A 143,249-nucleotide genomic window follows, 5' to 3' on the forward strand; every position below is an offset into this window, starting at 1 on the left:
CTGACTTTATTCAGGTACCTACTTTACTCTGAGAACTAGTTTAGGGAAAGTAGTTCCAGGCCTGGCCTCATGGGGAGAGTCAACATTAGTTTATTGTCATAAAAGTGGTCCTAGGACCCCCAGCTAAGCATGGACTTCTAAATGTTGTCCCATTTCCATGAGGCTGAAAAACTGAGGCTCAAGCTCACTAAGTTCAAACAAGGTCTTCAGACTAACAGCTAATTTCTTTGGTTAGAATCCACTGCCCTCTCAATTCTAGCTTTTGTTTTTTTCTGGCCTGAGTACAGTAAGTCCCCTACATACAAAAGAGGCCCATCCCAAGAGTACATTCATAAGTCCAATTTGTTCATTAAGTCCAACAACGTACCCAACTAATTGGCTATATAGTGTTGTACTGTAATAGATTTATGATACTTTTAACGAAAATAATACATAAAAACAAAAAATAAAGAACATATTTTTAATCTTACAGCACCTTGGAAAATGCAATGTGGTACAGTACAACAGCTGTCATACAGGGGCATGTTCACATCTTTGAAAGTTCGCAATTTGAAAGTTTGTATGTAGGGGACTTACTGTGATTTCAGTGCCAGTCAGGATGTGTTTTCACACCAAATTGCACTCTTTCCTGGATTTTTCCTTTTCCCCGACTATCCTGCTTCCCCTTCTCCAGAACTGATTTCTCCTGGGAACATTTCTTTACTAAATCATCTTTATTGAATCTTCTCGGAGAATCTGATGAAAGTCATGGACCTTGTCCCCAGAAAAATGCAGATACACACATTCAAAGTGGTATATATACCTTTTTGCTCCCCCTAAAGTCATCTATGGACCCAAGATGAAGAAGTCTGGACAAAATGATCTTTGGAGGGACTTCTCTGGTTAAGACTCGGCTTCCAGTGCAAGGGGCACAGTGGCGGGGGGTGGAGGTGTGATCCCTGGTGGGGAAACTAAGATCCTGCAAGCTGCACGGCACAACAACGGATCTTTGGGGCAGCTCCATAGCTAAATTTCTCTGCATTTCGCACCTTGGTTACGAGGCAGTGGGGGCAGGCTCGTTTGGGGCTGAGCTGCTTCCCAGTTCAGCGGTCCCCTGTCCCCTCTGGCCTTGCTGAGGCTGTCTATGCTTCCCTGGAGGCCACAGCCCCGGCTCGAGGCGTGCTAGAGCGTCCCCATGCCTACACGTAATGTGCCTTCAGTTGGAAAACAAACCTGGATGGGACAGCGCTCTTCCTAGACTGAGCGCCATGGCCTCTGCTCTTCCTAGACTCCCTTCTGGTGGGGCCCAGTCTGCCCACTAAGCTGTCCTCTCCTCCTTCCTGACTTTTGTGTGGGCCCCCACACCACACTCCCTCCTTCCCTCCCTCTGGCCAGAAGCCTGGGACCCCAACTCTGAGGAAACCCTACAACAGGGTCTCTGCCCTCTTCTTCCCATGACTGAAGCCTCTCACGGGGACTCTAGCCCCCAAGCTCCGGCCTGTTTGCTGCCCCTTGAAAACCTGGGGTCCGGGAAGGCTGAGGGCTCTGGGCTGCCCTGAGGAAACCGGATTCGTGGTGAAGCTCCCTGGCAGGGGCTGTAGGGCCCTTGGAGACAAGCTGCTCTCTTGCCTTTGTCCATGTCTGGGCTCCCGGGGGTGCAGGCAGCCTTGGGAGAAGCTGCTCTCCACTTGGCCACCCCCAGGCACCTGGCTCTCCTGCTGTTTTCTTCCTCTGGGCTCTGGAACCTTCTGCGGATCCTCTCTCTTCAGGATGAGGAAAGCAGATGTCGCTCTCCCCACCAGGCCCCCAAACATCCTCCCCCCAACCCCAGGGCTTCCGGCTCTCTCCTCCTCCATTCTGCAGTGACCACGGCCCTTCCCTGCTGTGACAGGTGACAGAGCAGAGTGCCCTCCACCCCCGGCCCTCTATCCGGCTCAGGGCCTGTGTCTGGGAGGGGAGGCTGGGTCTCGCTTGGGAGGACCTGGCTGCCCAGCAGAGGGGCCACCAGGGCAGGTTTGTCCGTCCCGGCCTGTGGCTGGGCCAGACTGGAGGCTCAGAGGCATCCGTCTGCGGGCAGGGCCAGCTGGGAAGGTCCTGCCTGCCCCTTCAGGACCCTTGCCTGCCTTTTCCAAGTGCTTCCCCTCCACCCTGACGGTGGGTCTCCGCTGTCCCTGGGGTCATATTTCCCTGGAACATGGGGGAGTGGCGCTCTTGCTCTTCAGAGCCACAGCTGAAGGGCTTTCCTGTCACAGCAGCAGTTCTCAGATACGACAAGAATGACCTGAGAGCTTTACAAACCACTGCTGTCCGGGCCGCGGCCACACCAGTTACCGGTTTTAAAGCTCCCGGATGATCCAAACGTGTGGCCTTTGAGCCTCACAAGGACCCTGAAAGGCCAGGACTATTGTCATCTCCACCATGCAGGTGGGGACACTGGGCTCAGAAAAATGAAACCACTTGCCTGGGGTCAGAGGGCAAGTGAAAGGGACGAGGGTCCCCTCTAGACCTGCACCCTGCTGGAAGCACCCAGGCTTCCAGAGCAGCTTCCAGTAGGACCACGAGGCCTCAGGCTGGCTCAGGAACTGGCCCTGTCTCCCCAGAAGTGGGGAGACATTTCTGCCCCCTCTTTCTCTGCATGCTGGGCTGGGCCTCCTCCAAGCTCCAGACTGCGGTGGGCCACTTCCAGTCACCCAGCCAGGTCCTTTCACTGGAGAGGCGCGCCCTTTGGTCACGGGGGAGGATGCATTTTTGAGGTGAAATATTGTACAACAGCCAGGAACGGAAAATATTAAAAGCCCATGGGCGCCAGCAAGGTTCAGGCCAGGGCCAAAAAGTTCAGAAAAAAAAAGGAATAAGGCTCCCTGCAGTGGAAACCCTGGGGTGGGGCGGGATCAGTCACGTCACCCACACCCTATATTCCAGGCTGCCTCCATCTTCAGGGTTAGAGCAAGCCTTGCCTGGGCCACAGGAAGGTCCTGGGGTGGAGATCGCAAGGGGAAAGCCCCACAGGTGTATTGGATTTGGTCTGCCCTGCCCTGCGGAAATGGGCACAGAGAAGTGGGCCCACTGAGGATGGAATATCTTACTGGGATACACAGGTTCTGAAGGTTCCGGGTGCTGGGATGCTGGACATGGGCCCTGTCCTCTAGAGTTTTCACCATAGAGATGGTGCAGGCAAAGAAACAGACACTGTCAATAGAATGCGATAAATGCTTTGTGGGAGGAGTGTACAGGGCACAGGGCTCCTGAAGAGAGCAGAAGGGCAGTTATCTCAGTCCTGGGCTATGAGGAAGGGTTCCCAGAGGAGGAGGGGGTACCTGGCTGAGTTTGCTACAAATAGATATTTGAAGAATGTTCACAAAGCTGGAGTGTGGGTACGTGCCTTAGAAGCCTCTCTCTGTGTTGGGAAAACAGAGAGATGTCAGCAAATGGGCCCATTCTCCCTGAGTGGGGGGCCTATCATCTCTCCCTTCCCCTCTGCCCATCGCATACACATTAAAGTGCAGACACACTCGTAGTCACAAACAGTTACATATAAACATATACACATGTACAAGGTGGTGGAGAAAGTACCAGCCTTCTTCTCAGTGAGATAGCTGTTTCTGTAAGAAAGGGTTTTTAAAAATATTTATTTTTATATACTTCTCTGACTGCACTGAGTCTTAGTTGAGGGAAGTGGGGTCTTTAGTTGAGGGAGGTGGGATCTTTAGTTGAGGCACGTGGGATCTAGTTCCCCGACCAGGGATTGAACTCAGACTCCCTGAATTGGGAGAGTGGAGTCCCAGCCACTGGGATCGCCTGGGACATCCCAAGAGAAAGGTTTTAATAAGAACTGGAGGTAGAAGATGAGGCCCCCACAGCTGAAGACCTGTAGGGACAGGCTGCTGCTCTGCTGAAAACAGGAAGGAGGGTTCAGAGGGAGGTGTGAGGAGCAGTGGTGGAAGAGGAAGAGGAGGGAGCTCTAGGGGCCATCTGATCCTCTCATTTAACTGTGGAGGAAACTGAGGTCCAGAGAGGGAAAGTAAAATGCCTGAGGTCACATTGTACCTGGGGGTCAGCGCTGAGTGTGGGCGCACAGGGGTCGTGACACACCCAGGCGAGCTTGAAAACCCCCGCACAGCCAGTCGTGATACACACTCCCAGAGCAGGCAGGCAGCCGAGGCTGCCGTTAATCACACCTGACGCTGCTCAGATCCCTCATTCAGCTGAGAGCAGGGTCAGCCTCCCTGTCTGCATCCCTTTCGCACTCCAGCCCTCACGGACCACAGGGCCCATAGCGGGAAGTAGCATATTTGGGAACTTTGGGTCAGGCTACCTGCGGGTCTGTTCCGAGCATCCCCTGGAAGTTCCCTGAAGCAGTGCAGGATGTTCACCCCTAGAGTGGACTCAGCTGCTCAGGGGTCAGGACTGGGAGTGCATCCTCAAGGGAAGACGTGCCTCGGGGCAGAGATGAAGCCTCACCGGACCCAGAACTGGGACTGCAGACCCCTAGTGTCACATCTCAGTGGGATGCCATGGAGTCTACTGGAGGCAGAGAGGAACCTAGACGTTTCTAGAGGAACCTAGAGGAACAGGAGACCTGGGCTCCATTGTGACTTGCCCCTCTCTCTATGAATGGCCTTGGGTAAACCCCTTTTCCTCTTGAGGATCTATGAATTTATTTTATTTAAAAGATTTTATGATATGGACCACTTTGAGTCTTTAATTGAACTTGTTACAATATTGTTTCTGTTTTATGTTTTGATTTTTTTTTTTTGGCTACAAGGCATTTAGGGTCTTAGTTCCCTGACCAGGGATTGAATCTGCACCCACTGCATTGGAAGGCAGAGCCTTAACCACTGGAATGCCAGGGAAGTCCCAGATCTATGAATTTATCACATTGAACCAGGGGCTGGAGACACAGAGATAAGGCACAGGCCTTCCTCTTCAGAAGTTTACGTCGGGTGAAGGAAGGCAGCATTTCCAGGTGGAGCAAAGAGCTCAACTCAGAGTGGGGCTAAGTGGGAAATAGTGAGGCTGGGGCTGGAGAGGAGGGTAGGCTGGAATGCTCAGCAGGTGCAACTGCCTGTTTCAGGTATGATGATAAACTCTCATATTGTGCTTGTAACCTTAACGGTACCACCACACCCTGGATCCCCATCTAGCTGTAACTGTGGGCCCACTGCTCCCTACTCAGGAAAGCACTTGTTACATGGTGTTTGGGAATGGCCACTGATTGGCTCAGGCTGAGCATCTGACCTAAACCCAGCCTATCCACCCACTGGCAGGTGACTGGTGAAGTGTGCTTCTTGGGAAAAGCTCCACCCAATAAGGGTGGAGACAGTAACTAGCTGAGCCAATCATAATGGCTCCTGGTAGAATGTGAACTAAGGAAATACAGGAGATGGACCTGTGAGGAGCAAGGTATAGAGAGAAGCTGCCATACAGAAAGAAGCAGTTGCTCCACTGGAGAAACATTCTGGAGAAACATTCAGGCAGCATGTGAGAGATTGGCCACCCTCAGCTCAGTTTCTGACTTCAGCTGTCTTTACAAGCTTGCTTTCTATTCAGACGGGCCTGAATGAGTCATCATTCTTGTTAAACTGTATAACTAGCTAAGAGCCCCCTCATCTCCCTGGCATGCCAAAGAGCAGCCAGCTCTGTCCTGCATGCTGTAGAGAGGCCGCTGTGAGAAAACAGAAAGATCAGAGGATGGGAAATTAAGAGACCGGGCCTGGGTTCGAGGCTGACTCAGGTTCCCAAGCGTCCCCAAGAGCCAGGCCTTGTCAGAAGGCTGGGATACCTTGCACAGTGTGCTTTCTCCTTCGCTAGTTATGATCTGGCTCCAAGGGAAATGACAGACGAAAGCAGGTAAAGGCAGCTGCTGCCTGTTCAGGGTATTCTGCTGTTTGATGGAAGCTGATTAGTTGGGTGCAGAGGATTCAAAGGGCTTCCCTGGTGGCTCAGTGGTAAAGAACCCATATGCAATGCAGGAGATGTGAAGACATGAGTTCAATCCCTGGGTTGGGAAGATCCCCTGGAGAAGGAAATGGCAACCCAGTCCAGTATTCTTGCATGGGAAACCCCACGGACAGAGGAGCCTGGTGGGCTACAGTCCATGGGGTAGCCAAAGAGTTGGACACAACCAAATGAGTAAACAACAAGAGGATTCAAACCCTCTCTGTTCAAAGGGCCTCCAGGGAGATCTGAAAGTCACTGGAGGGCAGGGACAATTCTGGACACAACACGGTGCTTGAAAGTCAGCCATCTCCTGGGCACTTCTCAGTAGACCCACATCTGGGTCCTGGGGAGAACAGAAAGGCTGTAAGTGAAAGCTAAAAGAACTATTCCACTGAAAAGTTTGCTTATCTGGGCAATTACAGACCTGTTTTGGAATCAGGCAAAAGAGGCCTTTGTTCCTGCTATGCTACTGACCTTTGTACATGGAGAAAGCTCTATGGTGCTGGCATCAGTGACTTGAAGAGCTGCAGTATGGGGGAAGGGATTGGTCCATGAAGAAAAAAGTCTTTTCAACAAATAGGGCAAAAACAATTGGACATCTACACGCAACAAATGAAGCTTGACTCAGACTTTGCCCCATGTGCATAAGCTGGTTAAAAGTGAAAATAGACCTAAAGGCAAAATCTAAAAAATTTTAAAAAACTCCTAGAGAAAACACAAAAGAAAATTTTTGTGACCATGGTTTTGGCAAACATTTTTAGATCTAATACCAAAAGCACAAATCCATAAAATTAAAAAATTGATAAATCAGACTTCAAAATTAAGAACTTCTGCTCTTCAAAAGGCATAGGAGGAAAAGAAGTCCCCTGGCGATCTGGTGGTTAAGACTCTGCACTTCCACTGAAGGAGGCACGGGTTTGATCCTGGGTCAGGAAGTTCTGATGCTGTGCTTTGCAGCAAAAAAAAAAAAAAAAGACAAGCTACTGGGGGAAAATACTTTCAAAATACATCTGATAAAGAACCTGTATCTATAATATATAAGATGCACTCAGAATTCAATAATGAGGAAACAAATAACTTAATTACAAAATGGGCAAAGTATGTGAACAGACACTTCATCAAAGAAGACATAGAAATGGCAAATAAGAGTATGAAAAGCTGCTCACCATCATTGGTTACCAGGGCAGTGTGAATTAAAACTAGACCCACTACACAACCATTGGAAAGGCTTAAAAACAGCCAAAGGTATAATTTTAACAGTATCAAGTGTTAATGAGAATGCTGAGCAGTTGGAACTCTCATGTTGCTTGTGGGAAAGTAAATGGAATAATCACTCTGGGAAATAGTTTGGCAGTTTCTTATAAAGTTAAGCATACACTTCACTTATAACCCAACAATCACACTCCTAGATATTTACTCAAAAGAAGAGAAAAACATGTTTATACAAAAATTGGTACACAAATATTCATAGCTAAAATATAATTGCTAAAAACTGGGAGACAACCCACATGTCCTTCAACTGGTGAACGAACAAAGAAGCTGTGGCGTATCCATACAATAGGATGCGACTCAACAGTGAAAAGGAATGGATTATTGACACATGCAACAACCTGGATAATTATACCAAGTGAAAGAAGGTAGACTTAAAAGGCTCATATCAAAGAATTCCATGTACAGGACATTCTCATAAAAGTAAAATGACAGGAAAAGAGGACAGATCAGTGGTGGTCAGCAGCTGGGGAAAGGGAAGGGGGCTGACTCCAAAGGGAGTTTCTGAGATGAGGGAAATATTTTGTATCTTGATGGTGACCGTGGTTACAAGACTGTCTGCATTTGTAAACAATCATAGAATTTTCTACTCATTTTAAAATTATGCTTCAATTTTTAAAAATGGGAAGTGAGGGGACTTTCCTGGTGGCCCAGTGGCTAAACTCTGAGCTCCCAATGCAGGGTACCTGGGGTTCAATCCCTGGTCAGGGAACTAGATCCCATAGGCTGCAACCAAAGATCCTGTGTGCCACCACTAAGACCGGTTGCAGCCAAATAAATAAGTAATTTTTTAAAAATAAGAAAAAGTAAAAGAAAAAAAGTAAAAAGAAGAGGGATTCAATTTTCTTCTTCCCTTTTTTTGCCTTTCCTGTTACTGGCCAACATTCTGTCCTCCAAGCTACTGTTCTTCTGTGGGTGGGAGTAATTTCTCAATTCGGCCGCCCTGAACATTGCTTTGTTTCTGGAAACAAAGAGTCAACCCACCGAGGACGATCTGTGCAGGCCCATGTCTGCTGTCTCCTGCCGTCCCTCCCTGTCTGGCTAAGCCTGCCCACCCAGGCCTTTCTAACTCCCATTCCGCTGGCTGCCTGTTTCCCAGGGCCATCTGGAGGCCCAAATCTTTATGGCCCAGGTGTTGTGTGGGTGAAATATTCTGCTTAGAAAGAGGGAGGCTCCTCACGCTCCACTTTCCGCAGTTCTATCCCATTAAACGGCCATGGGCCCTGGAAATGTACGGTCTGAGAGGACATCCACCCGACATCTGCCTCATCTCAGCCCTGGTACAGGGCGTGCCCATCCCTGCTGCAGGCGGGAAACAGGCAGCTGTCAGATGCTTCAGGGTGAGCTTGATGAACACCTGGGGCAAATGCATCACACTGAGTGTGACTGGTCCAGGAGGGGAGTGTGAACACTCTTGCCATGACTCCCTGATAAGTGTGAACCCCCTAGTCCTACACAAACTTGTGAGTGGGGGTGTCCCTGAGACACATGGCGAGGGGACTGTGGGACACGCTGATGTCCATGTGTAGAATGTGAGCTCACTGATTTGTGCAGTGAACAGAACAAGGTCTCAGTGTGGGAGACGCTGGAAGTGAGGTGGAGACACTGGTGACTCTGAGCCCTCCATGACAGCTTGGGGAGCATCGTGGTGACGCCCACAGTCAGTGGTGAAGACGCTGGGGCTTCTGCGGGTGTGAGCACCTTGTGGTAAGTGTGGGGAGCACTAGAGATGCCATGTGTGAACTCAAGGTTGAGACCATGGTGAGTGCACCATAGGTCAGTGAGGTGACCTTTTTTAAAAAAAATGTTTACTTGTTTATTTGACTGCTCCCAGTCTTAGCTGTGGCGTATTAGTTTTTCTTCATTGTGGTTTTAGTTGGGATCTAGTTCTCTAGCCAGGGATTGAACCTAGGCCCACTATATTGGGACCGTGGGGTCTTAGCCACTGGACCACCAGGGAAGTCCTAAGGTGACATTTTCTTTTTTTTAAGTTTGAGGAGCATGAACACAGTGAGCATGTTACACAAGGTGGAGGGTCCTATTGGACATGTTTTGGGGCATCTGCAGACTGTGCCCATTCTCATGGTATCTGCTCCCCACCTACAACCTTTGAAGAGTCAGCACACCCTCATAAGACCCTGTTGACCAGCAGGCCACAGTGTGTGCAGCTATGCGTGACTTGCATGGTTCTGAAGGTTTCTTTTTCTTTCATTCTCTAAGCTGGAGTTGTTAGAGTTGTTCAGTTTTGCCCAGCCCTCCTGGGAAGTGCTGATGTGGTTACAGGGTGAGAGGAAGTGATTCATGGGTAGGTTTGCCAAAGAACAAAGGGAGGGTAAATGCTGAGGTTGACAGCTATTAAAGTCGTTTTTGATATCAAGATTCATCTACTAGTATCAAGATTAGTTAGTAGTCAGAGGGATTTCCCTGGTGGTCCAGTGGTTAAGAATTCGCCTGCTAATGCAGGGGACATGGGTTCAATCCCTGGTCAGGGAAGATCCCACATGTCACAGAGCAACTAAGCCCATGCGCCAGAGATACTGACCCCCGTGTGTCTAGAGTCTGTGCTCTGCAACAGGAGAAACCCCTGTTGCAGCAAGAAACCTGTGCATTGCAGCGACTAGTAACCCCTGCGCGGCACAGCTAGAGAAGGCCCATGCACAGCAACAACGACCTAGCGAAACCACATATAAATTTTTTAAAAAGAATCTGGATTAAAAAAAAAGTTTAGTAGTTAGACATTTCAGGTTGACTCCTACTCAACCTGAAGTAGGAGTTGCACTTTTTGGTTTGTGGTTGTCTTTTTGGTAGGTATGTGTCATTTTTCGCTTCCTAACATCCTTTCTTCCTACTTTTGATGACAGCATCACAGTTTTTCTTTGGGAAAAATCAGTCCCTGTGATTCCAGTGAGATGATCTACCCCTACCTCCAGAAGTGGACTAATCAGAGCTTTCCACCCCCGTGGTTACGGGCACAGGAAGGGGCCAGAGAGAGCCTTTCCCAGGACTTCCGCTGGAACACAGAAGTCATGCTTTTTCGATTGGAGATTTGAGACGTGCTAGAAAGGAGCCTGGATCTTCTGGAAGATACCACATGTGTTCAGTTACTGTTGCATAACAAACTACCCCAAATCTTAGTGGCTTAAATGATGATCATTTTCTCATATCCTCAGAATTCTATAGGTCAGGGTCTCATGTAGGGCTTGACTGGGCAATTCAAAAAACAATGACTTGGATTGAGGCCACTCTGTGGCACTCATCTAGTAGATGAGCTGGTCTGGCCTGGCGGGTCCAAGACAGCTACGCTTATATGATTGGTGCCGTCATGGTGAGGGCTGGAAGACTGGGCTCAGCTGGGACCTCCTACCATTACACCGACACCAGGCCTTTCCAGTTTGGTGGTCTCTGGGAAGTAAGCTGGCTTTCCCCAGAGCAGACATCCCAGGTGGAAGTTGTATGACCTTTTCTGACCTAGCCTTAACAGTTCACCTTGTTCTTGGTTAGAAGTCAGTCATAGGCCAGCTGAGATTCAAGGGGAGGGAAATTAGATTCTACTTCCTGATGGCAGAAGAAGGCAATCACCTTGTACATGAACATGTACAATGGGAGCTGTTGTTGCAGCCAACTTGGGAAAATACAGACTCTGCTACAGCCTCCTTGGGAAAAAAAAACATCTCAGAGAAAGCAGTTGAGACAGGGAAGGAGAACAATCCTGATGATGTTATTTGAGTCCTTGGATCCGATTTTCCCCAGGACTTCAGTTTTCACAACCATTAGACCCCTTTTCTGTATAATCCAATCTGAGTTGTGCTTTGTCTTTTGCAGCTGGAAGCTCTTTTACCCTTAGCGTGTATGTGTAACTGTGTGCTGAGTTGCCACAGTCATGTCTGACACTTTGCAACCCCAGGGACTGTAGCCCCCTCAGGCTCCTCTGTCCATGGGATTCTCTAGGCAAGAATACTGGAGTGGGTCGCCATACCCTCCTCCAGGGGTTTTTACCAACCCGGGGATCAAACTTTTGTCTCTTATAACTCCTGCATTGGCAGGCGGGTTCTTTAACCGTGGCACCACCTGGGAAGCCTCTGAGTGTGTATATCGGTTATCTGTTACAGTACAACAAATCACCCCAAAACTTAGTGCCTTACAACAATGATTACCATTTCCTGTGATTCTGTGGGTGGCTAGGCCATTCTTTTGCTGGACTTACCTGGCTCACTTATGCAACTGCTGAGGTAGAAAGTTCAAGACGTCCTGTACATGTCTGGCTGTAGGCTGGGGGTCTCAGTTCTCCTTCATGTGGCCTGTCATCGTCTAGGAGAACAGACTGACTTCTTTATATGGTGGCCTCAGGAGAGTGTTCCTAGGGAGTGAAGGTGGCAAGATCTCTTGAGTGTCATTTCTGTCATTCCTGTGTTCAAAGTAAGTGACAAAGTCAGTCCAGGTCAAAAGGGTGAGTAAAGAGACTCTACCTCATAATGGGAGAGTTGCAAAGAATTTGTGGCCATATTTAATCCACCACAGTATGATAGATAGCTGGATCATATTAGATAGGGACATTTTTGAAATTAGTGTGTGAATGGGAAGAAGGACGTGTGTGCCAGGCAGGCAGAGCCAGAGTATTCTAGCATGTTCTCACTGAGGAGCACACGGCTGGAGTGTATTTCACCTTTCTGAGCCTCAGTTTTCCCTCTGTAGAATGGGTGTCATCATTCCTGTCTCGCAGACCAGCTGTGAGGCTGAAGATATGGTGATGATCACAAATGTGCCTTGTGAATTACAGGGTGCTGATCATTATCATCTGAGATCTGAGAAGCAATAGTCAAGGTGGGTCTGGGTGGTCAGAGAGGGCGGGAGCAGGGAGATTGAGATGGGGCATTGAAAGATGGGGGACATTCAATTGGGTGGGGAGGAAGATGGGAAGCTGAGGAACAGAACTGTAAAGGCACTGGGTGGGTAAAGTGACAGACTGTGTCTAGGACAGGGAGGAGACCAACAGGGTCAGAGGGTGAGCTCTCCCACTCCTGTAGACTCTGGGTATCTCGACTTCCATACATACTGGGTCAGCAGCCCCTGAGGGTCGTTCAGAGCTGCAGTGAAGTCCTCCAGTCCCCAGGGATCAGCAGTGGCGCATCCCTCCCCAGGCCTGCAAAGCCTCCTCAGGCCACAAGGGGGCGATGATGGGAGCATAGGAGAGGTGGTCAGAGAGTCGGAGGCAGATCCCTTCCTCTGGAGCCACCAGCATGATGTCAGACCCCTCCCAGTATTCCCAAGTTTCTTTCCCCTCCGCAGGGTGGAGACCCCTGGCCATAGGCTTGGGTCACAGATGGCCTGGCTAAACTGGATTCCAAGCCCCTCGATCCCCTGGACAAGGGTGGGGGTGATTGATGGGTTTCCTGTGTGTTCCAGGAGAGGGCTTGGAGCTGCAGCAGACTGGCCTGGCCTGAAGGAGCCCCAGGTGGCCACTCATGGTTGGCGCTGACCCAGCTAGGCCAGGCCCTGGACAGTCTGGATCTGTGGCCGCCTCCCAAGCCCTCACTATCCTGAGGTCCTGGCCAAGGAGAGGAGCAGCCTCTCCCTCAGAGGCGTCCTGGGAGCAGGGGGTGGGGTGGGCTCAGATTCCACCAGTCTAGCCCTGTGCAGTTAGCTGCTCAGTCCCTCTTGGGGACAGAAAAGGATTCTTCAACGGGAGAAGTGGGAGGAGATGAGCTAGAAGGACACCAATGGCAGGGAGGTTAGCAGAGCCCAGGGGTTCTAGCTCAGCCCTGTGCCAACCATGACAAGACCCTCTGGCCATCTACCCTACCACCCTACCCTTGGGGCAGGGTAAATGGGGCCTGAGATGTGAGTTCCTGGCCAAGCAACGACACCTAGGCAGGGATCATGGCCTAAAGGGCTTCCCTTGCCAAGTCCTAGGCTTCCTGCCTCCTGCTACAGAAGGAGAAGGCAGGCTGGGGAGATCTCTTTCATGTACTCTGCGGTAGAGGCCCGGGAAAGAAGTTGATTACCCTGACTTTGACCTCTTGTCCTCTGGTTTACCTCCCGAGTGCCTTCCTCTCCCGTCTACCTTGCTCTCCTTATCCAGTCTTGGTGGTCAGGTGACTTCTCTGGCTTCTGGCCTAACCTCTGGTGAGAGTCTTTGGAGCTGTCATTTCTTTTCTTCTCTCCTTTCTGTTGTATTCATTGTCAGCATCTTATCAAACCTTGCAAGAGCTGCTGGGGGCCTCAGAGCTCTCTCAGCCTGAACTCCTGCTGCGTAGGAGGTCCAGAGTCATGTGCGTCAATACTTGTCCAAGATCACACATCAGAATTAGCAATAGAACCAGTATTCTACTTTGGGCTCCCAAGTTCCTGTTTTTCTCCTGACCTCCGATCAGGCTGTTGGGTCTCAGCTTTTGTCCACAGACCAGCAGAGTTCTTAGGGTCTTTACTCGGTTCACACTCTGCCTTCACTTAGTTCAGACTAAAGCTGCTTCATGGATTGGCTCTGACTATAATTGGACCAGACTTGGTCTAGCTACAGAATCTCTGGGCCAAAATCTGGGGGCCAGGAGGGAAACCAGGAGGCTCCAGGAGAAAAAGCAAACCAGGTCCGTGCCTTGGATCTGCTTAGGGGCTGTCTTTACTCAATATCCTTCCTCCACCCATCCTCTTCTCCCCCAACAGCTCCTGTCCAGGATGATGCTCAGGGAAATAGAGCTCCTAAACCCTTGCTTACACCCACACACATTCACACAGAGAGAAAGACATATATATATATGTGAGTGAATGAATGTTAGTTACTCAGTCATGTCCAACTCTTTGCAACCCCATGGAGTCCGCCAGGCTCCTCTGTCCATGGAATTCTCCAGGCAAGAATACTGGAGTGACTGGCCATTCCCTTCTCCAGGGGACCTTCCTGACCCAGGGATCAAAACCCAGGTCTCCTCTACTGCAGGCAGATTCTGTACCATCTGAACCACCAGGGAGGCCCATATATACATACATACATATGGCATAGACACAGGCACATTCCTATAGAGAAAGGCACAAACACACACGAGCACACACGCACAGCTGAATAAGTGTGCACTGCAGCACACAGTGATCTGCACTGCAGATCATTTCCATACAGGGCTTTTCCCTCTGAAATCATGGAGATATCTTCTCCCTATGTCCTGCCAGTACTGAGCCTAGAGCCTGCTCCAAACAGGTGCTCATTGATAGTGTGTGGAAAGAGGGAGCTGACACTGGCGTGGAGGGCCACATGGGCCAGGCCTCCATCTCCAGGCCCCGCATAAGGCAGAAAGCCTAGCCTAGGCCCGATGAGCCTGGGATGTAAGGCAAACCTTGGCAACTCCTGCTGTCTCCCTGGTTCACCCCCTCCCCATCTGGTGCCTCCACATGGGACTCTCTCCTTGGGTGGTCCGTTAACTAGTCCATCAAAATCACCTGGGAGCTTGTCAGAAATGCAAAGTCTAAAAAAAAAAAAAGAAATGCAAAGTCTCAGGCCTCACTTCAGATCTACTGAACCAGAAAGCCTGGGTGTGGGGTCCAGCATCTGTGCTTTCATAAGCTCTTCAGGGGTTTCTAATGCACACTACAATTATAGAACTGCTGCCTGTGAGGAGAGGCAAGCTCATGCGGCGGGGGAGGCGGCTAAAGTCTGGAAACACTAGCAGCTGCTTACGCCACCTGTGGGTAAGGCGTGCTGGTGGGTGCCCATACCCAAAGTACTCTCACATGCACACACACACACTTTCACACACACACACTTGCACATATATGAGCATCTGGCACGATCTCAGAGAATCCATATGCAGGGATTCCTCTCGGATCCATTGGGTATAGGCAGGCACCCAAATGAAGGCAGGAAGGGGTAGGAAAGAACTGTTCTCCTCCTGGACCCACAATCACTTTGCCCCTTGTCCCTTCGGAGGGTCCCTGAGCGCTCCCTCAGAGTCACAGAATCTGAGTAGCTGCCCAATCAGACAAGGCAGCCCTAGATGAGAGGTCAGGTGACCTGTGTGCCTAGGAGAACTCGGGGTATGTGCTAAGGGCAGCAAAGTTCTTTCTCTGCATAGGTGGGCCGGGGCCAGGGGAATGTTGGGGATCAGCAGGCAAAGCTTAGGCAAGAGCATACCACCCCCTGAGCCATGAAGCGCTGCCCACACGTAGAATTCCTCTTGGCCCCTCCCCAGGGCTGCTCCCCAAGCCCCTGCCTCCCCACCCATCCCTTTGCTCTGGCCTATGGAGCCCCGGGCAGCTGCCCACCTGGCCCATCCCCAGGCCCTGCGGCATCTCCCCCTGAGGATCTGGAAGTGAAATCAGGCCTCTGGAAGCTGCTGGGGATGTGGGGAGGGGAGGAGAAGGCTGAGCTTCCTCAGGCTCAGATCTGGTTTCGCGGCTGCTTCCCCTGGCGCACTGCCACAGGCTGAGCCTCCAGCTGTGCTATATAAGGCCCGGTGGCTGGCCTGCTGGAGAGAGGAAAACTCGGACCCCCCAGCTGAGGAGTCCCGCTCAAGACACGGTGAGCCCCGCTCCTGTTCTCCTTAGCCCGTCCCTGCACCGCTCAGCCTGGCTCAGCTACCCCAGGGCACCCCGACCAGCTGCTTCACCTCCCGCAGACAGCCTTTCTTCTTTGGAGCTGGCCCCAAGTCTTCTCCCTCCCCGACGTGAGGATAGGGGCCCCCAGAGGCCCCAGTCAGGGTCTCTTACCTCTGGGTACTCTCCCTTTTTCCTGAGGTCAGCCAGCCTTCTTTGTCTGAGCGCTCTGAGACTTGCGGACTGGGGAGCTTCACCAGCAGAGCATATGCTGAGGAAACTTCCATGGGCTGCCAGATGGGAAATGGTTTTTCCACAAGGTGCCTCAAGCCACTTTGGCTCCAGACAGTCCCAGAGCAGTCCCAGGCTGAGGGCCGTGCAGGCCCTGGGGAGCGCTCAGCCCTCGGCTCAGAGCCTGGGAGCTGGGGGTGAGACCCACAAGAGCTGGGGACCCTGGAGGCCCAGCACTCCGTTCTCTGGGCTGAGAGACAGGTGGCGGAGTTGGTGGCCTTAGAGCTGGATGGTCTGCAGTGTGGGCTTGGTCTGTTCTTCTGGGACAACTAAGTGCTTTTGAATCTTTTTTTCCAGAAAGGAGGAATCTCCCTTTTCTCACCACACCCTGGACTTCGGAGGTTGAAGCAAATCCCTCTTGAATTTCCGGGCACTGGCCAGAATCGGGGTTGGCCAGAGGTCTGGGGAGAGAGAAAATTGAGCGGGAGCCTGGGTCCTGGCCCTATTACCAGACCTCCTGGAGAACAGGGGAGCTCCTCTTCCTGTTCCTGCAGCCCCTAACCCCCACTCAGCAGTTACTAGGGGGCCCCGGCCCCCCCATGGGTCCCCTCTGCTCTCCTCCAGCAGGCTCCTGGCTGTGTGACTCCCAAGCAGGCCAGAAATGTGTTCCATCTGCAGCCTGTGCACATCTGGGAATGTGTTCATGGAGCTGGTGTGTCTGAAGCATCTGCACCCTCCAGCTTGCCTGTCCTGTGAGAGGCTGTAGTAGTCGGGGTAGGGGCTGCCCAGCCTTAATATGCAGCCATGCAGCCCTGCTGTGCAGGAATGTGAGTCCCACCAAGGGCAGCAAAACAGGTCCCCAAGCTTGGGTCTTGGAAGTGATTAACAAGTCACCCAGAGGCTGCTCGGGGTGAGTACAGGCACCCCCTTACTGGCGAGGAAACATCTCACGCCAACTGTCCCTTATGTCCCATCTTGAGGTGGGGTCCTAGCACCTGGACCCGGGGTTTGAATCCAGGTCTGCCTCATGTGAACTGAGATTCTGACTCTCTGCCTTTCCCAAGCTGCCCAGATTTGCAATGTGGGCAGGTATCATCCTCACAAGACTTCATTCTGTCCACCTTTCACCTTTGATAGGTCAAGAAATAGAATAGTTCTGGGGACTTCCCTGGCAGTCTCATGGTGAAGACTCCATGCTTCATTGCAGGGGGTGCAGGTTCAATCCCTGGTTGGGTTACTAAGACCCCACATGTGGCAAGGTGCTGCCAAAAAAATAAATGAATAAAAACTTTTTTAAAAGAAATAGTTCTGCTCAAAACCTCAGAGTCAACTCAGAGATATGGAACCTGATAAGCTTTGTTTCGTTGCAGGTCACTGATCTGAGAAACTTCTCAGGGATTGCACTCCAGGGACTCCAGCTCTGTGGAGGAACGCTCACTCAGCTCCTGCCACATTCCCCACAGGACCGGGGAAAAGATGGCGGGGACCAAGGCCTGCGTGTTCTTCCTAGTTCTGGAGATCACCTCAGCGTTGGGTACAGGCTAAGTACCTCCTGTCTCTCTAAGCTGCTACTTTCCATAGGAAGTCACATTTGGTCTGGGACCCAACTCTGCACCTGCCTTAAACTATAGCCATGGCACTAAGACCTGAGACTGGTTTATCTATTTATTCATAGTTTATACCCTGCTTGTTTTCCTAAAGGGTTTGAGATAGGTCTCAATATTAAAACTCACAGGACAGAATCTTTTAAATGAGGAGAGGGATAAGATGTCACTCAGAAGGAGGAAGAGGGTTACCACTGCCCCCTGAGTGCTAAATTTAGCTCTGAGCTTCCTGATAGCCAAAGCAAAAGGAATCCCTGAGTTCTCACATCTGGATTTAGGGTGAGATCTGATTTTAGTTTCATGAAAATTCATTTTGACCCTGTAGCTGAATTTCACAGAGACACCAGAACCCCTTCTGGTCTCCTTGTCCTCAGACCCCATTCTCTGGTAACTCTGAGTTCGCCAGGGAACAGGTGGAGAGAATTTGCCCAGTGGGCTCCCCGAGGCATCTGAGCATCAGAGTTCACAGCACCAGGCTGCATACTCTCTCTCACCTCCCTTTCTTTTCCTGATTTCTAGCCACATACTCAAGTAAAGCAAAAAATGCTCAGAATTCTCTCTCAGAGCTATGAGCACTACAGGCTTTGTGACTGCAGATGCGGGAACAGAGGCTGTCCGAGCAGCTTGCCAAACCCTCTATGGGCCCACCTCCTGCCTTGCTCTTTCTGCCTTGACAGCTCTTGTTGATGAAGATGATTAACATTCAGCAATCTGAAGGGAAATCAGATTAGTTTGATTTAAAGAGCTACTATCACCCCCAGTTAAGTAGCAAAGAGAATACTAATTTGACTCTCTCATGTGAGAGTTAATTGCCTTTTGAAGGTTTTGCATGCCTCTGCTCTCCTCTCACCTTTCTGTTTTGGAGCCTCCAACTCAGCCTCAGGTGGGTTGGGCCTGGAGGCTCGCTGCCTGTGGCTCAAAGGTCCCTATACCCTTCCTCAGGGAGACTTCGCCAGCTGCGATCAGAAAACTATAAGGACTGGGACTTCCCTGGTGGCCAGCGGTTAAGACTTCATATTTCCAGTGCAGGGGGCACCGACTCAGTCCCTAACTGGGGAACTAAGCTCCCACAGCTTGCATGGTGTGGCCAAAAAAAAAAATTAAAGGACCACTCCTCCAGACAGATCCTATGAGGGTGAGGGTGGATTCTCAAAGTCAAACTTTGCCAGGAGAAGGGAAGTGGGCATCTATAGTCCAGGTCCTGAGCTAAATGGAGTTGTTAATGCTTTACTCAGCAAACATTCTGTGCTAGGCATTATTCTAAGTGGATTTTATGAAGCTTATTTAATCCCTATAATCCTCTGAGATAGGGACTATTATTATCCTTACTTTATGATGAGGGGTTGGATGAGTTAAGTACCTCGCCCAAGGTCACACAGTCAGGAAGTGGCAGTGTCTGGGGCTCACAGTCTCAATCGCCATGTACTTCAGAGACTTTGTGTTTCCTTATGGAATCCTCATGCCGACTGGACCACCACATGTGCTGTGGGAACGAATATCTCCATTTTATAAGATAAGGAAAGGAAAGTTCCATTCTGCTAAGGAGAATGGGCTCAGACCTTACAGGAGGAGCCGCAGCTGCCTTGCAGCATCCCACGGTCCATTTCTAGAACAAAAGGGAAACGAGAACCACACTGGTTGAGCGTGCACTGCATGCCAGGTCCCTTTGCCTTCACCGTCATCCTGAAAAGGCACCATGACCCTGAGATGCGGTGATTGCTAGGCAGCTCTATTTAAAAAAAAAAAAATTATTTATTTTAATTGGAGGCTAACTACTTTACAATATTGTGGTGCTTTTTGCCATACATTGACATGAATCAGCCACGGATGTACATGTGTCCCCCCATCGTGAACCCCACTCCCTCTTCCTTCCCACCCCACCCCACCCCATCCCTCTGGGTTGTCCCAGAGCACTGGCTTTGAATGCCCTGCTTCATTTATGGACAACATGCATGGTTCATTTATTTTACATGTGGTAATATACATGTTTCAATGCTATCCTCTCAAATCATCCCACCCTCGCCTTCTCCCACATAGCCCGAAAGTCTGTTCTTTACATCTGTGTCTCTTTTGCTGTCTTGCATATATAGTTGGTCATTACTGTCTTCTATATTCCGTATATATGTGTTAATATACTGTATTAGTGTTTCTCTTTCTGACTTACTTCCCTCTGTATAATCGTTTCCAGTTTCATCCATCTCATTAGAACTGGCTCAAACGTGTTCTTTTTTGTAGCTGAGTAATATTCCATTGTGTGCATGTACCACAACTTCCTTATCCATTCACCTGCCGATGGACAGCTAGGTTGCTTCCATTTCCTAGCTATTGTAAACAGGGTAAAGCTCTATTTTATGAGGAAACAAATTTAAAAGAATAAAGCTTTTGAGGTCATACAGGCAGTCAATGGCAGAGTGAGACTCTGAACTCACGCCCAGCGCTCATGTTCCATTCCCCACATCACCCTGCTTCCCTATGTCCCGAGAAGCTAGTAGCAGGACCCTGCTAGGCCCCTGTAACTGTCTTGGCTTCTCACTTCTCCTCCTGGCCCTCAGGGAGGCAGATGATGCTCACTCAGTCAGTAAGAAGAGTCCAGCCTGGGAAGAGGACCTCAGGCATCTTTGCCAAGCCTGCCAACCTCCTGGACAGTGAGTTGTGGCTGGAGCAGGGACTGATGGGGGTGAGGGGGTTGGTCTTTACTGAGCTTGTTAAGAGAGTCTCTGCAGTCAGGGGACAATGTCAGGGTTCCATAGACAAAACGCTTTGCTGTTGTGTCCAACTCTTTGCGATCCTTTGGACTATAGCCCACCAGGCTCCTTTGTCCATGGGATTTTTCAGGCAAGAATACTGGAGTGGGTTGCCATTCCCTTCTCCAGGGGATCTTCCTGACCCAGGGATTGAACCCACATCTTCTGCATTGCAGGCAGATTCTTTTACCCACTGAGCCATTTTGGGAACTTCCATAGAAATCCACTTTAAAAAGGCATTTGAGGACTTCTGTGGCAGTCCAGTGGTTAAGACTCGGTGCTTCCCCTGCAGGGAGTCTGGGTTCAATCCCTGGTCAGGGAACTTAAAAAAAAAAAAAAAGATATTTGGCCAACATCTCTGTCCAGGCAGAGGGACCAAGTATATAGGACAGCTCAGAAGCATGAAGCTGCCTGATAGATCCCAGGAATGCTGTAGGGCTTGCTGGGGCCAAAGCACAGACTGGCAGGGAGAGAGCAGAGAGAGGAGGGTGGAGATACCGGTTCTGCTGCTGCTGCTGCTGCTAAGTCTCTTCAGTCGTGTCCGACTCTGTGCGACCCCATCCCTGGGATTCTTCAGGCAAGAACACTGGAGTAGGTTTCCATTTCCTTCTCCAAGATACCGGCTCATCAGCACCTAAATAGCTGGCTAAGGGAGTTAAAGCTGGGAGTGATGTGGCCCAGGCTGCATGGAGAAAGCTCGCCCTGACTGTAGTATTGAAGAGGGGTGGGGATGGTTTGGGGAAGCTGGAGGTAGAGACACCAGGCAGGAAGTTATTGACATGGTATAGCCAGGCTGCTGAGAATCTTTGGCAGTAGGGTGTGCAGAAGGGTAAGAGATTCTAGAAATGCTGCACAGAGAGATGCGATGGGGCCTGAGACCAGTGAGGGGCGGATGAGGGGTAGCGGGGATGACTCCCAGGGGTTGAGCTCACCGGGGGCTCTGGGGCCCAGTTGGCTCCCACTTGGCTCTCTCTCTCTCAGGTCCTGGGGAGTGGACGACCTGGTTCAACATTGACCACCCGGGTGGGCAGGGTGACTACGAACGGCTGGATGCCATTCAGTTCTACTATGGGGACCGGGTGTGCGCTCGGCCCCTGCGGCTAGAGGCTCGAACCACCAACTGGAAGCCCGCAGGCAGCACCGGCCAAGTGGTCCATGGCAGCCCCCTCGAGGGCTTCTGGTGCCTCAACAGGGAGCAGCGACCCGGCCAGAACTGCTCTAATTACACCGTGCGCTTCCTCTGCCCTCCGGGTGAGCCTGGCCAGCCCCCACGCCCTGCTTCTCACCAGCCTCCACACAGGGAGGCCAGGGCCTGCATCTGGCCATGGAAACTGGACATCACACACATACACGTGCTTCAGCTCCATAATAACCCGTTAGTTTCATGAGAGCCACCGTGTTCCCAACAGTGTTCTGTGTTGGTGGATAGTTTCCCTTCAATCCATTTTACTGATGGGGAAGACCACAGGCTCTGGAGCTGGACTGCTTTGAATCTGGGCCCACTGTCTCTACTGTGCTCCTTAGGCAGATTTTCTGAAACTCTCTGAGCCTCGGGTTTCTCACATGTGGAAGAGAGGTAATAATATACCTTCATGGGGGGCTTTGGGCTTCCCTGGTGGCTCAGACAGTAAAGAATCTGCCTGTAATACAGGAGACCTGTGTTCAATCCCTGGGTCAGGAAGATCCCCTGGAGAAGGGAACGGCCACCCACTCCAGTATTCTCGCCTGGAGAATTCCATGGATAGAGGAGCCTGGTGGGCTACAGTTCATGGGGTCGCAAAGAGTCGGACGTGACTGAGCGACTAACCATTTCACTTTATGGGGGTTTTTACGAGGATTAAATTAGATGATAAATGCAGAGGGCTTAATGCAGGTGAATGCCCACTAAGTTTTCATTTCTATATTAGTTCCTCTGTGCCAGACGCTGCTAGTTATCTCCATTACTCAACTTTCACAACTGACTGTGAGGAATCTCAGTTTTGACAAGTCATTCCAGGTTCAGAGAGGTTAGGTAACTTCTTGGAATGACACGGCTGGTCAGTGGAATGCTGGGATTTAAACCCAGGCCTGTGTTTGCCGAGTCCAAGAGTTCATGCTCTTTCTGTCCTCTCTCCCCATACTAGGTAATTCAGAGCCAGCTCAGGCCTGTCCATTATTGACTGTGCATCCTCCCTTCCTGGGGTTCCGCCAGTGCACATGGCCTGGCCCTGCAGGCTCAGGTGACTGTGGCAGTCATCTGGATCAGGAACCCAGGCTGTGGAATGTCTCAGGGTGAGGTTCAAGGCCCCCGTTTTCTTGCACAGAGGCCTCAGATCAAGGATGAGGGGTGTGGGCAGAGGGGGCTTGATGTTGCTGAGGCCCCAGGTCTCGACTTCCCAGGGCCCCTTCTGCAGGAGCAGCGGCTGTCTTCACACTGGGAGAGAGTAAAGATGGTGCTGTCCTCCACATCCAAGGACAGCACATCAAAGTCCCAGCGCTTGGCCAGTAAGTCCCTTTCAGGGGCACCTATAGCCCATTTTGTGGTGTCATTGTAAAAATTAAGAGCTATCACTTCCTCAAGTCTCTTGGTGTCCATCTGTTGGAAAAATCCTTGCAGGAAATATAAATATCAAAGACATCTAGGATGTAAATGGAGGACTGGGTCTCTGAGAAAAAGCAGCCTCAGGGTCAGACATCCTGATGGAGTCCCCTTGGGAGGGAAGTCAGACCGCCTACTGGACTTCTTTGTAGGATCCTTGCGCCGAGACACAGAGCACAGCCTCTGGAGTCCGTGGTCTCCCTGGAGCAAGTGTTCTGCTGCTTGTGGTCACCCTGGGGTCCAGACCCGAACGCGCACCTGCTTGGCGGAGACGGTGTCACTGTGCAGTGAGGCCACCGAGGAGGGCCGGCACTGCATGGAACAGGCCTGTTCAGGTACCACCCCTGCTCCTGGTGCCAGGTAGGGCATGGGGCTGGAGCTGAAATAGCCTATCAGACTGAGACAGGTTCATTCATTCATTTATCCACTCATCAAGTAATTATGTGCACTGATGGGGGACATAGAGGATAATGTGGGAGCACAGAGCAGGGTCAATTATCGTCACTTAGGGGAATCAATTAAGTCTTCCTTGAGGAGGTGTCCTGAGCTAAGTCTTGAAGGATGACTAGGAATTAGTTACGCAGGCTGCTGAGGGAGGGTAACAAAGGCCTAAGGATGAAAAGGAGCATATGGGACTCCACAGGTGGGACGTGGCTGAAGGAGGGCCAGAATCCATACATGGCCTCCTGATGTGGCCTCTTTTTCCGCAGCCTGTGACCTTACCTGCCCCATGGGCAAGGCGAATGCTGAGTGTGACGCATGCATGTGCCAGGACTTCGTGCTGTATGGGGCTGTCTCCCTCCCTGGGGGTGCCCCAGCCTCAGGGGCTTCTGTCTACCTCCTGACCAAGACACCTAAGCTGCTGACCCAGACGGACAGCAGTGGGAGGTTCCGAGTCCCCGGGTTGTGTCCCGATGGCAAAAGCATCCTGAAGATCACAAAGACCAAGTTTGTGCCTATCCGCCTCACGGTGCCTAAGACCAGACTGAAGGCAGCCACCATCAGGGCGGAGTTCGTAAGGGCAGGTACTTAAGTTCTCTGGGGTAGGGCTGGGGGGGAAGACTGGACTTTTAAATAAAGGGATTCCAGTACTCAGAGCTGGCTTCCCAGCTTGCCCAGGGTAAAACTAAAAAATCCACAAGTTCCAACATCATCTGGCTCCCCACCCTCCACCCAACTATTCCTCAACTACACAGGCACACCCCTGCTTCAGGGCCTTTGCACTTGCTGTATACTCTGCTTGGAGTATTCTTCCCCAGATAGTGGCATGGCTTGCTCCCTCCGATGTATACGTTCTTTTCCTGCCTCCTAGTGTAAGGCTTGGAGGTCATAGAGAGAGAGGCTGGGGAAATTCAGGAACAGTGCAGAATGGCCAGAAAATTCTGCTGGAATCAGAAGAAAAGGTACTGCACTATTCGAAACATCTGGCTCTGTCTCAATGGCAATGCTTGGGAATCTTGCCTGGTACAGGGTCCCCTTGGTTCTCCACTGCCTCACCCAGATACTGCCCAAGAGGCTATGGGAGCGGGTCCCATCTGAGTGGCTGGAGGGAGTGGACTCTATTAGGACCATTAGAAGGGGTCTAGGGTGTGTGTGTTGGAGAAGGAAATGGCAACCCACTCCAGTGTTCTTGCCTGGAGAATCCCGGGGACAGGGGAGCCTGGTGGGCTGCCGTTTATGGGGTCACACAGAGTCGGACACGACTGAAGTGACTTAGCAGCAGCAGCAGCAGGGTGTGTGTGTGAAATTGTAAGATTTTAACACATGTCAAAATACCTGAGGTAGCAAGGCTCTGGAGAACCTGTCACAATGAAAAACCCCCAAACACCATTTCTCATCCCTGTCTCAGAAACCCCGTACATTGTGATGAACCCTGAGACAAAAGCACGAAGAGCTGGACAGAGCGTGTCCCTGTGCTGTAAGGCCACAGGGAAGCCCAAACCAGACAAGTATTTCTGGTGAGTATTCTGCCAGCTATCTAGCCTGATTCTCCTCTTGGAAACCAGAGCTTTCTTGCACTGGGTCTGGAGTTGTTAATCATGACAATAAGCAGCAGAATAAAATTACAAGTAAGGCTCCGGTGTGGCTTCTCAGCTGATGCAGTGGTGAAGAACCTGCTGCCAGGGCAGGACATGCAAGAGATGTGGGTTCGATCCCTGGGTCAGGAAGATCCCCTGGAGTAGGAGATGGCAACGTACTCCAGTATTCTTGCTTGGAAAATTCCATGGACAGAAGAGCCTGGAAGGCTACAGTCCATGGGGTCACAAAGAGTTGGACATGACTGAGTGCGCACGTGCAAACACACACACACACACACACACACACACACACACACACACACACACCCCCTGGTGTGTCACCAGGGAATAAGCACTTAAAAGTGGGGGCCAGCTGGGGACTTCTCTGGTGGTCCAGTGGTTAAGACTGCAAGGGGTGTAGCTTTGATCCCCTGTCAGGGAACTAACATTCTCACATGCAGCATGGTTCACCCAAAAATGAAAAAAATTTAAAAAAAAATTTTTTTTAAGTGGGGACCAACAGGGTTGAGGCCACTCGGCAAGCCTTGTGTCCTGTTGAAGCTGGGGTCCCTACAGAGCAGCTGTGGTCTTAGGGTCCTGACTCTATATCCTTGGGACACAGAACCAGGTTTCCCGTCCTAATTTCCCAAAGGCAAACAAGGTTAGAGTCCCCAGTGGCTGCCCTTTACCCTTCACAAACATTTTACAGCTGTTATCTTATTTGATCCTCTCAACAATTCTACGGATCAGCTAGGAATCATGGCATCTACTTCAGATGAATGGAACAGGAAGCTGAAGCTCAGAGGTGAAAGGATTTGTCCAAGGGTCCATAGCTAGTCAGCGGTGGAGCTGAGACTGAGAAGCAAGTCCCCTGACCCCCAGGCCAGTCAGTGCTCTTGAATGAGCCGAGTCAGTTGTAGAGTTGGCATCTGCAGGGACCTGTCCATCACCTGCCTGGCTCCTGACACTGTCCCTAAGGATACCAGCCCTTCCACTGCCCCCTCAGGCTGTCCCTCTCCATCCCTTGCAGGTACCATAACAACACACTGTTGGACCCCTCCCTCTACAAGCATGACAGCAAGCTGGTGCTGAGGAATCTGCAGCGGGACCAGGCCGGGGAGTACTTCTGCAAGGCCCAGAGCGATGCTGGGGCTGCAAAGTCCCGCATTGCCCAGCTGACTGTCATAGGTAAGCCTGGTAGGGCCCCTGGAGAACCCCTACCACAGTGGGCATAACCGAACAGTCAAAACTTGGGCTGTCCTGGGCTGTGCCCAGTGCTGTGCTTTCTGGGACACAAAGATGGCACAGACCTTGATCCTATCCTCACAGGTCTGCCACTCCAGGAGGGGTGGAGAAATAAGAGACAAGTCAGTAGAGATAGAACAAAAATGTAGCTGTAACAGGAGATAAGGAGTTGTGGATGTTACAGAAGAGAAACAGAGAACTTCCAGGTGGGAATGACTGTTGTGGCTTGTTGCTGGAGGCTTAAACAGTTGTTGTTAGCTTTGGCCACCCACTGGGATCAACTGTTGCACTTTTTTTTAAACTTTTAATTCTGTATTGGGGTACAGACGATTAGGGCTTCCCTGGTGGCTCAGCAGTAAAGAATCTACCTGCAATCCAGAAGTTGCAGGAGATGCAGTCTCAATCCCTGGATCAGGAAGAACCCCTGGAGGAGGGCATGGCAACCCACTCAGTATTCTTGCCTGAAGAATCTCATGGACAGAGGAGACTGGCAGGCTACAGTCCACAGGGTTGCAAAGAGTCAGACACGACTGAAGTGACTTAGCATGTGTGCACAAATAGCTGGTTAACAATGTTGTGGTAGTTCCAGGTGAACAGTGAAGGGACTCGGCCACATATGTACATTTATCCATTCTACTTCAAACTCTCTTCCCATCCCAGCTGCCACATAACATGGAGCAGAGTTTCCTGCATTATACAGTAGGTTCACCTGTTGAGTTTTTCAGAAATACTGATGCCTGTGTTTTACCTCCAGGGAGCTTGATTTGATTGGTTTGGAATGTGGCCTGGGAACACTCAGGTTAAAAGCTCTCCCTGGTAATTCTAATTCGTGGCCAGTATTGTGAACCCCTGACGTTAAACAATGGCCAGGGTCTGTGTGTATGGAGGTGGGGGCGTCCCAGATCAAGGGCCAGAGGGAGCAAAGTTATAGAAGTGGGAAACTGAGGGGGCTTTACAAGAAAGGGTGACCTGATTAAAGCTGGCTTCTGGAAGTGAGCTGAGGGAGGGGAGACCGGAGGCTGAGACCAGTCAGGAACCTGTACTTGCAAAGTGAGGGGGAAGGAGGGTATCTTAGTAATTGGCCTAAACAAAACCAAACAAAAGTCAGGAGGAAATTTGTTGGGAGGATTCTGGAATATTTCACAGACTCCAAGAAAGTTGAGCAACACAGCTCAGGACAGACAGGACACAGGGCACTGGGACCTTGGCAGATGAGATGTGGAACCCTGTCAACCGCGGTTCCCAGCTCATTATACCAGTGCTCCCTGCTTGTCACAGTTTTTCTTAATACTTTATATGTTTAATATTTTAAACTAAAAAGTAATTTACTAAAGTTAAATTTATAAATAATAACTACATGTGATTTTAAGATCTATATATAGAACATGCTCCTAATGACATAAAACAGAAATATGAAAAAATAATTTTAATGCAAAATCGTATGTATTTAAATATATAAGTGTTAATGGCACAAGAACACCCACCAAGAAGTCAGACACTTTCACTTGAATCCAGTCACCATGAATGTGACAACAACGAATACTGACCTTGGGCAGTTGTAGGGAGGTGATTTTTCTGAGACAAGAAGCAGTTCTTGGTATTTGACCAAGCTAAACAAAGTACAATCTTGGCTCGTTTTATATGGTAGTTGCATTCTTCAAAAATTCAATGCATGGTAAAACCATGTATAAAATACCAGGTTCTGATCATTTAAACATGCTTTCCATGTACGTGAATGTCTATAGAATATGGGAAAGCAGAATGTAGAAAAATTCTTTATGTCACACAGTGCCAGTGCCAGAAAACAGAACTGCAAGCCCGCCCCACCCACGATAAGCCAGTAGCACTCCCAGTTTGGGTGGTAACTCAGAACACCCTCAAAATTTCAAGATCTCTCCAATGAGAACCATTACTGTGGTGGTCTCTGCAAGGAACTCTGTTTCTCCAAGGATAAAATGGAATTAGTAATGGCTATCCATTCTCCCTCAGAGGAATTCTGTGAGAGGTGGGACCATGCCAGTGCTTTGAAAACCCAAAAGCATGCAGAGAGGTCAGAGACGTGAGGCTGAGGTGCCTTTCGTGTAGGAAAAGGACTTGCATTTAATGTCTGAACTATTTCCCTCCATAGCCCCTGATGAGATTCCTTGCAACCCAACCCCCGAGAGCTACCTTATCCGGCTGCCCCATGACTGTTTCCAGAATGCCACCAACTCCTTCTACTATGATGTGGGTCGTTGCCCTGTCAAGACCTGTGCAGGGCAGCAGGATAATGGGATCAGGTGCCGAGATGCTGTGGAGCATTGCTGTGGGATCTCCAAAACAGAGGAGAGGGAGATCCAGTGCAGCGGGTACACGCTGCCCACCAAGGTGGCCAAGGAGTGCAGCTGCCAGCGGTGTACGGAGACTCGGAGAATCGTGCGGGGCCGAGTCAGCGCAGCCGACAACGGGGAACCCCTGCGCTTCGGCCACGTGTACATGGGGAACACTCGTGTGAGCATGACCGGCTACAAGGGCACGTTCACTCTGCATGTCCCTCAGGACACAGAGAGGCTGGTGCTCACATTTGTGGACAGGATGCAGAAGTTCGTCAACACCACCAAAGTGCTGCCCTTCAATAAGAAGGGGAGTGCTGTGTTCCATGAGATCAAGATGCTTCGGCGGAAGGAGCCCATCACCTTGGAGGCCATGGAGACCAACATTATTCCTTTGGGGGACATGGCTGGTGAAGACCCTGTGGCTGAGCTGGAGATCCCATCCAAGAGTTTCTACCGGCAGAACGGGGAGCCCTACATGGGAAAAGTAAAGGCCAGTGTGACCTTCCTGGATCCCCGGAATATTTCCACAGCTACTGCTGCCCAGAGTGACCTGAACTTCATCAATGATGAAGGAGACACTTTCCCTCTTCGGACATATGGCATGTTCTCGGTGGACTTCAGAGATGAAGCCACCTCAGAGTCCCTTAATGTTGGCAAGGTGAAGGTTCATCTTGACTCAACCCAGATCAAGATGCCAGAGCATGTGCCCATGATGAAACTCTGGTCGCTCAACCCAGAAACAGGGCTGTGGGAGGAGGAAAGTGACTTCAAACCTGAAAGCCAAAGGCGGAACAGAAGGGAAGACAGGACCTTCCTGGTGGGCAACATGGAGATCCGTGAGAGGAGGCTTTTTAACCTGGATGTCCCGGAAAGCAGGAGGTGCTTCATCAAGGTGAGGGCCTACAGGAGTGAGAGGTTCTTGCCCAGTGAGCAAATCCAGGGGGTCGTGGTCTCTGTGATCAACCTGGAGCCGAGGACTGGCTTCTCCTCCAACCCCAGGGCCTGGGGCCGCTTTGACAGTGTCCTCACGGGTCCCAATGGGGCCTGCCTGCCTGCCTTCTGTGATGACCAGTCCCCCGATGCTTACTCTGCCTATGTCTTGGCCAGTCTGGCTGGGGAAGAACTGGAAGCAGTGGAGTCTTCTCCTAAATTCAACCCAAATGCAATTGGTGTCCCTCAGCCCTACCTCAACAAGCTCAAGTACCGCCGGACAGACCATGAGGACCCACGGGTCAAGAAGACGGCTTTCCAGATCAGCATGGCCAAGCCACGGCCCAACGCAGCTGAGGAGGGCAATGGACCCATCTATGCATTTGAGAACCTCCGGGCATGCGAGGACGCACCACCCAGTGCGGCCCATTTCCGGTTCTACCAGATTGAGGGGGATCGGTATGACTATAACACAGTCCCATTCAACGATGATGACCCCATGAGCTGGACTGAAGACTACCTGGCATGGTGGCCGAAGCCAATGGAGTTCAGGGCTTGCTACATCAAGGTGAAGATTGTGGGGCCACTGGAGATAAATGTGCGATCCCGTAACATGGGGGGCACCCACCGGCGGACAGTGGGAAAGCTATATGGAATCCGGGATGTGAAGAGCACACGGGACAGGGACCAGCCCAATGTCTCCTCTGCCTGTTTGGAGTTCAAGTGCAGTGGGATGCTCTATGACCAGGACCGTGTGGACCGCACCCTGGTGAAGGTCATCCCCCAGGGCAGTTGCCAACGAGCCAGTGTAAACTCTATGCTGCATGAGTACCTGGTCAACCACCTACCGCTGGCGGTCAACAACGACACCAGTGAGTACACCATGCTGGCACCCTTGGACCCACTGGGCCACAACTATGGCATCTACACTGTCACTGACCAAGACCCTCGCACGGCCAAGGAGATTGCGCTCGGCCGGTGCTTTGATGGCACATCCGATGGCTCCTCCAGAGTCATGAAGGCCAATGTGGGAGTGGCCCTCACCTTTAACTGCGTAGAGAGGCAGGTGGGCCGTCAGAGTGCCTTCCAATACCTCCAGAACACACCGGCCCAGCCCTCTCCTGCAAGCACTGTCAGGGGAAGAGTGCCCTCAAGGAGGCAGCGGGCAAGTCAGGGTAGCCAGCGTGGAGGGGTGGCCTCTCTGAGGTTTCCTGGGGCTGCTCAGCAGCCTCTGAACGACTGAGGCTTGTGGTACTTCTCTCCTGCCATCTCACATGACAGCCTTGTGGGACTGACGCCCAAACTGTCACTCGGTTAATTTAAGCCCATCTGTTCTGGTGCAACTTGCGTGTTTGTTTCTTCATTCCTTTACTTGCTTATTGTCTTTGTCCCATGATGCTGATTGGCATGAAGCCCCTGACATGTCAAAATAAAGCCCCACTGCCCTGTTCTCTCTCTACAGGAAACAAGAAATTGGCCATGGGCAAACTCTGTGGCTTCAAGCATTCTTCCTTTAGTGCCGTACCTGGAAATGTCTTTCGTTTTCTTTTTTGCATGGTTTTGCCCACCTCTAATGATAATCTGATGTTGAAGATCAAATAACCAATATAAAGCATATTTCTTGGCCTGGCTCCATAGGATGTAAGCAAGGCCTGCATCACAGTTCATACATATAAAAGGTGGTGAAATAAAGAAATAAACTATATTGTTACTTGAAATGGTACTAACATTTCTTAGCTGAATCTGGAACTCTAGTGCATGTTCAGTGTTACACTGTTGAATATAAGGTAATCATATTTCCTCTGCCAAATCTGGAAAAAACATCACCTGGTATCCACAACTGCACTTGGTTGCTAACTATATTAATGTGTTTCCTTTTATATTTGCTATTGTTCTTGCTAGAAGCCCAGTGTGGCCCAGAACAGATGTCAATAAATGCACATTTTGTACTTGATTTTGAGGTCGCTGACCTGTCTTTAAACCATTAAAGTGAGCTAACTGTTCAGAGGGACAGAGGGGTCTCTGGAAAATGGTCACAAGTTGGCGCGAGGCATAGCACCACCTAACCCCAAGTTACAGGGCTGGGTGACTAGGCACATATTCCAGTAGTCAAGTTTGTTCTCATGGATAATATTTTCCATTTGCAGAGAAGAGCAGAGATTCCTGGAGTTGAAAGCATGTTCTGGGCCCCTGAACAAAGCTGAAAACATGTCCTGATTTTTTTTTTTTTTTTCATCCCTTCCAATACTGCGGAGCTTATACAATGGTTTGGCCCAGGGTCTGGCACGCTGGCCCAGTGGTCCTTTGGCAACCCCCCACAGTGTGCTGCCTTCTCTAGCTGGGTTGGCTGGCCTCACTCAGAAGGATGGGCTTTTTTTATTTTTTTCATTCCAAGCTCTTTTAAAGATGCTCAGCTTTTTCAGACACCAGACCTCTGTTGTGTATAATAGCCTCTGTCCCTTGAGTAAAATGACTGGCCCAAATGGACAGGGTTTTTTTTTTTTTTTTTGGAAAAGGTGTTTGGTTTAAAATAGTATATCAGAGGCCCTAGATGGTGCCAGAGTGATCCTGGAGGCATCAACAGCCAGGATTGAGTAAGATGCACTGATTGCCTCTTTCCCAACCTCTCCAGAATCTATTACAAAAGAGGTCAAGGGGTGAGGAGAGGGCATCACTTACAATCAGGACAAAATGCTGTCCCTGATCCCCTGGCAGGCCTGGTTCAGCTCATTTTGGCCACCTCCAGTCTGGCCTGGATTTGTAATCTTGGATCAGTATCTGCCCAGTTCCCAGGGGTTTGGTTCGTAATTGACTAGAAATTTCCCTGGCTAAGCACCCCACTCCCATGACCTCTGAGAGTGAGTGTATGCAGGGCTAGGGCCTTGCAGCTTTGTGACTGCTCCTTAACCTACTTCCAGGCTGTACTTCCCAGGGAGTGGCTCCCACTGACCACACTGGGTGGGATAACAGGGGGAGCAGTTTTGACTGCCCCTGCCAAGGAGTCAGTGCTCAGCTATCTATAGCACAGCTGCCTCATTGGTTCAGCCCAATTGTCCCGTTTCCTGCAAACTCATCAGAAGGGGTTGCTGGGGAAAGTGGGATGACTGGGCTCCCAACCCCTGGCCTTCCCTTTCTGTTCTCCCTTGAGGACCTGAATAAATGGACTCCAGCAAGTGGCAGCTGCTGGAGTCCATTTTTTTTTTCTTGCTCATCAAATATTTATTGAGTACCTATTCTATGCAAAGCCATGTGTGCAAGTAGAGAGGTCTTCATGAGTATATAAAATATACTACGTGGACTTTCCAGGTGGTCCAGTGGTTAAGAATCTGCCTTGCAATACAGGGGACGTGGGGTTTGATCCCTGGCCTGGGAACTGAGATCCCACATGCCACAGGGCAACTAAGTCTGCTCACCACAACTAGAGAATCCCACATGCCGCAACTAAGACTCAATGCAGCCAAAAAGAAAAAGAAAACCCACACACAGTGGCACCAGCTTTGGAGGGGGTGGTGGCCAGAGGAGGCTTCTTAGAGGAGGTGGCGTCTACTTTGAGGTCTGAGTGATAGGACCTGGCATGCTGAAGGTGTGGTTTGTCAGAGGCAAGGGCCACAAGCAGAAACTGTGGGCAAAACCAGGAAGGTGGCGGTTGGGAGGGGAAGGCAGATATCTCTCCTTCAGACAAGGAACACTGTTGAGTTGAGCTCATGACACCTACTTTTTAAGCATTTTGCTTCTGAAGGCAGATAGACTCCTTGCTAGCTGTCTGACTTTGGTTAGGTCATTTTCCTCACCTGTAAATGAAGGGGTTGGAGGACTTCCCTGGTGGTCTAGTGGTTAAGACTCTGCTTCCACCACAGGGAGTATGGGTTCGATCCCTGGTCAAGGAACCCACATGCTACTCTACACAGCCAAAATAAATAAATCAATAAATAAATGGGTTAGCTGTACACCTAAAACTAATATCTAAATTATAAGTAAATAGGAAAAAATTAATGGAGCATTTGTCTAGACTGACTCTAAACCATCTCTAAAGTCCTTTCCACGCTCTTCACTGAGGCTAAAGAGCACAGTTCCCAAGATGCCTTTGCTTTAACAAACAGCGGATGATTCACTGGGTGTTCCCTTCCCCTGCGGAGACTCTGCAGACTGGATGGACAAAACGTTCATTTCAGAAAAGCCCCGGGGTTTTGGGCTCAGCCTGCTGTACCCTGGCGGATAACCCAGTTACTGAGAGTGAACTGTAAGAAGACAGACGCCAGATGGCAGGGAGGAAGGGCACGGACAGGAAGACAGAGGGGCTGATCAGACAGTTTCTGCTCCCAACCAAGGAAGCTGCAGGCAGAAAACTTGCTACAGTTTGGAGAGTTCCAGCAGCTAGATTGGTAGAGAAAAATGTCACCAAGATGTCAGGATAAGAACAGAGGCTTGAAAGACTGAGAGAACTTAGACAAGTTGGAGGAAGTGCAGGACAGGAGGAATTTTAGGCAAAGGGATATCAGCTAGAGCCAAGGAGTAGTGCTGGGACTGCACACTGCAAGGCTTTTGGTTGGAAGTAAGAGGGATGCCAGCAGACAACTGGAAGGGCTAGAACCAGGGACTGCAAAGCCTTCAGAATCTAGGCCATCACTTTTTGGTTTTCTCCTCCAGTTAATTATGACTTATGGCAATTTGGTAAAATTATACCTTTATAAATGGAAATGAGACATCTATCTTTTCTCTCTACCTGATCCCTCCAGAAACTGTAATTTCTTAGTTTGCCAGTAACTTTATCAGGCAAATAAGGAAAGTGAAAGTGGCTCAGTTGTGTCTGATTCTTTGTGACCCCCTGGACTATATAGTCCATGGACTTCTCTAGGCCAGAATACTGGAGTGGGTAGCCTTTCCCTTCTCCAGGGGATCTTCTCAACTCAGGGATCGAACCCAGGTATGCGGGTGGATTCTTTACCAGCTGAGCTACAAGGGAAGTCCAAGAATACTGGAGTGGGTAGCCTATCCCTTCTCCAGCGATCTTCCCGACCCAGGAGTTGATCTGGGGTCTCCTACATTGCAGGTGGATTCTTTACCAACTGAGCTATGAGGGAAGCCCAAGTAAGGAAGGCTACCTCCTAATGGGTACAGAAGTCTTAAGGTACTTGGGAAATGAGAGGAATTCATCCAAATCTATAGATACCACAGGCAGAATCTGTGACAAGGCCTTGGCATGGCTTTCCTGCCTTTGAGAGGCCTTTTAAAAGCTTAATCTGAGATTCCTTATGAAAAGTTCCAGCACAGCCAACTTAAAAAGAGCCTGTGAGATCAGTAGCATGGGTGTGTGCTGAGTCACTTTAGTCGTGTTTGATTCTTTATGACGCTATGGGCTGCTGCCCACCAGGCTCCTTTGTCCATGGGATTCTCTAGATAAGAATACTGCAGTGGGTAGCTGTGCTCTCCTCCAGGGGATCTTCCTAACCCAGGGATCAAATCCAAGTCCTCCACATCTCCTGCACTGACAGACAGGTTCTTTACCACTAGTGCCACTTGGGAAGCCCGTGTGATCAGTTACACTTATGTAGATAATCAGGCCAAATTTGTGAAAAGCAGATTTATTTCACAGATTAGTCTTAATTTGGCCATATTTTGTAGAAATGAGGGTATTTTAGAGAGAAAAATACATGTTTCAGTGGATATTTAATTCTAGTTTTGTTAATTGAGGTCTCTATTTACTGCTAAAGACTCACTTCTCAGATGGTTCGTTGTTGCTATATTATTATAAAGTTTGGTTCTGAAGCTTATCACAGTTATCTGTCTTTGAAGATAAGTGCCATGACTCACAACCAGCAGATTATGTATACTGGAAAAGACATCAGATAAAGGACTCTTTACAGCCACTTTCATTATTCTGAATGAACTGCAACTCCTATTTCTGATACCCAACTTTGACTAGGATTAATACTACCAGACCAGGACAAGAAGAAGATGACATCTGAAGTAGATAGCTGACTCAAGATGCTGGACCAAGTCTGTATACTAATTAGTTCAGTTCAGTCGCTCAGTCATGTTCGACTCTTTGCGACCCCATGAATTGCAGCATGCCAGGCCTCCCTGTCCAACTCCTGGAGTTCACTCAGACCCACGTCCATCGAGTCAGTGATGCCATCCAGCCATCTCATCCTCTGTCGTCCCCTTCTCCTGCCCCCATCCCTCCCAGCATCAGAGTCTTTTCCAATGAGTCAACTCTTCGCATGAGGTGGCCAGAGTACTGGAGTTTCAGCTTTAGCATCATTCCTTCCAAAGCAATCCCCCGGCTGATCTCCTTCAGAATGGACTGGTTAGATCTCCTTGCAGTCCAAGGGACTCTCAAGAGTCTTCTTCAACACCACAGTTCAAAAGCATCAATTCTTCGGCACTCAACGTTCTTCACAGTCCAATTCTCACATCCATACGTGACCACAGGAAAAACCATAGTCTTGACTAGACGGACCTTAGTCGGCAAAGTAATGTCTCTGCTTTTGAATATGTTATCTAGGTTGGTCATAACTTTTCTTCCAAGGAGTAAGCGTCTTTTAATTTCATGGCTGCAGTCACCATCTGCAGTGATTTTGGAGCCCCCAAAAATAAAGTCTGACACTGTTTCCACTGTTTCCCCATCTATTTCCTATGAAGTGATGGGACCGGATGCCATGATCTTCGTTTTCTGAATGTTGAGCTTTAAGTCAACTTTTTCACTCTCTACTTTCACTTTCATCAAGAGGCTTTTTAGTTCCTCTTCACTTTCTGCCATAAGGGTGGTGTCATCTGCATATCTGAGGTTATTCATATTTCTCCTTGCAATCTTGATTCCAGCTTGTGCTTCTTCCAGTCCAGCATTTCTCATGATGTACTCTGCATAGAAGTTAAATAAGCAGAGTGACAATATACAGCCTTGACGTACTCCTTTTCCTATTTGGAACCAGTCTGTTGTTCCATGTCCAGTTCTAACTTTTGCTTCCTGATCTGCATACAGATTTCTCAAGAGGCAGGTCAGGTGGTCTGGTATTCCCATCTCTTTCAGAATTCTCCACAGTTTCTTGTGATCCACACAGTCAAAAGCTTTGGCTTAGTCAATAAAGCAGAAATAGATGTTTTTCTGGAACTCTCTTGCTTTTTCCATGATCCAGCGGATGTTGGCAATTTGATCTCTGGTTCCTCTGCCTTTTCTGAAACCAGCTTGAACATCAGGAAGTTCACGGTTCACGTATTGCTGAAGCCTGGCTTGAAGAATTTTGAGCATTACTTTACTAGCATGTGAGATGAGTGCAGTTGTGCGGTGGTTTGAGCATTCTTTGGCATTGCCTTTCTTTGGGATTGGAATGAAAACTGACCTTTTCCAGTCCTGTGGCCACTGCTGAGTTTTCCAAATTAGCTGGCATATTGAGTGCAGCACTTTCACAGCATCATCTTTCAGGATTTGAAACAGCCCAACTGGAATTCCATCACCTCCACTAGCTTTGTTTGTAGTGATGCTTTCTAAGGCCCACTTGACTTCACATTCCAGGATGTCTGGCTCTAGATGAGTGATCGACCACACCATCATGATTATCTGGGTCGTAAAGATCTTTTTTGTACAGTTCTTCTGTGTATTCTTGCCACCTCTTCTTAATATCTTCTGCTTCTGTTAGGTCCAGACCATTTCTGTCCTTTATTGAGCCCATCTTTGCATGAAATGTTCCCTTGGTATCTCTAATTTTCTCGAAGAGATCTCTAGTCTTTCCCATTCTGTTGTTTTCCTCTATTTCTTTGCATTGATCGCTGAAGAAGGCTTTCTTATCTCTTCTTGCTATTCTTTGGAACTCTGCATTCAGATGCTGATATCTTACCTTTTCTCCTTTGTTTTTCACCTCTCTTCTTTTCACAGCTATTTGTAAGGCCTCCCCAGACAGCCATTTTGCTTTTTTGCATTTCTTTTCCATGGGGATGGTCTTGATTCCTGTCTCCTGTACAATGTCACGAACCTCATTCCATAGATCATTAGGCACTCTATCTATCAGATCTAGGCCCTTAAATCTATTTCTCACTTCCACTGTATAATCATAAGGGATTTGATTTAGGTCATACCTGAATGGTCTAGCGGTTTTCCCTACTTTCTTCAATTTGAGTCTGAATTTGGTAATAAGGAGTTCATGATCTGAGCCACAGTCAGCTCCTGGTCTTGTTTTTGTTGACTGTATAAAGCTTCTCCATCTTTGGCTGCAAAGAATATAATCAATCTGATTTTGGTGTTGACCATCTGGTGATGTCCATGTGTAGAGTCTTCTCTTGCGTTGTTGGAAGAGGGTGTTTGCTATGACCAGTGCATTTTCTTGGCAAAACTCTATTAGTCTTTGCCCTGCTTCATTCCGCATTCCAAGGCCAAATTTGCCTGTTACTCCAGGTGTTTCTTGACTTCCTACTTTTGCATTCCTGTCCCCTATAATGAAAAGGACATCTTTTATGGGTATGAGTTCTAAAAGGTCTTGTAGGTCTTCATAGAACCATTCAACTTCAGCCTCTTCAGCATTACTGATTGGGGCATAGACTTGGATTACTGTGATATTGAATGGTTTGCCTTGGAAACAAATAGAGATCATTCTGTCGTTTTTGAGATTGCATGCAAGTACTGCATTTCGCATCCTTTTGTTGACCATGATGGCTACTCCATTTCTTCTGAGGGATTCCTGCCCGCAGTAGTAGATGTAATGGTCATCTGAGTTAAATTCACCCATTCCAGTCCATTTTAGTTCGCTGATTCCTAGAATGTCGACGTTCACTCTTGCCATCTCCTGTTTGACCACTTCCAATTTGCCTTGATTCATGGACCTGACATTCCAGGTTCCTATGCAATATTGCTCTTTACAGCATCGGACCTTGCTTCTATCACCAGTCACATCCACAGCTGGGTATTGTTTTTCCTTTGGCTCCATCTCTTAATTCTTTCTGGAGTTATTTCTCCACTGATCTCCAGTAGCGTGTGGGGCACCTACTGACCTGGGGAGTTCCTCTTTCAGTATCCTAACATTTTGTCTTTTCATACTGTTCATGGGGTTCTCAAGGCAAGAATACTGAAGTGGTTTGCCATTCCCTTCTCCAGTGGACCACATTCTGTCAGACCTCTCCACCATGACCCGCCTGTCTTGGGTTGCCCTGCGGGCATGGCTTAGTTTCATTGAGTTAGACAAAGCTGTGGTCCTAGTAATTAGTAATTACTTCGTATACTAACTACTTAGACAATTACTCATGCTTTTACTTGTAAACCAAATATATTTTTTTCCTTGGGCTCAATTATTCGCAAGATTCAAAACTCAATCCAGTTTCTGGGTTTGTGGCTAGTTACCTCTGTCCAGTACTCCTAGGTTACCTTGGTGGATTTCTCTTCTCTAAGGCTCTAAATAAATGGCCCCTAGCAAATTTCCGTTAGAAGGAAAAAAACTCTAGTACCATGCAAGCTAATTTTACTGGTATGATGAAGTGGGACCCTCTTAGCCAGTTAATGACAACTGTTCTGAACCTTGTCATAAGCAATAGTTTTCACTAGATATTAAAATTGGTTAGCTCCTAACAGGATCCAGTGTACTTATGGAACAAGTTTATGGCCTTGATTCTCCCCAGGTTAGTTAGAAAGATGCACAATTGCGTTCCCTTGGCTCAAGGTCACCTATGGGTAGTTTTGGAAACAACCCCTGCACTCTGCCTTTAATGTGAGCATATTGAGTTCTATCAATTTTCCAATGATATGACTGTGTGACTGAGATATTTGTTAACTCATCTTATGACACATGAAGAATCAAATTTCTGCTTTGAATGATTCTCTTCCTAGTTTAGGAAAAATACTGTGAAAATGTTTTGGTTTAGGAGAATCTCGGTTTAAATCTTTATTAATGACACTGTTACTCTGTCAATTTTGATCACATCTATAGTTCTGTATAAATTATTGAGCATGCCACAATGCACAAGCAAGATAAAATAGGCATAAATTGCATTGGAAAACTTGGAATTGACCATTAATGTTTGCCAGACATCTTACCAATACAATCCCCTAAAAGGAAAGATAAAACAGAGATATGAAGACCTGACATGGACAGACATGATAGACCCAGGGCAGGTAAGAAATGCCCTTGACATTGAGGAACAAAATATTTGACCAACTAGTGCTTTCTCACTAAAGATTAATGATCAAGGGACTTCCCTGGTGGTCCAGCAGTTAAGACTCCACACTCCCACTGCAGGGGGCACAGGTTCAATCCCTGGTCAGGGAACTAAGATCCTGCATGTTGCACGGCAAAAAAAAAAAAAAAAAAGGAAAAGTAATATTATCACATTAGGAGTTCTGGTTAATGCTGATGTACAATACACACTAAAAGGGAGGGAAGAGGCCCAAACAGGCAGAGAAAAAAATTTGCTTAATTTTTTTTGCCATAAAATATGAATTTTATTTCATCAATCTCAATTTAACTCAGTCTTGCTCTATATGCTCTGTAAATACTGTCTGTTGCTTTTTAAGTTCCTCTCTCTAATCAGTCTGTTTTTCAATCTCTCCCTCTTACTGTGTGGTCTCTCCTCTCTGTAGGAACCCCTAATTTCTTTCAGCTCAGCTTTCTCTGCTCCCCAGGGCTTATAGAAGAGGTGGGCATCTCTCTTCAAGCTAATGAAGACTGGTGACCTAAGCACAGCTTCCTTGGAGAATCTGGTTGGCTCATTTTGAATTAGGGCTCTACCTCTAGTCCAATCAACTGTGGCCATAGTGGGGAGTGGAGTTTAAAGGGCAGTCCTATTATACAGTTATGGTTGCTGGGGAAGTGGCAAGGAATCTTGGAGAGCTGGGGAGGCAACCTGAAAGGTGAATACTTCAGTGGAACAATGAGCAGATCACTGTGGGTGTATGGTCAGGCCATTCAAGATGGCTGTTCTCTTGTTCTCTGTACAGCCTCTGCTAACCGGGCTCTGCTTCACTCACATGAATATACAATCATCTTAATTATAGGGCTTAATTAATAACTATGTGCTTGTCCCCTGCCCTGGCTGCTGGCTTCCCTGGTAACTGATGGGTCAACCTGACTTCAATTCCCTTCACCCCCAAGTATCGAAGATTGCTGCCATGTCTCGTCTGCTGTCTGCTGTACACAGTGGGGCAGATCTCCAGGGCCTTTTGGTTTAGATGTGTAAGAACCTCTGTCCAATAAACCATTAATATCTGTTACTGTCTCTCGGCTCTTTGGTCTTGAGGCTAGGCTACAAGGCTTACTAGGCCTGCGGGTGCAGCCCAACAGTGGGTTTATTGGGAGTTTAGAGTTTTCCATTTCCAAACATCAGGAGGTTTTAAATACAACAAATGAGATCTGTGTGACACCAATTCTTTGAAATCTGTTGGGTATTACTTTGTGACCTAGTACTTGGTCAGTTTTTGTAGTTTCTATGTGTGATTAAAAATTTTTTTTTTTAACTTTAAAAAAGTATTTATTTTTGACTGTGTTGGGTCTTGGTTTCAGCATATGGGACCTTCACTCTGGCATGTAGACCTCTCTCTAGTTGCAGAGCGTGGGCTGTAGAGTGTGCAGGCTCTGTAGTTGTGGCACCAGTCTCTTTCACTTAGCATGTATTCGAGGTTCATGTAGCATGTATTGATATGCCATTGCTTCAGAAAGATTTTAATTGAGGGATAATTTCTTTATAATGTTGTCTTGGTTTCTGCCATACATTGACATGAATCAGCCATAGGATATGCCATTACTTTTTATGGCTGAACAGTATTTTATTCTATGGATATATATTAATAAGTTGATGAACATTTGAGTTGTGTCCATTTTTTGCCTATTTTGAATAATGTTGCTATAGACACCCTGTACAAGTCTTTGTATGAATGTTATCTTTTCAATTCTCTTAGGTATATACCCAGGAGTAGAATTGCTAAGTCATGTCATATTTCTGGGTTTAATCTTTGAGGAACTGCTAAGTTGTTTTCCATAGCAGCTGCATCATTTTACATTCCCAGCAGCACTATTGGAGGGTGGTAATTTCTCTACATCCTTACCACCACCTGGGTGATTTCTGCTTTTTTGAGTTATAGCCATCTAGTGGGTGTGAAGTGGTATTTCACTGTGGTTTTGAATTGCATTTTCCTAATGGCTAGTGATGTTGAGCATCTTTTTCCATACTTATTGGCAGATGATACCACCCTTATGGCAGAAAGCAAAGAGGAACTAAAGAGCTTCTTGATGAAAGTGAAAGAAGAGTGAAAAGCTGGCTTAAAACTCAATAGTCAAAAAACTAAGATCATGGAATCTGGTCCATTCACTCCATGGCAAATAGATGGGGAAACAATGGAAACACTGACAGATTTTATTTTCTTAGGCTCCAAAATCACTGCAGATGGTGACTGCAGACATGAAATTCAAAGACGCTTGCTCCTTGGAAGAAAAGCTATTACCAACCTAGACAGCATATTAAAAAGCAGAGACATTACTTTGCCAACAAAAGTGTGTATAGTCAAAGCTATGGTTTTTCCAGTAGTCATGTATGGATGTGAGAGTTGGACCATAAAGAAGGCTGAGTGCCAAAGGATTGATGCTTTTGAACTATGGTGTTGGAGAAGACTCTTGAGAGTCCCTTGGACTGCAAGGAGATCCAACCAGTCAAAAAACCAGTCCTGAATATTCATTGGAAGGACTGGTCCTGAAGCTGAAACTGCAATATTTTGGCCATCTGAAGTGAAGAACTAACTCATTGGAGGAGACCCTGATGCTGGGAAAGATTGAAGGTAGGAAAAGGGGATGACAGAGGATAAGATGGTTGGATGGTGTCACCGACTCAATGGACATGAGTTTGAGCAAACTCTAGGAGGTGGTGATGGACAGGGAAGCTTGGCATGCTGCAGTCCATGGGGTCGCAAAGAGTCGGACATAACTGAGCGACTGAACGACAACAGATTGGTCATTTGTACATCTTCTCTGGAGAAATGTCTATTCAAATTCTTTGCTCATTGTCTGAGTCTATTTGAGCTGCTATAACAAAAATATCAAAGACCAGATGACTTATAAACAATAGAAATGCATTTCTTATAGTTCTGGAGGTTGGGAAGTCCGAGATCAAGGTCTGATATATTTGGTATCTGGTGAGGGTCCACTTCCTGGCTCATAAGGTGGGAAGGGCAAGAGTGCTCTCTGAGGCCTATTTTATAAGGGCACTGATCTCCTTAATGAGGGCTCTCATTACTTCCCAAATGCCCCAGCCCTTAATATCATCACACTGGGGATTAGGTTTCAACATATGAATTTTGTGAGGACACAGACATTCGTCCTCTTTTAAAATTGTTATCTTTTTACTGTTGAGTTGTAAGAGTTCTTTATATGTTCTGAATACTAGGCCCTTATCAATACTTGATTTGTAAATATTTTTCCCCATTCTATGGGTTGTATTTCGCTTTAATGAGCGTGTCTTTTGAAGTTTTTAATTTTGATAAAGTTCAATTTATTTGTTTTTGGTTGCTTATGTTTTTGGTGCCCTATCTAAGAAACTGTCGCCTAATTCAAGGTCATAAACTTATACCTTTATTCTCTTCTGACAGTTTTATAGTTTTAGCATTTGCAGTTAGGTCTTTGACTCATTTTGAGTAAATGTATATATTGGATACAGGTAGGGATCCAACGTCATTTGTATGTGCATATCCAGCTGAACCAGCATCTTTTTTTTTTTTTTTTGGTGAAGATTCTTCTTTCTTATTGAATGGACTTGGCACTCATTGAAAATCAATTGACTGTAAAAGTGAGGATTTGTTTCTGGACTCTCAATTCTATTCTATTGCTTTGTGTGTCTATTCTTATGACAGTATTCTCTGTCTTTATTACTGTAGCTTTGTAGTAAGTTTTGACACCAAGTAGTGCAAGTCTTACAAGTTTGTTCTATCAATTTTTATTATCTGAAAATGTCTTAATTTTGTCTCAATGCTTGAAGACTATTTTGCCACTGCAGAAATACTAATTCAATTTTATTCATATAATTTTAACAGTTATATTCTTCTTTATTTTTAAAAAGAGTTATTGCTTCCTTCTTGGCTGTGCTGGTTTTTGTCGCCGCGTGTGGGCTTTCTCTAGCTGTGGCAAGTGGGGGCTCCTCTAGTTGCGGTATGCAGGTTTCTCACTGCAGTGACTTCTCTTGTTGCGGAGCACAGGCTCTAGGTGCAGGGGCTTCAGGAGTTGCAGCACGTGGGCTCAGATTTGTGGCACATGGGTGTAGTTGCCTCACAGCATGTGGGATCTTCCCAGACCAGGGATCGAACTGGCGTCCCTTGCTTTGCAAGGTGGATTCTTAACTGCTGGACCACCAGGGAAGCCTTATTTATTTTTTAATTGTTTAAATTAAAAAAAATTTTTTTGGCTGTGTCATGCATCATATGGGACCTTAGTTGCCCTGTGTGTGTGTGTGTGTTAGGTGCTCAGTCGTGTCCGACTCTTTGTGACCCCACGGACTACAACCTGCCAGGCTCCTCTGTCCGTGGGGATTTTCCAGGCAAGAATACTGGAGTGGGTTGCCATGCCCTCAGGGATCAAACCCATGCCCCCTGCAGTGGAAGCATGGGGTCTTAACCATTGGACCACCAGGGACCACCCTGCACTTCCCTCCCTTTTTTCCCCTTATTTGGTTATGCCAGGTCTTAGTTGCGGCATGTGGGATCTAGTTCTGTGACCAGGGATTGAACCCAGGCCCCCTGGATTGGGAGCATGGGGTCTTAACCATTAGTAGGAAGTCCTTACTCTGGTCACTTTTGATAGCCTCTAATTGCTTGCTCATTTTAAAAACAATTCCTGAGTTTACTTTAATTCTTTAAAACATTGCCTTACAATTTTCACCTTACATAGTAACATAAGAATTTGCATGCATGTTCTTGGAAATTTTTATTTTTTAAAAGCCTAACAGTGCAATAAAAAGTGTATTTCATCCAGGACAATCTAATAGTGAGTCCTGTGGAATATAGTGGAGTGTTTAAATGCATGACTACCGAAGTAGAGTACCTGAGTTCAATACTGGTTTTTTAACTTACTGGCAGTGTAATCTCGGACAAGTTGTCTAACCTCTACGTGCTTCAGTTTTCTCAACTATAAATTTGAGAAAATAATATATATCTCATGGAACTGTTATAAAGATCACCTGAACAAATGTATGAACAGTGTATATTAGTAACTGAAGGCTTGTTCCTCTTAATCCCCTTCACCTATCTTCCCTACCCCCAATCCTCCTCCCTTCTGGTAACCAGCCACTTAGTCTCTGCATCTATGAGACAGTCTTCTTATGGAGTTCTGCTGCTGCTAAGTCGCTTCAGTTGTGTCCGACTCTGTGCAACCCCACAGACGGCAGCCCACCAGGATCCCCTGTCCCTGGATTCCCCAGGCAAGAATCCTGGAGTGGGCTGCCATTGCCTTCTCCATCTGACGGAGTTCACGCATCCACTTTTCTGTTTCCTCCTTTTTTGTCAGGTTTCCTTTTTGTCAGGCTCTTGAGAACCCTTTGGTGGTGGTGAATATGCCTGCTTCTAGCACTGCTCCCCTTTCTAATTTACTCACCCACTTCTGGTCATAAGGCTCCATATAATCAAATCAATATTTAAAATGAGTAAATAAGGACTTCCCTGGTGGTCCAGTGGCTAAGACTCTGTGCTTCCAACTCAGGGGGCCTAGGTTCAATCCCTGGTCAGGGAACTAGATGCCATAGGATGCAACTAAAAGATCCTGTGAGCTGCAACTAAGATCTGAGGCAGCCAAAGAAACAAATAAATATTTTTTTAAAAAAATGAGTAAACAGGCACAGAATGTGATTCTGAAGGCCCAAGTATGAGCAAAATACATGAACTTTTCATTGCCAACATTGCAACATATATTCTGTTGGCTAAGACGCTTTCTCGCATTTTCTCTTACTGACTTACTTACCAACAGGTACACATGTTACACACACAGCCCAATGGGTGCTTGCAAGTAATTTGTTGTTGTTCAGTCAGCCACCCGGTTGTGTCTGACTCTGTGATCTCACGAACGGCAGCACGCCAGGCCTTTCTGTCCCTCACCGTCTCCTGGACTTTGCCCAAGTTCATGTTCACTGCATCAGTGATGCCGTCCAGCCATCTCATCCTCTGACACCCTCTTCTCCTTCTGCCCTCAATCTTTCCCTGCATCCGGGACTTTTCCAATGAGTCGTCTCTTTGCATCAGATGACCAAAATATAAATGGTAACAACTGTTACTGAAACAGAAATCTCTCTTGAAAGCGAAAGCGAAAGTGAAGTCGCTCAGTCGTGTCTAACTCTTTGTGACCCGTGGACTGTAGCCCACCAAGCTCCTCCCTCCATGGGATTCTCCAGGCAAGAGTACTCCAGTAGGTTGCCGTTTCCTTCTCCAAATATCTCTTATTGTCTAATTATATGGCTAAGGCAAATTAACTGCAAATTGTAAAGGACTTATAAACTGAGGGTCTGTATCCTCTTCTCTTTCATCTTTCTTCTTCGATTTTGCATTTGAAATCAAGTGAGCTCCTTATACTGCTAAGGTATAGTGGAATAGGGTGAGATCAACAAGCTGAAGCATAACTAAAAAGAAACTTTTTATAGGCATAAAAGGAAAGCCTTGTACAGTAAAAAAGTATTTATTAAGCACCTACTGTGTACTATGACTCAGAATCATTTATTCACATTAACCCCAGGAAGTCAGGAGCATCCCGATTTATAGTTGCAAAAAAACAGGCTTATGAAGTAACTTGCTGGAAGTCACACAGCTGGTAAATGACCCAGCTAGGAGCCACACATCATTCCTCCCATCCCTGACATCTGTGCTCTTTAGAAAATACTAAACAAGCCTTCCTAGCACCGTCTTCAAGATTTGGTATACCAAAAGCTCCAATGGGTTAGCTTTAAAAGTCTTTCCCCTCCACTCTCTACCCCATGAATTCAGAGGGAAGTCATGGTGAGTTAGTGCCATCTGCTGACCATCTCGGAGAAGGCAATGGCAACCCTACTCCAGAACTCTTGCCTGGAAAATCCCATGGGCGGAGGAGCCTGGTAGGCTGCAGTCTATGGGGTCGCGAAGAGTCGAACACGACTGAGAGACTTCATGTTCACTTTTCACTTTCATGCATTGGAGAAGGAAATGGCAACCCACTCCAGTGTTCTTGCCTGGAGAATCCCAGGGATGGGGGAGCCTGGTGGGCTGCCGTCTATGGGGTCGCACAGAGTCGGACACGACTGAAGCGACTTAGCAGCAGCAGCAGCTGACCATCTCCCTCAACATCAGGATGAGGGACAGTCCTTGGGGTGGGGGAAACATTGTGCTATTTTAGGTTATCACCATACGCCAAGGACAGGCACAGGAGGATGGTGAGCATCTTCCTGTAGAATTCTTGGTCTCCCTACAATGCCAAGGCTGAACAGTGATTCATTGAGAGAGAAAGTGATAGTAATTAGAGGGAGAAAGTGGTGGTAATTAGTGGTGGTAAATTAGAGGCCTTGAGAAATAAAGGCACAGGCTCTCACCACCACAGTGAAAACACACCGTATTCATTTTTGCAAATAAACCTTAGCATTTCCTGATTCTAGTACTCTAGCAATAAAAATAGATCCCTTAGCCCCACTCGAGTATTTTATCAAAACCATTAGGAAAAGGGCCTAGGTTTATTTTAACAAACACTCCAGGTCATTCTTAAGAGAAGGAAGGATGGGGGTAGGGGTGGTCACTACCTCAATAAAATGACAGCATTTTAGTCCCTGATGTGAGATGTTTCTAGATAAAGAGTGATGATTCTGTGAATCTCTAAAATCTTACTAGCTTTTAGAAGAAGATATAGGGAAGTAATGGAAACAGTAGTGGAGATTAGGGTGCAAACCCTGGTTCTGCCTTGGCAAGTCACTTAAACTCTCCATGTTTTGATCTTCTCAGCTGCAAAACCAGAATGCAGATAACAATACCTTACTGGCTTGCTGTGAGAATCTGATGAGAAGGTGGATGTAAAAGCAGTTTGTAAAGTTCTATATAATGTTCTTAGTATTACTTTGAGTCTCATACTACTTATAGACATGAGCCTTTTTTTTTGTCTTTATCTTTTAAAATACACATTTTGAGCTCCTGTTATTGCCTGGCAGGATCAATGTCTGCTGGTCTGAAGGATCAGTGTTCAGCTATGAAACAGAAATGTCATTATTCAGAAGATACAGTGATTCTCAACTGAATGATGACTCTCTGAGAGGCTGTATGAAAATCTCTGGTAGAGGAGATTTTTTTCTGTTTATAAAAAGGAGCCTTAGGTTAAAAAAGAAAAGACTGAAAAACACAGTTTTAAAATCAGCAGACTTGGGCTCTATTTTTCTCTTTGCTTCTGACTCAGTATGTGCCCTCCTGCTTTTTCATAGGCCTCTTTCCTCATCTGAAAATCCAGTGCTAGATTGGATGACTCTGACTCTAACCTGTAAAATATTTTTTACTTAGCAAGTCACAGTGTTCACAATCCTGTGAGGTAGAATCAAATATAAAAGGAAAACGTTAATGTAAAGTAGAGACCTAAAATATTATGTGCCTTTAGTCATGTAGTTCACAAAAAGTAAATAACTCAAGAAGTCAACTCAAGTGAAGCTATTTGAGCTGGAAAATAACATTTGACTTTCTTCTTCTTTTTTTTTTTCAGCTTCAGCAAAATTTTAATATTTCACTGCATACTTTAAGACTATTATTTGCAATCATTATGGTCCAAGACAAATAAATTTCCCCTTCCCAAATCTTCTACAGCTTTCCTATTAAAGTTTGTCCTTCTCTATCCTCTTTCACATTTTGGAACAATCTAGATACTTTAAGTACAAAATGAATCTTTTCCCATTAGTAAACAAGAAAACAGCCATTCACTACTTTGTATTTGACCATCTTTTTAAAACAACATGGGGCTTCCCTGGTGGCTCAGAGGGTAAAGCATCTGCCTGCAGTGCGGGAGACCCGGGTTCGATCCCTGGGTTGGGAAGATCCCCTGGAGAAGGAAATGGCAACCCACTCCAGTACTCTTGCCTGGAAAATTCTGTGGACTGGGGAGTCTGGTAGGCTACAGTCTATGAGGTCGCAAAGAGTCGGACTCGACTGAGCGACTTCACTTTCACATAAAGCAACAGAAGCCTATTCAGAAAAGTGCTGAAAGTTGATATGATATGAAAGTATTTTGTTCCAAAGAGCTGATAAGACCACAAGTAAGTACTTGCCATCACTTTCTTGACAGAAGATCCGTATTATCACAGGGAAAATCTCAAATGACTCCGTGCCTCCAAATCCAGATTGGGGAGGGTGGCCTGACAGAAACTCACATAGGTTGGAACAATGTCTTTGCCCCAGACTAGGAACAGACTCTTGGAACACTTGGAACAGACTCCTTTAACTCTTGGAATACTGGGAACAGACTCCTTTATCATATAGTCAAGTGGTTCCTTTTAGGTTTGAACCCTTTCTAGCACAGATGATACTTTGTTTAAACTCAACATTCCTCTGTGCTCAAGTACCAAATGGAAGTCTTGGTATATCCTCATGTATAAGTTTCCCAATTTGAATAATGGCTCAGATGGTAAAGCCTCCACCTGCAATGCAGGAAACCTGGGTTCAGTCCCTGGGTTGGAAAGATCCCCTGGAGAAAGGAACGGCTACCCATTCCAATATTCTGGCCCGGAGAATTCCATGGATGGAGAAGCCTGGCAGCCAGGCCATAGTCCATGGGGTCACAAAGAGTCAGACGGGACTGAGTGACTTCCACTTCACTTCGCAGGATTTATACCATCAAAGAACCTAACACAAAGTTCATGTCCCGATCCAGGTAGTGGATTTGTTGAGGGCTGATCCTAAAAATCCTAGTACATTTTGACCCACAGAGAATAGTTTGGGGGTGATGTATTGAAACTACCAAATTAAACGTGGCCTGTGTGATAAAACCATTACCAGTCTGATGCCAAAGCCACATGACCTTTGCTCACATTTGAGAAAAAGTTAAACTAAGTTGTATACAGCTCTGCTTGTTTTGTACTTTCTGGGACAAAGTCTACTTTATTAATTTCTAAGAATTCCTTCTGGGATACTCAATCAGTTGGATCAACCATTGTATAAATTGTAGAATTTGTATCTATTAACATCTTTATTGTCAATTATCTGATTTAATGTCATTTTCTGAAAACACCATCCTAGCTTTCTGCCAAGCTAAAGTTGGAAGATAACTACTTAATTAAGTATTTATTGAATTTATACTGTATATTCAGCCCATTATACAATGAAGTACCTGCCTTCGAAGACTCATAGTACAGTTGGCAATACAGGCTAAGTACATAAAACATCAGCCCATAAATAAAATTAAATACTCAGTTGTTCTGAGAATGATAGAAGAATACATTACAAAACAAGATTTTATTTCTATCATGAAGAATGTCACCACCTTCAGCTAAAGAAGCTGAAGTTGAATGGTTCTATGAAGATTCACAAGATCTATGAAGATCTTCTAGAACTAATAACAAAAAAAGATGTCCTTTTCATTATAAGGGATTGGAATGCAAAATTAGGAAGTCAAGAGATGCTTGGAGGAATAGGCAAATTTGGCCTCGGAGTACAAAACAAAGCAGGGCAAAGGCTAACAGAGTTTTGCCAAGAGAACGCAGTGGTCATAGCAAACATCCTCTTCCAACAACACAAGAGAAGACTCTACACATGGACTTCAACAGATGGTCAATACTGAAATCAGACTGATTATATTCTTTGCAGCCAAAGATGGAGAAGCTCTGTACAGTCAGCAAAAACAAGACCGGGAGCTGACTGTGGCTCAGATCATGAACTCCTTATTGCCAAATTCAGACTTAAACTGAAAGTAGGGAATACCACTAGACCATTCAGAAATGACCTAAATCAAATCCCTTACGATTATACAGTGGAAGTGACAAATAGATTTAGGGATTAGATCTGATAGACAGAGTCTCTTCCTGGAGAACTACGGACAGAGGTTCGTGACATTGTACAGGAGGCAGTGATCAAGACCATCCCCAAGAAAAAGAAATGCAAAAAGGCAAAATGGTTGTCTGAAGAGGCCTTACAAATAGCTGAGAAAAGAAGAGAAGGTAAAGGCAAAGGAGAAAAGGAAAGATATACTCATTTGAATGCAGAGTTCCAAAGAATAGCAAGGAGAGATAAGAAAGCCTTCATCAGCGATCAATGCAAAGAAATAGAGGAAAACAATAGGATAGGAAAGACCAGAGATCTCTTCCAGAAAACTAGAGATACCAAGGGACCATTTCATGCAAAGATGGACACAATAAAGGACAGAAATGGTCTGGACCTAACAGAAGCAGAAGATATTAAGAGGTGGCAAGAATATACACAAGAACTATACAAAAAAGATCTTCATGACCCAGATAACCATGATGGTGTGATTACTCACCTAGAGCCAGACAGCCTGAAATGTGAAGTCAAGTGGGCCTCAGGAAGCATCACTATGAACAAAGCTAGCGGAGGCGATGGAGTTCCAGTTGAGCTATTTCAAATCCTAAAAGATGATGCTGTTAAAGTGCTGCACTCAATATGCCAGCAAATTTGGAAAACTCAGCAGTGGCCACAGGACTGGAAAAGGCCAGTTTTCATTCCAATCTCAAAGAAAGGCAACGCCAAAGAATGTTCAAACTACTGCACAATTGCACTCATCTCACATGCTAGCAAAGTAATGCTATTCTCCAAGCCAGGTTTCAACACATGAACTGTGAACTTCCAGATGTTCAAGCTGGATTTAGAGAAGGCAGAGGAACTAGGGATCAAATTGTCAACATCTGCTGGATCATCAAAGAAGTGAGAGAGTTACAGAAAAACATCTGCTTCTGCCAAAGCCTTTGACTGTGTGGATCACAACAAATTGTGGAAAATTCTTAAAGAGATGGGAATACCAGATCACCTGACCTGCCTCCTGAGAAATCTGTATGCAGGTCAAGAAGCAACAGTTAGAACTGGACATGGAACAACAGACTGGTTCCAAATTGGGAAAGGAATAGGTCAAGGCTGCATATTGTCACCCTGCTTATTTAACTTCTATGCAGAGTATATTATGAGAAACGCTGGGCTGGAAGAAGCACAAGCTGGAATCAAGATTGCCGGGAGAAATATCAATAACCTCAGATATGCAGATGACACCATCCTTATGGCAGAAAGTGAAGAAGACCTAAGAAGACTCTTGATGAAAGTGAAAGAAGAGTGAAAAAGTTGGCTTAAAACTCAACATTCAGAAAACTAAGATCATGGCATCTGGTCCCATCACTTCATGGCAAATAAATGGGGAAACAATGGAAAGAGTAAGATCTTACTTATGGGGGCTCCAAAATCACTGCAGATGGTGACTACAGATATGAACTTCAAAGATGCTTGCTCCTTGGAAGAAAGGATATGAGCAACCTAGACAGCATATTAAAAAGCAGAGAATTACTTTGCTGACAAAAGTTTGTTACTCAAAGCTATGGTTTTTCCAGTAGTCATATATGGATATGAGAGTTGGACTATAAAGAAAGCTGAGCACCAAAGAATTGATGCTTTTGAACTGTGGTGTTGGAAAAGACTCTCGAGAGTCCCTTGGACTGCAAGGAGACCCAAGCAGTCAATCCTAAGGGAAATCAGTCCTGAATTTTCATTGAAGGACTGATGCTGAAGCTGAAACTGCAATACTTTGGCCACATGATGTGAAGAACTGACTCATTGGAAAAGACCCTGATTCTGGGAAAGACTGAAGGCGGGAGGAGAAGGGGATGATAGAGGATGAGATGGTTGGCTGGCATCACTGACTCAATGGACATGAGTTTGAGCAAGCTCCAGGAGATGGTGAAGGACAGGGAAGCCTGGCGTCCTGCAGTCCATGGGGTCTCAAAGGGTTGGCCACGACTGAGCAACTGAACACCAGCAACAAGATTCCAGGAGACCTACTTAGCTTACTGCTAAAAGAAGTTTGTCCTAGAATCAATGGTTTTCAAACATTGTTTTAAAGGAGAACAACTGTATTTTCAAGCAAAACCTCAATAAATTAAACAGTTTATTAAAGCAGAGCTGCTCTGATTGACTTCAGCAGTGGCTTGAAGGAGGGTTTGGGGAGTTCCCCTCTCTTAGTCCCCTCACACCCACAAAGAGGTTTGGCTTCTGAGGGAATCCTAGAAACACAGTTTGAAAACACTGGGATGAAGGAACTTTAGAGTCTATACTCTCTGAAAATTCTATTCATGAAGGCAGCTGAGTTAAGACCTGGGCTCCCTTTTGGTCTCTGTCACTTTAAGCTGAAGGAGTACTAGGAGTTAGCACCCAGAAAGACAAAAATCACATGTGGCCTGGGCCAAGGCCAATGCCCCTTCTCATGGCCAGACTTGGGAAACTATAAGTTACATTTCTCTGATCCAAGACTGATGACGGTTAAATAACTTTGACTTTGGCTTGCGTGTCGTCCTCCCCCTACTCTCTCCTTCCCCTCCCTCCTCCCCCAGCTCAGAACTGAAGATATCCAAACTCACTTGGCAATTTCTCAGGGCTTCGGAGTTGATCACAATCTTATATACAAAGTAATCTGGTGCCCACCCGGATGGGAAAATATTCATTTGTCACCACCCGGCACCTTGTCAGCTAGCTGGTTGATTTGCTTTAGATATCCAGAGAGAAAGCAGCCATACACACGCAGGGGTGGAAGGGTAACAGAAGAGAGCTGAATGAAGTAACTATTTACCAAAGTGTGCTCAGCTTTAAGGGGGACAGAGGACTGTAAAGAACCCCAGGACTAGCAACGGCTGGAAGTTATCACCACTAGGCTTGAGAAAACAAGGAAAGAGAGCTGTCATCAACAGAGTGGCGTGAGAACTTGGTAAAAAATGCCACCACTTCCGTGTTCCTAAAGATAAGGATGTGGAACCCTCGGAAGAAGGAACTTATCGACTCTTACTGAATCGGCAGCTTTCAAGACTTCTCGAGGTCGGTCAAGCCACCGGTCTCACTTTGACCTTCCCAGTCAAGAGTCGAAAATGATCAGTTTACTGAGACGAGTTGGGACTACAACTCCCAGCATGCATCTCTCCGCTTCTATCGCAAACTGTTCAACTCTAGAGACTTCCGGAAGAATCGTTTGTCGGGACTTGTAGTTCCCCAGTTCGGATCGGCAGTCTGCCATAGGAGCCTGCTCATTGGAGCCCAGGTCACCGCCCCCTTCCCTTCCCCTCGCCGTACATCGATGTCCCAGGCACGCACGCGCGGCGCGTGTCCACGCCCCTCCCGAGACCTAGGACGCAGGCGCGCGCACGCTCCCGGGGCCCGGTGGGCGGGGAGGGGGGAGCGGGGGAGGGAGGAGGGGGAGGGTGGGGGGGGTTAGGTGTCTATTGAGTAGACGGCAGTGGGGCACGAAGAGAGCGGAGCTCCTGGTGCCAAGCGGGTCAACGCTGCATTGGGCCTAGAGCGGGCAAGAGATTCCGAAGCTAAGGGAGCGAACTTTGCGAGAAAGAGTCGGCCGCTGAGACCCAGAGGGCCGCTGGGGGCGAAGCCCCGGCCTAGGCCCCGCGGAGATGTCGGGCTGCGGAGCTTGTACTTGCGGCGCGGCGGCCGCGCGAATCTTTAGCTCATCGCTCGTCTCCGCTCAAAGAGGTAACGAAGTAGTCCCTCACCTGAGCCCTTGATCCAGGAGTGTCCTGGCGGGCGGTGGAGACTCCGGGGAGGGCAAGAGACCGCCCCCACCACTCGGTACTTCTCCTGGCACCCCCCCTTCCGTGGCATGGGACTCTGCCAACCTCTGGAGCAGCTGTTTCTCACATTTGAGGTGAACCCCTGTGTTCCCCAACCCGCTGGCTTTCAGGCCTTTGGGGCTAGCATGTGGCCGCTTCGCAGAAACCCTGAAAGCGGGGGACAAATTGCTCCGTTTGTTAAAAAGTGTCCCCAGACCCCACTCAGAGCTCCTCCGGGGACTGCCGGCTGCTCTGACTGCCGTTCCTCTTCCGGAGCCCGGCCGGGTTCCCCTCGGGCTCGGATGGAGGGCTGCCACTGTTGGGATCCCCTGGGGCCTCGGGGCGCCGACCCGGCCGTCCCGGGCGCAGGCCGCGCGAGGCCTGGGGTGTCACAGTCATTGTGCGGTCGCTCACGCCGGGACGTAAACCGGACTCGTGCTGTTTCTAGGCGGCCGCGGGAAAGCGTCTGAGGAGGTGCCGGTTCGCTCAGCAGTTGTTTCTGAAGTACTTGGGTGTCTCAGCAGTCGTTTGCCGGGTTTGCTAACTTGACAGCCGCAAATAGTTTTTGAAGGGTGGCGCTTGTTTACCTTTCCTTTCTGTTTATCAGGAGCTGCGAAGAGATGGTACCCCAGCCAAGAGATTCCGGAAAAGAAACCATTTTTCTCTTCCCTAAATCTATGAATAGCTGACAAAAGGCTAGATCCTGTTTTAATCACTAAGGCAAATTCGTTTTGTTTTGGATTATCAGCTTGTGATCTCGGGGCGGAGGGGGAAAGCCTTCTATTCCTAATATTTAGCATCATTGTAAAATCCTTACTGTTTACTAAATGTTTATTTTCTGACAGTTTATTTCACACAGGAATTAAATGAGGTTGTGTGGGCAGAAGCATTTCCTAAAATGGTATGTAAACATAAAGGAGTGAATTTAGCCCCTGGACACTGTTAACCCTGAACAAGTAGACATCCATTTTCTAGGAACTTTGAGTTGCAAACACTTGAAAGTGACAGATAGTTGAATTCGTTTATCTGACACACTTGTTGACAGCCTCCTGTGTGCCAGGCCCTGTTTTGGTGCTGGAGATGGAGGGGGGAATAAGTCCTCACCTTCAAGTTTAGAGAACTAGACAAAGGATAATATTGTTTCTGGGCCTGTATGAAATATGTGGGTGTCCATGGGTAGGGAAGGCTCCTTTTGACAAAAGTCTTCATTTCTATCAATTGCCCCTGAAAACTGAATTATAGGAAGTGGTGCAGTTGTTTATTTGTCTTTTCAAAACAACAGCTTCTTTAAAAATTAAATTTAGTAAAGCAACTATACTGCAATAAAAATTAATTTAAAAAATTAAATCTGTCCTTAGTTAAGTAGAAAATTAATGGCTTATTTAGGAATTATCTGTTTGTTTCTCAGTTAATACAAGTTTACTAGAGCTTTTCAGAAATACCAAACCATAGCTTTTACTGTTAAGGAGTAATTTAAACTTTAAATGTGAGATATTACCCAATATCATTATAGAATTTAATATTTCTATGTGACAATGAAACATTAAATGGTTTTCACATGGATTTGAGACTTTCCCAAGGCTTAATTACATAAAATGTTTCTTTTCCATGGTAGAAACTCTATACATACGTCTACAAAAATATAAAGATAATTTTTTTTAAAGCTGAAAAACCTCCAAGAAGGTTATTTTTTTAATAATTCCTGGAAAGAGGAAGAGAGTGAAAGAAAAATTAGAATTGAACTTTAGTGTATTATTCTTACAATTAGAGTTAAGAATTTCAACATAATTAAACAAATAATCTCATCAATATAGTCTTCTCACAGGAAATTATACAGTGATTTAAGAATAAAAGGGGAGATGTCATAACTCCTCTGAAGTACAGTGCTGTTCTCTGTTTCTGTTCCTTTATCTGTCATGTTATACTTTAAAAATTTTAAATGGTAGTTTGAAAAATTACTTGATAAGTTGTCATACTAGACACCGGATCTGTTTTCTTTTCCTGTTGGGCTATATGTATCCAATTTAATATTTTCTTCACTGTTCTCTTTGAATATGAAATGCATGTTAAAGTAAAAATTTTAAATATTTTTTTTGCTCAGATTGCTGGTGTTTTCACTATTGGTGTATGTGTTTTTAAAATGTACCTTGCATATATAACAGTCAGTTTGCATTCTAAGTATGTGCGTTCAAAAATGTTTGATTCCATTTAAAAAATCCTCAGTGACAATACTTGATCTGAATTTGGCTGTGAGAGTTGTGTGATTCTGTATAACTCTCTTGATTTCTGGATGTTTTCTGTTCTTTTCCATTGAAAGCGTGTCACCTCATAAGGATGTAAATGAAGATTTGAAGATGCTCAAACTTGTTGGTTGGCATCCATAATTCTCATGATAGTTACGTAATGTGCCTAACTTAATAGTTTTTAGCTAGATTTTAGTTCCCTCCCTATCTTGTGATTAAATCCAATACAAATTAAATAAGACAAAATGAGTAAGTGATAGAACATCTTTATTTATGAAATTATACACTATTTCCTAATCACTTCTCTTCTCTTAGGCCTGTTCACCTTCAGACCAGTAGATTAGTAGCGTTAGTGAAAACCTGTCAAATATTTTTAAACTTGAGGAAAGCTGTTACAGGAGTCATGTTATTTTTCTTTATTAATAAGTATTGAGAATTCCTGAAGTAGTAACTTCGACATAAAGTAAAAAGTTGAGATTATTAAAAGCAGTAAGTATCTACTAAATTGCAAGCACCATGAGTGTTTGTTGAATTTTGTCTCCAATTTGTGTTAAGGGTCTAGTGTTTAAGAGAGCATCCAACTTGATTTGCCATTTCATAAGTTGTTAAATGCTTAAATATGTCACTACAAATAGCTAGTTTAAAATTTTCATTAGTTCTTTTGCTCTGTTTCTAAAATGCAAATCAAAGATCAATTTATCTTTTAAGCTGAATCATTGGTGTATTTTTGGAGAATGCTTAGTTTAAGATTGAATATAGGAAGTTAAGTATTTAGAAATTGAATAAAATATTCTCCTGTTCTTAAAAGCGCTAAAATCATTATACCTTATTCTAATATATAGTTTTTAAAAAACAGCTGCTCTGAAACTCAAAGCTTTATCTTTATGACAGAAGTTTGTAAGTGGTTTAACTTTTAACTGTCTTCTGTCATTACTGCCAAGTAGTCTTTTGAAATATACTCCACATAAATACTTGCCCTTGTTTGGCTTTTAGGTGTTTTTCACCTGGGTTCACAGGCTTCCAAAAGGCCCAGGGATAAAATTCAGAGGCTCTTTGAACTTTATTTTCACTAGTGTCTGAGAGAAATGTACCATTTCCTCCGGTTATAAATATAGGCAAGAAACTGTAGTAGTATTAGCAATACCTGTGGAATTGCCACCAGTCTAAATCACAGATGTTTTCATTTCACATTGCATTGCTGATAGCCCAAAATATTGTTTACACTTTCCACTACTTTGAAATCATGGTTATTTTAAAAGCTGTTAGATCTTGTTTAATTTTGTTAAGAAGCATATTTTAAAAATATATTAACTACTTCAAGATGATTGGGTTCCTATATATTTTATTCTGTACATTTAAAAATGTTCTGAATAGGCTTCACCAGTGTGCCAGAGGACGAAAAAAAAAGGGTTAACAATTCCTGATTGGCTTGCTGCAGTGCTTTCTGTGAAGATGTTATATGATTGGTGAATGACTGGTCATTTACATTGTTTTGTACGGTGGTTTTAAAAAGTGTGGTCCTCAAACCAGCAGCATAGGCATCATCTGGGAACTTGTTAGAAATGCATTCTTGGGTCCCACCTCATACTCTGTCAATTAGAACTAGGGAAGATCCCCTGCAATCGGTGGTTTAACAAGCCGTCCAGGTGATTCTAATGCATGCCCAAGTTTGGGAACCAGTGGTTTAGTATTTATAGCATCATGTTGGTGTAGCCCTTAGATTATAGAATGTTAAAACACCACTTCAGTACCATACTATCAGGGCCAGCAAAGAAGTTCTTAAATTTAGAAGTCTAAATAACATGAACATGTATTTTAAATTGTATTTTCTTTGGTGACTGTGTAATTTGGTTTCATATGTTGCTTCATTAGTTATTTAAAGTGAAGAATTTATTTTTCTTTCTATTCAAGTAGATTTTGAAAGAATCATGTTCATCATTTTTATTTCTCTTAAATTCCCAAAGATAATTTCCTTTCAGCTTATTTTCTGATAGTATTACTGTACATTGTTAAATGCTATTTTAAAAGATGTAAGTGGAAAATAATACATTATATGTGAAACTTCAGGTATAAATTTTGTTCTAACCATCTGAGTACAAATATAATATCCAAGTACAAATATAAAGGTTGTTATAATTGTAGTTTTCTTTGTGAATACATCATAAAAGTTCAGTTAAAAAATTACACTTGTTACATAGATTATAGTAAATTATTGTATTATGCTGTCTTGCATTTAATGGATGTTCTCAGGCATACACAAAATAGAACACTGAACCCCCAGATACCCAACTGAATGTACCCCAAGGTACATTCAACTTTCTGCATTCTTGATTTCATCTATCCCTCTCTCCCATAACTTTGTCTAAACTTGCTTCTTAGAGGGACATAGTCTTTAAATGCATACTATGTCCTTGAAAAAACATTAACGTTTAGCTTAAATTTCATAAACTGTATCTGACAAGAGTCAGTTCAGTTCAGTCGCTCAGTTGTGTCTGATTCTTTGCGACCCCATGGACTGCAGCACATCAGGCCTCCCTGTCCATCACCAACTCCCGGAGTTTACTCAAACTCATGTCCATTGAGTCATCACTGACTCAGTGGCATCACCAGAGAGAATAATGGCTAACATAATTTACTGCAAAACATGGGATTGTTACACTTGAGAAAATTTGAAATGTCTTGAAAATGTTACTTATAAGGAATGCATCAATTTTTTTTTCTCTCAATATTCAAGCTTAATAGTGTTAAGCAAAATTTTATACTTTTGGGGTTAGGGACCGGGATGTTATAATCCTTTTTTGGTGTTCTTTGTGAATTTATATAGAAATAAAAATTTTTTTCCTCTTTGTATCTTTGCTGAGTAATTTGGTGGGTTCATTTTTGTGCCTTGTGGAACTGGAGATGGCACGGTGATAAGTTATTCAGTGTAAAAGGAGTTGGAAAATGGGAGGGGGTTGTTAATAAAACAGTTACACAACTAAGCAATTGTATCTTTTAAAAAGCCCTAACAAGTGTAGAAATTAAATCCTAAGTTGTGAATTGTGCAGGAAATAAAATGAGGGAGGCAAAATCAGTTTCTTAAGTTTATCTAAGTGTTCACCACCACCACTGGCCTCGCCCCCAGTGTTGTTTAATCACCTCCTAATAGCAGTCTGGGAAACTTGCTTCATGGCCAATGTACCTTATTAGCTTTTGCAAGATTCTAAGTAGCTCTAGGGTATTGAGGTCTGTGGAATTTTGTTTAACTTACGACCATTCAGTTTTCTTGTGTAGGGAGCAGTCTTTTAAGGACTGACTTGGGGAATACTGCCTCACAATATGGAGTATGGCTCTTTTGCCAATGACTGTAATTTATTTGGGAGTTTATTTTGTATTTATATGCAGAGAAGCAGGAGTCAGCAAACAATGATCCCATAGAACATATCTAGACACCTATTTATTTACATTTTGTTTGTTCTTGTTGGTAGATATAAGACATATAACAATATAGAACATAAATGCCCTTGTTCCCCTTTCACACTTTGAAAGGGCCATTAATTGTTGTCGCTGGTCTTTCCTCACTTCCAAAGCACAGGTCTGGCCAGTTTTTGAGGATGGTGTCACCAGTTTGTACTATTGCTGTGAAAAATGTAACTTTTTCAACTTCCTTAATGCTTAAGGGATTTTTGTTTCCAGGGGATTTATTGAAGACGTGTTAATATTTGATGTGTAGACTAAATAAATTTCATTGTATTTTCAGGTATTTCTTGTAGTCGTATTCATATACCAGTTTTAGGAAGGCTTGGGACCTTTGAAACTCAGCTTCTACGAAGAGCTCCTTTTAGAGCTTTTACAGAAACACCAGCATACTTTGCCTCAAGAGATGGGATAAGTAAAGATGGCTCTGGAGATGGAAATAAGGTATTTTATCTTTATTGGCATCTATATACATATGTGAGTTCCCTCATTTAAACAAATATAATAGTACTCTGTATTTCATTGGTTATATGTTTTCATTGTTTGGTTGCTAAGTTGTATCCTACTCTTCGTGACCCCATGGACTGTAGCCCACCAGGTGACTCTGTCCTGCATTTCCCAGGCAAGAGTGCTAGAGTGAGTTGCCATTCTCTTCTCCAGGGGATCTGCCCTACCCAGGGATCAAACCTGTGTCTCCTGCATTACAAGCAGTTTCTTTACTGCTGAGTCAGCAGGGAAGCCCATGTTTTCTGTAGGAGATATAAAATGATGTGAAGAATTTTATGTATTTTTATTTTGTGTATCAGCCTGAACCATAACATTAGTTGATAAGCATTTCATTGGTAAGCAATAATTAAAATTTCTAACACCCCAACACAGTAAAGAAGCTTCATTAAATAATTTATGTAGTCAGTCTGATGGTTGGTTGGATTAAGAATAGCCATCCTTTTCTACTTCTACACAGCTCTTAAAACTCATGATAATATAAACCTTACTTCATCCTCTACCTAACAATCTTGGATATCTGTATGACTTAATGGTGGGCTACTCTGTAGCTCATTTGAAAAGATCCTGATGCTGGGCAAGATTGAAGGCAGGAGGAGAAGGGGATGACAGAGGATGAGATGGTTGGATGGCATCGCTGACTCAATGGACATGAGTTTGAATAGGCTCCGGGAATTGGTGATGGACAGGGAGGCGTGCTGCAGTCCATGGGGTCCCAAAGAGTCGGACATGACTGAGTGACTGAACTGAACTGAACTCTAGCTAGGAAATAGATGATTGGTAACTTTATTAGGTCAGTGAATAATCATGTTTTTTATTATGCAAATTTGACTAACACTTGAGTTATTAATATGTGTGAGACAGAATGCTAGGTGTTTTCATATACACACTTAATCCTAACAATGCCTCTCTAAAGTAGGTGAAATTATCCCCTCCCTTTTTTTTAGAGATAACAGAAGTTAGATTTAAGAAAGTTGAGTCACTACTTGTCATGGTAATAACTCTCAATTCAATTTCATAGTAAGTTTTTTAGTTACTGATGCTTATTGACATTTTTTTCCTCTAGTATTTACTGTCATGGAAAAAAAGCTAATTATTATACACGCTGGATCATACCATGTAAAGAAGGGAAACAGTAAATGTTTTTACTAGAACTAGTTTTTTTATAAATTAATTTACAAACAATATAAACATAAATTTAAATACAAACAAGTTACGTGGTGGTTGCCTGAAAGTAATAATTGACACTTTTTCTTTTCTTGCACAAACATTAGAAATCAGCAAGTGAGGGAAGCAGTAAGAAATCAGGCTCTGGAAATTCTGGGAAAGGTGGAAACCAGCTTCGCTGTCCTAAATGTGGTGACTTATGCACACACGTAGAGACCTTTGTGTGTAAGTATTATTTTTTCTGTTCTTCTTTTTCCCTGCCTTTTCTGTAAATCATTAATTGCACAGAAGTATATACATTATACCTTATATACATCAGAATTATTTTTTTCCTGAACTTACAATAGTCTCTCTTATGGTCACCAGATACTAAAAATATCTTGGACTAGTAATGCTTTGAACTGTTATGGTATAAGATAATTTAAGAAAACTCTTTGCTTCCTTGTTTTGCTTGTGTGTGTTCGTCGCTTAGTCATGTCCAACTCTTTGTGACCCTGTGGACTATAGTCCACTAGGCTCCTCTGTCCATGGAATTCTCCAGGTAAGAGTACTGGAATGAGTTGGCATTCCCTTCTCCAGGGGATCGTCCCAACCCAGGGATTGAACCTGGGTCTCCTGCATTGCAGGTGAATTCTTTACCATCTGAGCCACCCAGCAGTTTTAATTGATAAACAATTCTTAATGGTTAAGCTGTGTTGAGACGAGCCCCGAGAGGCAGGCTATATGCTTAGGAATGGAATGGCTTGGTGAGATGGTAACTGTTTAGCTTTTTAAGGGACTGCTGTAGATGTTGCTAACAAGGTACAAGGGCTTCCCTGGTAGCTCAGCTGGTAAAGAATCTGCCTGCAATGTGGGAGACCCCAGTTCTACTCCTGGGTCAGGAAGATCTCCTGGAGAGGGGATAGGCTACCAACTCCTGTATTCTTGGGCTTCCCTGGTTGTTCAGATGGAAAAGAATCAGCTTGGAACATGGGAGACTGGGGTTTTATCCCTGTGTTGCGAAGATCCCCTGGAGAAGGAAATGCCAACTCACTCCAGTATTCTTACCTGGAGAATTCCATGGACAGAGGAGCCTGATGGGCTGCAGTCTGTGTGGTCACAAAGAGTTGGACATGACTGAGCAACTAAGCACAGTACAGCCCATAGATGATGTACCGTTTTACATCCCCACTAACAAGGTAGGTGTAAGGGTTCTAATTTCTTTACATCCCCAACACTGGTTTCTTTTTTTTTATTATAGCCATCCATCATAGGAATAGAAAGTGGTATTAATATCTCATCATGGTCGTGATCTACATTTCCCAAATGACTAGATGTTAAATATCTTTTCATGTGCTTATTGACCATTTGTATGTCTTCTTTGGAGAAGACTTTCTGTCCATTTTTAGGTTGAGTTTTCTTTTTCTTTTTTTTTGTGTGGGGGTTATCTGTTTATTGTTGAGGTGGAAGAATTATTTATTCTGAATACTGGGCCCTTATCTAGATTCGTGATCTGCAAATATTTTTCTTATCCTATGGGTAGTTCTTTATTTTTAAATGCTATATAGGAGTCAGTTAACTTTTACTATAAAGACCAAGTAGTAAATATTTTAGGCTTTATGGGCCATATTGCCTCTGTTGGGACTTTTCTCATTTGTTGTTACTGTGCGAAAGCAACCATAGACAGTGTAAAGAAGTGAAATCGGCTGTGTTCCAATAACGTTTTGTGCATAACACTGAAATTTGAATTTCATTAACTTTCATTATCGATTTTTAAATGTAAAAGCTGTTCTTAGCTCCTTGATCTTCCTGTACATATTTCCTCTCACAGATATGTTTATAGTGATTTTTCTGTTTTCTTATAGTGGTAATACTGTTGCTTGACTGACTTTGTTGAAATAAAATACCATTTCTGTCAGTCCATTATGAATATTTAAAAAATCATCAGAAATTAAAATAATATCTAAGATTGTTGGTTATAAGTATATATTAATTTTTTCTTTGCCCCTTTTTTTCCCCTTAAAAAAAAATAACTTTATGAATAGTGTCCCTAGTTTTATTTAAGGTAGAGCCTTAAGTTATGGGGTTTTTTATTTTGGGCTTTTCTTGGGATTTTTAAAAAATTTGTTTCTTATTTAACTTAAGGGGGAAATTGAGGGATAATTTATATACAGAAAAGGAAAGAAAACGCATGGATTCTGAATGTACAGTGTGATGGATGTGCATACCAGTATTTGCAGCACCCCAGAAAACTCCCTCATGTTCTTTCCCAGTCACTAACCTCTCTTCCCCCAATGCACCCACTACCTTGACCTTCATCACTAGAGATTGGTTTTGCCTGTTTTTGTGTTTCATTTAAACAGAATCATACTGCATGTTCTGTTGCTTTTGGATGGAGCTTTTAGTTTTTATGCTTATGTATATAATACTTTGTGAAGGCTTTCTGTAATTATGTGTCTCATTGAGTGAGGGTAAACTTTTATGCAGTGGTTTGGAGATTTTATATTTGACCCTGAAACTTTTTCAGAATTATGAAGAACTTTCATTTAAACAAATATCCTGAAAAGGTTTTTACTAAGGTAATCTTTCTTCTGTTGTTGATATACTATACAAGCATGTTTATTGGCATCAGTATTGTGTTTGTAAAGGAATATAGAATACCTGTAGTAATCATTTAAAGGAAGGAGTTTTATTTATCCCCTGAAAATTTAACAAAATCAGATTTTGCCCCTTGTTTTAGGAATAAGAAATATGTATTGCAATGCTTGTTTACTTGTTTTTCTGAAATAGCATTTTGATAAGTTGAACCTGGATAATGTTGAATGTGTTTCAGTGTAAAACAGTACTACAAATATTCAGGCAGAATTTAAGCAACCCTTCAAGGAGGAGTGAGGAATAAGCAAAGAGGAATGTTTCTGTCAGTATTTCTCTTTCCCTTTGACCTGATTCCTTCAGAGAACTATTTCGTTCTTGTGTTCTCAGGCCAGATTTTCCGGTGACACAGCCTGAACTAGACTAGAGGCTTCCCTGCCCTTTAATCCTTGCCCTGTTTACTACCATCAGTAACAGTTACTAATTGGTGCCTGGTCATAACATAAAGCCACTGTCTTTTCCATTGATGGGAATTGGTGATAATAAATTTTGACTTGTGTTAATCAAAAGTACTTGAAATAGCTTGATCTTTTTCTTTAGGGAAGCCTTACTAGGTGATTGGTAAATGGAATACACACGTGATCCCTCATCTAGTTTAAAATTTGTGGCTAGAATTTGTCCAGAATGTATATTTTTGATTGGCTTTTTGTTTAAGAGCAGATATGTAATAATTAAATTGGTTGAATTAATAAATTTATTTTTTAAATGTGGAGTGGTCTATTTTTTTTTTAAACTTTGATTATTTTGTGAAGATGGAGGTGTGCTTGCCAGTCAGTGCAGTTTTTTTGTAATCTGTGGATAGGTAGTTACAATATTTCCAAAGGCAGAGATTCCCATAGTTTTAAAAATCATTTTTCTTTGCTTTTTTACCTGTTTAGTTAGGTTACACAAACGTAACACAAAAATATATTACTAAACTTACCAACATGTAACTAATTCTTGTGTATATTTTGCTCTGAATCTGTTAATAGTCTGTATAGGATTCTCTACCATGCTGCTTTCTGAGGTTCTTGGTTACCATTAGTGGAATTAGGCTTGGAGAAGATTAAGAATATGTGCCTGTATCCTAAAAGAGAGAAAAGAGGAAATCACTTTAGTTTTAAACACAAGATGTCTATAGCTGATGCCTTGGCATTGAGAAACCTGTTTCATCTTCACTTTTAACTGCCCTGTGCTGTTTCCAAAAGCTGTATGATTATATTTTGTTAGTTTCTTAGCTTTTTAAAAATATTTATTTATTTGACTGTGTTGGGTCTTAGTTGCAGCATATGGGGTCTGTGTTGCATCACATGGAATCTTTTTTTTTAATTTTTATTTTTACTTTACTTTACAATACTGTATTGGTTTTGCCATACATTGACATGAATCCACCACGGGTGTATATGCGATCCCGAACATGAACCCCCCTCCCACCTCCCTCCCCACAACATCCCTCTGGGTCATCCCCATGCACCAGCCCCAAGCATGCTGTATCCTGCATCGGACATAGACTGGTGATTCAATTCTTACATGATAGTATACATGTTTCAATGCCATTCTCCCAAATCATCCCACCCTCTCCCTCTCCCTCTGAGTCCAAAAGTCCGCTATACACATCTGTGTCTTTTTTGCTGTCTTGCATACAGGGTCATCATTGCCATCTTTCTAAATTCCATATATATGTGTTAGTATACTGTATTGATGTTTTTCTTTCTGGCTTACTTCACTCTGTATAATTGGCTCCAGTTTCATCCATCTCATCAGAACTGATTCAGATGTATTCTTTTTAATGGCTGAGTAATACTCCATTGTGTATATGTACCACAGCTTTTTTATCCATTCCTCTGCTGATGGACATCTAGGTTGTTTCCATGTCCTGGCTATTATAAACAGTGCTGCGATGAACATTGGGGCACACGTGTCTCTTTCAATTCTGGTTTCCTTGGTGTGTATGCCCAGAAGTGGGATTGCTGGGTCATATGGCAGTTCTATTTCCAATTTTTTAAGGAATCTCCACACTGTTTTCCATAGTGGTTGCACTAGTTTGCATTCCCACCAACAGTGTAGGAGGGTTCCCTTTTCTCCACACCCTCTCCAGCATTTATTGCTTGCAGATTTTTGGATTGCAGACATTCTGACTGGTGTGAAGTGGTACCTCATTGTGGTTTTGATTTGCATTTCTCTAATGAGTGATGTTGATCATCTTTTCAATCACATGGGATCTTGACTCTCCAGTTGTGGTGCATGGGCTTAGTTTCTCCATGACATGTGGGATCTTACTTCCATGACCAGGGATTGAGCCTGCATTGCAAGGCAGATTCTTAACCCCTGGACCACCAGGGAAGTCCCAGTTTCTTAGTGGTTTTTAGGTCAAAGAAATAGGAATTAGTGGAATAAAGATAAGAAGAAAGGTATAAAATAGTTTTATATATTTACCAAGTCAAGGTCTTAGAAATGCTCACAGGTTTGAAAAGAACCTTAAGAATATATATATATATTTTACATTTTTTAGGGATTAAAATGGATTTTTGTCTTTCAGCTTTTGTGTGTTTGTAATTTTTTGTAGTAAAATGTTAATTTTATTACAGATTAATTTATTTGTACTTTACTTTTTACCCACAGTTTATTCATTCTAGTATTTGAATAAAATAATTACTTATTATAGTGGTTTTTAAAATTAACTTTAGGGCTAATTCCCTGTTAATGGTTAGATGACACCCCACTTTCACTGCCAAGGGTCCGGGTTCAGTCCTTTGCTGGGGAACTAAGATGTCCGGAACTGCGCAGTACACACACCCCTCCAAAAGAAAAACCCAAAACTTTAGTGAATGGAGAAGTCAAAAGAATTTCAGCCAATTTTTTCTCTAGATAAAATCTGTCACACCTAGCTGAAATGAATAGAATGTAGTTTACTGAACTCAGATTTATCAGCTATTTTAGGTACAAATTAGGCTGGCTGTTGTGGCTAGTGGAGTGAACTACAAGTTTTTCATCAAGTATACATAGGTTTCAATTTTCAATGAGTCTTTAAAGTTAAATAGTATTTGAATTATTTTTCTCTGTCCTTTTACAGCATCCACCCGCTTTGTGAAGTGTGAAAAATGTCATCATTTTTTTGTTGTGTTATCAGAAGCAGACTCAAAGAAAAGCATAATTAAAGAACCTGAATCAGCAGCAGAAGCTGTAAAATTGGCATTCCAACAGAAACCGCCTCCTCCCCCCAAGAAGGTATAAGTCCTCACTCAGTGTCATAAACATTTTATCTTGAAAACATTTCACTGCTTCCCCTCTCTCCAGTTTATATTGAATCTTAATACTAGCATCTAAACAAGTTTTGTAAGTTCTTTATAATATAGGCTGTGTCTGGCTGAATTGTTACTGATATTTGATACTTGAAATTTAGGTATGGGGTCCATTGCTGTTTTCCCATATCATGATTACTGTATTCATAGCAATGAAATACAGCTGATGATTATTAGTGTTAATACTAAGTTAATCTAAAATGGTATCCTTAAAATAGAACAGCTGGGGATTTGTTTTTGTTAGTTTGGATCCCTAAATAACAGCAGCCTGCAGTTTTTCCCTCTTAAATTAATCTACTTTATTAGAAGTAAAACAGCCTCAGGCTAACAATAGAAGCAAGTATTATTTCATGACCAATGTGCCAGGGCACTCCTGTATAACACTATGACTTTTATGGTGTCAGCTCTTTCTTGAAGTCTCAGGTGGATTGTAATTTAGCCATGTGAGACACAGCAGAGTATACCACCAGCTTCACTGGGTACTTGGCGTGTACTTTCTGAGAAGGAGGAGCCCTGCTTCTGGGCTGTGTTATTATCTCTGGCCATGTCTTAGGTGGTGTTTGCACACTTGTTATTTCTCACCCTCTGCTTTCTTTGACTGTTGAGATACCAGTGCTTTTGTTTCTGCAAATGTGCTAAATCGTGGGTGTAATTCATGAAGAATGATGATTTTTAAAAACCATGAAGTGAAGTAGTGAAGTGAAGTCGCTCAGTCATGCCTGACTCTTTGCGACCCCATGGACTGTAGCCTACCAGGCTCCATCCATGGGATTTTCCAGGCAAGAATACTGGAGTGGGTTGCCATTTCCTTTTCTAGGGGATCTTCCCGACCCGGGGATCGAACCCGGGTCTCCCGCATTGTAGGCAGACACTTTACCATCTGAGCCACCAGGGAAGCATCTGTTAAAAACCATAACAACGTATATATGGTCAACCATTATAGAATTTGTTCTGTAAAAATAAAGTAAAGGAAAATACAGCTGTTAAGCTTTATGTTCCTCACTAATTTGTATAGACTTCAGAATCTGAGTTGGAGTTCTAGAGAATAAAGTTCTAGAAAATAACTCTTTTCAGGAGTTGGTGAATATTAGCAGTTAACTTCTGTTAACTAAAAGCTGAAAGAATTAACTCTAGGTGCTAAGCCATTGGCAATAACCAAATTACATATAGAGCTTTAGTTTCTACCAAGAATAAGAGTTTTAGATTGCCATTTAGATAAATGTATAGCTTTAAAGTTAATATCTGAGAAAAAGCTAAATGTTTGTGAGTATTAAATCACATTTGATACAGGTGGTATAATGATTTTTGAGTATATAATACCTATTTTATTCTTAAAAATTTTTAAAGAGATAGGGATACCAGACCACCTTACCTGCCTCCTGAGAAATCTGTATGCAGGTCAAGAAGCAGCAGTTAGAACTGGATATGGAACAACAGACTGGTTCCAGATTGGGAAAGGAGTAAGTTATGGCTCTATATTGTCACCCTGCTTATTTAACTTACATGCAGAGTACATCATGTGAAATGCCAAGCTGGATGAAGCAAAGCTGGAATCAAGACTGTGGGAGAAATATCAATAACCTCAGATATGCAGGTGATACCACCCTTACGGCAGAAAGCGAAGAACTAAAGGACCTCTTGATGAAAGTGAAAGAGGAGAGTGAAAAAGCTGGCTTAAAACTCAACATTCAGAAAACTACGATCATGGCATCAGGTCCCATCACTTCATGGCAAGTAGATGGAGAAACAATGGAAACAGTGACAGACTTTATTTTCTTGGGCTCCAAAATCACTGTGAACGGTGACTGCAGCCATGAAATTAAAAGACACTTGTTCCTTGGAAGAAAAGCTATGAGCAACCTAGACAGCATATTAAAAAGCAGAGAATTATTTTGCCAACAAAAGTCTGTCTATTCAGAGCTATGGTTTTTCCAGTAGTCATGTATGGATGTGAGAGTTGGACTATAAAGAAAGCTGGGAAAAAAAAAAAAAAAGCTGAGCACCGAAGAATTGATGCTTTTGAACTGTGGTGTTGGGGAAGATTCTTGAGAGTCGCTTGGATTGCAAGGTGATCCAACCAGTCAATCCTAAGGGACATAAGTCCTGAATATTCATTGGAAGGACTAATGCTGAAGCTGAAACTGCAACACTTTGGCCACCTGATGCGAAGAACTGACTCATTGGAAAAGTCCCTGATGCTGGGAAAGATTGAGGGCAGGAGGAGAAGGGGACGACAGAGGAGGAGATGGTTGGATAGCATCACCCACTCGATGGACATGAGTTTGAGCAAGCTCTGGGAGTTGGTGACGGACAGGGAAGCCTGGCGTGCTGTAGTCCATGGGGTTGCAGAGTCAGACATGACTGAGCGGCTGAACTGAACTGAATGCCTATTTTGAAAAAGTTCAGTTCAGTCGCTCAGTCATGTCTGACTCTTTGCGACCCCATGAATCGCAGCACGCCAGGCCTCCCTGTCCATCACCAACTCCCAGAGTTCACTCAGACTCACGTCCCTCGAGTCCGTGATGCCATCCAGCCATCTCATCCTCTGTCGTCCCCTTCTCCTCCTGCCCCCAATCCCTCCCAGCATCAGACTCTTACAGTGAGTCAACTCTTCGCATGAGGTGGCCAAAGTACTGGAGCTTCAGCTTTAGCATCATTCCTTCCAAAGAAATCCCAGGGCTGATCTCCTTCAGAATGGACTGCTTGGATCTCCTTGCAGTCCAAGGGACTCTCCAGAGTCTTCTTCAACACCACAGTTCAAAAGCATCAATTCTTCAGCGCTCAGCCTTCTTCACAGTCCAACTATCACATCCATACATGACCACTGGAAAAACCATAGCCTTGACTAGATGGAACTTAGTCAGCAAAGTAATGTCTCTGCTTTTGAATATGCTATCTAGGTTGGTCATAACTTTTCTTCCAAGGAGTAAGCATCTTTTAATTTCATGGCTGCAATCACCATCTGCAGTGATTTTGGAGCCCAAAAAAATAAAGTCTGACACTGTTTCCACTGTTTCCCCATCTATTTCCCATGAAGTGATGGAACCGGATGCCGTGATCTTCGTTTTCTGAATGTTGAGCTTTAAGCCAACTTTTTCACTCTCCTCTTTCATTTTCATCAAGAGACTTTTTAGCTCCTCTTCACTTTCTGCCGTAAGGGTGGTATCATCTGCTTATCTGAGGTTATTGATATTTCTCCTTGCAGTCTTGATTCCAGCTTGTGTTTCTTCCAGTGCAGTGTTTCTCATGATGTACTCTGCATAGAAGTTAAATAAACAGGGTGACAGTATACAGCCTTGATGTACTCCTTTTCCTATTTGGAACCAGTCTGTTGTTCCATGTCCAGTTCTAACTGTTGCTTCCTGACCTGCATACAGATTTCTCAAGAGGCAGGTTAGGTGGTCTGGTATTTCCATCTCTTTCAGAATTTTCCACAGTTTGTTGTGACCCACACAGTCAAAGGCTTTGGCATAGTCAATAAAGCAGACATAGATGTTTTTTGGAACTCCCTTGTTTTTTCCATGATCCAGCGGATGTTGGCAATTTGATCTCTGGTTCCTCTGCCTTTTCTGAAACGAGCTTGAACATCAGGAAGTTCACGGTTCACGTATTGCTGAAGCCTGGCTTGAAGAATTTTGAGCATTACTTTACTAGCATGTGAGATGAGTGCACTTGTGCGGTAGTTTGAGCATTCTTTGGCATTGCCTTTCTTTGGGATTGGAATGAAAACTGACCTTTTCCAGTTCTGTGGCCACTGCTGAGTTTTCCAAATTTGCTGGCATATTGAGTGCAGCACTTTCACAGCAGCATCTTTCAGGATTTGAAACAGCTCCACTGGAATTCCATCACCTCCACTAACTTTGTTCATAGTGATGCTTTCTAAGGCCCACTTGACTTCACATTCCAAGGTGTCTGGCTGTAGATGAGTGATCACATCATCATGATTATCTGGGTCGTGAAGATCTTTTTTGTACAGTTCTTCCTTGTATTCTTGCCACCTCTTCTTAATTTCTTCTGCTTCTGTTAGGTCCAGACCATTTCTGTCCTTTATCAAGCCCATCTTTGCATGAAATGTTCCCTTGGTATCTCTAATTTTCTTGAAGAGATCTCTAGTCTTTCCCATTCTGTTGTTTTCCTCTATTTCTTTGCATTGATCGCTGAAGAAGGCTTTCTTATCTCTTCTTGCTATTCTTTGGAACTCTGCATTCAGATGCTTATATCTTTCCTATTTTGAAAAAATTAGTTTTATGATGTAATCTTTGTGAAGAATATTATTCATATGATTGAAAGAGGTGTAAAATTTTCTTAAATTGATTTCATTAAAGATAACTGCTTTAGACCCATGGTAGCAAGTGTAGGTATTCTAATTGACTTTAACATTAACTTTCAAAAATTAGGATCATTGGCATTGTTTATAGAATAGAAACTGGCATAGCATTGGAAAAGTACAGGAATACTTTGTTAAGCTAGAGAACAAATGAATGGTGTGTTGTATCTTTAAGGTTGGGAGCCTCTGAAATCATTGCTGCATAATGTATCATGCCCTTGGCATTTTGTTTTGAATGAGAGTCTTTGTTCAAATTTAAAACTGTAAGCAAGTGAGTTCAGTATATAGGACTTCCCTGTGGTCCCGTGGTGAACTCTGCACTCCACTGCAGGGGACACAGGTTCCATCCGTGGTAGGGAAAGTTCTTATGCTATGCAGTGCAGCCAAAAAAAAAATGTGCTCGGTATTTAACTCTAATGTGTGTATATTGTGATGATTCACAGTGAATTGTTCATTTCTAATCATTTTTCAGATTTATAACTACCTCGACAAGTACGTTGTTGGCCAGTCGTTTGCCAAGAAGGTGCTTTCAGTTGCTGTATACAATCATTACAAGAGAATATATAATAATATCCCAGCTAATCTGAGACAGCAGGCAGAAGTTGAGAAGCAGACATCATTAACACCTAGAGGTTAGTGTTTTGATAACTGACCAAAATAGAGATTCCTGTGCTTAGAGGTAATCCTTATTTGCAACTCTTTGCTTTTGTGTTAAAATACTTTTAGTACAGTACAGCATTTTTCAAAATGCAGTTGCTTCCCGTTAATGGTTCATGAAATCATTCCAGTTCATTTCCAACAGCATTTAAAAAAGACAGTTAGGGGACTTCCCTGGTGGCCCAGTGGTTAAGACTTTGCCTTCCAGTGCAGGGGGTGTAGGTTCGAACCCTCATCAGGGAACTAAGATCCCACATGCCTTGTGGACAAACAAGCAAAACATAAAACGAAGCAATATTGTAACAAATTCAATAAAGATTAAAAAAAAAAGAGAGTTAGTAAGTGTGAGTAGAAAATACCAGAGTCTGTTAACTTGTTAAGTATTATTTCTTAAAACTTTATTTTCAGGTATATGCGCTTAGGTTCTCGTGTACAAATTGAGACATCATTTTTGAGTTGTAGGCTTGACCACAGGTCTTGTTGACTAGATCATTGCAGTGTTCTGTATACAACTCTTGAGTTCTTCTCTTTTGGGTTCAGGACACAGAATTTAATTTTCCTAAGTCAGAGATATATGGAAATGGTACATCTTACAGAACATATTCAGCGCTCTTTCCGTTTTGGCCTCAGCTACACAGTGCAAGGTTCAGGGCAAATTTATAAGTGATTCAAAGTATAGTTCCTATTAATGATAGATTCTAATGCACCAATATACTGTGTAATGTCAATTTACTATGGACAATGTATATGTTATATTAACAGAATGATTTTATTTAAAAAACTATGACTACAGTAAAATTAAATAAGGTTGTTTTTTTTTTTTTTGGCTAGGGAGCTGTAATTTTGGAGTTGTCCTACAGATACCTATTGTTTACATTCTTTTAGCTATGTTATAATTTTATGGAGTTTTGCTAAGTACTTTTAGTATTAAATTACTTTTAGTAGGTATTAATATATAATTTATTGCCTTAATGAAGACACTTGTTCACTGCTTGAACTTACTGCAAAATATTTACATAGTAGAATCAATTACTTTTTTAGAAAGTATAATCATAGTAACTGATGAAGGACTTGGAACCTTTATGACTTATAAGGTCCGAATATTGTTGTTTGGTCATGGAGCAAAATAATTTTTTCTGATTCCTTCAGTCAACAAATTAAAGTTAAACTCTTCTAGGTGCTGGAAAAGCAAATGGTTATATGGTCTTTATAATGCAGGGTTTAAATTCTTATTGAAGACCTAAATTACTACATTTCTTTTCTTAAAGTAGCAACTTTGTATTTGACAAATGTGAATATTAGCAACTATACTGCCATCATTAAGCATGTTTGGTTTTTTTTTTTTAATACAGAAAAGAGGTAGCATATAAATTCTTTCATAATTTATAGAAAGCTAAAAAACATTAATGAACATATTCTTTATATTTGGAAGAGGGCAAGACGTGGAATACTCCTTGTTTGTTCCCCTATATTAAGCAAATATATAATATTTTCATGTTGCCATTTTCATCCTCTTTCTTAGAGTTAGAAATAAGAAGACGGGAGGATGAGTACAGATTTACAAGTAAGTGACCTCTCTTCAGGTCCTCCTCTGCAGTCACTCTTCCTTTTTAGATTTACCTTAGTGAAGTTTGTCAGCACTAGTTGTGATAGATATGTACTTGTTTGTGTATTACTAAGAAAGGCATCGTATATTATCTAAACTTGTTTGTTATACATGGCATATATAACTTTGAAACAGTTTTATAGCTAATTTGTGTAGTTAATAGATGTTGGGTTGTTTTAGATATTTGATTTTATCTTTTCTATTGTGATATTTCTTATAACATAAAGAAATAAGTATTATATGTAGTTTTTCTCTATAAATCTAGATCTGCACTTTAACAGAAGTTGTATTTTTTAAAATTTGTACCTTGAATGTTGTATCCGTTTTTTTTTCCTTAAAAAGAATACAGTTAAAGTTGATCTGCCTGTAAGTGACAGATTTTAAGGGAGGTGTATTATCTTTCAGCTATTCTTTGCCAGAAACTACATTATTTTTTGGTGTTTATGAAACTTAGTGTAGGCTTACAAATTATGCATAACCTCCAGCTCACTATTGAGAGCTCTAGACTGCCCCTAAAATCATCAGAAGGTCTGATAGAGGGTATGGAATGACATGATAAGCCAATGATAGTGGCCATTCTGATGTCTTGCACTCATTTCTTTGGAGGTGGAGATAGCTGCTACACAAAGAAAGGGTGAAGGTTCCAAAGTTACCATAAAAAGATTCATGTTGTCACAAAAGACAAAAAATAATAGATAAACCATTGTGAACATTTTTCGCTTATAAGTTTGATAAGTTTACATTTGCCTTTGAACCAAACAGTATTACACATCTAATATTTGAACATCAGAATATTGTACTGTATATTCAGGATGAGCCATGAGAACATAATGAGTTCAGCAACTCTGGCATAAAATTTATTTTTTGCTAAGTCATGTCCGACTCTGTGTGACCCCATAGACAGCAGCCCACCAGGCTTCCCTGTCCCTGGGATTCTCCAGGCAAGAACACTGGAGTGGGTTGCCATTTCCTTCTCCATGTAAAATTTATTACATGTAATAAAATATGCTGTCATTATATATTCATAATTTTGGGCAGGTGGCTGGTGAAACTAGTATGAATTAGTAAAGTCTATCGTAATGATTTAATACAAATGTTAACAAGTAATAGTATTTAAGGATGTAAGCAAAATAATTTGTAATTACCTATATTGATTGGCTTAGAAATTAATATTTTTAGAGCTTGTGTAGAATTTACTTTCATGTATAATTTAGTCTTCTCCTATGTGGGGTATTAGGTTCTAATGTTAGGACATTGGGCTAAAGTCATATATAATTAAAATATTCTTGGAAATTCCTTTGAAAATCACATGTTAGAGATCAGCATGTGTCTCTTTAACATTTTAAGACTGATGGTTTCTTCCCCTCATCAGTGGAACATAAATTTTTCTGATGTTAAATACCAGATGAACTAGTTGGCTTGCGTATGAGGGCTGTGTTATACAGATACTTACACACTAGGAAAATAGTAATACTAACAGTAAATTCTTTCAAAGCACATGTAAAACTATCTGCCAGGCACTGTTTTAAGCGTTTTACACGTATATACTCATTTCATCTTCCCCAAGCCTATGAGACAGAAATGATTATTTTCACCACCATTTTACATATAAGAAAGTTGAAGGACAGAAATGTGAAGTTTTGCCCAGGGCCCTATTGCTCCATACAACTAACTAGTCTAGCCTGCTTACTCAGTAGTCCTCATTGTAAAGAGCTGCTTAGGCAATAAGAGATGTGCACAAACAGAGGCTTAACTGAAAGAACAGGGGTGTTTTCTCAAGTTTACCCTGGGGCATATTTTCATAAATGGAATGACAAAATCATTTGTTCTGTATTCATCTTTTTTAAAAAACTTAAATCATAAAGTTGAACATGTGTGTCATGTGATTCCACTGTAGGTAATATGCTTCTTACAATTTTGTTCAAGTTACCTAAATCATCTTTCCCCATTGGGCAGACCTATTCTTCAGCCAAGCACCTCCTTATACTGTCAGAATTCCAAACTAGATTTTGCTGAAATTAAAAAAAAAAAAAAGTTTTCTTTTTTTTTGTTTGGCAGGGGATAATAGCTAGCTAACTGAAGACTGCCTTTTTTTTAACCTGATGTGAATTGTAATGAGGCATAGCATTGTGAATTATTCACTGACCATTAACCCTCAAATGTAGTACAGTTTAATTAAATTCAAATATTTATTTAATGCCTATTATTCTTGGTGAAGAGAATAACCCTTTACCAAAGGGTGTGACCCAAAGATAGTTTGAAAATGACAGCCAGATGGAACAGAATTTCAGTAGTATGTTTGCCGAAGATCTGTCTGTTGGTTTGCTTAAAATAATAAAGCATTGGAAAATACTGATAGAAACAAGCTACAACTAAATCTAGAAAATATAGACATATGATATGAGCCCAGGTACCTTAAATGCTAAGAGCCAGGAGCAATGTGGATATTTACAAATATAGCTAGTTCAAAAGAGTATTGGGATTCTTTCCTTAGCTGAGAGGGGGAGAAAAAGATTTTTTTTAAAGGGATCCAGCTGATAAACTCTTAGTTCACCAGCACTATAATTCCCGTATAATTAACATTGTATGTCTGCTAAAGGAAATTCAGTGATCCAGTTGAGATCCTGTAAAATCAGAAATTCAGGTAGGGCCAGGGATATTGAGTCGTACCATACTTGGTTTCTCTGGTAGACTCACAGCATCATTTTTAAGTGTGGAAGAGATTGTAGAGTGGTTCACTAAGGAAGCAGGCTCAGTAAAGCCAAGTGACTTGCTGTGTTCCTGTGATAGAGCTGAGACTAGAACCCAAGCTTTCTATTCCTCAGTTCAATGTTTTATCCTTTCTCTACAACACTGTTTCTTTTCATTTGTACAAATATATGTACATATACCTTTGTCTTCAGAGTGCCTCTAAATCAATTGCATTTTGTTCTTAAACCTCCAGTCATGTGTTTAAAATTGAGAGGGCAGGTGTTAGCCATTTTATAGATTAGGGCACAGAAACACAAAGTGTATATGATGACATAGCTCAGGATCATATAGCTATTCAGAGGCAAAGAAAGGACCAAATTTCTAAAGCTTTCTGACTCCTGACACTGTTCTCCTTCTGTTATACTGCCTTCTTTTCAGTAAAAGGATATTCTTCATACAAGTTTATATAAATAAGGTAAAAAGAATACATTTCCTTTGCTTGAGGTTCTATGAATAATCATCATGTATTACACATTGTCATTAGATAATTTGAGACTTCCTTCCCTTTTAGGTAAGACAAAAAAATGTCAGAATATTTACTTATTTTTTTCTAAATAAGTATTGGTTTTAGATGTAAAGTTTTATTGGGCATTTTTTCAAGTGAAAGCAAATGAAGCTCTAATACCTTTGGCATTTTTTCAGAGTTACTTCAGATTGCTGGAATTAGTCCACATGGTAATGCTTTAGGAGCATCAGTGCAGCAACAGGTAAATCAACAAATACCTCAGGAAAAACGAGGAGGTGAAGTATTGGATTCTTCCCACGATGACATCAAACTTGAAAAGAGTAATATTTTGCTGCTTGGACCAACTGGGTCAGGTAAATAACTTACTTAAAAATTTAGCACTCATTTAAGAAAATAGAATATAGATGACTCTGTAACCTGTGTCTTATGTCTGGGGGATTCTCACTCTTAAGAAAACTGAAGGCCCATTGTTTCTGTTTCTATTTATAGGTAAAACTCTTCTGGCACAAACTCTAGCTAAATGCCTTGATGTCCCTTTTGCCATCTGTGACTGTACCACTTTGACTCAGGCTGGATATGTAGGTGAAGATATTGAATCTGTGATTGCCAAGCTGCTCCAAGATGCCAATTATAATGTAGAGAAAGCACAACAAGGTATGTTTCAGCAAGTTTGTCTGTCCTTAGATATAGTCTGTTGAGGAAGCAGTCTAATAGCAAGAGATAATGTATTTTTTGTTTTGAGTCAAAGAGTCAAATTCAATAACTATATAAAAGTAGCTATGTTTAAGTTTTCTAGCATACTGACTGAGGGCCACACAGTTTGCTTTGTCTTATTGTCATAAGTTGGCAATATTACTAGAGTGAAAACAGGCCAAATTATTTATTCCACTCTGTTCTAACTTTCCTCCAGACTCCTAATGCTGAAATGGGTTGAGGGAGGGGAAAAAGACAAGTGCAAGAGAGCGCAAGATGTATATAGCAACATATTAACTTACCTGCCTAGGGAGTGTCATAGATGCTCCATTTCTCCTTTCCTTCTGTATCATCTCTCCTTGTTTACATGAAGAGCTTGACAGCTTCCTGTCTAAATTCCTTTAGGACAAGAATATAGATGGAAAAAATAAGCTGAAGTTTAGCTAGTACCAGCCCTGTATCCACCTTTTGCTTTCACACTGTACCTCTGTCTCTGCTTCTTAGAATAAAGAACCTGAAAACATTAGCGGGGTAGCTAACTATAATAGTCATAGAGAATTGGTAATCTTACCCAAGCGTTATTTTTACCCAGATGATGTAAGAATAAATTACAAAATGTTTACACAAAATGATGTGTGGAAAAGTTGGCAGTATATTTTTATTGTATTAAACTATTGCATATATTGTGTTAAAGATTAAATACCTTGCTCTCTAGCTACCTAGCCTTTTAAAGCTTAGGTTGTCTTGTATATATCTTTTTCATATTATAAATAGAATCCTCCTTAAATTATAGGAATTGTCTTTCTGGATGAAGTAGATAAGATTGGCAGTGTGCCAGGCATTCATCAGTTACGGGATGTAGGTGGAGAAGGCGTTCAGCAAGTAAGCAGTTGAATATTTTGTTCAAGCCCACTAAAAGGAAGGGAATACATCAACCTCCCAAATATTGTACGTTTGGTTTCAATTAGACTCTGTTTTATTTCTCCCACTCCAAACTCCCCAGACTATTAAGTTCAGATCCTAAGAGAAACCTGTTGGCGATTTTAAATTTACCTTTGTTAGGAAATTAAAGATATTTTAAAGAAGGAAATGAAATTTAATTTTTGTTGGTGTATTTCACAAAGACCCAGTTAAACATTTCTAAAGGATGCTTGAAGAAAGTTCTGATTCTAACTAGGCATAAATGAACTATGTACATGTATTTGATTCTTTTCACTTAGTTAGAAGATAAAATAGTGCTCTATTCCTTGTAGAGTCATAATTAAAGTCACAATGATTTATTGATTAACTTTTTACTGGTAACTAATTATGACATAAACTACAGGGTAAGGAAAATTGCTTTTGTTTTTTGACCAGGACATAGAGAGGTCCAATCACACATATAAAATGTGCTAGATAATGTTTTTTGTAAAGGCATTTCAAAATACAACTATTCTCAAAGTTTAACACTAAAAGTAGAGTAGAATTTTTGTATAAAGACAAGGCTTCAAATATTTTCAAATTTTGAATGTTCCCACGTGGTTGAATAACATTTTATAGAGTCCTAATTCTGTCTTTATGTTAGAATTATGTCTTTACCATCAAAAACAACCTCTGAAGTTGATTGTTTTCTAAATGCATCAGGAGTCCTATACTATTCTAAATAAATTTATAAATAATTAAATATGATAGTATATTAGATTTTCATGTTAGTTATAGGAATGTGGAGGTGTTCTTCAGTTATGCTCATTGACCATACCCACATATTCTTTTCCCCATTGAATCCCATTATCTAAAGTATAATAAATAATACACTTATATGATGATACCATAAATCATTTTTTCTTTATTTAGGGCTTATTAAAACTATTGGAAGGCACAATAGTCAATGTTCCGGAAAAGAATTCCCGTAAGCTACGTGGAGAAACTGTACAAGTTGATACAACAAACATTCTGTTTGTTGCTTCTGGTGCTTTCAATGGTTTGGACAGAATCATCAGCAGGAGGAAAAATGAAAAGGTAAGTTTTTCTGAATGGTTACTAGGAGAGCATTTGAAATTAGAGGATAGACCCTCAGTTTCTAATCTTGTATCTGCTTTCTGCCAGTTAGGTGTTCTTAGAGTATACCAGAAATATATTCCTAGTTATTTTTTAAATTTCAGAGTAGTGATTTGGAAGATTTTTAAATATCATCTTTATATCGGCATTTTTAAAGTGTGACTTGATTTTGATTTTATATTCATTGAGTTTTTTTTATTATTTGAGGTAACTGTGAAATCAGTAAAATTTCTACTCATTTCTCTTTCCCAATTCACTAGAGCACAATAAAGGGCTTGTTTCCATTGCTCCTGCCCATAGAGTCTTCATAGATCACTGCTGACATTCACAAGTGGAGGAAAGTAGTTTGGAGGTTGAGGGAGGGTTGTGATCTCACCTAGTTTATAGATATTTCTTAAACATTCTTATAAGCCTTGATTTTAGCTGAAATTTATTTTTTCATATCCTCAAGGTTCATTCCCAGTACCTACTTACGATAAAACATAATATCAGCATAGTGGCAAGAACCCCCAAAACATGCCTATTTTCCATGCTTTTTTGTTTTACATAATAGCTACAAATAATATCTTTTATATTATATGTTTAGGTTTATATAATACCTAAATGAATGTATCATAGATCACTTCTTTTGTATATTGCCTGCTTTAAGTCTTCTTGGCCTTACATGTTTAGTAGCAGTTTACTTGAGTTTTTTAGTTTGGTATTCAGTTCAGTTGCTCAGTCGTGTCCGACTCTTTGTGACCCCATGAATCGCAGCACGCCAGGCCTCCCTGTCCATCACCATCTCCCGGAGTTCACTCAGATTCACGTCCATCGAGTCAGTGATGCCATCCAGCCATCTCATCCTCGGTCGTCCCCTTCTCCTCCTGCCCCCAATCCCTCCCAGCATCAGACTCTTTTCCAATGAGTCAACTCTTTGCATGAGGTGGCCAAAGTACTGGAGCTTCAGCTTTAGCATCATTAGTTTAGTAGTAGTAAAAAAAAAAAAAAAAATAGCTCTGCTAATGGAGCAGTTGCCTGTGGTCATTCCTTTGCATAGTCTAGAGGAGAAACCTCTTATAAGGCTACCAGCTGAGCCATGTAGTGCTGTTACTTCTCAGCATCAGACCTTATTCAGCATGGATAAGGTTAGATTTTTATTTTTCATATTAATCAATTTGTGTTTTTCTTGCTTTTGAAATTCTGCACAAGTTAGCCTAAAAAAATTAGAAGAAATTATTTCTTCGTGTGTACACGCACATGTGTGGGTATGAAAGAAATGGGGGACAGTGGGAGACAGAACTCTATATTCGAAATTCTGTAACCAAAAGCAAGGACCATGTTCTTATATTTATTTATAATTCATACTTGCAAATAAAATTGAAACTAGAAACATGTAGAAAAGAACAGTTAAAAGTAACGTTAGTAAAGAGGTCAGAAATGGATAGAAAGAAAGTTTACATCATTTCAAGTTAGTGGAAATTAAGTCACTGTTTATCTTTGAACTTCTTAATGAAATTAGGGAGAAATCATGAGCTAGTTTTTATTCCCTGAACGAGGAAGGGTATAATTTCTTCATGAAAGACAAAGATTTTAAAAGATGGATTTTTATGAAAAGAAGACCGGGACATGAAAGAGTCTGTAACAGTAATTTGATGAAGGATTAAACACTTCCATTTGGCTATTGTTTTTATCAAACCTCATTGAAAGCCAGGCTTACAGTATTAAATAATATACCTATATCCTGACCATATGAAACCTATTGCCTTTGCTCATGTTTTCCCCTACCTCAGTTCAGTTGGCAGATATGTGTTCATTCTTTAAGATTCTGTTAAATGATGAGTCAGTTCCTCTGTGAGGACTTTCTTGGTCACTTCCTACCCTCCTTCCCCAGATTGTGCCTCTTTTCTTCCTTTCCACTGCTAAGGTTTCCTGCACAGTTGTCCTTCATTGCAGTTATGATGCTTTAATATCTTCATGTGTTCTCAGACTCAGAACGAACCAGAGGGGAGGATAGGGGTAAGGAATAGTCAGGGAGTTTGAGATGGACATGTTCAGTTTAGTTGCTCAGTTGTGTCTGACTCTTTGCGACCCCATGGACTGAAGCATGCCAGACTTCCCTGTCCATCACCAACGCCCAGAGCTTGCTCAAACTCATGTCCATCAAGCCAGTGATAGCATCCAACCATCCCATCATCTGTCGTCCCTGTTTCCTCTTGCCTTCAGTCTTTCCCAGCATCAGGGTCTTATCCAGTGAGTTAGTTCTTTGCATCAAGTGAACAAAGTATTGGAGTTTCAGCTTCAGCATCAGTCCTTCCAGTGAATATTCAGGACTCATTTCCTTTAGGATGGACTGCTTGGATCTCCTTACAGTCCAAGGGACTCTCAAGAGTCTTCTCCAATACCACAGTTCAAAAGCATCAATTCTTTATTGCTCAGCTTTCTCTATAGTCCAGCTCTCACATCCATACATGACCACTGAAAAAACCATAGCTTTGACTAGATAGACCTTTGTCGGCAAAGTAGTCTCTGCTTTTTAATGTGCTGTCTAGGTTGCTCATAGCTTTGCTTCCAAGGAGCAAGTGTCTTTTAATTTCATGGCTGCAGTCACCATCTGCAGTGATTTTAGAGACCAAGAAAAATAAAGTCTCTCACTGTTTCCATTGTTTCTCCATCTATTTGCCATGAAGTGATGGCACTGGTTGCCATGATCTTTGTTTTTGAATTGTTGAGCTTTAAGCCAACTTTTTCACTCTCCTCTTTCACTTTCATCAAGAGGCTCTTTAGTTCTTTTTCACTTTCTGCCATAAGGGTGGTGTCGTCTGCGGGTCATCTGGATGGACATGTACACACTGCTATATTTAAAATGGATAACCAACAAGACCCTACTGTATAGCATACAGAACTCTGCTCAGTGTTATGTGCCAGCCTGAATGTGAGGGGAGCTTGGGGGAGAATGGATACATGTATATGTATGGTCAACTCCCTTTGCTGTTCTCCTTAAACTATCACAACATTGAAAATTGGCTATACCCCAATACAAAATTGGAGAAGGCAATGGCTCCCCACTCCAGTACTCTTGCCTGGAAAATCCCATGGACAGAGGAGCCTGGTAGGCTGCAGTCCATGGGGTCGCTAAGAGTCGGACACAACTGAGCGACTTCACTTTCACTTTTCACTCTCATGCATTGGAGAAGGAAATGGCAACCCACTCCAGTGTTCTTGCCTGGAGAATCCCAGGGACGGGGGAGCCTGGTGGGCTGCTGTCTATGGGGTCGCACAGAGTCGGACACGACTGAAGCGACTTAGCAGCAGCAGCAGCAACAACACAAAATAAAAAATTTAAAAAATATATATATTTGTATGTGTTCTCACTATAAATAAACACTTTTAAGTTAGGATAAGGACTGTCTTCAGGCTTATATTCCCAGTGTTTTGTAATAATGCTTTATAATATATATAAACCTTACACATGGGCTTCACCAAATGGTCAATACCAAAATCAGATTGATTACATTCTTTGTGACTGAAGATGGAGAAGCTGTATACAGTTAGCAAAACAAGACTTGGAGCCGACTGTGGCTCAGATTATTAGCTTCTCTGCAAAATTCAAGCTTAACCTCAAGAAAGAGGGGAAAACCAATAGGCCAGTCAGGTACAACTTAAATCTCCTATGAATAACAGTGGAGGTGACGCACAGATTCAAGGGATTAGATCTAGTTAACTAGAGTGGCTGTGGAACTATGGACAGAGCTTGGTAATATTGTTCAGGAGACAGTGAACAAAACCATCCCAAAGAAAAAGAAAAGAAAGCTAAGTGATTGTCTGAGGAGGCTTTACAAAAAACTGAAGAAAGAAGAGATGCAAAAAGCAAGGGAGAAAGGGAATGGTACATCCAACTAAATGCAGAGTTCCAGAAAATACCAAGGAGAGACAAGAAGGCCTTCTTCAATGAACAGTGCAAAGAAATAGAGGAAAAATAGCTGAAGGGGAAAGACTAGAGATCTCCTTAAGAAAATTGGAAATACCAAAGGAACATTTCATCCAAAGATAGGCACAATAAAGGACAGAAACAGGTAAAGATCTAATAGAAGCAGAAGAGTTCAAGAAGAGATGGAAAAAATACACAGAAGAACTGCACAAAAAAGATCGTAATGACCTGGATAACCATGATGGTGTTGGTATGGTCACTCACTCAGAGCCAGACATCCTGGAGTGTGAAGTCAAGTGGGCCTTACAAAGCACTGCTGCCAGTAAAGCTAGTGGAGGTGATGAAATCCAGCAGAGCTACTTAAAATCCTAAAAGATGGTGCTCTCAAAGTGCTGCACTCAATATGTCAGCACATTTGGAAAACTCATCAGTGGCCACAGGACTGGAAAAGGTCCATCCTCATCCCAGTTCCTAAGAAAGGCAGTACTAAAGAATGTTAAACCACTGGACAATTGCACTCATCTCCCATGCTAGTAAGGTCATGCTCAGAATCCTGCATGCTGGGCTTCAGCATTACATGAACTGAGAACTTTTAGATCTTCAAGCTGGATTTAGAAAAGGCAGAGAAACCAGAGGTCAAATTGCCAACATTCACTAGATCATAAAAGCAAGGGAATTCCAGAAAAACATTTACCTCTGTTTCATTGACTGCGCTAATGCCTTTGACTGTGTGGATGATAAAAACTGTGGAAAACTCTTAAAGAGATGGGCATACCAAACCATCTTACCTGCCTCCTGAGAAACCTGTATGCAACAGTTAGAACCTTGTATGGAACAACTGACTGGTTCAGGATTGAGAAAGGAGTATGACAACGCTGTTTATTGTTACCTTGTTTATTTAACTTAGACACAGAGGATATCATGCGAAATGCCGGGCTGGATGAGTTATAAGCTGGAATCAAGAGATTAATAACCTCAGATATGTTGGATAATACTACTCTAATGGCATAAAGTGAAGAGGAACTAAAGAACCTCTTGATGTGACTGAAGGAGGAAAGTGAAAAAGCTGGCTTAAAACTCAGTATTAAAAAAAACTAAGATCATGGCATCCGGTCTCATCACTTCATGGCAAATAGATGGGGGAAACAGTGGAAACAGAAAGTTTATGTTCTTGGGCTCCAAAATCACTGCGAATGGTGACTGTAGCCACGAAATTAAAGGATGCTTGCTCCTTGGAAGAAAAGCTTGACCAACCTAGACAGCTTGTTAAGAAGCAGAAACATCACTTTGCCAACAAGTTCTGTGTAGTCAAAGCTATGATTTTTTTCGGTAGTCATGTACAGATGTGGGAGTTGGGCCATAAAGAAGGCTGAGTGCCAGTGAATTGATGCTTTCAAATTGTGGTGCTGGATAAGACTCTTGAGAGTCCCTTGGACAACAAGGAGATCAAACCAGTCAATCCTAAAGGAAATCAACCCTGAATATTTGTTGGAACGACTGATGCTGAAGCTGAAGCTCAGCTGATGCCAACAGCAGACTCATTGGAAAAGACCTTGACATTGGGAAAGATTGAAGGCAGAAGGAGAAGAGAGCGACAGAGGATAAGATGAATCACTGATTCAATGGACATGAACTTGGGCAAATTCCAGGAGATGGTGAGGGATAGGGAAGCCTGGCGTGCTGTAGTCCACGGGGTTGTAAAGAGTTGGTCATGACTTGGTGACTGAACAATAGCACTCCTGCAGAGCAGATGTGGAGACACAAATGCTGAGGACAGACTTATGGACACTGCTGGAGCGGGAGGAAGGAGAGGGTGGGATGTACGGAGAGGGTAACATGGAAACATGGCCAGTGGGGCCATGGGAAGAGATGGCCAGTGGGAATTTGCTGTGTGACTCAGGGAGCTTGTACTGGGGCTCGGTAAAAACCTGATGGGGTGGGGAGGGAGGTGGGAGGGATGTTCACGTGGAAGGGGACATGGGTAAACCTATGACTGATTGATGTTACTGTTTGGTAGAGACCAACAGAATACTTTAAAGCAATTATCCTTCAATTGATGTACGGCAAAACCAGTACAATATTGTAAAGTAATTAACCTCCAATTAAATAAATTTATATTAAAAAAATAAAAATTTTTTTAAAAAAGGAAAGGTACATCCTGAAGAAATTTTTTTAATGTTTACATTATTGAAAGCAAAATTCTTTGCTTTCTGATAGAGTCACTGTCCACATACACAGAATATTTAGAATTAACTTAGACTGTTTTCTCATATATCATGTACTTCTCTTGTACTTTTGACAAAAGTTGTATGACATCAAAATCAAACTCTATGACAGTTACCTGGAGTATAGTTCTTTATACTGAGTAAAGCAAGGTCCATACATTGTAGATACACAACCTTTTGCAACAAGGTTACCATTTTTGTTTGATGTCATCCTTACATGCTCTTTTATAAAATCTAACTCATACAGTGTTCTAACTCATCATATAATCTGATAGTATGCAACCCCAAATTACGATTTTAGTAGAATGCTTAGCAATGACTTAAGACGCTTGTGGATAATTTACTTGTAAGACTGCTTGTTCCATAGACTCTACTCCTGTTAGTATTACAGAATTAATTGACTTTGGTTACAAAATAATTACTATCTCTACTTTCTTGCACATTTTGGAAGTTATACTAGTCGAGAGGTCTGGGAAATGTCCTGCAATATCATAATCTGAGTTCTAAGGGACTTCCCTTCGTAGTTCTTACCTATTCTTACTAGAATTCATTCTTCTGAGAGTTGGTTGGGTTCTCAGTTCTGAAGGCAGATAGACCTAAGTTTGAATCCTGGTTGTTAACCACTAGCAGAAATGAGAGCTTAAGGTACTTAACCTCTCTAAGCCTTTTTTATTCATTGTAAAATATAAATGATAATACTTTCTTCGGTTGCAAAGATCACGTGAGATATGCATGCAGAATGCTGAACACGATGCAGCTTCATTTTGTTATTTGTAATACCTGTGTTTTCTTTGGCAGTATCTTGGATTTGGAACACCATCTAATCTGGGAAAAGGTAGAAGGGCTGCAGCTGCTGCTGACCTTGCCAATCGAAGTGGAGAATCGAATACTCACCAAGACATTGAAGAAAAAGATCGTTTATTACGTCATGTGGAAGCCAGAGATCTCATTGAGTTTGGCATGATTCCTGAGTTTGTGGGACGGTTGCCTGTGGTAGTTCCTTTGCATAGCCTAGATGAGAAAACACTTGTACAAATACTAACTGAGCCACGTAATGCTGTTATCCCTCAGTACCAAGCCTTATTCAGCATGGATAAGGTTAGATCTTTACTTTTTATACTTAACTTATGTGTATTTTTTTGCTATGGAAAATCTGCATATGTTAGCCTAACAAATTAAAAAGCAGTACTTCTCGTCTGGAATACCAGCCTGTGTGTGTGCATGTGCACTCAGTTGCTCAGTCGTATCTGACTCTGCCGCACCGTGGACTGTAGCCTGCCAGGCTCCTCTGTCCATGGAATTTTCCAGGCAAGAATACTGGAGTGGGTTGCCATTTCCCCTCTTCCAGGGGATCTTCCCAGCCTAAGGATTGAGTCTGTGTCTCCTGCATTGGCAGGCAGATTCTGTTGGCAGGAACAGACCAGCCTATTACTCACTAAATATGGATCTAGGAATCAGGGAAGGCACGTTGTGTTGTGTTAGACACTTATGAATTGGCTTAATTTTTTTTCTTAATTAAAGTCAGCATTGTAGCTTGAAGACTAGGATAGATATTGAGAGAAATGCTAGCAGCCTATGGCTAACCCCGCAAACTAGGCACACAGAATTGTCTTTTCAGTCTTGATATTCTAAATCCTTTCATTGTGACATGCTGGGTATATTTTTTCCTAAAGTTAGCTCTCACGTCTATTTCTCTGCAGTCAGACACTTAGAGCCATATATCCAATCAGATAGCAAATGTTTGGGTTTTATGAACTTAGTGTCACAAAACATTAGCCTCCTCCTCTCCATTGCCACTGTTTCTACCTCAAGTCAGTCTCCTTAATCATTCTTCACCTTGACCCATGCATTTGCTTCCTAATTGGGTTTCCCTACCTAAAGTTTGTCTCTGACCACCACCACCAAAATACCATCTCCCACTTTACTTCCAGAATGGATCTTTTTAAAATTATTGAACATAGGGTTCAACCAATAGATATTAAGTGCCTAATAAATATTTATTGAATGAATAAACCCAAAGCTAATTATTTTACTCCCCTCCTTAAAAATGCTTCAGTGGTCCCCTGGGCTTATTTAGATGTCCCCACTTTTATTGTTCTCTTAGCAACATGTGCAAACGCTATGCTGTAAATGCTATTTTGCTAATTTGTCACCATCTGATACACTTAAGTTTCTTGAGGGTAAAGGTGGTATCTGAGTCATCATTCAGTTTCTAATATTTAAACATCTGGATTCAATAAATGTTGAATAAAGTCTTAGAAGATCCGTGTTAATTTAGAAAACCTCTTCAGGAACTAAGGACAAACTTTGATTCATGCTGTTAACTGTTTCATAAGCTAATTCATAGAAACATTCATGCTGTTAACTGTCTCATAAGCTAATTCATAGAAACAAGTGCTTTTTGAAAGCAAGAGTCTAAAGCATCATGAGAGATAATTACCTTGTATAAGTTTTACATTTTCTGGAGGTATAAATTAATAACCAAAAGTTTTTTAGTACCAAGATCTTATTTTTTAGGGGGAGGTATATTAAATTCTCAGTAATTTTTTATATTTGTGGTAATTTAGAGAGACTTGTCTTAAAATTGTACCTTTGTTCTATTGGATGAGAGGGTTAGTAACACTTTTTAAAATGAGTATTTTTTTCAGAAGCTTAAGTTACAATCTAAAAATACGTGAGTCTGAAAGGAGATAGGATCAGTCAAGACACAAGATTCTGTTTTTAAGTATTAGTGAATCAGTGTACTTAACTCTATGGAACATTTCTTTACCTGTAAAGTCAGGGCATTCACCTCTTGTTATAAAAAGACCAATAATGGTGATAGGTAGTAATAGATCAAATACTGCATGATTTTATTAGGAAAATGTCATCATCAAATATTATCTGAATTATTTCTTTTGAATGTATTTGTAGTGTGAACTAAATGTTACTGAAGATGCTTTAAAAGCCATAGCCAGATTGGCACTAGAACGAAAAACAGGTGCACGAGGCCTCCGGTCCATTATGGTAAGTTGGCATAAATTTACAAAAGCTAGATTATTTCTTGGTCTGAATTTTGAGAATATTAAACCGCCACGTTTTTCTTTGGAAATATATCCAGAAATTTGTCCAAAGAGTCTGAAATGAAGTACTTGGATGCAATCTCAAAAATGACAGAATGATCTCTGTTCGTCTAATATTTTTTGTGATTTTTTTTTTCTTGTATATTTTGGCCACACTGTGCAGCATGCAGAATCTTTGTTTCTCAACCAGTGTTTGAACCCTTCCAGTGGAAGCACTGGACTTCCAGGGAAGTCCCTTTTCTTCATTCTAAAATGGAACTTCAAGGTGTTTGCAACAAAGGACATACACTTAATGTGATTAATGAAATAGAGGAAATCAGGATCATGGGAAGGAGGTTTTAGAAAACCCTACATAGGCCTTTTGACTAAGCTCCAGAGTGGCTCCTCAGAACCATTGAAATTCTCTCATTTCATGTTGTTTTATGTTTGAAATTAAGTTGTAGATATTATAACATTTTATTACTAAATTCTTCAGTGTAGTATGAACTCACTATTTTAATTTTGTTACAAGTCCTGGAGACCCAGCCTACTTTTCAGCCACCCTCTTTCTTAAAGGTCTTTCCCCTCCCTGGTGTGGCTGTACAGTGGGTTACTGTTTCCCTACATGCTGCAAAAGCAAGCACATGGTCTGTTCTCTGAGGATTTCACTGCTAAATATTACTTCTCTCATCTAAGTAGGACTTTTTGAACAGAACTACACATCTGTCACAATTTGCGATAATACTTTAATAAAGCCATCAACTTCAGGTGCTGTGACAGATTTATAAACATGTAACTGGAATGGATGAATTTAACTCAGATGACCATTATATCTACTACTGAGGGCAGGAATCCCTCAGAAGAAATGGAGTAGCCATCATGGTCAACAAAAGAGTCTGAAATGCAGTACTTGGATGCGATCTCAAAAATGACAGAATGATCTCTGTTCGTCTCCAAGGCAAACCATTCATTAACACAGTTATCCAAGTCTATGCCCCAACCAGTAATGCTGAAGAAGCTGAAGTTGAACGGTTCTATGAAGACCTACAAGACCTTTTAGAACTAACACCCCAAAAAGATGTCCTTTTCATTATAGGGGACTGGAATGCAAAAGTAGGAAGTCAAGAAACACCTGGAGTAACAGGCAAATTTGGCCTTGGAATGCGGAATGAAGCAGGGCAAAGACTAATAGAGTTTTGCCAAGAAAATGCACTGGTCATAGCAAACACCCTCTTCCAACAACACAAGAGAAGACTCTACACATGGACATCACCAGATGGTCAACACCGAAATCAGATTGATTATATTCTTTGCAGCCAAAGATGGAGAAGCTCTATAGAGTCAACAAAAACAAGACCAGGAGCTGACTGTGGCTCAGATCATGAACTCCTTATTACCAAATTCAGACTCAAATTGAAGAAAGTAGGGAAAACCGCTAGACCATTCAGGTATGACCTAAATCAAATCCCTTATGATTATACAGTGGAAGTGAGAAATAGATTTAAGGGCCTAGATCTGATAGATAGAGTGCCTGATGAACTATGGAATGAGGTTCGTGACATTGTACAGGAGACAGGAATCAAGACCATCCCCATGGAAAAGAAATGCAAAAAAGCAAAATGGCTGTCTGGGGAGGCCTTACAAATAGCTGTGAAAAGAAGGCGAAAAGCAAAGGAGAAAAGGAAAGATATCAGCATCTGAATGCAGAGTTCCAAAGAATAGCAAGAAGAGATGAGAAAGCCTTCTTCAGTGATCAGTGCAGAGAAATAGAGGAAAAGAACAGAATGGGAAAGACTAGGGATCTCTTCAAGAAAATTAAGAGATACCAAGGGAACATTTCACCCAAAGATGGCTCGATAAAGGACAGAAATGGTCTGGACCTAACAGAAGCAGAAGATATTAAGAAGAGGTGGCAAGAATACACAGAAGAACTGTACAAAAAAGATCTTTACGACCCAGATAATCATGATGGTGTGATCACTGATCTAGAGCCAGACATCCTGGAACGTGAAGTCAAGTGGGCCTTGGAAAGTATTGCTATGAACAAAGCTAGTGGAGGTGATGGAATTCCAGTGGAGCTGTTTCAAATCCTGAAAGATGATGCTGTGAAAGTGCTGCACTCAATATGCCAGCAAATTTGGAAAACTCAGCAGTGGCCACAGGACTGGAAAAGGTCAGTTTTCATTCCAATTCCAAAGAAAGGCAATGCCAAAGAATGCTCAAACTACTGCATAATTGCACTCATCTCACATGCTAGTAAAGTAATACTCAAAATTCTCCAAGCCAGGCTTCAGCAATACGTGAACCGTGAACTTCCTGATGTTCAAGCTGGTTTTAGAAAAGGCAGAGGAACCAGAGATCAAATTGCCAACATCCGCTGGATCATGGAAAAAGCAAGAGAGTTCCAGAAAAACATCTATTCCTGCTTTATTGACTATGCCAAAGCTTTTGACTGTGTGGATCACAATAAACTGTGGAGAATTCTGAAAGAGACGGAAATACCGGACCACCTGACCTGCCTCTTGAGAAATCTGTATGCAGGTCAGGAAGCAGCAGTTAGAACTGGACATGGAACAACAGACTGGTTCCAAATAGGAAAAGGAGTACGTCAAGGCTGTATATTGTCACCCTGCTTATTTAACTTATATGTAGAGTACATCATGAGAAACGCTGGACTGGAAGAAGCACAAGCTGAAATCAAGATTGCCGGGAGAAATATCAATAACCTCAGATATGCAGATGACACCACCCTTATGGCAGAAAGTGAAGAGGAGCTAAAAAGCCTCTTGATGAAAGTGAAAGAGGAGAGTGAAAAAGTTGGCCTAAAGCTTAACATTCAGAAAACGAAGATCATGGCATCCGGTCCCATCACTTCATGGGAAAAAGATGGGGAAACAGTGGAAACAGTGTCAGACTTTAGTTTTTTGGGCTCCAAAATCACTGCAGATGGTTATTGCAGCCATGAAATTAAAAGATGCTTGCTCCTTGGAAGAAAAGTTATGACCAATCTAGATAGTATATTCAAAAGCAGAGACATTACTTTGCCGACTAAGGTCCGTCTAGTCAAGGCTATGGTTTTTCCTGTGGTCCTGGAGTTGGACTGTGAAGAAGGCTGAGCGCCAAAGAATTGATGCTTTTGAACTGTGGTGCTGGAGAAGACTCTGGAGAGTCCCTTGGACTGCAAGGAGATCCAAGCAGTCCATTCTGAAGGAGATCAGCCCTGGGGTTTCTTTGGAAGGAATGATGCTAAAGCTGAAGCTCCAGTACTTTGGCCACCTCATGCGAAGAGTGGACTCATTGGAAAAGAGTCTGACGCTGGGAGGGATTGAGGGCAGGAGGAGAAGGGGACGACAGAGGATGAGATGGCTGGATGGCATCACCAACTCGATGGACGTGAGTCTGAGTGAACTCCGGGAGTTGGTGATGGACAGGGAGGCCTGGCATGCTGCGATTCATAGGGTCGCACAGAGTCGGACATGACTGAGCAACTGAACTGAAACTAGAAGAAAATGTAATATAGTTGACATTTTTAGAAAATTTGATGTATTCAACCAATATTTTCCTTAAGATGGAACATAATCCAGCTGCTACTGCTGCTGCTAAGTCGCTTCAGTCGTGTCTGACTCTGTGCGACCCCATAGACAGCAGCCCACCAGGCTCCTCCGTCCTGGGATTCTCCAGGCAAGAACACTGGTGTGGGCTGCCATTTCCTTCTCCAGTGCATGAAAGTGAAAAGTGAAAGTGAAGTCACTCAGTCGTGTCTGACTCTTAGCGACCCCATGGACTGCAGCCTACCAGGCTCCTCTGTCCAGGGGATTTTCCAGCCAAGAGTACTGGAGTGGAATGCCATTGCCTTCTCCAATGCAGCTGCTACCCATAGGTAAACTAGGTTTTCTTTTTAAATTACTTTAGATCTACTGCAGCAGTTGAGACAAATGCATGTTTGAAGTCATAGCTTGGTATAGATGATTTAAGATTAAGTCATTTTCAAATTAAGGACTACCAGTTGACCTCCTTTGGTGATAAAGTATGTCAGAAATGCTTCTTGAGGAGCATCTGATCACATGCAAAGTGAAAGTACAATCTTTGTAGGTGCAAGGTGACCTAAGTAGGCAGAACTGCAGACAAGAAGCTTTCCCTTATAGAATGACTTCTGTCCAAATTTAGTTAGAAGCTGTTTTAATATGAAGAATATGAAAGCTTTTACATTGACTTTTCAAAATTCAGTTCCTGATGCATCATAGGGACTCCATAATATTTCTTGAGTTGATGAATTTGATTGATAACCTATGGAATACAAGTATTTTGTATGTAACCTCAGTTTTCCATGTAATTCATTGCTTTTTTACTCTTCAGGAAAAGCTGTTACTAGAACCAATGTTCGAAGTCCCTAATTCTGATATTGTATGTGTGGAGGTTGACAAAGAAGTAGTAGAAGGAAAGAAGGAACCAGGATACATCCGGTAAAGTGTATTGTCAGACTAAAACAGGCCTAAAACTTAAGATCATTCTTTATTGCTATAGTTTATTGGTCTGTCATACAGTGTGTGTATATTCATAAAGGAATCAGTTATCTCAAATATTCTGTAGAAAAATTTTCTAATTTTGGTTTATAAAATGATATTTTGACTCTTCTTGGAAATTGATCTTCAAAACTAGCCTCCACTTTTTTCTCCTAAAAGAAATATCAAAAAAGACATAAAGTAATCTAAATGAAAAGATTTAAATGAACTTTGCTTCTAATTCTATAATTTATTTATTACTTGTTTCCTGTCTTTCATAAGACCAAAACTTTGTTGACATAATTTTCCTCTTAGTTGTATCTTATCAGTTGACAAACTTGACATATCTTTCACTGCTTTTATTTAACTATTCTAGGGGTCGGTAAACTGTCCAGTACAAGGCTATTTTAACACTTCGGGGCCATACAATTTGTATTGTAGCTACTCTGCCCTTACAGCATAAATGAGTGATCCATCTCTGTGTTCAAATAAATATTTACAGAAACAAATGACAGACTTTATTTGGCCAGCAGGCTGTAGTTTACTGACCCCAGTCTATTCAATAAATATTTATTAAACAGTGCTTGACATGAATGTTACATACACAAAAAATAGGCTTCTGTCACAAGGTATGCTACATTTTATGCTTATCTTCTAAGGTAACTTATGAGGCAGTTAATTGGTTTTGAACAACCTTTACTTATTCAGAGAGGTATAATCTCTCATTTTATTGTTTACTGCTACTGCTGCTAAGTCACTTAAGTCATGTCTGACTCTGTGCAACCCCATAGATGGCAGCCCACTAGGCTCCTCTGTCTCTGGGATTCTCCAGGCAAGAATACTGGAGTGGGGTGCCGTTGGCCTTCTCCAGTGCATGAAAGTGAAAAACGAAAGTGAAAAATGAAAGTGAAGTCACTCAGTCGTGCTGACTCTTAGCAACCCCAAGGACTGCAGCCTACCAGGCTCCTCCATCAACTATTAGTATATAAAAGAATTGTGGTCCAATCATAATTTTGGCTAATTTGAGTCATATTGGTTTGATTAGAAGCTTTCAATTTCTTTCCATTGACTTATACTAAATGTCAAGTATTTTAGATAAAATAATAGATTCTACTTCTTTTGCTGGAGAAAAGGCCTTCACTGTTGAAGCCTGGTTGTTGATTTGTTTCACTTTAAAAAAATTGTTTGGGAAATTACTTATGGTTTTTGGTTGTGTGCTCGAAATGTTTCTCATATTTTACCATTATGCAATCTTAATATTAGAAGTGCTCTCAATATTTTCTTTCTTTGTGCAGCTTTTCTAGCTAGGTGGATTAATTTATTATTTATTTTTTGAGAAGTTATATTTACCCCTAATTCTTATTAAAACCAGAAAAACACTGATGACTTTTCATTATAGGGCTCCAACCAAAGAATCTTCTGAAGAGGAGTATGATTCTGGAATTGAAGAAGAAGGATGGCCTCGTCAAGCAGATGCTGCAAACAGCTAAACTGTCAGACTTCTGTTGTGTATATAAAGTTGTCCTTCTTTTGTTTAGGATCATAACTGTCTCTGCAGTCTGACATTAAAAGCATTGGATCTATCTTGGATAGCATTGGATATCATATACATGGTCAGAAGCTTTTAGGATAAAAATCAGATCATGTATATTATGTAACATCACATTGATTTATACAGACTGATATAACATGGACTTTAATGACACAATGTTCTGAGAGAATATGTACATTATTTTGTTTCGGTTTTTAAAAAATATACTTAAAAAAAATCTTAGGAGTTCTTTTAAGCAGTGCAAGTGTTGCAATAACTGTGGATTTTACAATAATGTTACTCTACAAATGGGAAAATAAATTCTTTAAAATTGAAGTTGAGATTCCATTCTTTAGCTTAACTTTGTCTCCTCATGTTTGTTTCCTGAAAAATGTTAGAATTTTATTCATCTTAAAAATTGGAACAGGAGTTTCCAAGTAGTTAAAGATTTCATGGAAAGAGCACCCTGAAGAGAGCCATACTTTGATGATTTGTCTAGCTGTGTTCTTAGTCTTGTCCACTGATGCATGATGCTGACTTCCCGTTGGTACTATAAGAAAAGACCATTCTCCTGCTAACTTGTCTGATTTATTTGCCGTCTTTGATCCATTTTAGTACCATGAGTGAGCAGATGAAATTAAAAGTCTGCCTTAAATCTTTAGAAAAAGACTGCATCTAATTCTAAAAGTAGCATGCAGCATCAGTCCTAACAGCCATTTGCTGAACTAAATAAAATACCCTAATATTGTACACTTACGTAAAATACTAGTTTTTTGTTTTCTGGTGCCGAATATTTGTCTAATTCTTTGGCTTCATGGAACATTAAAGAAAATCTATGCTTTACTATCAGCAGAAGTGAATGTGTTCATACTAAAATATAAGTTATTAATTTTCATTATATAGAAACTGGGGGAGGTTTGGGGGGCTTAATGAAAATTATTTCATTTGATGCCATAAATATTAAAATACTTGGATACCTTAAAAATTTTTTTCTTTCCCTTTATATTGATACAAGCTTCTATATTGTTCCTTTACTTCAGCCTTATTGGAAATTGTTTAAATCAGAGTACCTTTAAACATTTGTTTTCAATTTTTGGTTTATAAACGCTTGAGTTTTCTTTTAACTGCACCCTATCCCTTTTCTTAGGGAAAGAACCTTAAGCTATTAGCAAATTCTAAATCTTGTTGGTGGAGTTGGGTTTTCTGTGATGTAATAAGAGATATCTATTTATGGCTGGGGTAGGACCAGAAATGCACTTCTGCAAAGTGTTTAAGCCTGGTTGCAATAGTATGGAACAGAAACTGGTATCCTTGGTCTCCCTAGTAATGGTTAACGTTCTTCTCAGGAAGGGTTTCATATCATAACTGTTCATTATCTTTTTCTTACAGGCTCATCATTTTCCTTTTTGTAGAGTGAAAATTGGAGTAGCTACTAAATGTATTAAAGGTAGTCCTCCAGAAATGGACTGGGAGACGTTTTAGTCATAACAACTTAGATTTGGTTTTGAAAGTCGTTAACAAAGCATAACTGATGTTTTTAAATTAAACACAACTACGATTTGTATCTTGAAACTTGTTTTGGCATTTGAATAAAAGGATTAAATGAAAGCCCTTGTTGTGGTGTGTCCATAATGCAGTGCCATTTTAAAAAGGACACAGGTATCACGAGCTGGTTTATTCTAGAGACTGGTTAACCCTTCACACTTTCATATTCCTCTAATTCTCCTAGTTGTGGATTCTACTGACAAAAAGTCTGTTCATGTTAAACATTGATTAATGTTTACCATTAAATGTGATCCTGCATGGGCCCCACACTAGTAGTACAGGCCAAGTTTTCAAAGAAGCTTAGTCTATTAGGGAAAGCAAATGCAAACATCAGTGTATTATAATAATGGAAGTGAGGTAGGTACCAGCTGTGAATATGCTATACAGTAATCTCAGAGGAGTAACATGAAGTCATACTTGTTGCCTATTTCTCAACTCCTAAAGCTCCCTAGTTTCACATTTCAGAGATTTTAATTTTGATATTCCTTTCTGGAAAATCTGGAAAAACAAGTAGGAATTTGCCAGAAAGGAATCATGAAAATTAAAGTCTCAGAAATGTGAAACAACCAGGGAGCTTTAGGAGTTGAGAAATAGCCACCATATATGACTACATGTTACTCCTCTGAGATGACCATTTGATATATTCTCTCCCCTCTCCATCTTACTTGGCCTTTCATTGAGGAGCAAGATGGAACTCACCTTCCCACCATCAGATCTATAAATCTGCTTTAACACTCCACCTTTCCAGTTACAGCTGAAGAATCCCTTTTATCAAAACTCAGTTGCTCCACATTATTATGAAGGGAGCCCATCACCTGCTTCAAACATTTTTAAAAAATACAGAATATGCCAGGTCAAGTTGTAATTTTATGCAGAAAGTAATGGAGAGCTATTAAAAGGATTTTAAGCATGAGAATTGAACATCACTAGAGACATGTTTCAGATTGTTGGGAAGGTTCTGCGGTAAATTGGGGGAGACAACTAGAGATCTACTTGCAAACATTTCTCCAACACTTGCCCTATATCTCCTGCCTCATTGCTTTCCTTCCGTCTGATCAATTCTTTTTTTAAAAATTGGAGTATAGTTGATTTACAGTGTAGCTTCAGGTGTACAGCAAGGTGAATCAGTTATACAGTAAGTCCTCAACATATGAACCTTCAAGTTGCAAACTTTCAAAAATGTAAACGTGCGTTCACATGTCCAGTTACAAAGGTTAGTTCATGTGTCTGGCGTACCTTGTCATGTGTGTGCATCTTGCACAAGTGCTTTTGTGTACTGGACAGCACTGTATATCGTAGTAGTATAGTATCTTTATTTCAATCCCAGGATGTGCAGAAGCAAGCATAAAAGCGATAAAAAGTAGCTGGTACTTCTGTGAAGCGCCAAATGATAATGATGGAAAGAAAGAAAAGTGAAAATCATCAGGAGAGCAGGGGGAGGCGAAAAGATGGTAGAGGTCGCTCATTCTTACGACATAAACTGTTCAACCACTGGCACAATTCTAAAGAACAAGGATGAGATCATGAAACATGAAGTCTGCTGATAATATCAAAGAAATGTGGGAAAGTGATGGAGGAGATGGAGAAACAGGATCAGCATCAGCGTCAAGTCCTGCTCAGCTTAATGCTGATTGAAGACAAAGCTAAAAGCCCTTATGAAGACTTGAAGAAGAAACAGAATTGGACTGTGTTTCCAGAATCAAACGAGCCGGCCTTCACAATGTAAAAGCAAGTGGTGAGGCAGCAACTACAGATATGGTAGCTGCTTGGAAATTTCCTGAAACATTTTGGGAAGTTATACCCAAGCAGATTTTTAATGTGGATGAGACAGGGCTGTACTGGAAGAGGTTGGCAGACCAAAGTTACATCAATAAGGAGGGAAAGTTGCTGCTTGGCAATAAAGTAGGAAAGGATAGGTTTACTCTGGTGACAGTGCTTCCGGGCATATGAAGCTGAAGTCTGCCTTAGTTTATTATTCAGAGAACCCGAAAGCCCTTAAAACCATGGCCAAAGGCCCTCTTTCTGTGATGTGGAAGAGTAATGCCAAAGCCTGGATTACACAGGCCATTTCCCAGGTGGCTTTAACACCATTTTATCCCAGAGGTAGAAAAATGTTGCTTGGAGAAGGATGTCCCACTCATCCTTTAGCTACTCAACAGTGTTTCAGGCCACCTCCCATTTGTGGGTAACTTTCACCCCAGTGTCAAAGTAGTGCATCTGCTACTGAACACTACATTGCTCATCCAGTCTATGGGCCAGGGGGTTGCAGCAACTTTGAAGAAATATTTATGTCACACTTTTCATCAGGCAGTGAATCAGGAACAACTTTGGGACAGTTTTGGAAGGAGTGTCACATCTACAAGACATAAAAAACTGACTGCTTGGTGTGAGGTTACAGCTATCACCATGAATGGTTTGGAAGTATCTTTGCTGGCTGTGTGTTCGTGATTTCCATGGGTTTGAGAAGATGGATGAGGAGTCCAAATAGGTCTTCAGCGGCTTAGAGGTCCCTCAGGAAGAAACTGGATCTAGATCTGCAACGGGGCAACTTCACTGAATTTGCTGTGAAACACACGCTTACTAATGAAGACCCATTAGTAATTGATTGGGGTCCAGAGAAAAGAAGTAACTGAAGAACCCAAGAGATTGATGACGTGGGGAATGGCAAGGGGATTTTCTTTATTTGAGGAGGTACTGTTTCTGAGGCACGGAACCTGAACGTAGAATGGTACACAAAGTTCGCAGCAGCCGTTCAGAAATTAATCCATGCTACTGTGTCATCTATGGTGAGAGAAAAAGAGCTACTACCCAGACATCACTGGATTGTTTTTTCCAGAGGGTGGAGAGAACTGAATCCAGCAAGGAGCCAGGACCTGTGCCATCAGCACCAGGCATGAGTGCCATTGCAGCTTGCCCTCTGACTCCAGTTGCTGACAATTCTACAGCTCTACCATCCCCCACCTCCTCTCCCTCTACCAGTCAGTAACTCTTCTTGCCTGTTCACTGGTGCCAGCCCCTGTATGCCAGCTGTTGTGTTTTCAAAGTACTGCATTGTAAGATTAAAAATGTTTTATTTTTTGTGTTTGTTTTTAATGTATTGTTTGTGTGAAAAGTTACATAAACCTATTACAGCACAGTACTGTATAGCTGATTTTGTTAGTTGGGTACCTACACTAACTTGTTGGACTTAATGCATTCTCAGAATGGAACTCGTTCACATGTAGGGGACATACTATACATACATCCACTCTGTTTTAGATCCTTTTCTTATATAGGCTATTATAGCTCATTGAATAGCGTTCCCTGTGCTATGCGGTAGGTTCTTATTATCAATTTTATATACAGTAGGGTGTATATGTCAATTGGATTGATTTTTTTTATAAGCATGCCTCAAGTGTTTTAATAGAATTCAGCTTTTCCTTAAATTGTCTTTCCATAGTCAAAACAGCAAAAAAAGACCCAATGTTAAAATCACTCAATAAACATAGAGGAGCAAGGTCGTGAGGCAAGAAGTGGTTGGCTTGCAGCTGCCATTTCTTCCGCCTATGGTCTCTGGATCTTTTGTAGAGCATCCAACAGCGCTATGTTGGGACAGAGCATCCAGAGGATCACAACCTCTGTGGTTCATCGGAGCCACTACGAGGAGGGTCCAGGGAAGAATATACCATTTTCAGTGGAAAACAAGTAGAGGTTACTAGCTATGATGACTTTGTTCTTTGGGTCTGGATTTGCTGCACCTTTATAGTAAGACACCAACTGCTTAAAAAGTAATCCATGAGACAGATAGGAAGTGGAGCATATTAAGAGGTGCAGTCTCTTAAAAGGATTAATCCCTTGAATTCAGCATCCTAGATATTTTTGTAAATAAACTTATGGCATAAATCCTTAATGCCTCTTCTCTGAAATATGGAACATGATAACTGAACACGTGCTTACATTTTGTTTGGGTAATATTGCATTATTAGTTTCTTAATTATGTATTTGATTTAAAAATCACTTAACTTAAAAACTTGAAAAATTAGATGCTTCAGATAGGCAATAAACTTCATATTATGAAAGCAGTATATTCCCAGTTTCAAAGGTTTGACAAATTTTGTACAATGTCTTTCATCAGTAGATGGAAACTTTCAAACTCCACAGTCTTCTGTCAGGTAGGACTGGGTGTCATTCACTGGTCTGAGGTCGAATCCATTTCAAGGCATGTCGTGGTGGTACAGTAATGGTGGGATGATAAAACGTACAGTCAGGTCGTGTACACTGAGTGTTAAATCTACAGTGTTTTGGATGATAAAAGGGACATTGCATTTTCTTAAAAGCTGGGAAGTAACGGCAGAGCTGACTACTGGAAGGTGGTGCTGGTGTTCTAACTGGTTTTGGAGGCAGTCCTGGGGTTATTTGGTTCATGTGAGTGAAGGGACAGTCTGGTTTAGTACATTTTGCATCATATTTACAATTTGGATGAACAGACACTTCTCAGCAAATTTACAACTGGGAAAGGCTTTGCAAGGTGACCCAGTGATGGTAAGCACACTCGTCCCCGTTTTTGCAGGCCTGCCAGTACTTGCAGTGCTCCAACAGCTTTTCTGGTTTCTGTGCCAGGCTCAGTCTACTCATCTCATCTGGGTCCTCAAGCTGCCTGCTCAGGAAGTGTAGCTGCTGTGGGTGGAGGAGACCTGCGAGTCCCTCATATGAAGCAGCAGGGTGGTGTGTGGGTCTCATTCCTTAAAAGCACATGTCCTCCTCTTGATCTGACATGTATCCTGTGGAGGGGGCGGGCATTGCTGGGGACACCATCCAGCATCACTATAAACTCGAGACTTGCAGGTTTATCTGGTTGTACAAGATCTCATGTTTGCATAAGGTGTCCATACCTAAAGGGTATCTGCAGTCTTCATCTCCAACTCCTGATTTGGTGCCACTACTAGTTCCTCAGATAGCTTTGGCTTCTTCAGAATAAATGATCTTGTGTCTGCATGGACCATGGATTCCATGTCATAGTAATCTTGACTGATCTGCAGAGTCTCTGCCATCATGGGTGTAAGGCTCGGAGGGCCGCACTCTGAAAGGAACACTCAGGGACAGCCTCTAGTGGACTGACAAATTTTATTACCCAGCTTTCGCAGATATATGATCTCAGGGTGCAGAGCATAAAGCAGACTTGTATGTAGTCTTTCTCGATAATCGGGATAACAACTGCCTCTGTTGAGTTCCTTGACTTTTGTCTATATTACCTCCTTTTGCTTCCTCTTCTTTAATGGGAGAACTTATTCTGGGGACTCTGCCTTGTCCCTGGACCATTTCTGCTAGCAATTCTTCTTGAGTTCAAGTTCTGGGAGCAACTGCAAGTGTCTGTTTCTGTGAGACTGTAGAATAGTTGTTTTTGTTACAGATTCTTGAGCTTCGGATATAGCCTTCAAAATTAGATTCTTGTTAGCTTGTTTAGAAGGTGGAAGTGAAGGTCTCCGTTCAGGTTTTGCTGGCACTGACACTCTGCTGCAGATGCTTCCAGTAGGGGACCCACAATCCTCATCTTCCTCCTCTTCTCCATCGTGACTGATTTTTTTTTTTTTTTTTTTTACTTTAACAACTGACCTTACCACAGGCAACGTTCTCTTCTGAAAGTTTTCTTTTTCAAATACTCACCTTTTTTGAGTTGTTCCTGAGGGAGGGACTGTAAGTCTCTCCTAAGCTGTTAAGCACTTCTGGCTCACACAAACGTCCTGTTTCGTACACCTGGCTACTCTGAATATCAAGCTGCTTGGCAGCATGGATACTGGTTTGCTGCTGTTGAAATTGCAACCTGTTTAAATGAGCACCACTGTCTGCATTCGACTTGCAGGTGGTCGATAAATTTCAATAGAAGGGCAAGAAGAACCATATATAAGTGTCACTGTAGTTTTTTTTTTTTTTCTGAGAGAAGAGTTTCTCCTGCACAAAATTGAGTTCTTCGTCAATGAGATCATCTGGTCCTGGCTTAAAATCAATCACATCTTCAGAGGGTGCTAGCTCCCTCCAAGGTTTCACTGTTGACATTGGTCAGGTTGCAGCTCCGTTATCATAAATCTCTGACATTCGTGGCTTTCTGCTCCTGTGAACTTGTAGAAACTCTAGATTCTCTTTTTTCAGGTCTAGTGCTAGAAACTGCAAGAGGCTGCTAGAAAGAGCTAGAAAGGCTGCTAGAAACAGCTTCGTGCCTTCTCTCATCTCGATTGAAACTGCTCTTGTTTGAAGGTACGTTACCATCAAAGAGGTTGGTATCAGAAGACTACAGACTAGAGGGGTTGGTTGTTACAGAACTAAGTTTATCTAATACCCCATGAAGCCATACGGTGAATCAAATTGTGTTGTTCCCTTGAAGCAGGGACAGGTCCTCTGTCATTTGGTCCTGACTTTTCTTGTTGGCCACCATCACCATAATGTAATCAGGAAGTTCTTCATCTTAAATATTCATAACATTTCTATATGGGCAGGAAGTTTCATTTCAGAAGTACTATCAGACATTTGTTTCAAATATAAAAAAATCCAGTTCAAGAAAAGCACAAATATAAAGTGAAAATCAATCAATATAAGCTCCTGATTCTTGCAATTTCCCCTTAACGGCACTTGGGATCTTACGGCTGATCTCCGTGCCGATCTCCATGACTCCAGGGAAAGTGGTGGGCACTGCACAGTGTCCCACTTACCAGGAGCCAGATGCCAGCTCCCAGCCTGCAGCCAGACCGCCATCACTGCTCCTGGCCTGGGTCAATTCTTATCAACATATAAAACACAACTCCCTTGAACCCACATCTCCTCCACAGTAAATTACAAGGTGATCCTCCTGTTCCTAGTTCCGTTCTAGGTTTTGATTCTGAGTTATAAAAGACCACTCTGGCTGTGGTATAAGAGACCAGCCTATAGAGCAGTCGTCTCCAACCTTTTTTTTTGCACCAGGGACCAGTTTCCTCAATATTTTCACGGACCAGGGAAAGGGGGATGGTTTGGGGATGATTCAAGTGCATTACATTTATTTATTATGCCACTGCTGATCTGACAGGAGGCAGCACTCAGGTGGTAATGTGAACAATGTGGAGTGGCTGTAAATACAGATGAAGCTGGCTAGCCTGCCACCCACCTGCTGTGTGGCCGGTTCCTAACAGGCCACAGACCAATACTGGTCCACGGCCCAGGGGTCCCAAACCCTTGATCCCAAAAGAATCAATGGTTAAATCAGGGTCATTTGGGGCTATTATTATTTGATGATGGATTGGACTCAGATGATAGCAATGTAAGAGGAAGAGTGGATGGGTAGGTATTTTTGAAAATCTAATGAAAAGTGGAGAAGGAAATGGCAACCCACTCCAGTACTCTTGCCTGGAAAATCCCATGGAAAGAGGAGCCTGGTGGGCTATAGTCCATGGGGTCACAAGAGTCGGACGCGACTTGGTGACTAAGGCACCACCAATGAAAAGGGGGATCCCATGTTCTTCACTGGGAAAACGCAACATGAAAAGGGTGTCTGTCATCTCTATGCTAATTTACAAATTTAATATTCTAATAAAATGCCAATAAGTTTTTAAATGCAATTAGGCAAATGGATTCTAAAGTTCATATGGAAAAATAAGCAAGAATGGTAAACAAGTAAAACGATAATGCACATAGTGCTTACTCTGTGTCACTCTGTGCGTTTAATGCAACAACCCTGTGAAGTACTACTCTTATCAGCCCTTCTAGGTGAAGAAACTTGAGCCCAGAGTAGTTAGATAGCTTTACCAAGGTCATACAACTACTAAGTAACAGCCAGGATGAACCCCAGGCAGACTGATTCTGAAGCCTCTTGACCTAACCAACAAATGAAAGAAGAATGAGGAGGGATTGCACCTTCTATTTTAAAAATATTATAAACCTTTAAATATCTAAGTCAACCAGTGCACGAACTAAGAGACCAATGGAAAAGAAGGCAAAAGTACAGAAATAAGTCCTAAATATATATGGGGATTTAGTGTTGAAAGGGCTTCCCTTGTAGCTCAGTTGGTAAGGAATCTGCCTGCAGTGCAGGAGACCTGGGTTCAATTCCTACTTGGGAAGATCCCCTGGAGAAGGAAATGGCAACCTGCTTCAGTATCCTTGCCTGGAAAATCTCATGGACAGAGGAGCCTGGTGGGCTGCAGTCCATGGGGTCACAAAGAGTTGGGCACGACTGAGCGACTAACACTTATTTAGTGTTGAAAAAGGTGATATTTCAAATTAGAAAAGGAAGATTTCTATAAAAAGGAAAGAAAAGAAGATTTCAATAAATGGTATTGACAACTGAGTTACCATTGGTGGCAAAGGATGAGTTAGCATCACAGACTCAAGGGCATGAATCTGAGCTAACTCTGGAAGTGGAGGAAAGAGGAGCCTGGCCTGCTACACTCTGTGGGATTGCAGAGTCAGACACGGCTTAGCAACTGAACAACAACATCCATCTAGAAAATATAAAGGTATATCCATACCTTACCTAATAAATTTTAAGATGAAAAATGAAGACTTCAAATATTATGTACAATATTACATATTACTGAATACATAAGATACAAGTAAATGTGTAGAATGTTACATTACAAAGTTTCTGAGAAATATTAGAGGTCCCTTGGGAAGTGAAGTCAGGTTCATATTGGTTCTTCTCATGGTATAGAGCTGGAGTCTTACCCAAGGGATCATCCATCACTTTACAACTGTGAAATTCTAATCATGTGATACTGGAGCAGAGGTAGGGTGAGGGGCCTCAAACTAAGTTTTGATACCTGACACAAAAATCAACCTAAAATGGATCAGACTTAAATGTAAACCTAGAGAACTTTTAGAAAAAGCACAAGAGAGAAGTTTGCAGGATCTAGGGCTAAGAGTTCTTAGACTTGATTCCAAAAATCTAAGAGGAAAAATGGGTAAGTTGGACTTCATTAAAATTAAGAATATTTGCTCTGAAAAAACAAAACAAACATGTTAGGATGAAAGGACAAGCTATAAACTAGGGAAACAATATTTGCAAGCCACATATAAAGGAATAGTATCTAGAATATATAAAGAATTCTCAAATTTCAACAGTAAAAAATCCAATTAGGAAATGGGCAAAAGACATGACCAGACATTTCAATGAAGAGGGTATACAGATGGCAAATGAGCATATGAAAAGATACTTGACATAAATTAGCCATTAAAGGAGTGGAAATTAAAACCACAATGAAGTGTCTACCTATCAGGTTGTCTAAAAAAAATAGTAACTACACAAAATGCTGATGAGAGTGCAGAGAAACGGGATGACTCATATATTGCTAGTGGGAATGTAAACTGGTACAGCTACTCTGGAAAACAATGTGGCAGTTTCTTTAAAAACAAAACATGTAACTGGCTTATGACCCTGCAATTACACTCCTAGGCATTTATTCCAGAGATATGATAGTAGTATGTGTTCACACAAAAACGTGTATACATATGTTTATAGTTGCTTTATTTGTGGTAGTCTCCAAATGGAAACAACTCAAATATCCTTCAGTAGGTAACTGACTACACAAAGTATGGTTTCATTTTACCCACAACTTTTTATTTGCACAACTTTATTGCAATAAAAAGGAACGTGGATACAAGAACTTGGATGTATCTCTAAAGGATTATGCTAAGCAAAAACAGTAAAAAGGTTATGTACTGTATGACTCCATTTATACAACATTCTGAAAAGGAAAAAAAGTTACAGAAATGGAGGATTAGTAGTTGCCAAGGGAAGTGGGTGTAGCTATAAAAGGGCAAATGAGGGCTCCTGGAAATATGGAAATGTTCTGTATCTTGACCATCAACATCAGCATCCCGGTTGTGATACTGTGATACAGTTCTACAAGATGTTATCACTGGAAGAAACTGGGTAGAGTACACAGGGTTTTGCTGTACTATATATTACAACATACGAATCTACAATTCATATGGGCTTCCCTGCCCCTCCTGCCTAACACCCTCCAGTGGTTTTCCACTGTTCTTAAACTATCAGATCCTGGATCCTATGATCTAGTCCGCCTCCCAGGATCGCTAGGTTTCCTTCAGGCTTTCTGTGGTCCATCAACACTGGCATTCTTTCAGTTCTCACACCAAACCTACTCCTGTAATCCACTAGAAGGCTTTTGTAAACACTGTTCCCATCCGTACTGTGCGTCCCTCTCATGTTCTCTCCGATTTCCACTATTTAACTCATAATTAGCCTTCTGACCTCAGATGAACTCTCAGATCCTTAGGACGACCTTCCCCAACCTCTTTTAATCAAAATTTCCTATAAGTTCTTGCCTTCTTTCCTCCACATCCACGGCCGCACTTTTGCATTTGATTGAATGATTACTTGATTAAATAGGTAGTTCTACAAGGAGAGGAACTGTATCTGTTAATGTCACTGCAAAGCTGCTAACTCCGCACCTAGAACGCTCAGTAAGGACGGTGGTTTTGAAGGCTTGAATGAAAACGCCCAGCCTTGCGCGGAGGTCCTTGGGCCGCAGCGTCACACTGGTGCCGCGCGTGGTATGCGTCACTTCCTCCCGGAAGACACTTTCTCCGGGAACCACTCAGATTCCTGTCACTTCTCAGGATCCCTCTGTGGTGGCCATGGCTCTGCCACCTTTCTTCACCCCGGGTCGCCCCGGCCCGCCGCCCCCGCAGCCGCCGCCTCCCGCTCCCTTCGGCTGTCCGCCACCGCCACTACCTTCCCCGGCCTTCCCGCCGCCTCTTCCCCAGCGGCCTGGCTCCTTTCCGGGGGCCTCCGCCCCCTTCCTCCAGCCTCCGCTGGCTCTGCAGCCCCGGGCCCCCGTGGAAGTCTCCCGCGGGGGCGGTGGAGGTGGCGGCGGCGGCTCCTTCTACCCGGTACCGCCACCGCCGCTGCCTCCGCCGCCGCCCCAGTGCCGCCCCTTCCTAGGGAACGACGCCGGTGAGCGCCCGCGGCCGCCGCCTCCAGGCCCGGGGCCGCCCTGGAGCCCGCGCTGGCCTGAGGCACAGCCGCCGTCCGACGCGCTCGGGGACGCGGCCTTGCAGCGCCTGCGCGACCGGCAGTGGCTTGAGGCGGTGTTCGGCATCCCGCGGCGGGCCGGCGGCTCGGTGCCCCCGCGCGCGCCCGCCGGGCCCAGCCTGGGCGAAGTGCGCGCCCGGTTGCGGGGTGCCCTGCGCCTGTTGAGGCGGCTGCGCGACTTGGGCCAGGCCCTGCACGAGGCCGAGGCCGACGGCGCGGCCTGGGCGCAGCTGCATGCGCAGGCGCAGCCGCTGCGCGCCGAACTGGCCGAGCGACTAGAGCTGCTGACCCAGGCCGCCTACGTGGGCGAGGCGCGGCGCAGGCTGGAGAGGGTCCGGCGCCGCCGGCTGCGGCTTCGCGAGAGGGTCCGGGAACGCGAGGCCGAACGGGAGGCTGAGGCCGCGCGGGCAGCAGAGCGCGAGCAGGAGATTGACCGCTGGAGGGTCCAGTGCGTGCAGGAGGTGGAGGAGAAGAAGCGGGTAAGAGCAGCGGACGCTCGCGGGGGCCGGGATAGTGGTGTTTGACACCTGAAGGGGCGTGAGGCTTTGCACTGTCATTTCCCAGCTTTAAGCCACTTTTTCCTCATCCGTGAAATAAAAGGATAGTTTGCCTTTCCTACCACATATCTTCATTTTGGTTGCGTGTTGATGGTGTATAGTGTACACAATACGAAAGCTCTAGGTGCGCTGCAAAGTCTCATGAATACCAAGTATAGGATTATGCAGTGATCTTACGGGGATGACAGATCTGTTTCTTGCTCCATCCTTCTGTTCACTTAGTAACACTCAAGACGAACAAGCGTCTGGGCCTTGCGTCTTGTATTACTCTAGGTGATTTTAAGAATACAAAATAAAAAGAACTTTGGGCCGTTTCTCCAGGAACATATATACCCTGATTGGCGATGGGCCAATAGTGATGATTTCCCCAGATTCCTTTGTTTACAAGTTCAACTGTATTCTCAAGTTCAACAATGGTATTTTTGAGCACTTACTATATACTAGACACTATGCTGCCTACAGTCCTTTCTTGCAAATGCCAGATCTTGTAACAACCCTGAGAGGTAGGCAGTATTACCCTAATTTTGCAGATTAGGTAATTGAGGCATAGAGAGATTAACTTGCCAACAGTCACACAACTGGTTTAGGGGGCAGTTTCTCCAAAGCCTACTGACCTCAAGTTCTTAAGTAGAGGGCAAGGGTGAAACTGGAAATTGGTCAGATATTATAATTAAGGCATCCTCGTTATTTTTGAGTTCCTCAAGGGACTTGCCCTTTCCCTCTGCTCTCCACAACCAGCTAGTATTTCCTGCCTCCTCCTATCTGCCACAGCCCTGAGTCTGATCCACCTCCCATGTGAAGTGTATTGATGGCAAGCTTTGTCTTCACACCTCCAGGAACATATCAGTGCTTTAAAGGAGAGGCAATGCCTTAATCTAAGGGAATTTGAGCCAGTTCAACAGACATTTAATGAGGACCTACTGGGGCTGGCCCACTACTCGGTGCTGGAGATAGAGATGAATAGGACATAGAGCTTATCCTTGAGGGCTTAGAGGACTATGGGGGATCGTGTCTGTATAGCATGGTGTGTGTTAGGATTTCAGCTGGAGGTTGGGGGGACGTATCAAGGAAGGCATCCCAGATGATCCAGTGACATATCAGCTGAGTCTTGTAGGGAATGTTTAAGCTAAGTGAAAGCAACATGTACAGTTCAGGAACAAAAGAGTGGAGCAGCATGATGTATCTGTAGTGGTGAAATTATAGTGTTCATTTGACAGATGGGAAAGAGAGCTTTAGTCAAAAGGATCCTCCTTCCCACCCACTGCAAGGATACTAGAGAGGGAGTCCTGTGAGGAGTGACTTGAGGAACCAGGGTTATTTAGTCTACATGTGAACCAATTTAAGACGAGTAAGGGTGGGTTTTCAAATATTGGAAAGGCTGTCCTATCAAAGACTTCAGAGCAATGGGGCAACAGGCTGTGCTTAGGAGTCACTGAGAACCCTGTGGAGTCTGGGCCTTTCCAACTCCATTCCTTATCCTCCCTGCTAGTCTGAATCTTTGCATCTAGGAGTCTGCATTTTCAACGACTGAGCCCCAGCTTGACAAGGTAAGTTGGATGCAGATGTTCCTTGAACCACGCTTGAGAAACTCTGAGGAAGAAACAAAGACAAGGGCCCACGTGGATGCTGCAGAGAAGATAATCCCTGGGCTGGAGCAGTGTAGAGGGGAGCTGTGCTCGGCCCAGCAAACTGCGATGTTGATCCAGTGGAGTCTTTCTTAACCCTGGGACCGCCCAAGCCTCTGAAATCTCAAGCCCAGGCAGCTTTTCTCTGTTGTAAGGTTGTTCCTCTTTAGGTTCCCTACTAGGTCTCATGGCTTCTCTTTCTCTTTCTCCTTCAGGAGCAGGAACTTAAAGCTGCTGCTGATGGTGTTTTATCTGAAGTGAGGAAAAAACAAGCAGACACCAAAAGGATGGTGGATATTCTCCGGGCCTTGGAGAAATTGAGGAAGCTTAGGAAAGAGGCTGCGGCAAGGAAAGGTAAGCACGGCTTTGCATTTCTTCTTTTTCTTTATCCTGGCACGCCCCCCCCCCCCCCCAAAGCGTTTGATACTTGATACTTCATTATTTTCACCCACTAGGGTAACCTAAGCTTATCAACAGCACCTCAGAACTTTTGAAGCAGGAAGCCTCAGATGTTTAGCCCTGAGTATCCAAAATTGAAAAGGATGTGGAAACTCACTGCCGTATGTTCCTCTTGACTCATCATTCCCACCCCAGGCATTCCTGGCCCCACTTTTCTGAGTGAGGTTGGCATGGCTGGTCAACTTTGCCCATATACCAAGGTGAAAGCTACTCTGTCTTTACTTGGTGCTTCAAAAGGTGTCAGAACCTTACCATGCTCCTTCAAATACATTTCAAACCTGATTTGAAAACGTATGAACGGTTAGACGGGGCAGGGAGTGCCCTGCAGATCGCATGGGTGTCCCTGACTCACCTGCAAGTCCCTTTGGGACTTAGAAAACCTCAGTAGTCTCCTCTGGACTCTAGAGGGAGCATTGGTTTTCTAGAAGTTCCCCAGTTTGCTTTCCGTTTGCCTGCCTGGATCTTGGCTCTTGCCAGTCTGCTTGTCTGAAGGGCCCTTAGTTCCATCTTTCCCATTTAAGCTCTCACTATCCTTCAGAGGTAAATACAGACGTAGCATCATCCATCCTTCCCTGCTCTGGGCTGAGGTGACCTGCTGCTCCTTTTCATTTGCACCTGGCTGGGACAACACGCTGCCTTATTTAGTAGGCCATTGTCATTCACCAGGGATATTTGAGAGTGCACAAATTAGCAAGTACCACAGTAGCAAAAGATTCACTGGCTGATTCAGATTCAGGTCTCAGAATCAGATGACCCCATTCAAGAGTCAGAGTGGAGTTTGCATCTACCCAAGGGCTTTGCATTATTCCCCTACTTCATGTCTTCCATGAGGTATGTTCAGTAAATTTTCATCAAGTGAATTCACCAGCATAATTTCTCACTATTAGCCTTCCTCACTTTCCAAAAGAAGGGAGAAATTTTAGGAGAAATTATGATCCAAAATAAGCAGACTCTTTGGAGTTAATTGCCTTGAGTATAAAACAAGTTAGCGTCTAGTAACTGGTTTTGTTGGATACTTTGAAAAAAGAAGTACAACTTTCTAACTTCTCTCTTTAAGGCATGTGCTTCTCCAATTATGTACTGAGAAAATGAAGCTGGTTATCTAAGCAGGGACAAGTTGCAAAGAGTCTTATGGACTAGGACTAGATATCTCACCTATGCTTAAATCTGAGTGGAACCACTGAAGGACTTTTAGCAGAGAGTGAAATGATGACGAAGATTAGTGCTGGCAAAGTAGAGGAAAGTTTGGGGCTTCTAGGAGGGAGGAGAAAAGAGAGACTGATACGCTACTGTTGTCTGGGCATGGATAATATGGGAGTGTGAAATAAGGGTCAGATGGTGAGCTGGAGAAAAGTATATGGATTTAAGAGATGTGAGTAGTGTGTGTGAAGTATGTGTATACACGTGAGTAAATAACTTGGGGAGCTCATGTGGGAGCTGAAGGAAAAAATGACTTTCAGGTTTTAGCTTGATCTCTTAAATGAATGATGGTACCGTTCTAATTGACCAGGAAAACAGGAGCAGGAAAAGGCTCAGGGCTGATGAGTTTGGTTTAGGACCTGTTGAGTTTGAGGTGCCCTTGGGGCATTTTGGATAAGAGTTTATCAGTATGTAGCAATAAATTGGAGTGACCTTAAGGAGATTGTATGGTATGAGATGAGGGTCAAAACCACAAAAATCCTAGGAAATGTCAAAATCAAGCTGGGTAAGGAGGAGACTACAAAAGAGATCAAGAGAGATAGGAGGAAAGTGTAGACCTCCTGGGGCTGCCCAGGTGGTACTAGTGGTAAAGAATCTGCCTGCCAATGCAAGAGGTGTAAGAGACACAGGTTCGATCCCTGGGTCAGGAAGACTCTCTGGAGGAGGGCATGGCAATTCACTCCAATATCCTTGCCTGGAGAATCCCTTGGACAGAGGAGCCTGGTGGGCTACAGTCTGTAGGGTCGCAGAGAGTCAGACACAGCTGAAGCAACTTGGCATGCCCCCACGTAGACTCCCTTTCTTCTGGAAAGTTGCAAATGCTGAAAGAGATTGTGTAATAATGGGTAGGTTACTTGAACTTCTCTGTGCCTTGATTTTTCCTCACTTGTATGAAGGAAATAGTGATAGTACCTATCCTTGGGGTATTGCAATGATTAAATTAGTAAACATACATAAAGTGTTTAAAACCATCCTGGCCAATGTTGAAGTGTTTCTTCCTATTATTATTGCAGTCACCATCAAGTAATATGAAGATTAAGGACCATCCCTAACAGATCATTAGTGACCTGTGGGGGGTGCATTTCAGTGGGGTGGTGTGAGTAGAAGACAGACTAGACAAGATCAAAGAGGAAATAGGAAATCAAAAAAGCAAACAGTGAGTCCAGCTTACTAAGTTTGCCTGTGAAGGGAAGCAGGAGGGATAGTTGATGGCTTGAGGTCCTATAGGAAGTAGGGAGATTCAGAGCCCAGATGGAGGCATTCACATCAGTGGAGAAGGAGCCATTTTCCACTGGAATGAACATGAGGAGGGCAAGGATGGGTAGTAAGGCAAATGAGCAAAGTCAGGGGAAAAAAACGTTAAGGAATTTCCTGCCCGATGGCCTCTTTTTGTCTAGGGAAAACGCTAGGTGGGTTGCTTAGAGTAGAGAAGGAAGGCTTTAGGAGAGCAGTTGCAGGTTTGAAGTACTTGCTGTGAGGAACGAATGAGAGCCAACCAGAGATGCGTGGGAATCTGGCTGCAGAGAGGTGCTGTTGTGGGCAGAGCTGACGAGCGTGCACGCTGGCACCAGGTCACACAGTCACGGGCATGCATCTGGCAGGTGAGCACAGAGCATAGAGCTCTTGGCGTTTTGCTTTGTGGGTGACCACACAGTGTGGAGAAATCTGATAGACTGGAGGGGTGTTTTTGTTTGTTTGGGGTTTTTTTTGTTTTGTCCGTTTTTATTTTATTTTTTTGCTGTACTGCATGGCATGCAGGATCTTAGTTCCCCAACCAGGGATTAAACCCATGTCCCCTGCAGTGGAAGTGTAGAGTCTTAAGCCCTGGACCACCAAGGAATTCCCAGATTGGAGGTTTTAGTGGAACTAATGGAGTCTCAGGTAGAAAGCCAGAGAAGAGAATAATTGGATTTAAGACTTCAGGGGTGGAATCTTTTTTCTAATTATGCCAAGGTCTGAAGAGTGGGCGAGGCTCTCAGGCATGGGTAGCCTCAAGGAAAATAAAGGGGAATAAGGGAGAAGGCATTGGTATCTGGGAGCTGCCTGAACTAGAGAAGTAATGGTAGACAGTGGAAGGATCTCATCTAACCCAGATCATGTCAGTGCAGGGGGTCTGGAAGAGGGTTGGTAGGAAGTGCCATTTCAGAGAATGTGTCGGGGTAGTGAGAAGTGATCCATGAAAGGCTGAGGAATGTGAGTGTGGGTGGTGTGGCCCAGCAAACTGAGATGGGAGCAGGCCTCACCTTCTCATGGGCCTGGAGGCACTTTGGGGCTGATGGATTAGCTGTATATTTTTACTGTACTGGCAGATTTTAGTTTTTGTAGCAGAGATTGTATGATCCATAAGCCTAAAATATTCAGTGTCTGGCCCTTTATAGAAAAAGTTTGTCAATCCTTGATCTAGGTCAAGAAATGAAACAAAACCATAAACTCATTACAGAGCAACAAAATGACAGTTTAAGTTTCTCAGTACATAAGAATTTTGTGTGTATTTGGTAAATAATTATCAACTTAGTAGAAGATGGATTTGAGTTGTAGAGTTTCCATAGGTGGGAGTGAGTGGATGAAAACTTGTTCAAGCAAAGAAATCCTAACAAAATGATCTGAAGAACCATTAGCCTTGGAGATGAAGATAGAGCGAATTCCACAGCCATTTAGTTGCAGTAGTTGAGGGAGAAAAGAATCAGACCTGCAAATCAGGGTGACCAGCCATCCCCAGGACACTGGATTTCCAGTGCTAAAACTGGGCAAATGAAATAGTTGGCCATGCTGCACTCATTAGCAGCCTGTGAGGTTATTGCGGTTGGCTAAGTGCATTTCTTTCTCACTGCTCAAGTGTGCACTCTCAGAAGTTCAGACTCAATCAGAGGGAGAATTATTTATTAACTGGGTCTAGGTGTCTGTGCTGTTAAAAGTTCCTCCCTTTAATAAAGGAACCGTCCAGCTGAAGGGTCAAAAACATTAGAAATAAACAAAATCAAAGGTTAAGTGGTGTGATACAGAAAGAGGAGTTAGTGAAACTCAGGGTAGGGTCAAATTAATTGAAGACTCAGAAAGGTCAAATTGAGCCTCAAAGATTGGTTGGAATTTGTAAACTCTAACCAAACTCATGCTGGAAGTAGGACTTTGAGTCTGCTCCTTAGAACATGGATTTGGGGATAAGAAGAGGTTGTATCTAAACACCTTTTGGATCTCGTCGCCCAGGGGTCTGTCCTCCAGCCTCAGCAGATGAGACTTTTGAGCATCACCTTCAGCGACTGAGAAAACTCATTAAAAAGCGCTCTGAACTCTATGAAGCTGAAGAGAGAGCCCTCCAAGTTATGTTAGAAGGAGAACAAGAGGAAGAGAGGAAAAGAGAATTAGAAAAGAAACAGAGGAAAGAAAAAGAGAAATTTTTACTTCAGAAGCATGAAATCGAGTCCAAGTTATTTGGGGATCCAGGTAAGTTTCTCTGTAGCCAGTAGAGAAAAGAAAAATACTAGATTGACAGCTCTTTTGTTCATGGATGATCTCTACCCAAGCTAAGAGGTGGTAGATGACAGGTGACACTTTTAGGATTTGAATTCTGAACTGTATCCTGGAAATCGGGGCTGAAGGTGAGACACATTTGATCTTATTGTATAATCATAGACTAAGTCAGTTTGTCTTGAGAAATACGCTCTGCACGCTAAGCATGACATGGCATGGTGCCTTTTCTTTTTCAGGTGAGTTCCCGCTCGCCCATCTCTTGCAGCCTTTCCGGCAGTATTACCTCCAAGCTGAGCACTCCCTGCCAGCACTCATCCAGATAAGGTGAGAGGGGCATCGTCCACGTCTTCTTTCCCTTAGGTAGCAACAGGCAGTGCTTATGTTTTTGGGGTCTATTACTATATCTTTTTTTTTTTTAGTTCTTATGAATTTATGTAATGTTTCCAAGTTTGAAGGGTGCCACTTACATCTTGTTTAGTCCTCATCAACTCTTGAGAAGTACATGTCCCTATTTTAACAGGTGAAGACACTGAAACTCAGGTTGTGACTTGCCCTCTGTGTTATCCCATGCTATAGCTGTTATGTTGACTTAAAACATTGACTTCCTTTTCCTAATTCTCTTCTGTGGCTAAACAGGCCAAGGAAAAGAAACCCTTCCTGTGTACTTACTTACTTGTGGAGACTGTTTAAGACCCAGACTGACTTGTGAGTTCAAAGCCAAAAGAGCTAGGAACAAGGAGTCTCACCTTTATCTGCAGTAACTAATGAGCTGGGTAAAGTTTTTAGCTCTGAGCCTCGCTTTCCTTACCTGCAAGATGCAAATGGAGGCTTAGACTGTGGCCTTCAATTGTGAACAGCAGTACCCTCCCAGATGCAGTGTTTTGAGAACTCAGTTTGTATAACAGAATGAATGGATGGATAGGTTCCACAGGCAGCTTAAATCTGTTAGTGACTGGAAGCGCCTTGTTCTTTCTAGACTCCCCAGAGCCATCTCCTTGGATCTAAGGGTCTTCAAAGCCCAGTTTGAAAAACTGCTGAATCAAGTGATCTTTGAGGATCCTTCCAAAGGTCCAACAATGCTGTTCAGCAGTGTTCTGGGAAAAGTGTATTTCTGGCTAATATACAAGTTTTAGCCTCTAAATATATTACAGTTGATTCTCGTTATTCATAGGAGCTGTATTCTATAAAGCTGCAAATGCTGAGTTAGAGAATGTTGAACTCCTGCTCTTAAAGGAAAAATAGATTGCTGTGAGCCTCTGGCCATAACATTTCATCAACCAATCAGTATACAAATTTTCTTTCTTTTTTAAAAGACACCTTATTTAATATTTTTGATCCGTTAACATTGAACTCATTAACATATAACTGATGCCTGAAGGTAGCTTATCTAACATACACATATTCTCCATAAGACACATCATGGCCTCCTCATGCTAGCTTTAGCACTCCAGCACTATACTTGGGAGCAATTTTATACAACAAAATGCCAATAAAAGGCACAAAAATGTGAAGAGTGTTGCACTAAATAGACTAGGGGAGCTGAAGACAAGAAGGCAGAGTGTCACCCTGTCCCACTGCAGTTGGGAACATGCCCTTTGGTGACTCAGGCTTTTCACTGCACTGTGCATGTCAGCAGGTAACCGTGGAAGCACCACGAGTCACAATTTGGGAGGTTACACAGAAATTTTAGTGAGTAGGCAAATTTGCAAATACAGAATCGACGATTGACGCTATATTCATTCTTTGGTTATCCGTAAAATACAAGTTCTTTGGAGTTTTTTTTCCCCTTATGTACATTAAGAAGTAGTCTTTTGCATAAATTTCTAGAAATTAAGTTCTTTAGTAGATTCATATAAGTCACTTGAGAGCAGAGTCCTGAAATAGAATGCTTAGTTGCTAGCATCTTGCTTGAAATAAGACAGAAATAAACAGTTGTTCTACAATGTTCTTATTAAGGCATGATTGGGATCAGTACCTGGTGCCATCTGATCATCCCAAAGGCAGCTCCATTCCTCAAGGATGGGTCCTTCCCCCGCTCCCCAGCAACGACATCTGGGCAACCGCTGTTAAGCTGCATTAGTAAAGATGTCACAGGAGTGTCGTCCAGCCAAGGCTCTTTTCAACTCTAAGTATCAGTGATGCTGCCATCTTGTGATACAGAGCAAACTCCATGTGGCATTGCCCTACCGAGAAGGTACATTTTCCTTCCGTCCTCTGTCTCATCTAGAGGTGCCTCTTGAATCGGGAGATTAATACGATTCTTCAAGAAAAGACCCAGGTGGACTGAGGTTATCATGACAGGCACTGGCCTTGGTTCACCGAATTTGCCTCTGTTTTGAGGGGCTTCGTCTAGAGTGACTTGCAAGTTTACTTGTACCTTTCTTGCGTGGTAATGGGTAAGTACACTATACACGCATATCCTCGACACAGGTGTGCTCTGGGTAGATTAGCAGTCCTTCCCCCAGTACTGCTTGTTAAGGTAAGCTTGATGCAAAATCTCCTTACCTTTCTTACCCAAAGACCCTCCTAACTTCCAGGAAGAAAAGTAAGGAAGGCTTTATCTTCAGTTTTGTGAATTCTACTTTTGGTGCAGCTGGAGAGGCTAGGCTGCCAGAAAAGCTGGTGGCCTCACTGCTAGTATGTGGAGAACTTGGAAAGCCTGCCGAGTGCTTATATCCAAACTGGATTGTGTTTTAATGGATGCTGGCTGCATGTCCCCCATGTTAGAAGGATCCTAATGAAAGCACCTGCTTCTTAAGTTCCTAAAGGTCTGGTTGTTCAGAATCCCCAGCGATAAAAATTAATTTCCTTATGGGATTGCGACCCTGATCAACTTCACTCAGTCACCCTGTGGGAGCCAGTAGAGTGGAAATTGTGGAATTTTCTTAGGAACTCAAGCTTCCAAAAATATATACGTAGTTGAAGTGGGGGGCAAGGGGGAAGTGGATTGAAATAATAAAATTTATTTTTTATATTCATTAATAAATGCTGTTGTGCCTGGAGATGACCAATCATATAACACTGTCAGGTTTTTTTGTTTGGTTTTCCTTTTTTGTCATTTATTGTGTTGTTTCCAAAAAGCTAAATAAACATTATTTTTATTTTTTTAGTTTGAGCCTTTGCCCTCAATTTGTTGCCTCTGAAATCACTGCACACTCTTTCTCACTGCTGAAACACACACACTATAAAGTTCACATTTAGTAACTAGGCATTTGCTCCAGGAAGGCAAACCTCAAGCACTAGACTTTGTATGTGGAATCCAGCTCTGGATAAGCAGGAAAGGACACCTCAACTTTGGAAGTGATTTCATGTAACTGGAAGCACTTGGGTACAAGATACTAACTAACACATTTGTCCCTGTTTTATGTGCACTGTTAAGTTTCTATATTATGCATTACAGAGTTAACAGATAGGGTGTGAGTGCCATCACTCCTCCAAAGTGTGTTTAAGTTCATAAACCTCAGAATCTGACGTGGTCAGGCTCACATAACCCCACAGGCCTGTGTGCCCTTTTGTTATAAGTCTCCACCATTTTCTGGTGAGCTGTAGGACAAGTAGAAAAAAGATGAATTGTACAATATATATTTGGTTCCAGAGAGAACCAAATATATCTTGCTTTGAAGATACCTGCATTGATGGGCTTAGGGAGTATGGAGCAGGGACTCAGGAAAACTCAGGCAGCAGAACCCAAGGAAAAGAAGACACAATCTCGGGTGGAAAAAACAATGCCCTTTCCTCTCATTCGGCTTCTGCGAAGTTTTAATGAAGTGAGCATTGTTTTTGTTATTTGCTTGTTTTTTTTTTTTGTAAACTTTTCCCTAGTTTATTGCCCTGTGTCGTGGTGGTGGCAGCAGCCACTGGTACGTCATGAGTTCAGAAAGAGGACTTACAGTAGTGTCTCTCACGAACTGTACTTCTAACAATATGGACAGTATCTCTGTAATTTTATCCCAGGTCTTCTTTTCTTTTTTTTTTAATTGTGGAAAATTTCCAACATTGAAAGGTAGAGAGAATGGTATAATTTTTTTCATCATCTGGCTTCAAATAATGGTCAACTTGTGGCCAGTCTTGTTTAATCTGTGCCCCTACCAATCACACTGGATTATTTTGAAGCAAATCTCAGATGCCATATTACTTCATAAGTGTTTCAGTGTATAGCTCTAAGACATTAAAAAATTTTAACCATAGTGCTATTATTGCACCGAAAGAAATGAATAACTCAGTATCGTCAAATATCCAGTCAGTGTTCAAATGATCTCAGAAACGTGTGTTTTACATTTGGTTCCAAATCAAGATCTGGATGCAATCTATGCATCTTTGTTAGCTGATGTGTCTCTTAAGTTTCTCATAACCCGGAAGTCTTCTTCCTGTGTACTGTTGCACTTTCACTCTTTCGCTCCCTTGCAACTTATCACCTGAAATCAGATCATCTTTTTTCTAGAGTTCCCAGTCTGGATTTAGCTAACTGCATCGCTGTGATTACATATTCCTCTGTTCCTGTATTTCTTACGATTTAATGATTCGACAGAACTGTGCCATAGCCATCTATGGCTGTTAAGCACTTGAAATTAAGTTTGAACTGAAACTGAGTTTGACTTGAGATATATAATTACACATGTGGCTCATATATTTCTATTGGACCACGCTAGAGGTTTGATCACATTAAGATCAGGATTTTCTGGCTCAAGTATATCATAGACCTGGTACTACATTCAGGAGGACTAATCGGTTGTCTCCTTTTGTGATTTTAGCAGCCATTGTTATTCAAGACCTAGACTCACTTATTTGGATTTGCAAAAGACTGACAGTTTAATTGTGCCCTTCTTTCTTAACTTCAGCTGGAATATTAAAAGGAGAAGCATCACCTCATCAACTATTTGATTACACAGAACCAGAATTTGTATAGGAAGGCAAAAAATAAACACATGATTTTATTTACTAGTATTCAAAATAATGAGTTGCATCCTCTAAAAGTTACAAGTAAATTTTGTTTTTAAGTGTCATTATGAATTCGGATCTAAATGGATTTTTCTTTCAACCCATTGTTATTATTTTTTATTGATTGCTTCATGTTTGGCCAGTGGGAGCCTCTAACTCCGATCCTGAGTTCCCACTCAATCCCAGTATCCTGTTCCAAGTTTACCTTATAGGTGTAGCCTATACCGGGCTTCCCAGGTGGTGATAGTGGTAAAGATGCCGCCTGCCAATGAAAGAGACATAAGAGATGTGGGTTTGATCCCTTGATTGGGAAGATCTCCTGGAGGAGGAGTGGCAGCCCACTCCAGTATTCTTCCCTGGAGAATCCCATGGACAGAGGAGCCTGGTGGGCTACAGTCCAGTTCATAGGGTTGCAAAGAGCTGGACACGACTGAAGCAACCTGCCACACAGCACAACTTAGCATGCAGCATATAGCCTATACTCTATGTATTGGACATAACTAAATGACAATTAAAATCCTTCAAAGACTAACCAGAAATGTGTTGATTCATCATGTCCTATATACAAGAAATTTATTTATCTTGACAGATTAACAGGAGACACTAGATTTGTGAGAAACTCTAATAAGAGCATTTAAGAAATTAGATAAGTACAGGGAAGACTGGAAAATGAAAGAGATTAGTTGTATGTTAAATACTAAGAGTGTTCAGTGGGAGTGCCTGAGTTTATGACGTCAAAGAATTTGCTATAGCCAACCAGTTTAATCACTCTAAAGCCATTCATGCTCCCATGTCCACGTGATTTTTGTGCAAGGATTATTGAGAAGCTTAGCTGGGATTATACCATCTGTTGTAGCAATTTACTTCTATAAATTTTGTCCTCAGAGAAGCTATCTTGGGAATTACAAGGTAAGTGCAAAGTATGTCTTATTCCATTCAAATAAGAATAATATATAGAAGGAGTGTGAATGCTGTGAAGTATTAGCTGTGACGTAATTTAGGGAGTAGAGATTACATGAAGCATTTACAACTAAATTAAAAAAAAATTACTTATAACCAGCTATTCCCACATAACTAACTGTTTACTTTTGGGTGTACCCATTAGTAGTTTCTGATTTGCCACACCTGACTATCCATGAAGAATTTGTTTCCAATGAAGGTTCCATTTTCCTTTTGGAATAAGCTGGGTTTTTCATAGTCTCTGAAGCCAAGATTGAAGTCTTAGAGGCAACTGGACTTAAAATAGGTAACTATGAAGAGCAGCAGTTACTTTTCAACTTCATTAACTTATTCTTGTCAGAAGCTGGTTACCAGAATTTGAATGGTGTTCTTGGGAAATTATTATTTACCATTTTCCAGGTACAATGTTAAGTGCTGGAGACATAAAAAGGGGGCAAACAGATAGGATTCCTGCCTTCCTGCAATTAGTCTAGAGTAGAGAAGTTTAATGATTATACAAGATAATTGTAGTCAGTTGTAATTGTGATATGCACTACAAAGAAACAGTATTAAGTCACAAATTTATATTTTTCATTGTTCAAATTTTTTTAAGTGCCTGTTGAGGCTCAGATAATTTGCTAAGTACAGGGGCTATAATGGTGAGCAAAGTACCAAATACTCCCGAACGAGTACAGGCTTTAAAGGAGATAGATAATCATCCAACAATCAAAAAGTGGGCCAAGTGCTTTGAAGGAGAGCTATGGTTCCCCTCTCTTCCCCCCCACCACCAAACCGAGTGTTCTGTAATGCTTTTAGGTGAAATAATACAAAATATCTATGTGTCACATAGAGTAAGAATTATCATTCAGTTTATGTATGTATTTACTAAGTTACAAAGTCAAATGTATTTCATTCCATGGGTCACAGTAGGAAAAAAACCTTGAAAGCCACTGTACTAGTGGGACCAAGTAAAGTTTGGGGGTTAGGGAAAGCTTTTTGGGGGACATGATGTTCCAGCAGAGCTCCGAAGAATTAACTAGTGGGAAGAGACAGTGGGGCTGAGAGGGCAATGCAGCTGAAGGCCAGCATGGTAAGAATAAGATGACAAGTGAGAGAGTAGGGGCCAGACACTGCAAGGCACTGGAATTCCTTGTCAGGAGTCTGATTTTATTCTGAGAGTAGGGGGTAGCCATTGGAGGCTTTTAAACATCAGAATGGCTTGAAATGATCAATTTGATCCCAGTGTGTGTAATAGAATGATGAGGCATGAGAAGATACATGGACACCAGTTGTCCAAGTGAGAGAGGAAGGGGGCTCGGATTCCAACGGCAGCAGTGGAGGTAGCATTCCAGAGATTTAGGAGAGAAAATCTGGTGGGAATTTGAGATGGGTGGTGGTGAAGGGGAAGAAAGTGTTGGGGATGAGTCCCAAGCTTTTGTGTGTATCTTAGACATTCCTTGAGATAAGGAATCCTGGAGGAAGAGGAGCAGTTTGGGGGAGGGGAACATCAGAGTTTACCTTGGGTATGTTGAGTTTGAGGCACCCTTGAGACATTATGGAGGAGAGGCCTTGTAGGCAGTTGCATTTTTAAGTTTGATCTTAGAAGGGCCTAACTGGAGAATTTCATGTGTGAGTACTGGCACATAGATTTGTGGGCAAGGATGAAGTCATTTTGAGAGTATGGTGGAGACCTATAATACCAATATCATTGCTGGGGCTCCAAGTAGATTAATTACTACTACAATCCCTATCACCCAGGCCCTAGCCCCAGGCTCAGAAACAGCCACGTGGGCCCAGACCCATGAACTGAGGTTAGAAAGGTCCTGGGTTATGCAGTTTGTCGGAGCATGCATAGACTGGCTTTCCTATTATCCCCCTTTCCCCACCCTCACCCCACCTCTTCAGATCCCTTCAGGGCTTTCTCCACTGCTTACTGAATGGTGTTAGCACTCAGTTCAAGTTCAGCACCCTCCCCAACTCTACCTCAGTGCACCCCTTCAGTCTTACTGCAGACTGCTTCTCAACACAAACCATATACTTGACTCAAGCAGCTTGTCTCACTCTGCCCTGCCCCTGCTCCCTGGCTTAAGCCATTTTCTCCCTGGAGTTAAGTTCTCTCTCTACCTCACCTTCTCCCTGCTCCACAGGCTTTTCTCCCACCCTCCAGGGTCCAGATCAAGTCCTGTCGTTCCTGAAGTTTCCCGAACCCCCATAAGGACTGGAATACTCCCCTTCCTCTGAAGAATGTCATCACTTAATGATCTGTGCCTCTTATTTTGTATTTAGCAGAGTGACTGTCATTTTAGAATATGGTCTAACTAGATCATGTCTTACATTGTAGTCCAGGCTGCTCTTAAAATGTGCTTCCAGAATCCTCAAACTCTTAAAGAACTCCAGAAGCAGGTATAATGCTGAGAATATCATTAGGATACAGATGTTGGAGTGGAGGGAAGGAAGCAGGAGGGGGGCTCTATATTTGCTCATTGGATGCGCAGTTCACACTTGTGTCTCACTGAACTGTGGTCCTTCCCCATAGCTAAAAATTCTAACGATGGCCAAAAATGTAAACAATAAATCTGAGACTGCCAAAACTCCTCACTTTTATGTGTCCCCTACAACTCTTTATATCTCAAAGTTCCCCTGTAAGAAGAGTTGATGGGGTAGATTACTTAGTGATCACACTGGAAGCTGTCTGATCCTATAGTATGAAGACTCACTCCCAATATGCTGGGAGACTGTTTCCCAACATGGGGTGGAGAAACCTTCAAGCCTTCCATACAGTAAGACAATGACAAGAGAGGGCAGACAGCAGAAATGAGGGAATTAAAGGATTTGCCCATCTGGCCCCTTTGACCTCTATGCCCTCAGATTATCCACTCTTCCTCTTCACCGGATGTTCTCCTATGTGTGTGGGGATGACCCCAGTGACCCAGAACAGCAGGACTTCGAAACCATCCTGATAGGGATGATGTATTGAGCCAGAGGTACTCCCTGGTAAACCCTGATTGTAAAATTCCCGTGGTTAGGAGTCTAGATTAAAGTGTATATTATAGGCAGTCATGAAATTGAATTCTGTATGTATGAATTTTGCTTTTTTTTAAATGTAACTGCATTTAATGTGGTCCAAAATATGTAAAAAAGCAAATCCCTGGCTGTTGTATTATTAAACTGATACTGCACTTGATCTTAACCAAATGGTTCAGTGGCTATGTGTGAATTTTTAATTTTTAGATTTCAGCTTAGCAGATATTGTTGACTAATATTAATTGACTTTCTTATCAACAGTGCATGAGAGTTCCAGATGTTCCACAACATCAACACTTGATATTGTCAGGCTTTTTAAAATTTTAACTCTTCCTCTGTGTGTGTGTGTAGTGATATCTCATTGTTTCATTTTGGAGTTCCCTGAGGGCTAATGAGGTTAAACAACTTCATGTTTATTGGCTATTTTGATGTCCTCTTTTGTGATGTACCTGTTAAAAAATCTTGCTTACTTTGGGATCTTTTTCTTATTGATTTGTAGAAACTTTTTGCATATTTTGGATATGAGTCCTTTGTCAGATATGTGTACTACAAATATCTTCTTCCTCTATGTGATTTGCTTTTTCACTCTCAACGGAATGTCGTGATGAGTGGAAGTTCTTAACTTTAACGTAACCCAATTTATCAGTATTTCCTTTATGGTTAGTCTTTTTGTAACATTTTACAAAATGTTTGCCTTTTCTAAGATCATAAATATATTCTCCTATTTTATCTTCAAGTTTTTTTCTTAACCTTTCACATTTAGGTTTACAGCCTACCTGAAAATGATTTTTGTTTATGAGGTAGAGGTCAAGATTATTTTTTGGAGAATATCCAGTTGATCCAGAACCATTTCTTTGAAAGATCTTCATTTTCCTACTGCTCTGCAGGGCCAATTTTGTCATAAATCAAGGATCTGTATATGTGCGGATCTGCTTCTAAACTATCTTTTCTATTCTGTTGGTCTCTTTGTAAACTCTCAATATCACATGTATTAATTGCTTTACAGCATAACATACTCTTCCTTTGGATTTTCTACATATAAATATGTCATCTTGAAATAGTTTTCTATTTCTAGAAGTAGTTTTCTTTCTTTCCAATCCTAATACTTTTTTTCCCCCCTCTCTTTTTGCACAGGCTAGTACGTCCAGGGCAGTGTTGAACAGAAGAGATGAAGGGGACATCTTTATTTCATTTCCAATATTGGGGAAATCTTTTACTATTTCACCATTAAGTGGGATGTTTGTTTTAGATGTTTTAGAGACATTCTTTGTTAGGTTAATGAAATTCCCTTCTATTCTTAAGTTGCCAAGTAGAGTTTGTCTATTGTTTCTTAAAATCGTGAATGGATATTGATTTTATCAAGTGCTTTTTCTGCATCATAATTATACACTTTTAAATTTTTATTCTATTCATATTTATCTTTATTTCCCCTGAATGAGAGACAGGTCTCTCATTCCTGAAATTAAACTCAACCTGGAAGTGTTGTATTTTTTCTATCCATAATTATTTTTGGTAAGATTTTGCATTTATTTTCATGAAATATCTGCCTCTCATTTTCTTGTCAGGTTTGGTTTTAAGGCGATGCTGAAATCAAAACAAGTTAGGACATATTCCTTTTTTTCCCTTTTTCGGAAGAGTTTGTATAATTTGATAGCTCTTTCTTCCCCATTGGGGTGAATACTCTTGATGAAATCCTTTAGAATTAGTGTTGTAGACCACATTTTGGGAAACAGTGGTCTAGAGAACAAGACTTAAACATGAAAATATCAATTGCTGTCAATTTGAAGGCTCTTGGTTTTATTCATTTTTCCTCCCTTATGCAGCACAAGTCACTTCACAGTTCCCTTCCTGGCTGTGTGGGGCTCGGCCAAGTCACCACGCAGGAGAGCAGTGAGCCATCTGAGGCCTGGGCCTGGTCCTCAGGGACTTGCTCTTTCCAGCCCTGCTCAGCCATCTCCACACGCCTCTGACAGAATGAATGCCCTGGATGATGTCCCCTTCAAGGTGCCCAAGGGCTTTGTGATAGACACAGAGCCCCTCCCTGGGCCAGACCTCAGTGTTCCAGACTGCAGGGAACTTCTGCTGGGCTCTATGGTAAGTGCATCTCTCTGTCTTCTCATCCTTCGGTCTGATGCTGAGCCTCAGGAGGCCCCTTGTTCCTTGATTTTAAATGGCAGCCACTCCTGTTCTGATATATTCTAGAAAGTGTGAAAATAATGCAAGAGGAAAAGATATTCCATGCAGAAGTCTAGAGATTGGACATGGGGCTATTTAGTGCATCTTAAGTTCAGAATGACCAGAAGGTTGCCTGTATGGAGTTACTGAGAGTCCTAGCAAGGATACTCCAATTCCAATTCCTCTCTTCTCTATCAGCCTACTGCCAAGTCTAAAATTCCACTGTTAGAATCCCTCCACTGGGCTAAGATGCTATCTTGAGACTATAATGCAGATAGTTACACAGGACACATCAGAATGGATTACTATTCCACAGACCCAAAGTACACCTATCCATGGGGCACCTATGAAGCACCCCTTGCCCCATGGCTCACACACTGGGGTATGCCCTCAGTGTATATGGTGGTATCACATACCCTCAGAATAAACATGATTATTTAACTTCCAAGTGAGTCAAATTTATTAGAAGATTTAGGAGGAAACTTATTGCATTTGTATTATAACACAGATATATAATGAGGTAGAAGGCAAAATCCACATGAATTTAAAAAAATGAAAGAGCAGGATTGCAAACAGCTGTGGAGCTGGTGGTGGATCTCTTGGGACTGAGTCCTTGGGATCTTGTGTGCTCATTCAGCACTGTCTGCGGGCTACTTGGAGAAGGCAATGGCACCCCACTCCAGTACTCTTGCCTGGAAAATCCTGTGGATGGAGGAGCCTCGTAGGCTGCAGTCCATGGGGTCGCTAAGAGTCGGACACGACTGAGCGATTTCACTTTCACTTTCATGCATTGGAGAAGGAAATGGCAACTCACTCCAGTGTTCTTGCCTGGAGAATCCCAGGGACGGGGGAGCCTGGTGGGCTGCCGTCTATGGGGTCGCACGGAGTCAGACACGATTGAAGTGACTTAGCAGCAGCAGCAGCAGTGGTCTACTTGGTAGGAAAATTTGAGGATCTAGTTCAGCTCACACTCACTTTGCATATGAGGAACCTGAGGCTCAGAGAAGGGAAATGATCTGTCCAAAGATAGTGGCAATGATGGGACTAATTCCCAGGTCCTGGGCTTCCCTGTGGTCCAGTGGTTAAGAATCTGCCTTGCAATGCAAGGGAAACTGGTTGGATCCCTGGTCCAGGAAGAGCCCATATGCCATGGGGCAATTAAGCCTGTGATCCACAATTACTGAGCACATGTGCAGCAACCACTGCAGTGTGTGCACCCGAGAGCCTGTGCTCCGCAACAAGAGAAGCCACCACAGTGAGCAGCCTGCATACCACAACTAGAGAGTAGCCCCACTTGCTGCCACTAGAGAAACCCTGCTCATAGCAACAAAGACCCAGCACAGACAAAAATAAATAAATGCATTCATTTTAGAAATTAAGTAAAAAAAAAACCTAGATCTTGATTGCAGATCATTTCATGATAGCTCAGAGAAGGATTGGAAAGTGAGAGACATCAGACACATAATGTTCGAGGGCAAAAAATACAGGGTTATGGGAAGTTAGGTGCAAAGAAACCATTCCAGGAAGGAGAGGCCTGGAGAGGGTCAGGTAGAGAGGCTTGGGCAGCTTGGAGGCTAGGAGCAGGAGACTTCATCTGCAGCCCCTGCCGGTGCACTTTAGTTCCTCAGGACCCAGAAGTGAAATAAGCTTTGTAAAGCCCCGAGTACAGCGTTGAGGGGCCCCCTCTTGGTGCAGCAGGAGCTCTTGCTTTCGCCAGAGAACCTGTGCTGTGGGCCCTCACTCTGGCAGTAGGGCCTGTATTGCTGGGAAAAGGAAATTGCTTTACTAAGCTCCAGTGGAGGTAGACAGACTAGCATAACTATTCCCTCTCTGCTAAGCCGGGAGGAGGCTATTCTGAAAGTCACTTCTCCTAGAAGCAGAAATAGGTACCCTTCTGCCAAGTCTATGTCTTGTGTCCCCGCCCACGTGTTGGCCCTGGCCCTGCCTCCTGTTCTCAGGGTGGGCACTCCACGCCCACTCTTTCACTGCTGTGGCCAGCTATCAAATAGAGAAGCATGGGACTCCATGTATGATTTATAGCCTCTCCTGGTCAGTCTTCCAAGTTTACTGGGCTTTATTCCCAGTGTTTGGAACTTGAAACACATTTTCCCATAGCAACAATGTTATAGATAGTGGTTAGATTACCAGATGAATCTGTAGCGGCCTAAAAAAGAAAAAAAAAAAAAAACCTTCCATTCATGGAGCACCTGCTCTGTACCAGGGCCAGGCTATATGCTCTTCAAAGGTTCACTCTTCTCTCTCATTCTTATGACCCTTGTAGCAGGTGGGTGTTCCCTCTCCATGGCACAGGAAACCAAAGTTCCCACCCATGTGACCAACAGGGCCGTGTGGCTATGAGTGGCACAGCCAGGATTCCAACATAAGTGTGTCAGCCCCTAAAGCCCACGTCCACCTCCTGCACCTACTGCTTTCCTGTGGAGCCTCGGCAAGTCTGTGTTTTGTTGTTTTATCATAGTTTTCCTTTAATTAGAATTGATTTCCTTTTGTGTTAAATTTTTTAGGAAGAATATATATATATGTATAGAGCAAGGGTCAACAAACATTCTCTGTAAAGGGCCAGACAGTAAAAAGCAGCGATCACTCCACACTACTGCTGTAGGGAGAAAGGGCCGTAGACATTACAGAAAGGAGTGAGTGAGTATGGCTGTGTTCCAATAACACTTTATTTAAAAACAAGGTTGGAGGTCAGCTTGACTCCCAGGCTGTTTGCCCGTCTTAAGAGAGTAAAAAGCCTTCCATTGACACTTCCTTATCTGTCCTGTCCCCACCTGCTCTGGTAACTTCTGTTACTTGTATTTTAAAATGTATTCTTCTGTAGATTCTTATGTGTGTACATACAAGCAAATACAGCTATTCCCTCGTTTTTCACACCAAAGGTACCATTTTCTATACATTATTATTTTTGATTTTTTTCACATAACATATTTGAAGACTTTCCATATCAATACACAAAATGCTTCTTCAGTTAGTTTTTCACTGCATGGTAGAGTATTATATAGATATATTGTACTTTACTGAATGAATCCCCTCTTGATGGACACTTAGGTTCTTCCCAGTCTTTTGTCATTATAAGCAATGCCGCAGGGAAAGACTATATGCAGATGTCCTTTTGAAAGAAATCATATTGCCAAATTGCTCTCCATAAGGGTTATACTGTTTTACATCCAACCAGCACCCTACAAGGGCGTCCCAGGTGGCACTGCTAGTGGTTAGGAACCCACCTGCCAATGCAGGAGACATAAGAGATGCCGGCTCGATCCCTGGGTCAGGAAGATCCCCTGGAGATTTTGCATGGCAACCTACTCCAGCGTTCTTGCCTGGAGGATCCCATCGACAGAGGAGCCAGGTGGACTGTGGCCCAGAGGGTCACAAAGAGCTGGACACAACTGAAATGACTTTAGCATGCACAGCACTCTACAAATGGGCTTATACCTTAGCTGCAGTCCTCAACAAAGGAGTCATCAGATGTTGCATCTTCGGTGAGGGATAGACAAATGGTATCTCGGTATAGTTTTATTTTCCTTTCTCTTATTGTGAGTGAGATTGAGCAGCTTTTCATGTGTTTAAGAGCCATCTGTAGTTCCTTTTCTGTGGACGGTTCATATCTTTTTGTTTCTGTCCCTGTTGGGCTGTTGGTCTTTTCTTACCTATTTCTAGGCACTCCTATGTCTGTGCTATCAGTGCTGTTTTCCCGCTAGTTTGTTATTTGCCTTTGACCTTGCTTATGGGGTGTATTTGCCATGCAGCTTTTCACTTGTGCATGTGTGTACTTCCACAGCTTCTCAATTTCAATTCAGAGTGAGCAATGTTTTCCCTACTTGAGATTATAAAGGATTTCTCTCCTCTTTTCTGCTGGTACTTTTATAGTTTCATTTCAAACAACTGAATCTTTGATCCTTTTGGAATTTCCCCTTGTGTATGATGTGAGAATGGATCCAACTTTATTTTCTTCCCACTAACACCATTTATTGACCAGTCCCTCTTTTTTCCCATTGCTTGAGATGCCACCTTATTATCTACTAAAGTCCCACAGATAACATCCATTTCTGGACCTTTTGTTCTTTACCTTTAGGCTCTCTGTGCAGTACCTTACCTTAAATTATTGAGGTTTTATAATATATATTAGAGGCTGGTAGGGCCCGTCCCCTTTATTTCTCTTTTTGTCCCCAGAAGTTTTTAGGCTATTCTTTTTTTGGGTGTGTGTTGGTGGCGGGTTGTACTGGGTCTTCGTTGCTGTATAGATGTTTCTCTAGTTGCCGTGGCAGGCTTCTCATTGCAGCGGCTCCTCTTGCTGCAGAGCACAGGCTCTAGGGTGTGCAGGCTTCAGGAGGTACGGCCTGTGGGCTCAGTAGTTGTGGTGCACAGGCCTAGTTGCTCCATGGCACGTGGGATCTTCCTGGACCAGGAATCGAACCTGTGTCTCCTGCATTGGCAGGTGGATTCTTTACCACTGAGTCACCATGGAAGCCCTTGGCTATTGCTTGTTTATTTTTCATATGAACTTTAGAATCATCTTGCTTAGGTTCCACAAATCGCAAGGGCTGGTATTTTTACTGGGTCTTTGGATCCTTTTATCCCCTAAGTTCCACTGTCTGTTTCATTATCTCTCAGTCTCTTTCCCTCTATGATGGTCTCCTCAGCTCTGAAGTGGTCTTTTCACCTCCTCTGTCCTTCCCAACTCACTCATTTTGCTCCAGTCTCTTTTTCTAATCATTTATTCTGTACAGTTTTACAAACATCCCCTCAGAGCCAGAACTGCCCTGGGCCCCAAGAACAGAGAGAAATAAGATACACTCCCTGACTTCAGTCGGGGAACCACACTTAGGACAGCTAAGTTCTGTTCCTCTCCTCAACTTAGGGTCATGTCAGGAGTGGGGTGAGGGGAGAGGCTGTTCCTGTCTGCCTTTCTGCCTCCCACATCCACCCCCCCACACACTCCGCCAGGCTTACCTGGCTGTCACAGAGCACTGAAGTTGCCTTTTAAGAATATTTATATTTTTTAATGGAGTTTTATATTTCCAGTTCTTAATTTTAATAGTAGTTAATGGGAATATTTTATTTTTGCTTCAGATAAACTCTCAATTTAAATTATTTATGTGGGCTCCACATTTAGTTTTTAGGTGGCTTGATCAGTCAGATGGACAGGAATCCCAGCTCATCTACTCACCACTGATCTGACCTTGAGCAAACTAGATTTCCTGAGCCTCCTTTTGATAATCTGGAAATGGGAATAACATTAGGACCAACTAAGTAGAGTTCAGAAAAAAAAAAAAAAAAAAAAGAATGATTTTTATATTTCCTGGGCCCCCAAGTAAGCTGGAAGGCAGCACATGGGGTGGGGGCAAGTACTACTCCATGCAGAGGTTTGTGTGTCTGGGCCAGCCTCCAAGGCCAGCTGCTCGGTAGCAAATGGTGCTGAGCTCAAGTGAAAGCTTCTTGGTGAAGGAAAAGTTTTGTTGAAATTAAAAAAAATTTTTTTGGCTGCACTGGGTCTTTGTTGGGCCGTTTTTTGGACTCTCTATTTGCTGCATGCACGGGCTCTCTAGTGGGGCAGGCTCTGCAGCCTGCGGGCTCAGTGTTGTGGGTGCCCTGGCTTCTCTAGTTGTGAAGAGGCTGAGTTGCCCCCGCTGGCATGTGGGATCCCACTTCTCCCACCAGGGATCTAACCCTCATCCCCTGCACTGGAAGGCAGATTCTCAATGTTTGGACCACCAGAGAAGTCCCCTGGAGAAATTGTTTAGGCCACTGTTGTTTAAGTATATGCTGAATGGCAAAGGGACAGACTTTTCATTCTATTAACCTATTCCTCACGTTGTCCTGTCTACAGAGTTTGCTATTAAATTGTTATTGACAGCCATCCACTCCAATGCTAGCTAAAACCGAGGGTGAGGGTGGCCTGCGATGAATGCCTGGGGCATAGAATCGGAAGCTGTCTAGATCTGGATAGTGTATGGTTGAACAGGTTCCCCGGGGGCCAGGAGGTAGGGGTGTGCCCCCAGACCCTGGTTTGCCTGGCGGAGCCTCCCCTGGCCTTGTATCTGCAGCACGACTTCGGCCTGGAGAGAAGGACACTCTTCTGGGTGGAGGCTGTCATCCGGGGACCCTGCCCAGTCCAATGCGATGGTCCAGGGGCAGCTTCCGCCCCTCCGGCCTGGCTCTTGCTGGCCAGCCCCGAGCAAGGGCTGGAACCCGTGCCTGCCGCAGTTGAAGATCCGGAGGCCGGATCCCAGGATCAGCCTGAGGAGGAGGAGGAAGAAGAGGAGGAGGAGGAGGAGGACCAGGAAGAGGAAGCAGCCTCCTCTGCCATGGAGGAAGACCCGGAGCCCTGCAGCCCCCAGCCCAGCTCCGCGGCGAGCCCCTGCCTGGGCCAACACCGATGCTCGCTGGACATGCTGCGCGGCGTGAGGTCGGAGCTGGTTGGGGCTAGGCGGCGGCTCTCCGAGGGCAAGCTTGCCTCCCACCCCCGCAGCCTCCTGCACCGCCTCCGCCACCGAGCTCTGAGCCTCTGCCCTGCGCCGCCCCTGGGCCCAGCGCCTCCACCCCGCAGTGCTCCCACGCAGAACCCGCAGTCCCCTGTTTCTGAGGCCTCTCTCCCCAGCACCCGCACGCCCCCCTTGGGCCCCAAGACGTCGCTCCCCAGCACCCTCACGCTGCCCCCGCGGCCTTCCACGGCCGGCGCCATGCCCCCGCTGCGGAGCCACAAGCCCACAGTTGCGGTAAGGAACCTGTCCCCTTGGCCAAGGCCACAACTCAGCAGCGAAGCCCCCACATCTGGTGCCCTGCCTGGTTGGACACTCCCTACCAGCTCTCACCTGGCCCTGTACCACGCCGTCCTTCCTGCAGCCCTGTGCCTAGAGTATTCCCTGCTTCGAGGTCCCCTTCCTCGTTTCTCGCTGTGTCTCCTTTGCTTCTATAAGGGCACCTGTTAGGGTAATTTTATTTACCCAGGATCTGTCTCTTCCAGTGGAATATGACATCTCTTAGGGCAGTGATTGGATTGCATTTGTTTCCAGAGCACCCAGAACACACTTGGCCCACAGGGGGAGCTCAGTGAATGTCCGTTGAATCAGTCAATGTGGCTCAGATCTAGGGCTTCCCACTGTTCAAGGATTGGGTGAGTTCAATCAAGGAATATTCACAGCGCAGTTACTTCTTGCAAGAGACTGGATTGGAAAAGACAAAGTCTAAAGCAGGCGACGAGGAGTTTGGCGAGGAAGTGTGAGAGAGGCAGCACTGCCCAGTGGGAGGGATCAGGTGCGGAGAGAGAAGTGAAGGCTGCTGCAGGCTGGGACGGCTTCAGGACAAAGGATGTGCACCAAGAACTGGGAGCAGATGTGAACGTACAGTGAACGTACGGACTGTAGCCCGGGGCCTCCCAGGTGGTGCTAGTGGTAAAGAACAGGCCTGAGATGTAAGAGACATGGGTTCTATCCCTGGTTTGGGAAGATTCCCCTGGAGGAGGGCATAGCAATATGATACCCGCTCCAGTATTCTTGCCTGGAGAATCCCATGGACAGAGGAGCCTGGCGGACTACAGTTCATAGGGTCGCAAAGAATTGGACACCACTTAGCATGCATGCGTGCACGGACTGTAGCCTGCCAGTCTCCTCTGTCCCTGGGTTTAATCCCAACAGGAATATTGGAGTGGATTGCCATTTCCTCCTCCAGGGGATCTTCCTGACCCAAGGATCAAATTTGAATCTCCTGAGGTTCCTGAATTGGCAGGAACATTCTTCATCACTGAGCCACCTGGAAGCCCTTCCAAGGATTTGTGTACAGTTTTATGCATATGTTTATGCTCCTGTGTCTTTTTCCTTTAAGTAATCTACATTATATAAGTGTCAGACTCCATACAATCTAGGTCTGGAACAGATGTGTTAGGGTAGATTAGTAGCAGGAGGTGACATTTAGGCACAGCTTTCTGCCCCTGAGCAATTCCACAGTCAGGCCAGGAGATGCAACAGAATAAGGCCAAGGTGAAAGTAAGTCCAAAAGACAGACTCAAAGTCTGGCTTTTCCCACTCAGTGCTGTGTGAGCTTAGGCAAGTCACTGAACATCTCTGAGCCATCCCTTCTCTACCTGTAAAGCAACCCTGCACACAGTTATTTACAGCAAACAGAGAAGAGGCTATATAAACAGTACAGGCAACACCCACATCACGGGCTAGATGCTGATGCTAGGAGGGCTCTCCCCTGATCCCAGTTAAATTTAACTCTAGCAACAGCCCTGTAGCAGGGTGGGGGAGAGATGGGGGCAGATGGGACAGATATTCTGTAGAGGAGGAAACTGGGGCAGAGAGCATCTTTTTCAAGGTCACAAGGGTAGACTCAAATCCTAAGACTTGCATGGTTTTCACTCTAGGAGTAAAGAGTAGATCCTAAGGTGACGTCATGGCAGGGAAACCGCTGAGAAGATGAGGACATGTAGGGAATTCACATGTCACATGCACTCTGCTCCTGGAGCCAGGGCAGCACCTAGGCTTTCCTGCTGGAGGAGGGGACAGGCTTAGCAGTTGGATGCTTCTTCATGGGGAACAGGCCAGGGATGATGCCAGCCAAACCTATTGAAATGCCTTCAAGCCACCCTCCTTAGTCCAAGGTCTCTGTGGGTTTCTCCATCACCACAGCTGTACCCAGTTTCTCTCCTGCTCCTTGCCTAGCCAACCCTCAGTCCAGCCAGACTCAAGAAGGAAGTTCTGGCTAGAAAGCTCAGTCCTGCTCCCCTGCCCCCTAAGGTATGGGGTCGAGAACCCTGCGTTGATTCTGAGTAGGGTACAGGTCCCAAAAGTGTGTTATTTGCCAGGTCACTTGCCAGCTTCTCTGAACTTTGACTTCAGTAAAAAATAGAATGAGCCTATCGTATTTCTCTCGCAGGCTTGTTCTAAGCAGTAAATATTATCATCTACTGGCAGTTTCTGTATGCCAAACCCTTTGCTAGTCACTTTTCTCACCTTGTCTTATTTAAGCCTTGTAACAATCCTGTGAGGTATCTGGTATGATTACATCCATTTTACACATGAATAAACTGGCTTCCCTGGTGGCTCAGTGGTAAGGAATCCACCTGCAATGCAGGAGACTCAGGTTCGGTCCCTGGGTTAGGAAGATCCCTCAGAGAAGTAAATGGCAACCCATTCCAGTATTCTTGCTTTTGAACTCTCATGGACAGAGGAGCTTGGTGGGCTTCAGTCTATGGGGTTGCAAAGAGTTGGACATGACTTAGCAACTAAACAACCACCTGAGTAAACAGTAGAAAGCTGGGATTTGAACCCAGGTCTGCAGTACTCCAAGATCCTAACAATATTAGCCCCTGTGCTCTGTAGCGAAGGCACCTTTAAAAATGTCTTGCCCAGCCGGGTGTCACCTCCAGTGGTAACTGACACTTGCAGCTTGTCTGTGTTTCAGTCCCTCAGCCCGTACACCTGCCTGCCACCTCCTGGACAGGTGCCCCAGCCTCGTGCTGCCCACAGATTGCAACCTGATTCTGCTGACTTGCTGTCTGCCCTGAGCCAGGAGGAGCAAGACCTCATCGGGCCAGTGGTTGCCCTGGGGTACCCCCTGCACAGGGCCATCGTGGCTCTGCAGAAGACGGGGCGGCAGAGCCTGAGCCAGGTGAGTGGGGGACCCAGAGCTGGGGGGCTGTGGAACTGGAGTCGGGTCAGTGGCCACATCGTTTTTATCTTCAACTTGAAGTTATTTTGTGTTTTTCTTCGGAGGCAGAATTTCAGCTTTGAATTAATTATTGGGGGTTTTGATCAATTTTCTAGATCCTAAGGGATCTAAACTCCATGGGAGTTTAGCAAGACTCCCCATGCCTACTTGCAGAGTCTCAGTATTCTACTCCTGTCCAAGTCTCTGCCCCAAAAGTAAGACTGAAGCTTTGGCCAGTCACAAACCTTTCCAGAGCTGCCCAATAACACTTTCTGCAACAAGAGAGATGTTTTATTCCTGTGTTGTCCAATATAGTAAACACTAGCTATATGTGGTTACTTGAATGTGGCTAGTATGACTGAAAATTGTTATTAATTATAATTAAATGAAATAAAAAATTAAATAGCCACATACAGCTACCATATTGGATGGCACAGTTCTGACCACTTCCCTCAACAGTTAATCCACACCCCTATCTATCGCTCTCTCTTTCCATCTACCCATCCATCAATCTAGGCATAAGTATTTGCTGGATGCTTCCTTGGTGTGTAGATGCAGCTAGGAGCTATGGGGAAGCCAGTGTTGTGGGCTGGGTTTCCAGACTCCAGTGGGGTTTGGCATATGCAGATTTATTAAGGAGACCCTTGGGAACAACTTCTGGGGAAGGGAGAGGACAGAAGCAGGGATGGGTAGAGGGAGAGGTTGAACTTTATAGACCCAGTGACAGCCAACCCCATAGCTCAGAAGCATATGTGGCCCTTTGGAGTTGTCCTAATTGAGGATGAGATGGTCAGGCCTTCATACCTCTGCCTTAATGAGTCACCAGAGGTAGAAAGATGGTGACTTGAGAGAAATGATCTCTGCAGCTAAAGCAGCCCCTGAAGGGACAGATAGCTGATGGTTTCTACCACCGCTACCACCATCTGCAATAAGACCTTCAAGGAAGGTGTATCTGGAAGGGGTATCTCAGAATCTACCACACCAGGTTCCATTTTTAAGTCCTCCACTCCTATTGGAAGAAGAGTGGACACCAGTAGTAACAAGGATAGGTAGCACCCCAAGCTGCTCTAATATTTGGGAGCAAGTCTTGACCCCCCCTCTACAAGCTAAGGATATGAGAACACCTGCAGGAGAGTGAGAACCCCTGAACTGCCAAAAGAGAGGTGTGGTGAGAAGATGCCTGGGAACAGAAGGAACAGGAAAGATTCGGGGGTGTTTCAGTTATCTATTGCCGTGTGACAGTCACCCCAACACTTAGTGGCTTAATACTACAACCATGTGTTCGCTCATGAGTCTCTGGGTTGCCAGTGTGGGTGGAGTCAGCAAGGAAGTTCTTTTGCAGGTCTCACCTAGGGTCTCTCATATGGCTACAGTTTGGTGACCCAGCTAGAGCTGAATAGTCTAGGATGACCTTGATCACAATCCAGTGGTTGGTGAAACTTGTCAGCTGGACCACATATCTCCAGCAAGCTAGCCCACGTGTTCCAAAGAGTACAGGAGTGGAAGATGCAAAGTCTCTTGAGGTTGAAATTATTGTCACTTCTGCCTTATACTGTTGGCCAAAGCATGTCATAGACCAGATCAGATTAAAAGGGTAGAAAAATAGACTCTACCTCTTGATGGGAAAAGCTGCAAAGAAGAGTATATGACTGTTCTTAATCTACCATGGGGAGGTTTCAGTAATTGAGAAAGGCTTCATGAAGGTATAAAGCCTTGAGGTGGAGTTTAAGGATGGATAAGACAATTTGAAGAAAGGAGAAGGATGATCTTCCAGGCAGGAGGAACAGTATCAGCTGAGAGGCAGAGGCAGGAAGGACTTGGGAGGCCCTGATTCAACAGTCTCACTGAATATATGACGTGGGCTGGTGGGAGATAGGACAGGAAGGGGAATAGAGGGAAGATTAAGGGTGCCTTGAAGGCTGGCCTGAGAGTTTTCTCAAAGACCCCACAGCAGAAGGGAGGCATGAAAGGACAGTGGGCAGGGGCAGGAGGTGGGCCCCTGCCCACAGTCCTTTCATGCCTTCTCCCAGCTGAATGTTGCATCCCTTTTTGCGTTGTTTTCTACGCACCAGGGTTATTTGTGGTTGGAAAGCTGAGCCACAGATATTGAATGGCATATATTTTTTTCTCCTGTCTCTATCCCTCCACCATCAGAGGACTTGGAGACCCTTTCCCTAGTCACTGATGGTGGCCATATGTTGAGTCCCTGAGGTCTGGAGCTGCCTGCTTCTGGGTGAGGGAGTGACGGAGGGAGAGTGGCTCAAACAGGAGCCTGATCAGGATGTGCTGCTGCAGGTTGAGGAGGTGGGAAGGCACTGGGTCCTCTTTCCCACCCTCTCCTGCTCCCACTCTACTTGGTTCATCAGTCCTAGAGGAAAGCTTTCAACTTGGTGAGCCCCATATATGGTGGCTAACATGATGGAGGAGATGCCAGGGGTGGTGCTGATATTTACCGAGCACCTCTGTGCCAGTCCCTCAATCTGAGAGTGTTCATTTAGGTCTTCTCATTTCTGCAAGGTTGCTTTTACTGTTCCCACTTTGCAGATGAGGAAACTGAGGTCAGGGAGGTTCACGTAATTAGCGGTGGCACCAGGGTGGATGCCAGGCTGGTGTGGTTCTGAATTTTGTTACACGGTGCTTTTCTCTCATTTTCTGTATGGAAATCTTCCAGGGCAGCACCTTAGGTTGATCTGAGATTTAGGAGTAAATTTAAAGTTGCCTCCACTTTCAGCTGCTGCTGAAAAGCCAGGACCTTGGCCAAGAAGCAGTCCAGAAGCACTGTGAGGGGCCAGGGCCATGGTGGGGACTCTGACATGCCTCCCCAACTCCTCCAGACCCTGTGACAAGGCTGAGGTCCCAGGTCATCACTGTGGGGACCTGAAGATTAGCTGGGGGCAGCACAGGGCACTGGCCTCCCTTTGGGTGGGCTGGAAGAATCTCACTGCATCAGGAACACTGTGTTTCCAGACATAGACTGACCACCTGCCTGGTGGGCCTTCTCCCAGTGAGGATTCAGGGGCCAGGCTCTAAGGTGTGGGCCTGAGGGCCAGTGGATGACTTTATCTTGATCTCCCGGACCACGTTAGTGTTCCTCTCTGTTCTGTGAAGTTCCACCATTAATTGAACATCTCTTTTGGGTTCACAGCCCTTCTCCCCATGAAAGACAAATACTACAGTAAATTGTCTTTGGTCAGAGATGAACAGCAGATGGTCCAGGAGGGTGGGCATCAGGTGATGGAGACAGGGCACTTGGAAAAACCAGGGAGAGAGGACGAAATACAAAACCTAAGCTTTGTCCATCACTCCTTCCTTCCTGCCCCAGGATTGGTGTGCCCACTGACTGCCTGCAGGACAGGCGTGGGTAGTGATTTTGAGGGTCCATTGGCCAGACCCAGGCTTACCCTTAGACTCTAGACACATAATGGCCCCTCTCTGAGCCTCATTTTCCCCATTCACAGAATGGAGGAGAATTTGTTTATGACCAGTGCCTGCTGGGGTTCCCATACTGGGGTCTGAAGGTGACATCCTCACCCACCCTGGAGCCTGAGCTAGGCCTAGTTACTGACCAAGCAGCAGAATCCTTACAAATGCAGATTCTCAGAACCTACTCTGCAGGGTCAGTAGATCTGGAATGGGCCCAGGGGCCTATCATTTTAAAAGATCTGCAGATGGTTCTGATACACAGCCTGGCTTGGGTCTACTGGGTTGGACTGAGTCAGAGACCCTTAACCTTGGCTGCACACAAGAATCACCTGGAGAGCTGTAAAAATCCCGGTGCCAGGCTTCCCCCCTACCAGTCATATCAGGGCCTCTGGACGTGACCATCATCAGCAGGACATGGGTAGTGATACAGAGACACCAGTGTTTTGTTGCTATTGTTTTGTTTTGTTAACTTTTTGTTTTGTATTGGAGTATAGCTGATTAACAATGTTGTGATAGTTTCAGCTGGATGGAAAAAGGACTCGGCGGTACATATACATGTATCCATTCTCCCACCTAGTCCCCTCCCATCCAGGCTGCCACCTAACATTGAGCAGAATTCCATGTGCTATACAGTAGGTTTTTGTTGGTTATCCGTTTTAAATATGTCAGTATGACCATCCTCAAACTCCCTAACTATTCCTTCCTCCATGCTTCTGCCCCTCTAGTAATTGTAAGTTTGTACTCTCAGACTGTGAGTCTGTTTTGTGAGTTCCTTTGTTATTATCTTTGTTTCAGATTTCACGTATAAGGGATGTCATAGGATGTTTCTCCTTCTCTCTCTAACTTACTTCACAGTGTGAGCATCTCTAGTTCCATCCGTGGCGCTGCAGATGGCATTATTTCATTCTTTTTAATGGCCGAGTAATATTCTATTGTATATAAGTACCATATCTTCTTTATCCATTCCTCTGTCAGTGGACATTTAGGTTGCTTTCATGTCTTGGCTATTGTTAACAGTGCTGCAATGAACACTGGAGGGCGTGTATCCTTTTTGACCACGTTTTTCTCTGGATATATCCCCAAGAATGGGATTGCAGGGTCATGTGGTAGCTCTATTTTTAGTTTTTTAAGGAATCTCCATACTGTTCTCCACAGTGTCTCTACCAATTTACATTCCCACCAACAGTGTAGGAGGGTTACCTTCTCCACACCCTCTCTAGAATTTATTGCTGAGGCACCGTAGTTTTAAAGCTCCCAGGTAGCTACAGTCGGCACTGAGGCTGAGAACTCTTGTTGTAGATGAACAGACCTTCGGAAACTCTGTCTACTTGCAAGCCAGCTCAAAGCTCCTCCTCTAGTGGCGGGGGCAGGCACTCCATGGACAAGGCACTGGCCAAGAAGTCAGGTGGTCTGGGCCCTAGTCCTGGGACCCTGGTCTACCCTGCCTGGACCTCAGTTCCCTCAACTGTGCCACAAGAGCTGAGTTGGTTGGTTTTCAAAATGTGCCCAGAGCAAGGTTCCTGGCGTGAGGGCCCCCGCTCTGGGCTCCCTCTACCTCTTGCCCCCAGTTCTCCCAGAGCAACTGCAAACTCCCCCTGTTACTGTTGAAGCCCCCTGGTGCTTGGGCAGTTCACAGGCTAGAACAGTCTGAAAGCCATTAGTCTCTGTGGTCTGTTTTCTGCTCCGTTCCGAAGGTCTGCAGAAATCCGACTTGCTTCTCCTCCACTCGTACCCGTACTTTAATCGTCTGGAGCCTTCATTTGGCACCAATTCCCTGTAAATCCTGCTTTGATTTGCCTGGCACTCATGTTTTCCTGTATCTGGTTTATCTCCCCCAAGGAGCTATGAGCTCCCGGAAGGTAGTTCTTAATTTAGTTTATAAACACAGCTTACGTTTATTGAGCTCCTTCTGCCTGCCTGCTGTGGTGGAGGCTGGGACCTAGTGGTGTCCTCCTGTGGGACAAAAACTTGGTGGATGAGAAAGCTGAGAAAGATACTAGGCAGTTACAGAGCTGTAGGTGCGGGGAAGCCTTGAGTGCTGTGGAGACACCTGGTGGAGATGGAGGTGGGAGTGGGCATAGGGAGAGCCTGCCCAGGGCAGAGGAGCGAGGCTGGCCTTGGCCTTGGAGCTGGATGGGCAGGAGTCTAGGGGTGCCGAGGGAAGCAGCCAAGGGTGCTGACAGAGCGAGCAGGTCTTTGAAAGTGGGGTTGGAAGGCAGAACTTTATCCTGAGGGCAAAAGCAGCCCCTGGTGAATAAGCAGGGAGTGGCTGGAAGAGGTGCTTGGCCCTGTGGGCCCCTTGGCTGTCCCCTCCCCTTCCAGCCTTGGCGCAACACTGCTCCGGTGTGGGGCCCGTGGAGTCCTGGATCGCAAAGATATTGTGTCTGGAGTGGAGGTGGGGGTGCACAGAGTGGGTGGAAAAGGAGGCACTCTCACACAGGTGGGTGCTCACCAGGGAGGGTGAGCAGGCTGGGTGGATGTTGGGTAGACACCTGTGTTTGAGGCCTGGCCTGTTCCCCACTTAGGTTCTGGGAATACCTTGACCCACCCCGGCAGCTCTCTTCCTGGACTCCAGCCCCCAGCTTGGACAGCTGGTGAGGCTTTGCTGTCCACCTGTCCCAGGGGAGGCCTCTGACCCTCTTCCGTTGGCTCATGGATCTCTGGGCCCACGCTGTGTATGGCTGGTTGCCCAGTCAGCCTGGGCCTGAGCTCAGCCCTCCTGAGGCCCTTGGGTGCCTCCTCCACTGCGCCTGCTGTCCTGGGCATTGCTCTCACTGTCCTTCTCTCTGTGCCCCCTCCTGCCCAGTTTCTCAGCTACCTTAGCGCCTGTGACCGGCTGCTGCGACAGGGCTACGAGGAGGGGCTGGTGGATGAGGCCATGGAGATGTTCCAGTTCTCCGAGAGCCAGGTCAGCAGAGCCTCTTGCCCGGGCCCCAGCGAGGGGCGGGTGGGGCACCCATGCAGGCCTGGCATGCAGGGGCCGACCAGCACCAGAGACCACCTGGGGGCCTCAGGAGACAGCCTGCTTGCTGAGCCCCGGGGAGAAGGAGACAGCCTAGGGAGCTGAGACATGGAGAAGCCAAGAGGACCCAAGGGGAAGGGGTGGGGAGGAAACAGGGAGCAGAGCTTTGTGCCAACTCGCTTCAGTTGTGTCCGACTCTGTGTGACCCCATGGACTGCAGCCCGCCAGGCTCATCTGTCCATGAGATTCTCCAGGCAAGAATACTGGAGTGGGTTGCCATGCACTCCTCCAGGGGATCTTCCCACCCCAGGGACTGAACCTGCATCTCTTGCCTCTCTTGCATTGGGAGGAGGGTTCTTTACCACTAATACCACCTGGGTAGAGCTTTATAGCTGAATCAACACAGCAAATATTGACTGGCTCCTCTTTGTCAGACACCCAGACAGGAGCCAGGCAGGTAGCATGATGATGCCTGAACTCTCTTCAGGGAGTTTGCCACTTACATGGAAACCCAGAAGGCTTGAGGTTGTGGCCCCAGTTAGGAGGACATTCTGAGTGCCCAGTGAATGTGAGCTGTCCAGAGTCGGCAGTTGGTCAAGGCAGAGCAGACTTCCCGGAGACTGTGGGAGGGACGGTGGGGTGGGAGGGATGCTGAGGGGTGGGGGGAGAGGCAGGGAAGTTTTGAAGTTTTGAGCAGTGGGGTCAGAGGAGGCAGGCAGAGGCCGTGCTGTGTGAGGGTTTGGGTCCTGGACAGCGACCCTGTGCTGCGCATCCTCTGGGCACCAGTGTGCAGCCTTCTCTTCCTGCCCCAGTGCAGGGCATGAGCACAGGGAATCAGGAGGGAGTGGGAGAGGGGAAGTAGAGCCAAGACAGAGAGAGCCAGCAGCCGGGCTGGGGCCTCCTTCCTTGGCACAGGGAGTGAGGTTTGAGCCCATGTCACCTCCTATCATTGAGATACAGGAGGACCATAGGTGCTGCCAAGGATCAGGCTCACCTGGCTTGTGGGGTCACGGCTTTTTGGGGGTATGTAGAGTGGGTACTTGGGAGGGGACTGCCCAGGCCAGAGGCCCAGCCTCCCAGCGGCCCGCATGCCCTCTCTGCCTCCTCTTCCTCAGGCAGGGGAGTTCCTGCGCCTCTCGGAGCAGTTCAGCGACATGGGCTTCCAGCAGGAC

General features: G+C 43.8%; 4 protein-coding genes, 1 non-coding gene and 2 pseudogenes across 7 annotated transcripts in view; 6 read left to right on the forward strand and 1 right to left on the reverse strand.

Annotated features, from left to right (window-relative positions):
* CILP (cartilage intermediate layer protein) lies at positions 15,543 to 31,324 on the forward strand. Of its 3 annotated transcripts, XM_018053654.1 has the most exons (9): positions 15,543 to 15,691; positions 17,307 to 17,470; positions 20,093 to 20,185; positions 21,266 to 21,535; positions 23,015 to 23,197; positions 23,573 to 23,887; positions 24,712 to 24,820; positions 25,911 to 26,068; positions 28,254 to 31,324. In XM_018053654.1, exons 2-9 carry the CDS (start codon positions 17,413 to 17,415, stop codon positions 30,611 to 30,613), a joined length of 3,546 nt encoding a protein of 1,181 aa, XP_017909143.1. In that variant the 5' UTR covers positions 15,543 to 15,691; positions 17,307 to 17,412; the 3' UTR covers positions 30,614 to 31,324. The 3 variants fall into 3 exon arrangements, with proteins under 3 accessions (XP_017909143.1, XP_017909144.1, XP_017909145.1); XM_018053655.1 differs by lacking the exon at positions 21,266 to 21,535 and having other exon boundaries at positions 15,544 to 15,691; XM_018053656.1 differs by lacking the exons at positions 20,093 to 20,185; positions 21,266 to 21,535 and having other exon boundaries at positions 15,545 to 15,691.
* TRNAG-UCC lies at positions 44,981 to 45,053 on the forward strand. Its single transcript has one exon. It is a non-coding gene; the product is annotated as a tRNA-Gly (tRNA).
* Positions 53,840 to 96,702, forward strand: CLPX (caseinolytic mitochondrial matrix peptidase chaperone subunit). The gene is made up of 14 exons (XM_005685102.3): positions 53,840 to 53,989; positions 60,049 to 60,209; positions 61,544 to 61,661; positions 67,120 to 67,274; positions 72,148 to 72,307; positions 73,855 to 73,896; positions 77,332 to 77,508; positions 77,645 to 77,809; positions 78,642 to 78,730; positions 79,682 to 79,846; positions 86,819 to 87,118; positions 88,934 to 89,026; positions 93,418 to 93,524; positions 94,963 to 96,702. Exons 1-14 carry the CDS (start codon positions 53,911 to 53,913, stop codon positions 95,051 to 95,053), a joined length of 1,902 nt encoding a protein of 633 aa, XP_005685159.1. The 5' UTR covers positions 53,840 to 53,910; the 3' UTR covers positions 95,054 to 96,702.
* Positions 100,223 to 100,438, forward strand: LOC102183070 (annotated as a pseudogene).
* Positions 100,804 to 103,279, reverse strand: LOC102182793 (annotated as a pseudogene).
* PDCD7 (programmed cell death 7) lies at positions 106,346 to 117,963 on the forward strand. Its single transcript, XM_013966744.2, has 5 exons — positions 106,346 to 108,117; positions 110,036 to 110,174; positions 114,684 to 114,920; positions 115,184 to 115,271; positions 116,904 to 117,963. The coding sequence occupies exons 1-5, from the start codon at positions 107,095 to 107,097 to the stop codon at positions 117,025 to 117,027; spliced, it is 1,611 nt and encodes a 536-aa protein (XP_013822198.2). The 5' UTR covers positions 106,346 to 107,094; the 3' UTR covers positions 117,028 to 117,963.
* UBAP1L (ubiquitin associated protein 1 like) overlaps positions 125,823 to 143,249 on the forward strand; it is an 18,252-nt gene continuing 825 nt past the window's right edge. The window contains exons 1-5 of the mRNA XM_018053787.1: positions 125,823 to 125,942; positions 131,918 to 132,760; positions 135,447 to 135,653; positions 141,922 to 142,023; positions 143,193 to 143,249. The exon at positions 143,193 to 143,249 is cut by the window's right edge and continues 825 nt beyond it. Coding sequence (XP_017909276.1) covers positions 125,823 to 125,942; positions 131,918 to 132,760; positions 135,447 to 135,653; positions 141,922 to 142,023; positions 143,193 to 143,249 — 1,329 coding nt within the window. The remainder of the gene's footprint in view (positions 125,943 to 131,917; positions 132,761 to 135,446; positions 135,654 to 141,921; positions 142,024 to 143,192) is intronic.

The sequence above is a fragment of the Capra hircus genome, chromosome 10, assembly GCF_001704415.2.
Source record: "Capra hircus breed San Clemente chromosome 10, ASM170441v1, whole genome shotgun sequence".
In the NCBI taxonomy this organism is placed as follows: Eukaryota; Metazoa; Chordata; class Mammalia; order Artiodactyla; family Bovidae; genus Capra; species Capra hircus.

Coding starts and splice junctions, on each gene's coding strand:
- PDCD7 (XM_013966744.2), top strand. CDS start 107,095: ATGAAAACGCCCAGCCTTGCGCGGAGGTCCTTGGGCCGCAGCGTCACA. Junction 108,118..110,035: donor AGGTGGAGGAGAAGAAGCGG/GTAAGAGCAGCG, acceptor TTTCTCCTTCAG/GAGCAGGAACTTAAAGCTGC. Junction 114,921..115,183: donor CAAGTTATTTGGGGATCCAG/GTAAGTTTCTCT, acceptor TTTCTTTTTCAG/GTGAGTTCCCGCTCGCCCAT.
- CILP (XM_018053654.1), top strand. CDS start 17,413: ATGGCGGGGACCAAGGCCTGCGTGTTCTTCCTAGTTCTGGAGATCACC. Junction 21,536..23,014: donor GCGCTTCCTCTGCCCTCCGG/GTGAGCCTGGCC, acceptor ACTTCTTTGTAG/GATCCTTGCGCCGAGACACA. Junction 26,069..28,253: donor TGCCCAGCTGACTGTCATAG/GTAAGCCTGGTA, acceptor TTCCCTCCATAG/CCCCTGATGAGATTCCTTGC.
- CLPX (XM_005685102.3), top strand. CDS start 53,911: ATGTCGGGCTGCGGAGCTTGTACTTGCGGCGCGGCGGCCGCGCGAATC. Junction 67,275..72,147: donor CGCCTCCTCCCCCCAAGAAG/GTATAAGTCCTC, acceptor ATCATTTTTCAG/ATTTATAACTACCTCGACAA. Junction 93,525..94,962: donor AAGGAACCAGGATACATCCG/GTAAAGTGTATT, acceptor TTTTCATTATAG/GGCTCCAACCAAAGAATCTT.